General features: G+C 34.3%; 1 protein-coding gene and 2 long non-coding RNA genes across 3 annotated transcripts; 2 read left to right on the plus strand and 1 right to left on the minus strand.

Annotated features, from left to right (window-relative positions):
* The first annotated feature begins 436 nt into the window (after positions 1-436).
* Positions 437-15211, plus strand: LOC141563526 (uncharacterized). Its single transcript, XR_012488445.1, has 4 exons — positions 437-505; positions 2979-3306; positions 12504-12637; positions 15083-15211. It is a non-coding gene; the product is annotated as an uncharacterized LOC141563526 (long non-coding RNA).
* KPNA3 (karyopherin subunit alpha 3) lies at positions 13101-98038 on the minus strand. Its single transcript, XM_074304767.1, has 17 exons — positions 97692-98038; positions 47215-47259; positions 38432-38521; positions 38266-38295; positions 38128-38180; positions 37896-37991; positions 33937-34022; positions 32810-32896; positions 32265-32434; positions 30757-30801; positions 28006-28137; positions 23980-24108; positions 21341-21445; positions 21121-21192; positions 20777-20939; positions 16340-16434; positions 13101-15704 (listed from the first exon to the last, which is right to left on the minus strand). The coding sequence occupies exons 1-17, from the start codon at positions 97758-97760 to the stop codon at positions 15606-15608; spliced, it is 1566 nt and encodes a 521-aa protein (XP_074160868.1). The 5' UTR covers positions 97761-98038; the 3' UTR covers positions 13101-15605.
* On the plus strand, positions 33502-51937 carry LOC141563527 (uncharacterized). The gene is made up of 3 exons (XR_012488446.1): positions 33502-33592; positions 40431-40576; positions 51656-51937. It is a non-coding gene; the product is annotated as an uncharacterized LOC141563527 (long non-coding RNA).
* Positions 98039-144179: the final 46141 nt, after the last annotated feature.

Raw genomic sequence — 144179 nt, forward strand, 5'->3', positions numbered from 1 at the left:
TGTCATTTCCATGAATAAAACGCTGTTTTTGATATTGACTTTGACTGTGCCAAGGACTTTGGGGTGTAAGAAATGGATGGGCATTTGTTTTCCACGGTTATGAAAACTAAATTGGAGAAATGAAACAAATTAGAAAACTGAAACCCATGGGGACATCAAGGAATAATCAAGGGTGGAGTTTATCTTCACCCCAAAGAATGTAAGCTCCTGGGGGCAGGGACTAACTTTAGTAATCAGGGGGTGGTGTCAGCCCCAGATTGGAAAAGAACCTTTAGTTTTTTTGCCCCTAGCCCTCCTCAGTTACCTTCCCTCTTTTAGAATGTAAGCTCCCTGGGAGTTTACATTGGCTATGTAATGAGGGGTGGAGATTCATGACAAATGACTTCTGTAACATCCAATTAATGGGGAATCAGGGAAGGGACTTGTGCTTCAGTATAGGAAATAGAATGCTGCCTTTGGAGTCCCAAAACTGTCTATTCATCTAGGCATCCATTCTTGCAAGAAGGTAAAATAAATCTTTTCTGCATTCATCAGTGAGTCAGTGGAGACGGACTAAGTGGAGTGGAGTAAGATATTTTATTTCTTACAGGGGGCAAGTCCTTTCTTTGCTGGGTCTTTTGTAGTTATGGTTACTGAGAAGGGGAGCTATAGAACCCGGGGAGGCAGGTCTCTGCAAGGGTTGCTCCTCTGGGTAGAAACAGACTTAGTGGTCTGAGGGACTCTGGATCCTAAATTAGCTCCACTTGTCTCTGAGAGGATCTGGGGGAGGGGGGGGGGATTAACAACTCTGGCCCATGCTGCCTTTTATCTTCCCCTCAGCACACCTTACTGTTTCTAGTCAGGCTAGCTTGCCTGCCAAGTTGGCCATTATTACCCTCTTCCCTTCTTTCGGATACTTCTGACTTTTCACCTTATCTGCAGTCTCACCCTGAAGTGTTCATTATTCCCTGCAGCCTCTTCACTATGCATCATCCCTCTGCTATGTCTCTGTAATAGATAACTTCATTACTCCGGTCTTTCTGACTTTTAGGATATCTAACCTCACCTTGTTCTGGAATATTCATTGTCCCCTGCAGCCTTCTCAGCCTGGATCTTTTCTCTGCTATTCCAGCTCCCTTCTCCAACTGGTAAATACCTTCTGGAATCTCCATTCTGGATATCTTCATTCCGTGCTTGACTGTACTCCAACTTGCTGAACTTCAATATTTCCAGTGGTCCACTTTCTCTTCTCTCATTAGATCATTGTAAGCTCCTTAGGGCAGGGATTGCCTTTTTTTTTGGGGGGGGGGTGCATCCTGCTTTGCACAGTGCTTAGAACCATAATAAAGGCTTAATAAATGTTTCTCTATGAATAATGAACCAAATTTGTTGCAGTGACTATATATTTTGTTCAGACAATAGAGTTTCTGGGGTGTAGGTTAAACCTTGACAGTGACAATGACAGTGGTTAAACCAAGGGGGCCTTGGACATGTGTTGGGATTACCAATTCTTCCAACTGCCACTAGTACTGAAGTTTATGTTTGAAGTGTTGGTTAGGATTAGGGGAAAAACAAATATTGTACCTTAAGGTTCCACAAAATATTCATAGCCATAATCTCATGTGAGTTACACAAATAGATGTTATGGAATAAAAAAGAGAAGTAAAAAAGGGGGCCAGAGAAAGAGCTTTTAGAAACAGAGTGGTTAGAGTTCTGGGTTTGGAATCAGGAAACATCTTTCTGAGTTCAATTCTGGCCTTAGACAAGTATTTATTAGCTATGTGATTCTGGCAAGTCACTAAAATCTGTTTGCCTTAGTTTCCTCACCTACAAAGTGAGTTAGAGAAGGAAATGGCCTGTAATTTTAGTATCTTTGCCCAAAAAACCCAAATGAATTCACAAATAATTGGACACAACTGAAACAAATGAACAAAAACTTAATTATACCTATGCAACATTTTTGAATCCACCCAAGCTTTTCTATCCTTATTGCTATTGTCCTAGCACAGCCATTTATTACCACCCACTTATATCAGATCCTTGGATCAAAGCTAGAAAACTAAGAATGGCTTTCACATTTAAAAATAGTTTTATTGTGGTGGGATTTGGCCCTTCTTCCCTTATTTGATGATTTCAGATCTAGATTGTTAATAATAGCTTTCTAAGACTTTACAGCCTGGCTCATAGACCCAACACACTGGAAAATGTAGGAGTAGACATGCTCTTTTCTTGCCTCTTCCACAACATCCTTCTATTACCATCATTCAACCATCTCGGCTTCTTTGATAGTCACTCCAATGACATCTAGGGTATTCCAAAAAGTCTTAGTACTGATTTGGGTATTACTATAAACTTATGAAACATAATTATTTGAAAGTTTATTTTCATTTTCCCACTTCTTCGGTTTTTAAAATTTTGAAAAACAAAATTTTAATTTTAATAAGATTGAGCAATCTGTCATTACGAAGTGCATATGCAATTTCTGGATGACACTTTCTTAGTTCTTGAACTTTCTAGATACAGGAGGTCCTCAATCCCCAAACCTCTTTCCATTTTTCTCATGGGGTCATGTCATAATTGTTGGGTATGTATCAAACACTTATATTTTAGATGATTTTAAGACTAAGATTACAAATGCCATCCTTTTAGTCACTGAGCAGCAGCTGGTGAAAGTTTTATAAAGTTCAGAATTGCTGATATTATTATTAGAGTAAAGCTTTTTAAACTGCAGGGGTCAGGAAACTGTGATTTCATATCAGTAAATATTTGATGTGTAGACCTATTTTATATCCCTGGGGTCATGTAAAAAATTTTCAAGTGAAAGGGACCAGGAGTAGAAAAGTTAAAGAAGCCCTGCTTATAAAGCATAAAATAGTGGTAATGTTGAGGGTTAGTAAGAAAGACAATACTGGGGAAGATTCTGGGAAGATGGTGGAGTAGGTTGGTAAATTTAAAACTTTCCTGATATCTCCCACAAATAAGACAAATTTGTGCCTCAGGGCGAACACAGACTGGGGAAAAATCAAGAAGACTGGGGGCAGAACAGAGTTCCTCCTGGTACAACCCAAGAAGATCTGAAGAAAGACCTTTGGCCAAGATGTGTATGTGGGAAGTGCCAACACCTCTGGGTTAGCTCACACAAACACCAAGTGGTGAGTCCTGGGGTGAGCTGGGGGTGGCTGGAGCTCAGCAGGAACCTCAGAAACTTTCATCTCCTGGACTGAGTGGAGTGAGTCTAGAAGAGTGAACCTCGGCTGATTGGAAACGCCAGGACCAGCTAGCTGTAGTGCTGAGACTCGGCCCTGGGCAAGAAGGAACCAGTACCTGGTGAGTGCAGAGACAGTGGGGCAGGGATGCTGCTGGTGGGGGGCACTTGCAGGAATGGGGAGCTCTTGGTTTAAGGTTCCTGGTTAGAATGGAGAACTGAAGGGAAAGCAGAGGTGCCACCCTCCCCCACTCCATGAGTAGAGGTGCTTACACTAATACCTCTTATTTAAAACAAAAAAAAAAAAAAAGAGCAGATAAAGAAAAAAAAAACAACCATAGAAATTACTGGGGTTCATCTTCAGAGTAGGACACAAGTAAAAACAAGCTTCTACCCCAAGAGTAATGTGAAATGGCTCCCTGCCTAAAATTTATAGAACTCAAAAAGAATTTAAAAATCAAATGAAAGACAATGAGGAAAAAATACAAAAATAAAAATAAAAACCATCCAAGAAAAACAAGATTATTTTTTTTAAAAAAGTTAACCAACTAGAACAGGAGATAGAGTTTCAAGGATGAAAATAACTCTTTGAAAGTAGAACTGGGCAAAGAGAAGCCATGTGAAGCTATAAGAAACCAAGAAATAACAAAACATTATAAAGAATGAGAAAATAGAACAGAAATTGAAACATAAAAAAAACAACAGATCATGAAGAAACAATATAAAAACTGGACTGCCTGAAAGTTGTGACCAAAAAAAAAAAAAGGAAGCTTTATATAATAATAATGCAGGAAATAATCTTAGAAAATTGTCCTGGAGTGATAGAACATGAGGGGAAACCTGAAATAGAAAAAAATCCACCTCAACAAGATGCTTTGTGAAAACACAGGAATATTATAGCCAAATTTTGAAGCCCCCAGATTAAAGAAAAAATTTTGCGAGAAATAAGAAAAAAAATTCAAATATGTTTGAACTATAGTTAGAATTCTACAGGACTTAGCAGCAGCTACAATAGAAAACTGATTCCAGGTCCTGGAATCATATCTACCATCAATCAAAAGAACTAGGCCTGAGGCCAAAAATATCACATCCAGTAAAATTATCCATAATATTGAATGAGAAAAAAAAAGGGATATTTAACAAACTTGCAGATTTTTGGCACTTTCTAGCAACCAAACCTGAACTTAATAGGAAATTTAACAGATAAGAGCCAGTATCAAAGATTGATTTCAAGGAACTCAACATAGACAAACTGTATATGTTTTTCCCCCCTTAATATGGGAAATGTATAGCATATGTTTAAGATTGACATCAACAACAGGGCAGTTCAAAAGAAAGATTGAGGAAGAATTAAGATAAAAACTAATGTTATACAAATGAGGTGCAGAGGAAGAATAGATACAGGTATTAGATGGGGGAGAAAGGCTCATAGTTCTGAAAAATATGCAACACTATATATATACATATATATATATATATATATATATATATATATATATTTTTTTTTTTTTTTTTTTTTTTCCAAAATCTATTAAGAAGTAAGAGAGGAGGAGCAGCTAGGTGGCACAATGGATAGAGCACTGGACCTGAAGTCAGGAGGACCCGAGTTCAAATTTAGTCTCAGATACTTACCACTTCCTAGCAGTGTGACCTGGACAAGTCACTTAACCCCAACTGCCTCAGCTTAAAAAAAAAAAAAGAAGAGAGGGATAGTTGGGAGGGGGAAGCAAGGGTGAGAGAAGACAAGGGAGGGAGCCATGGGGGTGGTGATGGTTAAGTAATAGCAAGGCAAGTTATGGAGTTGAATTAAAGCAGAATTAGCAGGGATAGCAAAAATATGGTGTGTGTGTATGGGGCCCCCATATAGGGTTGGTGAAATGGATTGTGTGTGTTTATATGTGTATGTATATATCTACATCTGTATACATAAATATATCCCTTCTTAACTCTAGCCTGCTGGGGTGGTGGGGAGATGAAAGGAGAAAAAAATAAAATAAAATAAAAAGGTGCTCAGCAGAGAACAAAAGAATAATTTACAAGGAAGTAAACAAAAAAATGTCTTCTACTAATTATTGTGATGTTCTATTTCTCTAAATTGTAATAGTTCTCTGAGAGGAGGTTTCTTGGGGAGCTTCTGGAGGCAGCCTTAGTTTCAGTTCAGTTCAATAATCCCGAAATCCAGCCAGGAGTTAAAGTCCATTTACTGTGTCTTTCCAATTCTTATCTCCTTCACTTGGAGCTCGGCTAGTTTTCTGGAGGCCTTCCTCTCCTTGGTTCCCAGAGAGCTCTTGTCTGAATGTCTCCGAATCCAAAGATCTGTCCTTTAGCCTTCAGCCTCTCGTCCTCCCAGTCTCCAGCCAGCACAAAGATAGTGAGAGTGGGATTGTGGGTGTCTTTGGCCCTGAGTTTCTTGCTTATATGGTGAACACTTAGTATACACCAATCATTTCATCTCTAGGAAACCATTATTTGTTGTAAGATTAAATCAATGCTAAGCTAGATTTAACCATTGTCTCCTCAATTCCACTCAGTACCTTGTTTCAAGTTCTGGCCTTAATATCTCCTTGTAGGATCAAATCAATTGTCTCTATTCATTCCAGTGACTTAGCACCTTGTAAGAATCCTAACAAATTTTACACACACACACACACATTTATTGAACTGGTAATTTGTTACATATTTTGAATCTTCCCTTATGTTTGCTGGGCACATGACAGTTCCCTTTTAATTTTTATTCCTTTTCTGTTTTTTTGTTGTTTTTAAAAATAAAATTTTTAAAAAGAAAATGTTTTAATATTTTAAAAGTTCTTTATCATTCTCATTTTTTCTTCTGCTAGTCTCAGAGAAAGAAATAGATCTTAACCTTGTATGGGCTAATTCCTATTTATGTCCTCCATCCCATTCCCTCCCATCTTCTCCATAAGCTTCCCTCTTAATTTTAGAAATTAAAAACTAAATAAAGACTTTTGAAACACTCTGTATGTATATTAGCCTACCCAGATCTTGGCAGAAGTTATTCACTGGTCTCAAGCTCCTTTGTCCTCCTTTCTTGTCGTTTGTAACTGTTAGGTTTTCTTTTTTACGCTAACATCTGCCATTATACTCCAAGACTTCAATACATATCCTTGATCTGCCCCCCAAAACCCTTACTTTCCAGTTCATCAACATCTTTAATTTCTGCTGGCTATACCTTCAATCCACCTCAACAGCCAGCAGGGATGGTCCCAGGGTTGATTTCATTATGAATCCCTCTAGAGTTCAGCCTTCATGGTCTAAATCTTTAGTCTCTCTTCGATGCTTCCCCCTTAGTTTCCCATCCCCACTCCACAATGCTTTGTTGATCATTTGGATCCTCATTTGCCTTCCCTCGGAATCCTGATAGCCGATCAGTCCGTTTTTGTGCTGTTCTCTTGCCTTTCCATTCCTCACTGCCCTGCCTTAACTTTCTCCCTCCCTCCCTTTCCAGCCTTGCATTACCCCTACTTTGGAAGGTAATCCTGCAACCACACTAACAGATGTCCTGCCATTCCCTTGGCTTTTTCCTGGGTTGTTTTTCTGCATTCTCCTTAGTGTCTGTCCTTTCCTCTAGCAATCAATACCAACCTTTTGCCCTTTCCTCTCATCCTAGCACCTCTCCTCCTATTCATCGAAAAAAATTGAGGCCATCTGTTTAAGCTTCAAATTTAACACTTCAAAGCTCTTCTCTATCATTCTCATTTTTTCTTCTGCTAGTCTCAGAGAAAGAAGTAGGTCTTAATCTTGCTTGGGCTAGCTAACTCCTCTGTTTATGTCCTCCATTCCATTTCCTATCTTCTCCAGAAGCTTCCCTCTTAATTTTATCATTTTTTCAAATTTTCAGCCTATCTACTGGCTCTTTTGCTACTGCACAAACAATTCTACCTATTCCTTAAAAACCATCATTTGAACCTACTATTTATTTAATCTACCACCCTACATCTCTTTACTGGCAAGCTAATTAGAATAAATCATCACTTGTTGCCTCCACTTCCCTGTTCCACAGTTTTTACAATCTGATTTCTGACCCCATTTGACTAAATCTTTTCAAGATGATTCCAAATTGATTGATAAACCCAATGGTCTTCTCTCAAACCTCAACTTTTGGGACTTTCCATGGCACCTGCTATTTGTTGATTACCTTTTCCTTTTTTAAAGTGAAAAATTTTAATTCATGATAGTGCTCTTCTCTCATTCTCCTGTCTTATTACTCCTTTTTTGCAATAATTAAAACTGTACATGCTCCTATAAATGGATGTTCCCTATGTCTTGAATCCCCATCCCTTATTTTCTGGTGATTTCGATGATCCCAGCCTGTATTTTTTCCTAGTTCCAGTCTTTCATCTCCACTTTCCTGTTAGACATTCCATTTGGAAACTTGTGTAGAGGATAGGAAGGAAAGAGGGATAAACAATACAGGGAAGGCAAAAGGTAACTAAAGTTGTCATCTCAAAGTTGGGAGGCCAGTCATATAACAAGAACAAGGCAAATGGATAGACAGCATGCATTGGTAGTATCTACATGATGTTGAGATTCTGAGGAAGGCATTGCTATTTGCATAGAACCCTGTGGGGGATAGGAAATAAAACCAATAATCACATATACTACTTGGATCAGTTGTGACCTGCACCATTTATGAATGCCCACACAGATAAAATCACAGATTAAAGTGTCAAAGTGGGGTGAGGTTGGGGGAAACCATATATGATGTCTTGTGCATAAATAGGGGGCATATTGTACTTTAAAGACTCCAAAGCTTCCACAAATATTGCCTTATCTTCATGAAGTACCAAATCTAAATGGCAATATTGTTGACTGAATCTGGAGCTGAATAAATAACCATACCTAAAAAGTATTAATGACTCTGCTTTTGGCCCTGACATGATCATTAGTGAAGACACAGAAAGCTGAGGGGAAAATTAAAGCCACAGGTCATAAAATGAAGATTCCAAATTAGCTTGGTTTGGTAAAATTTGCCTTGATCTTAAGATAAATATTATTGTATAATGTAGAAAGGACTCCAACTTGAGAATCATGGGCTTAGCTTTGATAAGCTCTGCTAATTAATATCTATAGGAGAATTACTTAACCTTGGCTTCATTTATAAAATGAACCTGAGCAGAGGTGTCAAATATGTGGTCTGAATGCTGCCTATAGCACTTCTAAATGCAGTATAGTTTTAGTGGTTCCTATTTCTGAGTTTGACACAACAGGACTAGTGGAAGGGATCAAGATGCATTCCAACTATAAGCCCTGTGAGCTATACATTTAGATTTTTTAAATTGCAAAAGCACTGTTGGGGAAGGAGAATCATGTAAAAAATTGAGGGAGAAAACCCAACAAAAATCCAAACTTGGGATGCTTTATTTTGCCCCAAACTTTATATGATCCAATAATGTAATGTGTATTCTTAAAAAAACCACTCTTTGGCTACTAGTTTAGCTTCCAAACCACTGGATGAAAGTGTCACTTTGCAGTGATCAGACATTTGAAGGAACCCTGAGAAACTGGATAGTTTTAGAGAGGATAACCATAAAAGTCTGGATGAAATGTTGAATGAAGAACATTTGGAATAATTGTGAATACCTAGTTTGAAGATGGCTAAAGGATATCCTAACAGCTGTTTTCAAATGTGTTCTGTTGTGCCTTCACTTATCTAATCAATAAACATTTAAATACCTCCTATACATAAAGTATTTCAGGTGAGGAAGAGTAAAAAAGGGGCTGCTCAAAAGCCTATTATTAGGAGGAAGGTTTTAACTCAATATGAGGAATGTTCTACAGATGAGGCATCAAGCTGGTACAAAGGATAGAGCATTAGATCTAATCAGAAGGACCAGAGGCCAAGTTTAGGTTCAGACACCTGGATATGTGACCCTGGATAAGTCATTTACCCCCTGCCTCATTTTCTTATTTTTATAGTGAGGACAGTACCAGTGCCAACCTTCTAGTTTTGTGTCAAAGATAAATTGAGATATTTGTAAAAAATTTTGCAAACCTTGAAGTGTTATGTAAGTAAACTTACAATGCTATATAAGTCCTATCATTATTATTGTCTTAACTGACTTGCCCAACAATGGAATGCAACTCCTACAGGAGCTTACTATTCCCTGAAAAGGTTCAGAGGTTGGTAGCCTATCTTTAGTAAATCCTGAAGGGATTGCAGCACTGGAGAAAGCTTCTAATTCTAAATTTCTGGTTTTCCCTGGATTAGTCAACACCATAATTTATAGCTACTTGAGGCTTCCCGACCCCTCCCCCATTTTTTGCCTGTGCTCCATAAGTGGATTAGGGTTGGCTGGCTGACACTACCATAATGGCTATTTCTCAAGATAAAAAAGGGCAAAGGATGGGCAGACAAGAGTGCTCTTATTGCTAATCATCCATCCTTAATGAAAGTTGGTGGCCAAGATGGGCTACCTTCTTGTGGGAACATAAAATGCTGTTTAGAATTTCTTCTTGGTGAGGTTAAAAGAAATACATTTATGATTTCTTTAACGTCAATAGGAGTGACTGGAACCCATTTCAGGCAGGTACCAATAAAGGACTGGTGTTTTAAGAATTATAAATGCAGAAAGGAAAGGACTGGCATTTAAATATTATTTGTAAAAGCCTACAGTAAACATTTCAGTATGTCTCAGATTCAAACTAAATCACATTTCTTGTTTTCCCTGATATCCTGGTGTATCTCACTATACCACAGAAGATCTAATGTAGGCATCATCTCCTTAGTATTTACAAGCAACTTTTACTAGGCTACATGAGCTTATGTAGCAAAAACGGAAGAATAAAAAGCTACTGCCTCCTATAGCAAAGCCTTTCATGATTCCTTCAGCTATTCCTGCTCCCCTCAACTTCTCTCTATGCATTACTTTGTACTCACAGTATACCTTATTCCACTTCTTTCCTTCAACGGAATGTAAAGTCTTTGAGGATTTAAAGATGTCTTATTTTTGTATACCAAGAACCTAGCACAATGCCTGGCACGTAGTAGTTAGGAAATAATTGTTGAAAAATGAACCTTCTGTGTTTCTCACTTGCTATGCCATATTCCCTCACGACAGAATCCATGAAGATAAAACAAAAACAAACAGGCAAAGGAGACCAAAACAAGTAGAAAAAGAAGAGAAGTTTTAGAAAAGTTTTTGTAATGGAAAACATGAGAACCAAAAGATAGCAAGAAAGAAACAGACTTGAACAAGAGTGAAAAAAAAAAAAAAAAAAGAGAGAATTGAGGCATGAGAGAACTTTTTGGAAATCCCTGAACTAGGCTGATAAATATCCAATCCACAAAGATAGTGCTACTCCCTTTGGTTCCTGCTTCAAACAGCATAATTAACATAAAGGGAAACTAGCAAAAAAATGAACTAGCATTGTGAAACTAAAAAACAAAAACAAACACACACACACACACACACACAAAAATACATGCCTAATCCATAATATATGCCAACTATCTTTGTTTTACAGGCACATTTAAATTTTAGTTTAAATCACTTAACTGTTTTAAACAACACCCTCTCCCCAGCAAAACCCTCCTTGATTCTATTATCTTTGCCAAAAGTTGCTGTTTTATTTCTTCCCATCTTGGTTAAATCCCTTTAAAAACTCATCTACACTAAACTTTGTAGTTCAATCATATCCAATTCTCTCATGACCCATTTAGGTGAAGTTGTTTCCCATTTCCTTTTCCAGCTCATTTTACAGATGAAGAACTGAGGCAAATGGGATTAAACAAGGTTAAGTGACTTACCCACATCACACAGCTAATAATTGTCTGAGGCTGTATCTGAACTTAGGAAAACTGAATCTTCCTGATTTCTGGTGCTTGATTCATTGAGCACCCTACTTTCAAGGCTGTGCAACTCGGCTTTGACCTCATCATTCAACTGAAACTTTCTCCAGACTTACTTAGGACCTCTTATGATCCTCATGGCATGTGACAGTATTGATCACCTCTCTCCTATCTCAGCTTTTGTGACAGTGCTCTCTTGGTACTCCTGTCTCCTTTGCTGGTCTTAATGATGTTCCCCAAGACTGCCATGATCCCTCTTTACTTTCTCTTAACTTATTTGAACTCTCATTTTAATTATCTCGGTGCCAATGACTCCCAGATCTATTTATCCAGGTCTCACCATTAGCTGCCTCCTGAACAGGATGTTCCATTAGCATCTCAGAGTCTAAACATCCTTTAAACAAGTGCTATCTCCAGCCTTCCTTCCCATTACCCTCAACTTTGTGCTGGCTCTGCACAGGGGGTCAAATATTGTCCTAGACATCTTTACAGAACACCTCATAGTCCTTTCTTCTTTATTCCCATAGCCACCACTTTCAGGCTCCCATTGCCTCTCATGTAGATTACTGCCATAGCTACCCAATTTGTCTTCTCCAAGTCTTAACCCACAGATCTAAAGTGATTTTGACCACATAGCTTCTCCCAACTGAATCAATTTTGTGGATTCCTATTTACTTCTGCAACATACATCAGGTCATGACTTGACCCATTCCTACCTTCTGGTATTCTCATACTTTATTTTCCTCTCTACATTATATGTAATCCAGTTTCCTTCAAAAATAAAGCCAACTGTTACCTTCTATAAGAGGCTTGCCCCTCTAGGGTAATCTCCTTTATTTGGATCATGAACCTATTAATTTACATGTCATCTTCTCCATGAGAACGTTAAAATCTTTGAAGCTAGCCAGGCCTTGTTTTTAAAACCTTTGAATCCCAGGCGCTGAACAGCACCTGGATCATGTTTAAAAATGCTTGCTGATTATTAATTTTTCAAGGAAAAGTACCAAGAGCACATGCACCAAATAGAGAAATTTTTAGGAGTCTGATGTTCGGAGCTAAGACAGAAGTCACAAGTAGGCTTTCAGACTGAGTCTCTCACTAGAGAAACAAAGTAGAAGTATATGTTCATCCAAACTTTACTGATAACCAAACCACATTGGAAGATGTGAATGATGAAGTCTAAATCCCCAATTTTCGATGTTATTTGCTTATTTTAATCATGTCTACATTATGTGACCCCATTTGGAGTTTTCTTGGCAGAGATCCTGGAGTGGTTTGCCCTTTTCTTCTCTAACTCATTTTACAGATGAGGAATTCAAATAGGATTAAATTAAATGACTGCCCAGGGTCACAGAGCTAAGGATCTGAAACCAGATTTGAACTCAGGAAGACTCATCTTCCTGACTTTAGGCCTGGCATTCCATTCTCTGAGCTACCTATTTGTCCTAATTGTCACAGATGTTTCAAAATATTTCTTAATATTATTTCTTGATGTTACCTATCTGCTAGGCATTAATCACAGTTGACCATTTCTTCAGAACCTGAGGATGAAGAGTATGGATTTTGGTAATACTCAGTTCTTATCCAGTTGTGTTAATTTGAAGACCAAAGCTGTGATTGATATGTAGTACCAGTATAATCAGGTTAGAACGTTTCTTATGTTTTGTTTTGTTTTTGTTTTTGCTCCATATGAAGTGTTCTTAGAGCAAGGATAAATTGTATCAGAGATTTTTGGGGAAGAATCTATGGGGAAGGGTATATGATCAGTAAAATTATTATTAAAAAAGTCATTACTGCACTATCTTCTCTAATGAAAAATAATTCATTATAAAACTCCATCCAAAAAAGCACCTGAGACTACTCACTGCCTTACCTTATATTATAATGCTCTAAAATTTTTTAATTTTTGAAACCCTTTCTTCAGGGAAAGAGGATGGAAAGTATATAATAAAATTAAACAATGAAAGGTTATTTGAGGTCCAAAATACTTGGAAACCATTGCTTTGGCCTTTTGGACATTTAAAAAGAATTCTACCTTTTAGACAGTTTGGTCAGACAAAAAGAAAATTTTGAGAAACCTAAGCAATTTCAAAATAAGTTTGCATGTTTTGTAGTATTTGATAGCAGCTTTTTATTGGTTACAAAACCTAAGCCCATATACAAAAATTAGGAACACATTTAGATGCCTCTTTTGAAAGAACGTTTTAGTCTATTTTAACTGATAGTTTAAAAAAAATAATAAAAACAATGCAATTTTTAAACACTGTTCTGAAAACTTAAAAGTGCAGCAATATATTCTGTTTCCTTTAACTATGAAATGGTGCAATTTCAATCCAAAACTGATAAGGTCACAACAAAGAGAATCAAGTAACTGCATAGATCTATCTGCTTTACCTGACTCTATAATATTCACTTGGATGTTGTTTGCACTTTCAGTGCAAGGAAAAAATGGAATCTTCACAGTTGTGGGAAAAATGTTCATTTTAATCTCACTGTAATATCAATGTGTGCAAAATCAACAGGGTAACTGTCAGTATATGTGGCAGGGTCATCAGAATCAAGTTGGAAAGGGGAAAGGATTTTAATTCATCACAGTATCTGGTGGATTTAGACTTTTCAATTTCACCAGTTTGTGACCTTAAATTGCTTTGACTTTCTTATACCTACTTTTAGTGAACACCACACAGTTTTGAGATTTTAGACTTCGTGTGAATAGGATGCAGTTACCATATGAAGCTTTTAAAAACAACTTTTGGGGAAAGAAAAAAAAGGCACAATGAACTTCAACTCAATTTTATGTGCACAAGAGTTGAAAAATCTGAGCCACCTTAAAGAGAAATTGATTCTAAAATTTATAAAACCTATAAATAATCAGAGGCCAAACCACTATATTAAAACAGATTCTCTAGCAAGTAAAAATCTTGCAGTTTAAACATACGCTTGTATCCATTTAAGATACAAGATAAAACCTCACTCTTTAAAGTGGCTCCACCTTGGCAGATATATACTTTTAATGAATGCACACCTGCTATGCGTTGTTCATCAGTGAAAAAAAACCAGCTGATCCACAAAGCTCTGATGGCATCTGTCCTTGTCTTCATCACAGTAAATACACCCCACATCGGATCACTAAATTAGTTTAGATTTTTCTATCCCTTCACATCAATGCAATGGGAAATCACACCCGGTAAACAATGGCAACAAATCCATTTTTGTGATAGCTTACAGAGTTTCAAATCGTTCATTCCCACTCCAGAAATACCATATTCTTTTGTAAATAACTGGGTCAGACAATTTTACCAAAAGCAATGACTTCACATAATACCACCAGATTATGCAGAACTATTTAAAGATCACTGCAAATCAGATTTATGCTGGAAAAAAAATGGCAGCTTCTTTTATACAGCCTTACATATACTTGTCGGTATCTTTTTTAAACATGGGAATATGGTTTTAAGAGTAGGTTCAGAAATAAGCTTTTCTGATACTCAAAAAATGAAGCTTTTTATGATACTTCTTCTAAACAGTTGCTGGTTTGTTGCCAACCACATTATCAAAAGCACTGGTCACTAAGTAAAAAATAGTTTAAGACTAAATTACAGTAAACATGAAAGCTCCACAGTTTAAACCCAATATAAATCAACCAGATTCAATTATTAATTTAAAACAAAACATACTGACGACTGCAAGGTGAAAGCAAGACTCTTATGACCAAGGAGTCTCATTTCAGACTTCTATTTCCCCACAGTTGGGTATCTTGCTTTCAGCTTAAACAGAAGTCCAAGTCCAGGACAGGTTGCAGCTCAGGTAAAATACCATGCACAGCATTTGATTACTTCAAAACAGCAGGAACACACAGGCTGAAGTGAGTGGCCAAACAGGGCTCGCTGTTCTCAGTTAGGGATAATGGCAAAAGCGTCACCGGTCCAAATCTAGAGCTCTTTCTCCAACCCTGGCTTCTGAGGCAGGTAATGAACACATCAATTACTGATAGATGAAGTACAGTTTGTTTTTTAACTTAATTGTTTAATCAATAACCAAGTTTTCTTTTTGTTTCATTTTTTTAAAGTTACTTTTTTTTTTTTCAGTTTCACCAATGAAAATCATTTGGCTCGCATTTTAAAATCTATTCTTCCACATAAAGTATATGAAAATATGTTTGTGGAGGACAGTGATGGAGGCCCAGGTTGGACTGTGCCCCTGTAAAGTCTTCCAGCATGTATGCACGCATCATACCCAAGCGTCTTGATCCACAGTGCACCATTTTCCAAAGAATGCTCTGTGGAAAGCCGATGTGCCACTGCTCTCTAACAAATCTGCAGGCTGCGCTGTCAGCACGTGGCACCAGGAAAAAGAAGGAGAAAATAGAAGAGTTGGGGTTGTTGAAAACTCTAAAACAGTTTAGGAAATCATGCATATGCATTTATAGTCCATGTGAGAGTGACTTTTGGCAACTGCAAAGTGACCGATACACGGCTTGCTTTAAAAGCATCAAAACGAAGAGGAGGCGTGTGTGTTTGGGAGCCTTTTGATGTTGTTTGATTTTGTCATTTGGTAGCCATCTGGTGGTACTTCAGGTTGATTGGGGAGAGAAGCTGCCCTCTAGGGACCTTAAAAATTAAATTCTTTTGTTTGAAGGTTGGCTGTTGGGTCAAAATTGTAAGTACCTCCTTGTGTTGCTTCAGGAATGAGGCTAGGATCTTCATCAATCTATAAAGAATGCAAACAAATCCATTTAATATTCAAATGTGATTAACATGATATTCTTGTTCTTACAGATATACTTTTATGCAGTGTGAAAGGCTGGCTTTTAAAAGTTTTATTTTTTTTTATTTTATTGCACAAGTGGTTTAAGTGACTTGACAATCATTTCATTAGGAAAAATATAGAAAAATCTGAAAACAATTTTCTGGAAAATGATACTGTATCCTTATTAATAGCAGTTTGGTATAACAATTACACTGTTAGCTGAAATGCTCAAATTAAGTATTTGTTAGGAGAATTAAGACATTTAAAAATTGACTCCTTTTTAAAACTTTAGTAATGGGTTTCATTTCTCTACCATAATTTATAAATGTGCACCTGCCATTTCTAATTAATTGATTCCAAAGCAACAAGAATTACAAACAGCTTTTTATAATGAAGTATGTGATGATTTTAGATGAGAAGGAAAAATAATGCTTAAACAGAAAAATATTTTGATTCAGGTTGTCTTAAATAGAAAAACATCTTTGTTTTGTTATTATAAGAAAGAAACCATAAATGTATACATTGGAAGTTCTAGTAAATTCACAAGGTAAGCTCTTTTATACATCTGCATTTATACATATCACTATTATACTTACATCGTCACCAGAGAAATACTGATCTATGATCTCAAATGCTAATTTATAAATATCCTCATTTTCATGTTGTTGTAATGCTTCAATTTTCTCCAAACCTATTAAAGTAAAATCAGTAAGATTAACAATCACACGAAAGATTGTGAGAAATATCAATTAAAACATCTGAGGTTTTTTGACCTTATATCTACCAAAGTGGTGGTAATGATTAAAAAAAGTTCTGTTTGACTGAGGAATGGCTAAACAAATTGTGGTGTGTGAACAAAATGAAATATTTTCCTATTAAAAAAAAAAGGAAAAACAAAAAATCCCCCAACAACAAAAACAAACAAAAAAACCCAAGATCAATAGGACAAATTCAGAGAAACAGGGAAAGTGAAGTAGAGTTAAGAATCAAAAGAGAATACATAAAGATTATAATAAAGCAGTTGAACCATAATGAACTGTAGTGAACAATCTTCATCTTAAAATACCAAGAAGGAAGCACCTTCTTTTCTCCCCCTTCTCAATAAAGAGGCAGGGACTATAGATATAGAGAGCAATGTTTACTGTGAGATTCAAATGCTCAGTCAGTTGCCTTGCTCAACTTGTTATGAGATAGACTGTGATGATTAGGGAGAAGCAAAAAGCAACAAGTAAACTTTTTAAAAATGGAATAAGAAAAGTTAAAATATATTAAATTTAGTATATAAAAAAGATTTCTAGTTTCCATCATGGGGAAGTCCAGTTTCTCTATCAGTCCTATGAATTTCACAGGATTAGAAATTTAGATCTGGAAAGAATTTCAGATGCCATCTATCCCATTTATTATTTTGCAAATGAAGGGCCTATAGTGTTTAAAGGACTTGCCAAAGGTCACATGCATAGTAAGGGGTAGTGCCAGAATTGGGAGGCTCTCTCACTCAAAATACAGAATTTTCCCTCTGTATTATACTGACTATAGCATCTCCAAGGGCACTTAAAAAACAAATAGTATGAGGCATATCATTGAACAATATCAAATTCAATCAACTCAGTCCTTCCTTCACTTGTCCTACCAATTAGATTATCCTGGAAATGTCTGTTTGTAGGAAGAAACAATGTATTTGCTGCACTGAATGTTAATAAGTGAAATAAAGAGTAGAAATTCCTAACAGAGAAGAGATGAAGTGATGAAAATGGGAGAGATAAAATTGAAATTTCACCAGACACAGAAGCTGAAAGGTTTTGTGGGTCTTATGAGAATAGATTAAATGCTGTCCTACTTCAATAAGACCAAATGTGAACCCCTGGTCTTCCAACCTATCCATATTCTTCCTAAATCTTGATATTATGCTTCTTTCATACATTCTATGTTTAAAAGTCCAGAGTTATTCTTAACCCTTTCCCTTCTCTCAAACTCAATCAACAAACATTTATGAAGTACCAGGTACTATGCTTGGGAAATCAGCTCTGATAGCCAATTGATTGTCATATCAAAATGATCTCATCTCTGAAAAAAATTCTCCCTCCTTTTCACTAGTATCAGCCTAGTTTAAGCCTATGATGTTTCTTGCTTAAACATCTATAAGACTTTCTAAACTACTCTTCACTTTCCACATCACTATAGAACAATCTTCCCAATATATATGAGATTCCCTTCATCAAACAGCTTCAGTTAAGGGAAAATAATGTCTAATGAGACTTGAGAAGACAGGTTGGGGGTCGTATTATTCAAGATTTTAAAAGCTTAAAAGAAGTTTATATTTTATCCTAAAGGTAAAAAGGCAGTCACTGGAGACTAAGGGAATCACAATAAGCTCTGAATCTAAGGAAGATGATATTAGATCATTATATGGTAGGTCCCTACTGGACTGTAGAAAAGAAGTAGGGAGCAGGTGCATTTACCTAGTCAAGACATGATAAGAGTCTGAACTACTGTGGTAGCTATATAAGTAAAAAGATCAGATGGGGAATCTGAAAATAAAAATAACTAAATTTGCAGCTGCTTGGTATATGAGATAAGAGAGAGCCAAACACACAGACCACCACCAATGTTCTACATAGATGGTGGTGCTTTTGTCAGAAATGAGGAAGTTTAGAAGAGGAGAGGATTAGACCGGTAGATCAGTGGAACAGATTAGATACAAAGGACAAAAAAGGGTACATCTATAGCAATCTAATCTTTGACAAACCCAAAGATACCAACATTAGGGATAAAAATTCATTATTTGGAAAAAACTGTTGGGAAAATTGGAAATTAGTATGGCAGAAATTAGATATGGATCCACACTTAACACCATATACCAAGATAAGATCAAAATGGGTACATGACTTAGGCATAAAGAGTGAGATAATAAATAGATTAGAGGAACAGAGGAGAGTCTACCTCTCAGACCTGTGGAGGAGGAAGGAATTTATGACCAGAGGAGAACTAGAGATCATTATTGATCACAAAATAGAAGATTTTGATTACATCAAACTAAAAAGTTTCTGTACAAACAATACTAATGCAAACAAGATTAGAAGGGAAGTAACAAATTGGGAAAATATTTTTAAAGTTAAAGGTTCTGACAAAGGTCTCATTTCCAAAATATATAGAGAACTGACCCTAATTTATAAGAAATCAAACCATTCTCTAATTGATAAATGGTCAAAGGATATGAACAGACAATTCTCAGATGATGAAATTGAAACTATATCCACTCATATGAAAGTGTTCCAAATCACTACTGATTAGAGAAATGCAAATTAAGACAACTCTGAGATACCACTACATACCTGTCAGATTGGCTAAGATGACAGGAACAAATAATAATGAATGTTGGAGGGGATGTGGGAAAACTGGGACACTGATACATTGTTGGTGGAGTTGTGAAAGAATCCAGCCATTCTGGAGAGCAATTTGGAACTATGCCCAAAAAGTTATCAAAATGTGCATACCCTTTGACCCAGCCATACTACTACTGGGCTTATATCCCAAAGAAATACTAAAGAAGGGAAAGGGACCCGTATGTGCCAAAATGTTTGTGGCAGCCCTTTTCGTAGTGGCCAGAAACTGGAAGTTGAATGGATGCCCATCAATTGGAGAATGGTTGGGTAAATTATGGTATATGAAGGTTATGGAATACTATTGTTCTGTAAGAAATGACCAGCAGGAGGAATGCAGAGAGGCTTGGAGAGACTTGCATCAACTGATGCTGAGTGAAATGAATAGAGCCAGAAGATCGCTATACACTTCAATGCTATATGAAGATATATTCTGATGGAAGTGGATATCTTCAACATAAATAAAAAAATTCTAAATAAAATTTTAAAAAAAATTAAAAAAAAAAAAAAAAAAGAGGAGGGGATTTCAGGGGAAAGAAATGTTCAATTTTAGACATGCTGAGTCTGTGATGTCTTCCAGAAATCAGGTTTGAAGTGTCTAACAGGCAATTGGAGACTAAAAGTGATGGAAGATAATTTGCAGAGGAGAACTAATTAAGTTACAAGAGAGACTAGAGGGAGAAGATGGTTTAGGACATAACTTTGGGGGACACTCCCAGTTAGGTTATGAATGAGCCAGAAAAAAGAAACAGAGAGAGTCATCAGAAAGGGAGGTTAGAGTGGTCAGCAGTCAGACACAGAAGATAAGACCTAAGGCCAGGCCTACCCCAGGTAACTGAAAGATCATGTCTGAAGACAGGTCAGAGGCTGGCTTATCCAGACCCAAGGAGCAGATGGAACGTGTGAAGGGGGAGGGGGCAGCCTTCTTTTCAAAAAGGTTGGCTGAAAATGAGAGGACTGATATGGGACAAGAGCATGTCCTACAATGGTAGGGTCTAGTTAAGGTTGTTCTTGATTAAGTAAAAGACAAGGATTTCAACTAAGGAGGACAGAGAAATATGAGGCTGGAAATGAAAGGTTTGGAATAGCTTCTGCAGGAAGACAGATGGGGAACCAATTAATGGTGAACAAAAGGCCTGCCCTGATGCAATGAAGACCCAACTGAGGTTGGACAATAAGAATTTGTAATGTACCCAATTAGTATGGTTAAACCTTCCTCCAGTGGGGGTTCAGCTGCTTGTAAACAGGAGTAATCTGAGACTTGGCTAGAGATTCAAGAGCAGAGGACTGAATAAAGCTGAAATAAATACTGGGTTGAAGTTGGAGAAGAGAATAAAGTGAAGGCAGAGCAAGTAAAATGGTCTAAGAAAGTCTTCCTTTTATCAACAGTGGTTACTCAATATTGGAACTGAAAGTGAATTTCAAGTCCTTTTTAGTTCTAAGAGGTTTTTGTTTTCCCTTTAAAAATATCACTCATATTAAAATAAAGCCCAATTATTCCTTTAGACTTGAGTTATGGCAAAGAGGAAGTATCACAAAACTTATTGCAGAGAAAAAATACAAGGTTTAGGCAAATGAATATCATTAATCTTTCACCATCAGTTTAGAAAATAGCACTAAAAATTAGCTGACTTTAAATAAATCAAGTCTTACCGCCACATTCTTCTATTATTTCAGCTATTGTGCTAGCTTCATCACCAGCCATTATCAGAATGTTTTTCAGACCATCTAGAACCACCTGAACCACTTGAGAGTCTTTTACTGACAATAAGTTACAGAATGGTGGTATTACACTCTGCTGTACCAGGTATTCAACCTAAAAAGAAAAGGAAAAATTTGTTATTTTTAAATATACAAAGAAATCCACCCCCCCACTCAAGAAATTATTTAATGAATAAAAAAATCCTAATTTCTTAAACTGCACAGAAAAAGGTATATTTGCATATCTTAATGAACTTAGAATAATTTAATAACTACTTCATGTAGTCAGTTGGTACCTGATCTTTTCGTCCACTTATCGTCAAATTGCTGATTGCCCAAGCAGCTTCTTTTTGGGTTCCAAAATCTCCCTGAGAATTAAATATAAATAAATTTAAAATGCACTATTTGTTTACTAAGGAACCAGTAATATTGTATCAGAAATTTTATCAATATTTTTCACTTTTACATTATCTACATTTCCCTCCCAGAAAGCCTGTGTCTCATAATAAAACTGACCTTAGCCAGCTGGTGTATGATCATAGGGATTAATCCAGCATCTATTACAGCTTGTACTTGTTGCTGGTTTCCCGCTGTTATATTGGAAAGGAACCAAACTGCTTCCTATAATTGAACAATATACAATAAGTTTGTTTTATTAAAAAAAAATTTTACATATGAATTTAAATAAAACACATTAAGATAAATTAACAAAATCACATTAGAGGTATTGTCTAAAGAAAATATAACTTATATAAAATAAAATCTTTCCATTAGGATCCTATGAACAAACAAGTATCACCACATTTTTAATATCAGTAAGACAAAAAAAAATTTGGAACTAAACCTACTGAAACTAAATCTAAATCTAACAATTTCTGGGATCTAAAAATATTTATTATTCAATATAAAAAAGAAAATTTCTTTGGATCCTGTGTAATAATTACACTTTCTTGTAATATCTGCAACATATGTGAAAGACCAAGCTGACCAACACAGCCAGGAAAAGTCCAAGATCCTCAGACAATATCAAGAATTTATAACAAAGTCTTGACAGAGGTAAGAAGCGACTTTCAGTCAGTAGTAAACAGACTGCTCATGCCAAATGGCTATTACGGGAGAAGCAGAACATAGATATACTAAGGTACTGTAATGTTTTCCTCAGAGATGGGTAAAATCTGATTATTTTACCATTTTCGTCTGTACAGAAAAAGATATAAGAAGTAAGCAGATTTGATAGAGATTGTAATGTTATAATGAGAACAAATGTAGGGCTGAGAAAGGATCTAGAGACTTGGGATGTTGATATCCAGACAAAACAAGTTTGAAAAAAAGTAGGATGGGAGAATGAACAAATAAAAAAAGAATCCCACTTTCCCAAGATCTACAAACAAAGTCTCAAAGAAAGACTGGGTTAAAAAAATTTCAAAACTACTGGACTACTTAAAAATCATGAACAGAAAAAGTACCTAGAGATAATATTTCAAGAAAACTTAAAAGAATATGTTCAGCTCTCTTAAAATCAGAGAGCAAAGAAAGAGTCCATTGGTTACATCCTGAAAGAAGACTCCAAGACACATTCTAGCCCCAATTCAGATCTTTCATGTCAAAGAAGAAAAATACTTTGTAAGTACTCTCTTTTTCAAGAAAGAACTCAAATAACAAAGAATCATAATTGGGATTATACATGAGAACAGAAAACCTGAAAGGAAGGAAAAGAAGAACTTATTAAAATCCTACAATGTGCCAGGTATATCTCATTTGATCCTCACATAAAATCTGGAAAGTAGGTGCTATTATTGTGAATAACATTTTATCATCATTGGGGGAGGAACCTAAAGTACTCTGAATAACTTCCAAAGATTACTAAGCTATTAAATGTCTGAAACTGGATTTGAACTCAGGTCTTCTTGATTCTAGGTTCAGCATTTTAATCACTGCCAGTAGGTAAAGGCTTATAGCCAAAAATAACTTGCCCAATGAAAATGAGTTAAATTCTAAAGAGGAAAAAAAAATGTACTTTTAATGAAAGCAGATTTTCAACATTCCTGACGAAAAGATGAGAATTACATAGAAACTTTAAAGTTTAAAAACAAAAGTTAAGAGAAACATAAGAAGGTAAAAATAAATGAAAAATAATAAAAGAAACAAAGAGAGGATACATGTCTTCCTCTCTGAATCCTCAGGGATCATAGAGGGAGTTCTAATTAGTCAAGAGGCATGGGAGTAGAAGGGAAAGAAGCATACATTGAGGTGAAAGGGAAAAGAAGGGGAGAAGAAGGGGCATAAATAGAATAGAATCTATGCAAAAAAAATTAGGAAGTGGGGGGTAGCAAGAGTTGACAACTGTATGCTTATCTGAACTAGTCCAAGAAGGGAAGAATACAGATATCACTGGACATAAAAACTGAAGGAAAGGGGGAGAAAAGAAAATTAGAGGGAAGTAGGTTAAGGGAAAGATTAATCCTAAGTAAAATAAATTCTAAGGATGTGAAACAATATTTATACCTTCAAAGTGGCAAAAAATAGGAATCTTAGGGGGTGCCCATCAACTGGAGACAGAGTGAATTGGTACAAAAATATGATGGAATACTATTGTGCTGTAAAAAATAACGGAGATGGTTTCACAAAAACCTGGGGAGACTTGTATGAACTAATGCAGCAAAATGAGATGAATAATTTAGACAATGACAAAAATATTGCAAAAACAAACTTTTAAAGACTTAATATGAAACTCAACCCAGATGAAGAAGACTCAGAAAACAGAATGATATAGCTGTATCTTAGATGCACAGATTTAGATGTCTGTATGGTATTTTTCCTTTTAGACTTGGTCAATATAGAAATTTGTTTTGAATTTAAAATCTATTTGAACTAAACCATTAATATTTACATCAGAAAGGGCCGGAAGGAGAGAGGACAGATTCACTGAAAATAAATGAATGAGTAATGGTCCTTTCTTTTCATCAAACTACCTATATTCATGGGAATAATTAAAACTGTTATGATCAAAGCACTTCTCTCATATGTTAGTCAAATACAGAGAATACTGAAAAAGTTGAAAACAAAATTAATTCAGAGGTAATTGTAAATATTCTTTTATTAACTGAAAATGATAAAAGAAGAAAAATACAATAAGAGAACTCTCTACTACATACCTTGTTTATCTTCTCTTTTGGGTGAGACAAGAGATTTGGGAAGTGTGAAAGAACATCACAGTTGAGAACAACTTGTGTCTGCTCATCAGTGCCTGTCACTATATTGCCCACTGCTCTCAGAGCTGCTGTCTGTAATGGCAGGAGAGTAAATAAATTTTTGTTCCTTAAAGAAAATTCATTTCTTCTTTAAATCACCTGGCTAGATTTAAGGATATTGAGAACTCAAGAGAGGAGCATCTAATACTTTACTCCAACCAAAAGTTAGGCATTTCTGAATTTTAAATGAAGTATGTGGTAGTCAGTCAATAGCACCCATTAAGCACCAAGTGCCAGGCAGATTGTCCAAGCTGGTAATACAAATGCAAAAGACCTCAAGGAGTATATAATTTAATGCTTTATGAAAAACAATTTTCTGGACATGAAAACTAACGACCAACATACCAAAAGATGTAACTCAAAGATAGAAACTATTCTTTCTTGAAATTAAAGGACCTACTTATAATAATTAAAGCTATGACATTTTAGGACCCCAATATTTTGGGTCCATACTAGAATAAAAGCCAGAATTTCATAGTCTTGATCACTATTAGTAAAATTAATAATTAAAGCCATTCTGCCCATATCCCACTGACCACTGTCAGAAACTCCAACAATTAGAAGTTCATCTGGGTCAACAAGCTCTGTATTTTAAATGCCAACATCAGTCATTCACACACCTTAGCATTTAACAGTTGAATCAGATTGTTTTTCTTTAAAGATCCAATCAAGTTGCTAATCAATTGGAGAATGGCTGAATAAGTTATGGTATATGAATGTTATTGAACATTATTGTTCATCAGCAGGATGATTTCAGAGAGGCCTGGAGAGATTTACATGAACTGATGCGAGTGAAGTGAGCAGAACCAAGAGATCATTGTACACAGTAACAAGATTATATGATGATCAATTCTGATGGATGTGGCTCTCTTCAACAATGAGATGATTGAAGCCAGTTCCAATTGTTCGTGATTAAGAGAGCCATGTACACCCAGAGAGAGGACTGAGGGAACTGAGTGTGGTTCACAACACAGCATTTTCACTCTTTTAGGTGTTGTTTGCTTGCATTTTAATTTGCTTCTTCTTCTTCTTTTTTTTTTTTTTTTGCGACATGATAATTGTATAAATTATGTATGCATATATTGGACTTAACATATATTTCTACCATGTCTCACATATATTGGACTACTTGCCATCTAGGGGAGGATATGGGGGAAGGGAAAGAAAATTGGAACACAAGGTTTTGCAAGGGCTAAAGTTGAAGAACTGTCCACATACATTTTAAAAAATAAAAAGCTTTAATTAAAAAAAAAAAAAAAAAAAAAAAAAAAAAGAAAAAGAAAAAAAAAGAATCTAAAGATCCAATCACCCAAACAAGTTAACTGCCCTATGATACTAAGAATTTTGATTAGAAAGATTAAAAAAAAAAAAAAAAAAAGCAAAGAGAAGTAATTTTTGAGGAATTCTTTTTGGGAGTAAACTATTTTCTTTTCCCCTAAATCTAGCTCTCTTTCAAATTTTCCTATTTTAGTCAAAGGTTTTGCCATTCTTCCATTTTTACTTCATCTCTTTGGCATCATCCTTGATTCCTCCCCTTCTACCTCACCCTCCATATATCCAATCTGCTGCCACATCTTACCATTACATTTTATGAATGATATCCTTATTCATTTCTTCATTCAGCTACTTCAGTTCAAATGCTTACTATCTTATACTTTGATCACTGCAGTGACTTTCTCATTGATCTTTCTACTTCTTAATTCTATCCACTGAAGTTTATCTTATAGACTACAAAACTATTTTCCTTTAGTGCTGATGTGATCATCCACTATATTTATATGGGTATGTGTTGTGCCTAAAATGTACTCCTCTGCCCCTTAAAATGATCTTTCATCAAGATGCACAGCCTAAGCACCACTTCTGCAGGAAGCCTTTCCTGATGGCATTGTAAGGACCAAAGAGAAAATATGACCACTGCCTAATATAGTGCTTGGCAAAGAGAGGAGTATATAATGAATGCTTATATTCTTTCTTTATTCCCTTCTAATTGTTTATATTTTCACTATACTCATTTTATACATACTTATGAGAGTAACCATGGTCTGTGCAAGTAGGATGTAAGCTCTTTGAGAAAGGATTGTTTTAGTTTTTATATGTTGAGAGCTCAGTGTAGGCTGTGAGACTAATTTTTAGTAAGTGTCTACTGATTAATGATTCCTTTTCTTCCTTATTTTTATATATTTAATAGCATTTTTTCCAAATACAAATAAAGACAATTAACATTCATTTTTTAAAAAAAATTTTGAGTTCCACATTCCACTCTCCCCAACAGTAAATAATTTGATATAGGTTTTACATGTGTGTAAGGATGTAAAACATATTATTTCTACATTAGTCATGTTAGGAAAGAAGAAACATTATCAAAAGAAAAAAAAAACTGCAAAAGAAGTGAATACGTGAAAAAAATGCATCAATTTGCATTCAGATTCTGTCAGTTCTTTCTCTGCATGTGAATATAATTTTCTTTCACGAGTCCTTTGGAACTATTTTGAATCACTGTGTTGTTGAGAAGAGCCAAGTCATTCATAGTTGATCACTGCATAATGCTGCTGATACTGTACACAATGGTCTCCTGGTTCTGCTCACTTTACTCTGCAACAGTTTCATTTAAATCTTTCTAGTTTTTCTGAAATTTGCCTGCTTGTTATTTCTTACAGTAAAACAGTATTATATTCATATTCCACAACTTGTTCAACCATTCCCCAAGGGATGGACATTCCCTTAATTTTCAATTCTTTGCCATCATAAAAAAAGCTGCTAGAAATATTTTTGTCCATATATGTCCTTTTCTCTTTTTAAAATCTCTTTGAGATTAGATAACCATGGTCATTTACTATTGTATCTTGTCTCTATTTCACCAATCTACCACTGTTTTTTATTTTTTTTTAAATGGTGAAATGTTATCTTTTAAAATTTATTTTATTTTTTATAAAGCTTGTTATTTTAAAAACACATGCCATTGATATAATTTTCAACATTCACCCCTGCCTGCAAAACCTTGTGTTCCAAAATTTTTTTCTCCCTCCCCTAGATGGCAAGTAATCCAATATACGTTAAACATGTGCAATTCCATACATGTTTACCCAATTATCATGCTACACAAGAAAAATCAGATCAAAAAGGAAAAAAAATAAGAAAGAAAACAAAATGCAAGCAAATTAAAAAAAAAAAAAAAGTTTATTTTTTAGCCAGCATCAAATAGTTTTGAGGACTGCTGCTTTATTATTTAATTTGAGATCTGGTATGGCTGGGTCACCTTTCTTTGCAATTTTTTTTTCTTCCAGATGAACTTTGCTATTATTTTTTCTAATTTTAGAAAACTTTTTTTTGATAGTCTGAATGGTATGATTTTTAAATAAGTAAAATAATTTAGGCAGAACTGTAATTTTTATTATATTGGTTTGGCCTACCCATGAGCAACTGATATTTCCCAATTTGCTAGATCTGACTTTGTGTGAAGTGTTCTATAATTGTGTTCCTATTGTTCCTAGTTTTGCCTTAGCAGGTAGACTCTCAAGTATTTTATATTGTCCACAGTTATTTATATACAGATCTCATATATATTATATATATCAGTGGGTTGAGAAAAAAAAAAAAACCTCTCATGAAATGACAAGCCTCTTCATGATGAAGTGTGAAGCTGTTGCTTAGTTGTGCAAATTTCAGAAATGACAAGCCCACACTAACACCAGAAGCCTTTGTAGAATGCTGATATCTGTCATTCTGATCTGTACATAGTCTTGAAGAATTTAGGGTCTCCTTCATATAATAAATAATGTATTGATGTAGGAACTTAATAGAAGTTTCAAACTTTTACTTATTTGTTTCTCTAACTAAATTTTAATGATGTTCTTTGGTAGAAATAACTGAAATTTACCTGTTTTAAATCAACAGAATTCGGTTTTTATAAGAAAGTGAAACAATACTTACTTGAACTTTAACTTCCTGATGGCTCAGAAGAGGCACAAGAAATGGTACAACTCCTGAATCAATCACCATTTGAATCTGTTCATTGCCTCCATCAGTGAGGTAAGACAAAGCCCAAACAGTGTCCACAAGAATCTACAGGGGAAAAAAAAAAAAAATTACTACTTTGCAACTAATTCCAACATTTCATGTACCCAAAACATGGTGGTTAGAAAAAGTTGATAAATATCAAGATTTGCTTTAGTATTACTAATACTTGATTACCTGTAATGTTTACTATCATCCCAACTCAATTTCTAAGTACCAGTTTATCAGAAAGGAAAATATCTTTTCTTCTTCTTTTCTCTCTTTTTCTTTTCCCTCTCCCTCATTCGCCTCATTATTATTTGAAAAGCTGAAACGTATGTCATGGGTTCTTCTAAATAAATGGAAATCAGCAGCTATCTCATCTATTTTTAAGACTTATCAAAGATATTTTACACACACCCACACACCCCCACACACACCCACACCCACACCCACACACCCCCACACCAAAGTTGGCACATTTTGATTTTTTTCTCTTTAAAAAAACAAATGCACTCAAATGTTTTTTCTGTTCTCCTTTAGTCTCTTAAACATTCCATAGGGTTTTTAATAGAAAAAAAAAAAAAAGTTCGAACCAGAAGTCATGAAATCTTTTTAAAAATTTTAACCATTCTCAATGGAAATTATCATTATCTCACTGTTATCAGTTAGTTTATCATGCACCTTATGACTATAGTGATGCCCTAATGAGGATAGTAAAATATGGCTTACTCTATTCTCTTTTATCAAATTCAGCCCCATAGACTACAGAGCTCTTCTTTGAGCTGACCCTTCTAACCTCTATATCATTATCCCTAGTCCTTAAACAGCTTCTATCATTTTCCTCTTTTCCTTATCTCCTTTTATCTCATATTTCTTAACAAATATGACAAATAGCTTTTATATCCAGAAAGTCGATGAGAACACAGTTTTCTTTCTGATCATCCAAATGACCACATATAGAATGTTTTCTGTAGGATCTTTAGGTCCCCAGCTCTTCTTGGCTATTTAAATCACTGTTAGCTGCTTGATATCTGCTTCTTTACTGCCAAAGATTCTCTCAATTTATTATTTTTAGGCATGGTGCTATTTCAAATGCTTTAAATTGCGGAAAGGCTGACTTCTGAATAAATAAAGGGTTGTGTACTTTACAAATCTTTTAATAAACTATACATTGATTACTCTACCACCAAAATATACTACAACAACAGATATGAAAGAAGCTATGGGTTATATGTAGTCATTGTTAAAAATTAACAAATTCGATGTGAAAACTGATAACATGTAAGTCTAAGGTAAGGAAATTCTATATGTAACTAAAGATCTTTAAATGACATATAAATCACTAAACACATGTAGATTTCTGTTATCTCTACAATATATAATGAAGATTACAATGTTATACAAAATGGAAAAAAATATCATAATGAAGAATGACTATATATCCTTTGGGAAACTAGATAATATATGTTAAAAACAGTACAGGATTTGGGGTTTGCAAAAATTATCATATCATCTATGCCATATCCACTGTAAAACAGTGAAAGACTAGCTTCCATCAGAATTATAGCTAAGCTAGCTGCAACCTGAAACAGTTCTCCTGAACTAGAGATGCGAAAGATGAGAGGATACTGAAAGAGTCTATGTATAGTAATGTAAGTTGAATATAATATAAATGATAACATTTATAAAGTAAGAGAGATTAGTTCAAACATAAAGCAAATGATTAACTGCCAGAATTCATGTCAACCTGACATGAAATCATCAGAAATGGATGGTTAATTTTCATCCAGCACTGATGAGGCACCTTCAAAAGGACAAACACTCAAATGAAAGATAACGAATCTATCTTGGAATGTAGATGATAAAAAGACCATACACATACTCTACATGAAAGGGAAGGACTTAGCTATTGGCTTTTACTGTCACATAATATCATTAGCAGGGTCATCTTTGACAAAAAATGATAACATAAAACAGTTAAGTTGATAAGTACTTCAGTGTCTGAAGTAGTGTCTGAAACTTCCAGCTAGAGCACCAGCCCTGAAATCAGGAGAACCTGAGTTCAAATCTAGCTTCAGACACTTAACACTTCCTAGCTTTATGACCCTGGGCAAGTCACTTAACCCCAAATGTCTCAGGAGGAAAAAAAAACCTCAGGACAGGATTATAAAATTACAACTACTTCTATTATTATCAGGACACAACAAATACTCTGAGAGAATGATCTTACACCTTGCCCATAGCAGACAGTAATGTCAGAACTGAAAATGAAATTTATCAAGTATTTTCCTTCTCTTAGGTAATTTAACATTTTTACTTATTGGTTTTGGGAATATTCTAAGATCATATATCATTCCCCAAACAGAAGAATTAAACATACTTAAATTTTGGTCAGCAAAATAAATGGTCTGCCTGAGAAACAACCTTCATATTTTAAATTTTATTCTCTAGTCTTCAACTCTTGCCCTTAAATATTCTAGTATTAAAACTAACACAATAAGCTGTTGCCATCCAAGATTAAAATCAGTCCTATTTTTGAATAATAGCTATACTGCTAAAGCTTACTAAACATAATAATAAAAACTGTGTTGACAAGTTACAAATTAATATGATCCTTGAACTCATATAATACTCTCCCCAATTCAATTAAGAACTCCCACAGTTTTGTTTAGCAGTTTTACTTACATTTATATCTGTATGGTATATGAGGACACATAATGCTGGCAGAATCTGAGGAAATAAAGGTAAAAGATTTAATCAGAAATCACTTATCTGATTTCTTAAAACACCTACAAATTCAGTTTATTAGAGTGGTAAGCTAATGGATAGACAGAAATGACTGTCTCCATTAGAAAATGATAAGCTAAAAAACTAAAAGAACGTATTTTAAGTTTCATTTACATATTCAATTATTCTGTGATAGTAATATAAACTACCTGAAGGAGAAAGAAGAAAAACCTTTTCTGAAAGTCCTTCATGGTATCCATGACAAGTAAAATAATGGCACTGGAGACGAAAATATTGGCATTTTGTAGCTATATATGAAAGCTGGATTTTAAGAATCAATATTTAGGCTCCCTAAATGGAATCATTTCACTTTGTTAACCACTTGTCTGTGAAGAATGGAGTTTATCATGAAATCTGTGCAAAAGACACACATGCATAATTTTATAAAATTTTATCTTCCAACACTTTTAACATCTTTCAAGCAAAAGTTCATTAAAATCTTTTCAACAGCAATAAAAAGCTTATCAAATTCTGCTGATTTTCAATAAAAGATGTTTACTCAAAATAGCATTATACCAGTTAAATGACAAATGAATAAAAATTATATACTGATTAAAAAAAAATCCCAAATCTACAAATACATTGTCATTTTAAAATATGTAAAAAAATCTATATCCACTTAAATAGGTTTAAATATACATTTTATAGCTTACAAGCACCATGACAGTCACCTAATGTAAATTTTATAACAATTTTGTTTTTGTTTTGAAGCCACATTTGAATTTAGGTCCTCCTGAATCCAGAGCTGGTGGTTAATCCATTGTGCCATCTAGCTGAACCTCTTTATAACAATTCTGGCAGGTAAGAAGTATGGTTATTATTGTCTCTACTTTGCAGAAGAGATTAAGTGGCTTACCAAATGACACATGACTAGTTAATGGCTGGGCAGGGATGTGAATAAACTCTCCTGATTCTTTCATTGCACTATGGAGATTAATTTTCAATTCAAGATCAAAGTCCTATAAAATTTTTTTCTTCTAAACTTGTATATTCCAGGTAAAGAATTAATGTACTACCACAGTTAACAGACAAAATAATTTTATTACTTGTGTAATTTAAAAATACAATTCAACACTAACAAGTTTTCTTCCTTCCCTTTTTAAAAGTTATGCTAAAGACTAATTAGTATCCATTATCTTTTTAAGCTATAAAAATGTTTATAAAAATATTAAAGTATTTATAAAACTGTATATTTTATTTATATAATGTTCATGTTCATAAGAAAAAAATTAAAAATAAAGTTTACTAAAAATGTAAAAAAAAAAAAAAAAAATCAGATGAACCTAAAGTATTCTGTATCTGTAATTAAAAACTGATACATGCTATAAATTCATCCTATCCATTAAAATCTAAAGTATAAAGATAAGGAAAGTATTTAATATGATCATTATAATTCTTTTGTTTACCTCCTGTACTGTCTCCATAGGTGGTGGGGGATCCTTATTCCTGCAGAGATTGACTATGACCCATGTGACATTCCGTAGGAAGGTAATGGGAATGGAGGGATTGATGAAAGATAGAAGAGGTTTGACAACTCCCAGTGATATGACATAATCTCTACATTGAGGACCATCACCTATAGAAATGAAAATTGGTTTTAAAAAAATTACATTCAAGATGGCAAACTTTAAAATATATGCAATGGCTTATGTTGAGACACTGATATCCTGTTTCTCCACCATTAATCTATGAAAGGCACAAAATATTTCTCTTCCTTCCTCTTCTGATTTGGGGAACATACAATTTAACCCACTAGAATCAGACAATAAGTCATAACATTTTTTGGAAAAAAGTTATATTAAAGACATTCTCTGTGAGATGAAAAGATGAAGTCAACACATGTTAAATATAGAGGAAACATAACATAATGGTAATGACAATGTTAAAGAAATCAGATGGTATTCATAAATGATCCTTGTCTTAACCACTTTTCAAATCCAATATGACTTACCTATAATATTTCCTAAGGCCCATACTGCTTGCTCACAAACATTCTGATGTGGTGAATGGAGGAGTCTCAAAAAAAGAGGTACTGCATCTAAAATTATAATTATACAATTTTTAAAAACATTTTTAGAAACTGGAAAAATAACTAGTTAAGTTTCAACTTTAAGAAATTTTCATAAATACATACACATATATATGTATGTAATTGTATACATATAGATATGCCTATCATGCCATATTGCAAACTTCAATTCTAATAAATGCATTTTAAAACTCTTTTAAACAAAGCTATAATGTTCCAAAAGGCACCAGGTTGGTAGACCTATAAATGAGCATCATATATATATACAGATACACATATAAATTAATTAAATATTGAGTAAATGAATTGGAAAGAAATTTCTAATCTTTCCTATCCAGAAAACAAAAGTTATATTGACAGGCTCTAATGATCCTTAAATTTAATTATATACAGTTTGAGTGTTTCTATATATTTAACAGGTTCCTAGAATCATCACCAATCACTACTGAAAATCAGTCAACATTAAATCATTTTGCAAATTAAAAGAATTATTTAGTAATCATAAAATGAGATTAAGAAATTATAACTTTAATAGAATTCTTATACTTTATACACTTTATTTACTCTAATAATCCTTACAATGTTCCTAAAGTTATAGAATTGTTCTTCCCAAATTTTTCTGTTCTTTTTCCTTTTCTACCTAGAGGCTGACCCCTATTACTCTTCTGGGCTTCCTCACTCTTGTTGTCCTTCAAACGATAAAAGGTCAGTTGACTTTGAAAAATATTATTATATTATTAACTTATGAGAAAAAAATTGCAAAAGATTTTGTAATCTTAGTATAAACAACTCAATGCTTCAGTACTGGAAATAAGAACATTAAGGCATGCTGTTAAAAAATAATTATATGAAAACACAAATCTCATTTCATATAAAAATGCATTCTTTAAATAGTAAGAAGAACAAAAATTACTTGTTAAGCTAATGAGAAATAAAAGTCTTTAGGGGAAGATCATAGTCATCAAGAGAAACACTATAATCAACATTTTAAAAAATATGTACATTCATTCCAAAAATGGAAAAAAAAAAAAAAAGTTTAATTTACTTACTAGATTGTACCACTGCTTGAGTTTGTGCAGAAGTTCCTGATGCTATATTAGTCAGTGCCCATGCGGCTTCAAATTGTAATGAAGGACTAAAAAAGCACATTAGAAAAATATTGTTACCATGAATGAACTTAAAACCCATATTATCAAAGCTAAGGCTTCATCCATTAAAAAAAAAAAAAAAAAAAAAAAAAAAAAAAAAAAAAAAACTTATTGGTCCTACTTGTACTCTTTAGAGTGATAAACAATAATTCTAATATCCCTTGTATAGGGGAAAACTATTAAATTCCCTTTAATTTTTTTTGTTCTTTAAATTTTTTTTTAAATAAAATTATTTTCTGCTCAGGCTGCACATCTATCTCCAATTGCCTAGTAGACATTTCAAAGGCATCCAATCAACATATGAAAAGCAGAGCTCATTATCTTCCTGGAAAACTCATTCTTTTTCCAAACTTCTCTAGTGCAAAGAAGTCATCATCCTTTCACAGCTAATTAATTTTGCAGCCTTTGCCTAATTCTCAAGACTTTAATCTCACTCATATATATTTAATAAATTGCCAAATTTCTCCAACTACCTCTCCTGTATTGAACTCTCTCCCTCTATTCCTATGGCTACCACTATTGCTCAGGTTCTCATTGCTGTTTGTGTGGATTACCATAATAGCCTTTTAATTTGACTCTGACTCAATCTCATTCCACTCATCCATTAAATCATTTTCCTAAAGTGCAGGTTTGATTAAGTCACTCCACTATCTGAAAAACTCCACTTGAGGCTCAAACAGAAATTAGCTTTTAAAATTTTTCAAAATTTGGTCCCAACAGATCCTATTTCAGAGTCCCTTCTCACATTTAACAGTCTGGCCAGCCTGCATATATATATCTTATATAAAACATCCTCTTTCCCTTTTCTGAGCCTTTGTCCTGGGTCCCTAAACCTATGAGAATCTTGTTTCCTTCTAAAATCAGTTTAAAACCCATTTTCATGAAGCCCTTCTTGATTTTCTCAGATGCTAATCCTAATGCTATATAGAAAAGGTCCGTGAACTGACTTTGTATGCTACCAAATTCCAAAACATTTAAGTTTGAGATAGCTGTTTCATTTGTCTTTATGCCTCTAGCACTGAGCACACAGCAGATGCTTAATAAATGCTTCTTGAACAACTAGTTCTTCAGGTTAAACATCAACAACTCATAATGTGGCTTTTTATGTCCCATTACCATTCTGGCTGCTACTTTCAACATTCTAAATAAGATGGGGATTGGCTGAGTACAATAGCAATATTACATCTCTTACTATAAACATTATACATCAACTAATGCATCCAATAACTTGTGCAAGTATATAGCAATTTGAAGTTTACATTACAGTACCTTTCTTTCAACAATTCTATATTTAAATATTGTTATGCCCATTTTACAAAGCCACACATTAACTGATTCATGGGTAAGAGAGGTGTTAACAGGATTACCCAGCAGCAGTGAAAGGCCAGCTAAAATTGTGTTATACAAATCTGTAGTACAAAACAGTTGTGCGATTTTCTCCATCTAAGGCAGCAAATGACAGGAGTGATCTAACACTGAGGCTCAGCAGGGCAGAATCAGGAAAATGTTAAAAGGGAAACCAAGAGAAAAAGAGTAGATTTGAATGGTTTTTTTCCCCAGAAGGGGTCAACATGGGAGAAAGAAGAAAATAGCTAGTCCATGATTGTCTATGAGAGAAATGAGGGCTTAAGGCACTGGAGCTGACAGTACAGACAAAGAGCAGAATTTGGTGAAGGCCAGTAGAGGGAGAAGTGAAATGGTCAGATATGGAGATTCTGGGATTTCTAAACATGGAGGTAGTATATTTAAGAGTAAGATTAAGGGTGGCCACCTTTGTATATAGCTGAAGTGGGTAGAGATATAGGTCATGAGAAATGAACAGACTGAGGAACTCAGTTGGGTGTCTAAGGGAGAATCAATACATATACTGAAATCCCCAAGTGTAAGGGCAGAATTTGGAGAGGAGAGAAAAACTGTAAGTCAGGTACCAAAATCATTAGCTTGGAAGAGGAATATAATCTGTAGGTATTTAGAAAATAAGATTGAATTGAAAAGTGAATTGAAAGTGAATCTTGAGAGAGAAAATCATTGAGAGATGAAAAGCATAAACCTCCAAGAAGGAATAATGGAGGTAAGGAGAAAATCTGAGTGACAATAGGAAATTAGAGAACAAAAGCAATATTCTATCTCTCCTTCCTTGACCCATAAGACTAAGGGGAATAAGGTACAGCCAGTATTATAAAGGGTGGAGGAGGCTCTGTTATCAGGAAGAAGCAAGGTTTTATTAATAACCAGAAGATGAGAGTGGAAGATTTGGAAAGAAAGGAAGTTTATTCCTATGGAACAGGTATTATAGATGGTACAGTGGAAGAAGAGTATAGTGTTTAGATGGGACTTTGGGGTGGGAGGTTTGAGGGGCATGGAAAAATGTAATTAAGCAATAGAAGATGGAGAATGGGGTTTGGATAACGACCTACAAGGATTTGAAATCACTAGTACATAAGACTTAATGTACATAAAACTGTAAAGGTATAGTAAAACCATTAACTTGATAGTGACTTTACCGAAGTTTCATAGATAAATGATTAATGGGGGACAGTGGAAGCAAATTATTTCATGGGGAATGAATGGAAATGAATATACATACTTTCAAAGCACCAAGAAACACTTAAAAAGGACAACTTCTGAATAATTGTTCAGAACTATTGTTATGTCAAATTTCAGGATATATATTTGGCAACATACAGGCAAAATATAATTATTCCATTTTAGTAACTACCTGCATTTGAAAACAATAAAAATCTATGTCTGTTGATATTATTTGTAACTCAGACTTGTCTTCCCCTACTGAGCTTTTAAGATATGATAAATTAATATTCTTAATTCTCGTTGGTAAATGGGTTCTATGCTCTTAAATTCAAATGCTGCCTCTTCCATTTTCACCTCCCCATCCTTCTACCTACTTCAAACTCTTCCAGGTAAGTAAAACTTATTTCCTATTTCTGATGGACCATAAATAAAGACCATAGCATTATTACAAAAGTGCATACAGGCTCAAATGCTGCAGAAGCATATGCATAAGCTCAGTAGATCAGCTGAGAACATTCCTGATCTAAGTGGGAGTCACTCGATTCTGCAACAGTTCAAATTGTCTTTGACATGTGGTTAGTCTATATATAGTTTGATTAGAAAGCCTTAAGCTCTCCTTAGAACAAAATTTTCAAGGCTATTTTAAAAGAGAGAAATCAATGAATGCCAGAGCACTATAGATCAGGCTATTGAATTCATTCAGGAATAAAAAAAAAAAAAATTTTTTTTTGGAATAAAAAATTAAGACAACTCTAGAAAACAGGTTTCAAAGGCTCTTAAACGAGAAGCATCTTAGATTTCCAAAGGCAGGTACATCAAAAAAACTATCAAAAAAGTGTGATAATAAAAAACTTGTACCATAAATATGAGATAATTTAACTTTAAGAGGAAAGCAATGAACCAATATGATTATCTAAAAAGTCTAAGTCTTAATTCCAAAAAATTTCTGAAGAAAAATGACCACATCCAGAAAAAAGCATATATGTATGTGTATCTCTGTGTGTGTATGTGTGCACGCGCTATTTTCACTTTCCCCTTTCTCATGTCTCCCCCCGCTTTTGTCCTGATTCTTCTTTTACACCACCGCTCATGTGGAAATGTGTTTAACATGACAATTCATGTAAAAAACTTCTATCAGAGTACTTGCTATCTCGGGAGTGGGAAGGGAGAAAATTTTGGAACTCAATCTTACAAAAATGTATGTTGATTCATTGTAAAATTCAATGTTGAATCTTTACATGTAATTGGGGGGAAAAAAGATATAAACTCTGAAATTTTTTTTTCTTTAATTGGGGGAAAGCAAAAAGCAAGAAAAAGAGATTTATACTTACTTATCATCCCTTTCTAGACATTTGACTAGAATTGGTAAAATCCCAGATTTTATTAAGTCATCAATCGGTGGATTTCTGTCACTGGATAATAGTTTTCTAGAAAAGAAACGAAAGTTAAGAATTATTATAAAGATCAAATTCTTAATCAAAAGAACATTAGGGCTATAAATTTCTTAACTTTATACCTATGCATTTAACAAAACAACTCTTGCTTAGAAAAAAATAGTTTTACCTTGCAGCTTGGACAGCACTCAACTGAACCACTGGGTTATCACTTGTGGCATTCTGTAATACCAAATGTAAAAGTTTAGAAATTCAGAAAGCATCAAATACAAACTTTTAAAATGAAAATGTTAAATCAATGACATACCTGCAATATAGCTTCTAGTGTTACATTTTGCTTAAAAAGAAAGAGAAATAATTCAGCAAAAAATTTTGCAAAATTATAGTCATTTATATAATCTGCATACTGCTAATACTTTGAGCTAAATGTACCCAATTTTCTTTGTAAAATTGATCTTAAAATGTTAACTTACTGCTTTAAAATCAGCATCCACATCAGAATCTTCTAAACTTTCTTCTTGAGGAACATTTCTCTTTTTCAATAAATGTTCATCTCTTTTATTCTGAAAGACAAATGGTAAGTAATTGGTCAACAAGTAATGAAAGATACTATTAATAATTGACATGTCAATCATGGGTCTTTTTTAAAAAATGAAAAATTCTAAGATTTTATATCTTAGCTTTAACAGTGGAACAGCTGGAAATCATATATTATTGTTCTATCCGAGATTAATTTGATCCAATTGTGCAGAATGTGAATGTGAAAATAAAGTTATACCTTGTTTTCAGCCAATAAATGTGCAGCAAACCAAGGAAAGTGAGAAACTTCAATATAAAGTATATAGTATTTATTATATTAGTTATGATAGTAACATTTACTAAGAAATTATATTGCTATTTTAATCAAGTCAAAAATTGAAAATTAAAACTGGCTTGGTGAAAAGGCTAACCCCTCCTTGGTTATTCAGATTAGCTCTATTTAAATCCTAAGTGTAAGCAAACATCTTTAAATGCAGATACTTATAATATACTCTAGTCATTGCAACATTAATAGTTTCCACTTTATATCACTGTACACTGTGATATAACAACTCACCAGATGAGTTGTTCTGAAATAATTACTTTAACGATAAAGCATCTTGCAAACTGTTTATAATTATTAAGTCCAAATATACCTTTAAGTACAACAGTGCAATGATTGTAATACTGGCTACAGTCGAAATTCAACCTATGAGAAACTTTTAGCTGCTTAGCATATATTCCATTAAAAAAGAATGCTAAGTAAAAATTGCAGTACTGGTTTAATTAAGCCTATGGTCCTCTCAACCAAATATACTGTCTAGTGGTGTCTTTTTAATGCTAATATCAAGAAATTAAAAAGGTACCTGCCAATATCTCAGATTTGCTTAATAAATTAGTCTATTTTCCATGTATATTTAAACATTTTCTCAATCTTCAACCACTATTCTTGTGATTATCTATTCATTTACTTTATTCTGTTCTGTTAAAATAAGACATTTGCTCTAAAGTCATACTCTTGTCATGAGTCTCATCCCACTTAGTATGCATGAAATATATCTAGTCAAATTTGTCTCCCTACACTAGCATTGTTGGGTTTACCCTTGCTTGTTAAGATATGTTTCTTTATAGAGACACTTGAGTAGTTTATTTCTTGGATTTTTATGTCCTTTGAAATCCTCCTTTTCTCAGCTGCTAAATTTCCTACATCATAGGAATTCTTGACAGTATCTACCTAAGAAGATGTAAACAGATAGTTTTTTTTCTGTTTCTATCCAACTCCTACTTTAAACATCATAAAAAATAATTCAAAGAGCAACATACTATTAAGGGTATTTGATATGATAAAGTTTCAATCAATTTCTCCTAAATGTATTGCCTTGCAGTTGCCTACACAGAAATCCATTAACTACTTTTCTACCTGCTCAACAGAAATCTTCAACATGGTATTCTCAATGGTATTGATTATGAACCAGAAGACTTAAAAGGATACTTCCTATTACAAATTTTAAGCGAACATGTTAAATAAAGGCAGCATGTTGCATTTTGGACTTAGTGGGGGAGAATCTGGATTTGATTCCTGATCCGTTTACTTACTATTCTGCATGATCTCAAAAAGCCATTTGTTTCATCTAAATGGGGATTGGGTTATATGATCTCCTAAGGTTTCCTTCTATTTCTACATCTAAATCCAATGATCATAAGACTAGATTTGCATAGATATCTGGGAAACTCAGTTTACAAATAATGACTATCAAGAATGCTAAAAGCTCTCGGAAACTAAGGCTCCAGAGGAAAGCTAAGAAAAATAATGAAGATACCTGGGGATATATTGAGGAAAACTGAAGGACAAAACAAAACAAAAAAAAGGATAGGACCACTTTTAATAACTAACAATGGAGAAAAGGTAGAAAGCTTCTTGACTTCTAATTTGTTTCCATTTTCTTTGCCAAGGAGAACAATGTTTAGACTAGAAAAAATTACTCTTATGGAGTAGGCACCCAAGATAAGTAGAGAATGTGTCCTTGATGAGCTCAAGACAGAAAGTTATGATGAACTACATGGATACTGGATACTTTTTAAAAGAGAGATGACCAGTGGTAAGTCCCATTGTTTCTCTTTGTAACATCTCTCATATATGTGCTCCCCCTTCCCCTAACACCAACATCACCCTGGTGCAGACCTTATTCATCTTGTGCTTGCATTATTACCAAAGTCTCTTGCTCAGACTCCTTGCCTCAAAAGTCTGTCCCTACTACAATCTATCTTCCACATTCAACTGTCAAAACTGTTCTGCTTCAAATTCAGATCTGACTATTTCATGTATATTTTTATCTCTTATTTTATATATTTACTTGTTTTTATTTAATGGTAAGCTCATGGTTTGTGAACACCTGAGAAAATGGTAATCACGAAGTAACAGCATTCTTATCAAGAAAAGGAATACTTCATTTGGGGGAGAGCAGTTAGATTATGAAAAAATAATAATAACTCCACATTAGATTTTGGCCAAGATTTCAACAAAGGATGAAGTTAAGTAGCTGAGTGGTGCAAAGGAAAAAGTTCAGGACCTAGAGTCAGGAAATCCTAAGTTCAAATGCAACCTCATCTACTTGCTAGCTGTGTTATCCTGAGCAAGTTACATAACCACTCTGTGCCTTTCTTGAGGACAATAACATCCTGGGGATTATTACTATCCGAAGGATGGTAATAGCAGGGTTTTTGTGAAGATCAATAAGTTAATACATATTTTACAAACATTAAAGTGATTTATAAATGCTAGCTATTATTATTAAAGTTTTTCATACTATCTTTATAGACAAGATAGAGAGATTTGGGCTATATAATAGTACAGTCAGCTGAATCAAAAATTAGTTGAAGGGGCAGCTAGGTGGCGCAATGGATAGAGCACCAGCCTTGAATTCAGGAGGACCCGAGTTCAAATCTGATCTCAGACACTTAACACTTCCTAGCTGTGTGACCCTGGGCAAGTCACTTAACCCCAGCCTCAGAAAAAAGAAAAAAAAATTTAAAAAAAAATTAGTTGAATGGAAAAACCTGAATTAGGAATATCCTAAAGATATGATCTTGACCCTCTTTTGGTCAATATTAAAGGCACAAGTGCCAGGCTTATTATGAATAAATATGGCATGAAACAAAGTTATAGTGATAGGGCAAATCAAGCAAGAAAAAACTTAACTGGGGTAAATGTAAAGTAATACACTTGGGCTCAGAAAATGTGGTACACAAATATAGGATAGGAAAAGTGTGACTAAACCACAATTTGTATATATAAGCAAAATGCTATCTTCGACTATATTAAAAGATGTATAGTGCCCAGAATGAGGGAAAAGATATCACTAATGCACTCTGTTCAGGCCATATCACATGTAGTACCCACTTTCAAATTTGGGCACCTCTATTTAGAAGGGTATTTGGCTTACTGGGAAGGTGAGAGGTCTGGAAACCATGAAATAAAGAGAATATAGTTAAAGAATTAGGGAACTTCATTAAACACTTAGGAGGAAACATGATGACTATTCTCATGTATTTGCAAAAGGAGACTTTTATTTGGATCTAAGAGGGAACAATTGTGAGGCACAATTGAAAGTTGCAGAAAGGAATATTTTTAATTGTTTTAACAGTTAAAAAACTTCCTAACATAAAGCATAATAGATTGTCAAAAGAAGGAATGGAGCCCTATTAGTAGAGCTCTTCAAATGAATGCTGCATGAACAACCCTCAAGAATATTATTAAGACAATTACTGTTTCAGTAACTAAACTAAATAATATATATGAAATTTCTTCTAATTCTAAAAGCCTATGATCCTACTATGCATTTTGCATTGAGGTTATTATAAAAAATAGCTTTCTGTCTTTGAAGTCTTAAAAACTTATGTTAAGATAATTCCCTGTATTATGTTTTAGGCTGTTTGCCTATCTAGTTTACAACATTTAAGAGATTTCCTCTTATTTTCCTTGACCAGGCAATTTTTTGAAAGAAGCTCTGACATGAGAGCCTTAACTTGTCAATAATCCCCCACTTTTTTTGAACACTTGGTCTTTTTTATCCTTGGTATACATCTATCCTGGGCCTTCTACCAAGGCATTAAAAAGTGCATCCTTTTTCAGTGGTGCATCAAAAGGTTCCTGAAAATTGTCATAAAGCATATTTTCATAAGACAGATCCTAATTTTCCATAACAACAATGACATTTGGAGTTTCATTTATAATCAAAGTCTTGGCATCAAATAAATCATAGCTAGATTTTATCTATTAGAAATATAGCATTAAAACAAAACATATGACATACATTTAAAATAAAATTATGCTACAAGTTCTAGAATCATTATGTATTACTATTTGCATTGACATACATGGAAGCCAAATATACAAAAGTATACAATAAAAACCACTCAAATATATCAATATTTCAACTAAAACTAATATGGCTAGAAGAAACATTAATAGTCAACAATTTAGAAAAGCCTTTGGGAAACAATTTGGATCAATGGTGTCAAACTCAAATAGAAAGATATGCCTGGGAGCTACACCTTGACTTAAGAGAAAACCAAGTTAAAATTATGTCGAATTTTTATTTATTTTGTTAAAACATTTTTCAAATAAATTTTAATCTAATTCTAACTGTGTTATGAAGTTTGACACCTCTGATTTGGGTAGCTCAGGTTTATTTAAAAAAAAAAAAAGCTCAAGAAAGTATGAAGTTTTCTTTCTTGGAGACAATTCAAAATTATTCTACTGGCTCTCTTTAGAGCTCTGATAAAGGGAGTTGGTATAAATGTCATTGTTGATGATGATACTATTATTTCTTCCAGTAAGGAACATTTTTAAAAGTTAGGATTAATCCAATACTTGTCTCCCCTTCAATGTCATTTATCACCTCAGTTCAACCAAAGTTTGAATTGCTGCTGCTCAGTTTCAGACCAAAACAATTATCACCAGGAAACATTTAAATTTCTCATCTTTCACTGCTATAGGTAGCTTGTACTTTTCTCAGTTTGGCTAACTTTCCAAAGTAAGCTTGGCAAACACTACATTCATTTGGGGTGATCTGCTCTATGATATCTCCAAAAATTCCCCCAAATCTCTAAAACAGTATTGAGAAATGCTACTCACTCGCTCTCTTGCACCAAAACTCTCCCTATAAAATAAAATGAAGTAGGACAGATTTCATTAGGTAATGGTGTCTTCTATAATGTGGCTTAGAAGCAAAAAGCTACAAATAACTATCAAGAAGTCTTCTGGTACACGATACTTTGTCAACAAGCTATCTATGTACCTCATACTTCAGAGTAAGCCAAAAAAGCAATCACTAAGTCATTAACAGACTTTTATAAAAGTGTTTCAAAACATCTCCTAACAGAGAACTGCTAAGAAAGGCATAAAATAAACAAGATCATATCTTCACCTGAGTCAAACAAGCAAGATAAGGGCCTTAATTATGCAGAGGGAATGAGTAAAACAGGAAAAAAAAAAAAAAAAAGGAAAATATTATACTTCTTCAAGAATTAAAATTTTTTCTTTATTCATATTTAGCTTTATAGTTAATAATCTCTCTCCTTTTAGAATGTTTAATTTAATGATAATGTGACCACTGATTCACTGAGATAATTCCTGTTAAATAAATATGTTTATTTAAAATATCTTTTATATCTTTTTCCTTCTGGACTTTAAAATGATCAGCTCTAGAAAATATAAATTTGTCTTATACCAAAATATCACTTCCTTTTTTCACCATAATCAAGTGTTTTGTTGATCTATATTTAGACAACTGATGTTTCTCATTATTTCTACATGGAATCTTTCATTATTTCTACTTAGCCTCATCTCATTTTTAGATTCCCCAATTGATGCTAATACTTTTTAGCCAGGACTATTAAACTGGTGAGTTGTCATTTCCCTATGGTACTTCTAAAGAACAAAATTTCAGATTCCATACAATTTCAAGGTCCAATAAGATTTTGAACTTCTCATTGTTAGCATTCTCCAAACCTCCCATGGCTCCCTTTTTAGCTGAGAATCTGGGCTCAAATTTCACTGAAAAAGTTGAGATCATTAGCTGAGAGCTCCTTTTTTCCTGCTCTTCATCTCACATCATCCAAATGTCTTTCCCTCTTTTATACCATTCTCATAAAGACAAAGCAAAGATCTTACATATGCACAAGTGGTCCAACCTATCTTTTCCAAAAGATTGTTTCCTCTTTATCATCCTCATTCTATCTTTATCTTTCCCAGTTTACTTGCTGCTTCTCCGACATTTAAAAAATGTCCATCCCTCTCTTGCCCTCAAAAACTCACTTGATCAATTTACCCCTTCTACTGTCCCACAACTCTACTGATTTTGTGGCTAAACTTCTTGAAAAAGCTACTTATGATAGGTACTCTTCACTCTTTCTCTTTTATTAACTCTCTACTATCTGACTTGCAACCTCACTACTCAATTGAAACTACTATCTTCAAAAGTTACCACATGATCTCTTAATTGTGTCAATTTTCAGTTGATTTTAACTCTCCATGACCCTATTTGGGGTTTTCTTGGTAAAGATGATGAAGTGATTTTTCATTTCCTTCTCCAGCTCATTTTAAAGATGAGGAACTAAGACAAAGAAGGATAAGGGACTTCCCCACAGTCACACAGCTAATAAGTGCTTGAGGCCAATTTGAATTCAGGAAGGTGAGTCCATTGGACCACCTGGCTTTCCAATCCCAATTTTAATTATCCAAGTCAATAACTTTTTCTTGAATCTAATCCTCTTCTCTTTAGGCTTTCACCACACTACTGTCACTTGGCTCTCATCTGGGGACTTCTTAGTCTCCCCTTTCCTAAATCTTCATGCAGGTCATGTCCACTAACCATGTGTGCCACACAGTTTTCTTTCCTGGGCATTATTCTATTTTTCCTGTTTCATTTAGTGATCTTATTAGCACCCACGGAATCAATCATCATCCCAATGACAACAAGAATATCGCTCATATTTCTCATATATCCTCTAACTACATAACCTGTTGTTACTTGAAAAATATTTTAAAGTATAGTTTACTTTTTTTTAAAAAAAATGGGGAGGAGAGGACATCTAGACTATGTCTAAAATAAAAACTTTAGAAAAGTTTTTTTAAGAAAAAGATATAAACAAACCAAGTACTACAGTCTAGTTTTTAACTGGTTTCTTGAGGTTTCTCTATTCATTTATCAGCAGATTAGAAAAACATTTTAGCTAAAGAGAATAAACATTTAGTTGTAACATGCTCTCCTGGCAGTTACTATTATCAGTGTGTCCTAGGCCCAACAGAACACCTTTGACCACTGACCTTTGCAGTGTCAATTCTACCCGGCTCGCCTCCTCTGAGGCCTTCAAAGGTCTCTGGCCCACAATTTCTTAAATCTATAGTTTAATAACCGGTAGCACACTCAAGAACAGCCATGTGTAATCTTAAAAGCCTTTATTATACCTACTCACATAATGCCCTGACTTACTGCCCTGACTTGTTAACTCCTTAGTGAACACCTGGTCTGAAGACTCACGTATTCACTACCAAACTCCTTACCTCTCTGGTTATCCATCAGCTTGGCTCAGCTACCCCAGGCTAGGGAGGCAGGTTAAAGAGAGCGACTTGCTGTCTGCAGCGGGCTTATAAAGGGCCTGTGAGGTCACACGCACAGCTAACAGTGAGAGAGCCGTCACCCATTACGAAACTATCTCAATATGGCCAGGATCCCACCCACAGGGCAGTCCTATATCCACAGAGATTACTTCTGGATAAGTCAATCTCCTGTTGCACTGTGGCGCCGCCCATTTAAAAGACCCTTACAATTCCCTTCTCTTGTTTTGCAGGAACCACATCCTTACATTTAGTCAATCTCAAAGAGTCCAATAATGTAATCAAATCTTCCAGAGTTTATATATATAAGAAACAGTATGCAATATCATATATACAATACAAAAACTCATATTTATATGCACTTTTACACAAGGGACAAGGGATCTATTATTCCTATTTTACAGAGGAGGAAACTGAGGTTCAGAAAAATTAAATGCCATGATGATAATGCTAGTAAATGTCAGAAACAAAGCCCAAATCCATGACTCTAATTAGGCCCAGCATTCTTTCTTTTACATCATATTGTCAACATTATCTTAAATAAATTCCCATTTCCAAATTTCCAAAGCCTTTACAAAATCAAATTTTTACTTCTTCTAAAAAGATAAATTTTTAAAAGGTAAATGCAAATTGATTGTTGAGAATGGAATAGTTCTAAATAAGGAGTCCAGAGATAGGGAGAGATGTAAAGAATATATATTCTAATTTGCAATAAGAACATATTCTCAAATAGAATTGGTTAAAATATTTTGTTTCCTCATTTAGTAATTGAAAGAACTTCTTTCATTATGATGAAAATAAATTTTAGAAATCCTCTCTATTAGAAAGTCAGCAGTAAAAGATAATCAAAAATTCTAAAGACAGTAATGGACAAAAGTGGAATAATATGATGTGAACACACCAAACATGCAAATCCTTGTTGAAGAAAATATAGTATTTTAACAGAGATGCTGAGGGTTCAGAGAAGCATCCATTGCTATTTCCATTAACATTACAGTTTCAGGAGCTCTGCATGATGAAGAATAAAGATTCACCATAGCTTATCATTCAGATTAAACAATTTTAACATTAGAAAAGAAAATTAACATAAGAAAAAAAAAATCATAAATCTCTTACCTTACGAAGTTCAATTGTTACTTCATTTCTGTGTCTTCTCATAGTCTAAAAAGATAAAAAAAGAAATAAATAGCTAAATCTAAAAAGATCAAGAAAGTTTATAATGCTGTGTGAAAATTTTTTTCAGATACTTATAAAAATTAAAGAAAGATCAAATATTTTTAAATTATTATGGCATGTCACTTTTTACATTCAATATGTAGAAATGCAACATTTAGGAATTACTGAAAAGGAAAGTCTATGTTTACTGGAATAAAGAAAAAGAAAAATTTGAGAATATAAAACAAAAAATTATTTAAAATAGGGGTTGAAAATGCAGTTTGTGTGAAATGATCTCTTACTTTTCTTGCATATGTATATGCACAATGCACATAAACATTATAAATTTGACTTTAATCTTCTAGGGTCTGGCTTTCCATTCTAATCACTTCTTTTGCCACTATTATTGATGGAAATTTCCTTTCTACTCTGGGTTAACAACCTGTAAATTCTAGAACAAAACAAAAGAAATATCTGGTCTTTCAACTTTTTTTTTTTTTTTTAAACATACAAAGTTTAAAAAGATGATAATCCCATAAAGCTCAATATTTCTTACTGTGAGGAACACTAAATAACCCAAACCAAACATAGTATACAGAAGTTCTCTTTAGACAACACAACTCAGAGCATTAAGATATCAATTTTCTTAAGTACTTTAAAGAAGGGGAAAAACCACAAGTGTGAAGAAACTTCTAGACTTTATCCCTACCCCAAAAAAAGGTGACGGAGAAAAAAACAAAAACAAAACCCTATTGGCCATGTCTTCTTTTCTACCTATATAAAATATTTAAGAGAATAGGCTAAACAAATATCTAGAAAGATATCCACAATCTAATGTAGACAATAGAACTGAAAGGTTTTTAATCTCTAGTAGATTTCAACTATTTTCACACTACTGACTGAAGGATATGATATAATAAACTAACAAGAATATATGTTAAGCACTTATTTTGTTCCAAGTATTATGCTAAGAAATAAGTCCTACCCTCAAGAAATTTAACATTCTAATAAATGAAAAAAACATGAATCAGTACATATAAGATGATTACAGAATAGAGGAAAGGTGATTTTGGAGGGGATGGCCTTAAAACTTAGGGATTCCCCAAAAAAGGTTTCCTGGAGGAGGTAGTGCATGACTTGAATCTTCCCCCCCCCCCCCCCCTGTGGCTGGGGTTAAGTGACTTGCCCAGGATCACACCGGTAGGAAGTGTTAAGTGTCTTGAGACCACCTTTGAACTCGGGTCCTCCTGAATTCAGGGCTGGTGCTCTATCCACTGCGCCACTTAGCTGTCCCTTGACTTGAATCTTAAAAAGAAACCAGGGATACGATTCAACAATTGGGAGGGAGAGCACTCTGGGCATGAGGAACATCCAATGGCAAAGGTACAGAAATGGGAATTGGAGTATTATGTTTGATGAATAGCAAACAGACCAATATCACTATATTGTAGGCTGTGTGGAGGGAAGCAGAATGTAAAAAGACTGGAAAAGTAGGAAAGTGATAAAACAAAGAACTTTTACCTGCTCAAAAAAAGAGGGAGTTACTAGATTTCATTGAGTAGAGGTACATGATTAGTTTCACGCTTTAGGAAAATCTCTGGTAACTGTGTAGTGGATGGGCTTAAAGTGGAGAGTTGAAGCAGGAAAAATGAAGGCTATTGTATTTATCCAGTAAGAAGTAATAAGGGCTGAAACTAGGGTGAATGTAGAGAAGGCAATGTATTTGAGAGCTGTCATAAATAAGAAATGACAAGATTTATCAATAGAATGATACATAGAATGAGGATAATTCTGAGATAATAAGAGTATGCTATCTTTAATAACAACAGAGAAGTGAGGGTTTGGCAGAGAAAGATATAATCTGACCAGGAGGAGATAAACAGATTTGATAATTAGATAACTTGAAAATAACTGACGCTGTGAGAATTAGTGCAATCATCAAGTGAGAGAAAAGAAAAAAGGGAGGCGGGCTCAGGAAAAAACCCTGGGAGATAACCATAATTGTTAGTTGACAAAAGAAAAGTGCTACTTTGCTCCTTCAACAAGGTATCTCATATACATATCTCAAAATTAAACAACATTCCTTGAGAGACAATAGAGGCAACTTTATTCAATGACTCCTACATCATTAATGTCATATGCTTGCCAAAGAAGTTAGTCACTGTCATGGAGAAGATCTAGAACAAAATTCAAGCTGAAAAGGGACTTCCTACAGAGGATGCACCTGTTTGTAAACACTGTACTGACTACATCAAGTCCTCCAGCAGATAAAGAATGCTTAATGTCCAGACCATAATCTATAGTTGGATGGAAAATCTGGAAATTTAAACAGAATTTCTCATTACTGGAAGTCCTCTAGCAAAGACTATTAGGGACAATATATAAGGAGTTCTTGTTTGGGCACAGGCTGATCTTAAGAATCTCCAATATTTCTATAATTAATGCAATGAAAATAAAATAATAATTGAAATAATTAATAAACTCAATTAAAAAATTAAAACACACATACACCATGAATAGACATAGGCATGGACAAATTGGGCCCAAAATTAGAACAAGAGGAAAAGAGTTGACTAGATTTCTTTTAACAAATTCTAACAATTCTAATAGTTATTTTATTGATTCTTATCTCCCTTAAAATTTTGTTTTGTTTTGTTTTGTAGTACCAATAGTCTTTTGGTGATACTTTATTGGCCATAAATCACAGAATACTAACAGTCTATTGAATAGTGAAAACTGAACATGGAGAACATAGGAAGACTCTACTATATTATAAACAAGGAATAAGGAAGGAATAAAATATTTATTTCATTAAAGAAATGTATGAGAAGAAGGAAAACAAGATTGGTCTTATGGCCAAAAGAAAAAAAAAAACAAAAAAAAAACCCAATAACCAGTTGAAAATTTATGGGTTCTAACAATATCAAAACAAGTCCAGCGCCTAAGATTGATCACCTGTGGTGAACTTACAGGAATAAATCGACAAGAATTCAATCAAGTAGCAAGTATTTAATTAAGTACCTACTATGTGCCAGACAGAGTGCAAGGGCTGTGGATACAAGTATAAAGAATGAAACAGTAATTCCTACCAGAAGTCGTGAACTTACATTATAATGAGGAAAATAATACTAATTTTGCCCAGTCCTTCCTCCCCTAAATCCAATTCACTTGCATGGCAAGGCACACACAACAAAAGAAGAAATGCATTCTAAGGATGGAAAATAGCCAGTGCAAAGGTATGGAGAAGGGAGGTGGAACACCATGTGTAAACAATATAGAGAAGCCCAATTTAGCTGAATTGAAGAGTCTGGTAGGGGAGTAAAGTTTAAAGAGATTGGAAAGACAGGCTGGAGCCTCGTAGTATAGGGATTTAAGAGCTCAACAGAGAAACTCCTATTTTATCCTAGCAGCAGTAAGAAGTTACAAGAGTGATTGAACAGAGTATCATGTAGTCAGGTCTGTGCTTAAGGAAATAACTGCACAGGGATGAACAAACAAGGATAAGCTGGGATCTTATATAAATAGAGGGGATAATGACAAAATCATAGGTACATCTGAAGATGGTAAATGATGTCAATCTAAATTCATAATACTTATATCTAAATATCTCCAAACTGCTATTAAATAATGATTTCTTTTTCCAATCTTTTACTATCATAACTTTATTTTAAAACTCCATATGTACACATACATACAAGGGTCTATTTTTCATTTTTCTATTTTATTCCACTAATTTACTTTTTCTTTACTATCAGAGCGTTTTAATATTTGCTGTTTTACATCATAAAATATGGTGTCCCCATTCAATTTTTGTCATAGATATCTCTGAAATTCTTACTTGTTTGCTTTTCCCCATATAAACTGAATTCATCTTTGTCTAACAGCATAAAATATACTCCTGTTATGCTGACTGGTATTTATTTCACTAAGTGAAGTCCACTTAGTTACATTTTTATGTTTTCTGGCTTCACTTCCAGTTAAGAAACAGGCAGCATAGTACATAAGACACTGAACTTGGCAATTATTTAGAAAAATGTGGAATTAAATCTCACTTCAGATAATGCTAGTTAATGACCTTGTACAAATCACTTAAACTTCTGTATGCCTCAAAAATGAGGTTGTTGGATATGATAGTCTCTAAAGCCCCTTACAACTCTAAATGTAATTCTAATGAAAATGTCAATACAGTTGAGGTTCAGTTTCTCCAAAAATATATAAACATCAGCCACTGTACAAAATCCACATTTAGAGTGTCAGTGTTTAAATTAATGTCTTAAGGACGTTCTATCACTTATTATTTATTAAGTACCTACTTTTGTTCTAAGTGCTGGAGATACAAAGAAAGGCAAAAACAAAACAAAAAACCCTCACAAAATAATATTCTCTATTATTGCTCTGTAAGAAATGACCAGCAGGAGGAATACAGAGAGGCTTGGAGAGACTTACATCAACTGATGCTGAGTGAAATGAACAGAACCAGAAGATCGCTGTACACTTCAACAACAATGTTGTATGAAGATGTATTCTGATGGAAGTGGATATCTTCAACATAAAGAAGATCCAACTCACTTCCAGTTGATCAATGATGGACAGAAACAACTACACCCAGAGAAGGAACACTGGGAAGTGAATGTAAACTATTAGCACTACTGTCTATCTACCCAGGTTACTTATACCTTCCGAATCTAATACTTAATGTGCAACAAGAAAATTGGATTTACACACATCTATAGTATCTAGGTTATACTGTAACACATGTAAAATGTATGGGATTGCCTGTCATCTAGGGGAAGGAGTAAAGGGAGGGAGGGGAAAATTTGGAAAAATGAATACAAGGAATAATGTTATAAAAAAAATCACTCATGCATATATACTGTCAAAAAATTTTATAATTATAAAATTTAAAAATAATAATATTCTCTGCTCTCAAGGAATTCATAGTCTAATGGGGAGACAATATGCAAACAACTATACACAAACTGTATATATGTATGTTTCTGTGTGTGTATGGGAGCGGGGTAGGAAGGGAAAGAGAGAGAGAGAGAGAGAGAGAGAGAGAGAGAGAGAGAGAGAGAGAGAGAGAGAGAGAGAGAGAGAGAGAGAGACAGAGAGAGAGAGACAGAGACAGAGAGAGAGACAGAGAGGGAGGGGGAGAAAGAGAAGGAGAGAGAGAGAGGGAGAGAGAAAATGAATGATAACTTGAGTAACCCAAGAGGAAGGATACTAAGATTAAAGAGGATTATTAGCAAAGCCTTCTTGTGTGTATATATGTTCACATGTAGCCTGAAGGAAACCAGGTAGACCAAAAGGCAGAGAAAGAACAGAATTTCAGAGAAATATCCAGTGAAGACAAAATGTCTTATTCAAAGAACAGTGAGGATAGTTTTATTGGGTTGCAGAGTATGTGAAGGGTAGTAAAGTGTAAAAAAAAAAAAAAAAAAAAAAAATTGAAAAAGGTAGGAAAGAGGCAGGATATGAAGGACTTAACATCAGAGAAGGTATTTTATATTTGATCCTAGAGCTCCTGGAGAGGGGGAGATAAACTAGCTTTTAAGGAAAATCACTAACAACTGACTGGATGGAATGGATACAATCTAAGAACTAGGAATGTTTTGTACCCTCAGATCCCTTTTCTACTAGTCTATTCCATGATTGCAGAAGTAAAGGGAGGGAGGGTATATAAAAGTTTAAGGATCATTTGTCATTTTAATCAAGCTCAATTAGGACTACTGCAAATATCTATCACACACATACATATATATCACATGTTTATACATACACTCATACACATATGTTTATATGTATGTATGTTTTTACCTATGTATATCAATCACGCAAACACACTAACAGCTAACCTGCCAGTAATGAACTCAGACAGCCAACAGGGTCACAAAGCCTCTCACTTGGCCCTCATTAGAAGCCTTTCCAGTAAGGGCAACCTGCCAAAATCGTACTTCATTGGCATGGACTTCAAAGGATCCAGGGTCAACTCTCTATCATGATGAGGGAATGAAGTAGAAGCTTTAACCAAGTCATTCATAAAAATGTGGTCACAACAGAGATAAGAAGAGTTCTGGGATTCTCAAATAGAAATCTTTAGTAAAAATTCTTTGGATCCAGTCATTCAAACCAATTTCAAATAAAACCAAGTATACTGTGATTCCAGGCCATATATACCTTTCCCTCTTATCCAAATATATTTTTGAGAAAGATTTTTCAAATGCCTCTTAAAATCCAGGTAAATTCTCCTACATCAGTTTAATAATGTCAAAAAAAAAAAAAAAAAAAAAGAAGTAAGGTTAGTTTGAAATACGTATCCCTTAAAAACTCATTAAAAACCCACGTAATTTCTTTTGTGCATTATTGAAGTCAAGCTCAATATTGTAGTTTGAAGACTATTCTTTCTCCAGGTTACCAAGTCTTTAAGTATTAAAGATGTAATTTGAACTCAGGTCTTCCTGGTTTTTTCCTAGTGGTGTACTATGGGACATTCATGGGTTCAACTCCCTTAACCATTTGCTTCTAACTTCAGTAGTATTGCAGATCCCATTAATTTAAATTAAAAAAGAAAAAGACAAAATTTTGTGATGAAATGTAGACTGCACTGCAGTAACCTAACAAAAAAGTTTTTAAACTAATTTCACAGTTAGTTGAATTGATGAAACTCATCACACTTCCAACTAAGGATCAATGGTTTCTCTAGTGTTCATATATAGTACTCCTTGACCTCCATACTTATTGCAGCACAGAACATTTGATTAATTGGGAAAGGTGTTAAAATTTTTACTGCTTTGCCAGAGGTTACTAGAAAACAATGTATATGAATTGAGGTTACCAGCATATTTGTTGAAACTTTTATCATTTTTCTTCTTTATTCAAAATAATTTCTCCTAGGAACATAAAAATTTCAGATAGTCCTTTTTGTTTTGAATCTGAGTTTTCACCCTTACAATTCTAGAACCTGCATTTGGTATCCTGTTCCCTTAAAAAATTATTTACCAATTTATGTATTTTCTTGCCTTTCAGCTACTATCTCTTACTCTTAAACTTCTCACCTGTCATTTAAAAGTTTTTAAATTTAAATTTCTAATAGATAAGGAAAAGAATTGCTGGGTATATTCTAATATTAAGTCTCAGCCTTAGGAAAACAATTTTCAAAAAGTTAAGAGAACATAGAAATCACATGGTCTGACAGACTAGAGAATAATTTTGATAAAAGTCACAAATTATTCCTTTGAGGAAGTAATCATAAAAAGACCAATTTGGCAACAAAGAGAGTTCTCAGGTAATCTCAAATTTCTCAAATTAGGTTACATTCAAAAAATGAAATTAAGGATTAATACATTAGAGTGGTATAGGCCAACAAAGTGTTAGTTAAGAAGATAATATGCAAAAAAAAAAAAAAAAACTTGCCCCAAAATATTAAGGACAACAAAATAAGGCCTTAAAAAAACCCTAAACTGGGAGCAAAATTGTAGGATTCAAATTCTAGAACTGAAAGGGACTTTTGAAAGCAAAGTCCTTAATTTTACAAATGAGAGACAACTGGAACCTAGAGAGGTCAAGTGATTTTCTCATTATCACCAAAATATTAAATATCTGTGTTAGGATTGATTGATTGATTTGATTTTTTTGTATTAAAGCTTTTTATTTACAAAACAAACATATGTATGGTAATTTTTCAACACTGACCCTTACAAAACCTTATGTTCCAAATTTTTTCCTCACCTTTCCACCACTTTCTCCCTAGATGGCAGGTAGTCCAATAATGTTAAATGTTAAAATCTATGTTAAATCCAATATATGTATACATATTTATACAGTTATCTTGCTGTATATGAAAAATCAGATCAAGAAGAAAAAAAACTGAGAAAGAAAACAAAATGTAAGCCAATAACAGTGAGAGTGAGAATGCTACGAAGTCTTCCTGACTTCAAATCCATTATTATACCAGGATAGGTTTCCTTAGATCCAACAGGCCAAATGAAAGTAAAATTTTTCAATTTCTATTTTGCTTCAGAAACTGATTTTCAAAAACTAGACATGTTAAAAAAAAATATTAAGGAGTAACAGAAATCCAATATAAATGAGATGGTCTAAGCTGATGAGTTTCATGTCCACTTCTAGAAAAATTCCACAAATAATTAAAAGATTATTTGAGAACATTCAATAAGGAAATCAAGGATCACTATAAGACATTGTAGGATCCTTGATTTCCTTATTGAATGTTCTCAAGAACAAGTTTATCAAGAACAAGTTATTTCAGAATAACCTCACTTACTTTTTCACTAGGTTACTAAATCAGTAGTTTTTCAGGAATACTATAGATTATAGCATACCTGAATTTCAACAAGGTGTTTGGCAAATTCTGATTTATAGCATTTGGTGTTGGAAGGAATCCTAGAAATCAGAAACCATCTGTTAAGTCCACACCCCCATTCTTCAGGTAAGACAGAAAGGAGAAGCGACATACCCCCAAATACCTATTATAATTGGTATTTTTAACTCAAATCCTTTTACTTTCTAACCAGTCTTCTTTACTATATACCATGCTGTCTTTCATATTCTTGTGGACCAAATGGAACATCTAAACTAAGTACCTATGTACAATGAGAAAAGGTTTAATGACCAATAACAATGAGTATAATGGAGTCATGTCACTGAAAAAGGGGATCTCTACTGGGCTGATCCAAGGATTGGGCTTCATCCCAGCTACATTTATCATTTTTATCAAAGGCAAATTATCAAACTCATAGGCTTGCTGACAGAAAAATAATTTGTAAACAGTAAAGCATTACACAAATATGAGAGATTAGAAAATCATAAATACCATGCTTACCAAAATTTGCAGATGGCAAGAAACTGAGAAATGTAATATGATAGATAACAGAATCAAGAGTTCCAAAAGATAGTGACAAGCTAAAATAATGTATTCAATCTAAAGAGATGAAAATAAATGAGAATACATTTTTAACAAAATCAATTATGTAAAAGAATGATGGGGGAAACTTGGGGAAGACAGAGAGGCTGGTACATAAATATATTACTATGATCTATCCCTGACAGATAAATGTCAAAGTTCATGAACTTAAAAGAAACTGAAAATTATTAATAGTCATATGAAGGATTGTTTCATTCTTCTAAATGCTTACTAATCTGAGAAATGAACATTTAAGTCAACCCAGAATGACTTTACAAACTGGTCAAGAGGCTAAGACTTTAAAAATAGTCAATATTGAAGGAACTGTTGATGGCATTGGTATTTTTTGTAAATGAATTTGGGTATACCAAAATATTCATAGAAGCCCTATTTTGTTAGCAAAAAAAACTGGCAATAAAGTAGATGAAAATTGAATGGAGCATGGATAAAAAGCTACATGAATATAAAAGAATACTATGTAATAAGAGTAACAGGAATACTGCTTAGTGATTTGTAGAAATCTATCCATACAGGAAAGTAGGAAGCAAAAGGGATAAGAGAAGTAGGAGGTCAGAGGATTAGGGATGAGAGGCCTGACAGAACAGAGGGCAGATTCAGGGAGATAAAAGTCAGAAGCAAACACTTTTAAGAATGGACAGGGAGAGAGAGAGAGAATAGAGAGAGTGAGAGAGAGACTAGGATAAACAGGAAAGAAATCAGATGGAGAAAAACCAGAATTGATAATCATTTCTGTGAAATAATTTTTTTACAGAAAATTTTTCTGATAAAGCCTTCATTTCTCAAACATAAAAAAGTGAGTCAGATTTATAGAGATAAGAGTCATTCCTCAATTAATAAATGGTCAAAGTATGAACAAGCAATTTCCAGAAAAAGTAATCAAAATTATCCAGTCATGTGAAAAAATGTTCTAAAGCACTAATTAGAGAACTGCAAATTAAAACAACTCTGAGCTCACATAGATTGTCTAAATATGACAGAAAAGGAAAATGACAACTGTTGGAGGGGATGTGGGAAAATTAAATCATTAGTGAACTACTGAAAACATTAATGCACTACTGTAGACTGATTCAACTATTGTGGAGGGCAGTTTGGATCTATGCCTAAAGAACTTTAAAACTATGCATAACTTTTGACTAAGCAACACCACTACTAAGTCTATATCCCAAAGAGATAAAAAACAAAAAAGGAAAAGAATTGATGTGTACAAAAATATTTATAGCAGCTCTTTTAATGGTGGCAAAGAATTGGAACTTGAGATGAAGGTCATCAACTGGGGAATAATAGAACAAGTTGCTATATACGACTGTGATGGAATACTATTGTGCTTTAAGAGTTGACAAGCAGGATGGCTTCAGAAAAACCTGGAAAGATTTATATGAACTGATGATGCAGAGTGAAATGAGTAAAACCAGAAGAATACTGTGCAAAAGTAAGAGCAATATTGTGTGATGATCTACTGTGAACAGCTCAGCTATTTGCATCAATACAATGATCCAAGACAATTCTGCTCTCTCCAAAGAAAACTGGAAAAGCCTGAAGGCAGGATGAATATACTTTTTCTGCTTTCTTTATTATTCTTGGGTTTCTTGTGTTTTTCTTCACAGCATGACTTACATGGAAATGTGTTTTGTGTGACTACACATGTGTAATGCATGTCAATTTGCTTCCCTCCTCAATGGGGAAAGGGGGGACAAATTTGGAATTCAAAATTGGGGAGGTGAGAAGAACATCAAAATTGTTTTTACACATAATTGGGAAAAAACAAAAAACTATTTAAAATAGTAATAGGAAAAAATAGAAAGTCAGAAATACATAGGGAAGTTATATAAATTGAAGCAGAATGAAATAAGCAGAAGCAAAATTCACATTAAAAAAAAAGTCATTATAATAATGTGACTAATTGTGGTTCAATGTTAATGACTCATCTTGGCCATAGTTAATATATGATGTTTTTCTTTAAAGGTGGGGAATAGGGTTAGAAGACATAAATATTGTTCACTGCAGTCAAAAAGAAAAGTCAAGTCCTCTAATAATCAAGTAAAAATGAATTAAGACAATGTTAAGATAGAAAAATATCCAAGAATAATTAAAAATCCAACAGTCACAGAATTATCAGAAATATAAATTTGGTGGGGCTGTAGAATAGTGAAATTTACTTTAAAAAGCAATTTAGCAATACACAATAAAATCACATAACTGAACATCTCTTCAAACAGCTATTCCAATGTTAGAACTTTATTCCTGAAACAGGAATTATAAGGAAAAAGAAACTTTAGAGAAATATTCATAAGTAGTCTATTGTAATAACACAAGATTTGCAACTATATGTTCAACAATCAGAAAGGCTGAATACACTCCAATCTATTAATGTTAGTAAGGTCCCATGAAAGACAATAAATATGAAATGTATGTAGAAATATGAAGAAATATATCTAAAGGGATGAAGAACAAATTTTACAGCAAAACTAAATACATTCTGCAAACTATTAACACCAAGGGAAGGGAAACAAAGCCAAAAGTGGCAGAATTTCAAAAGTTCTATAAAGGATTATATAAAAATATCATTGGTTATTCTGGATGTTGACTCTTTCTTTTGATAATTAGCCACAAAAAATGTTTTTAAGATGAATATTTGCTGAAATGCAATCTTTTCAAAGAAAAGTTAAACTAATTATAGGTGGAAATATAGTATTATAATAGTGGGAGACTTTAATTTCCCTCTCAAAACCAGACAACTCTAACCAAAAAATAAATAAGAAAGTTAAGGAAATAAATTTAATTTTGGACAAATCAAATATCATATTTGGAGAGAAGTGAATGGAAATAGAAAAATTAATCTTTTTCTCAGTGGTACATGATTTTTACATTTTTACAAAGACTGACTATATACTAAGATAAAGTAATTTTTTATAGGTAAAGGCAGAAAACCAAAAATATTAAATGTTTCTGTTACAGAATACAATGTAATAAAAATTATCTTTAATAATGGGCCAACGAAACATAGGGGGAAAAACCTAATTAGAACTAAACAACTAAAAAAATAAACAACAATCAGTAATTTCATTAAAGAAAACGACAATAATGAAACAACATATCAAAACCTATAGGACATAGCAAAAGCATTAATCAGAGGAAAATTTATATCTCTAAGTGCTTATATCAAAAAAAAAAAAAAAAAAAAAGAGCAGAACACTGGATATGCAACTAAACAATTAGAAAAAGAACAAATAAAAATCCCTAATTAAACACTAAACTGGAAATCCTAAAATTTAAAGATGAAATTAATAAAATTGAGTGTAAGAAAACCCCTGAACTATAAAGAGATGATAGTACAATTTTTAAAAATTGGTTAATGATAAAGAGAAGAGGATGACTATACCAAAGAAGATAAAATCAAAGCAATTATAAGAATTATTTTGTCCAGTTATATGTCAATAAATTTAACAACTTAAGTGAAATGGAAAAATATTAACAAAAATACAAACTGCCCAAATTAGCAGAAGAGGAAATAGAAAATCTCAATAGAACTGTTTTTTAAAAAAGAAGTTGAACAGGTCATAAATGAGCTTCCTAAGAAAAAAGCACCAGAACCAGATAAGATTTACAAGTAAATTTTATCAAACATTTAAAAAACAACTAATCTAATTCTAATATCAAATAAATTATATGGAATGATAGGCAAAAAGGGGATCCTATCCCTTTTTTTTTTTTACAACAAATTTTTATGAAATAAATACGATAGTGATACCTAAACCAGAAAAAGCAAAAACAGAGAAAGAAAATTATAGACCAATTTTATTAGTGAATATGGATGTAAAAATCCTAAATAAAATACTAGATAAAAGATGACAACAATATATTACAAAGATTATACATTTTGACCAAATGAGATTCCTAACACAAAAGATAGGGATGGTTTACCATAAGGAAAACTATTAACATAATTGATTTTCTCAATAATGAAAATAAAAATCATATAGATGAAGAAACAACTAAAGTACACTTATTTCTAGTTAAAAAACTAGAAAGTATATGCATAAATGAACTTTTACTCAAACTGATAAGAAGCATTTACCTAAAGCCATTTATCAAGTAATGTTTGTGGTGGGGATAAGCTAGAAGTCTTCCCAAAAAGATCAAGTATGAAACAAGGTGCCTACTGTCATCAATATTATTTAATATTGTGTTGGAAATCCTAGCAATAGCAACAATAGAAGAAAAAGAAATAGAAAGAATCAAGAACAAGAAATGAGGGAATAAATTTTTTTTTTTTTTCAGATGATATTTTGACATACTTGGAAAATCCTAAAGATTTAACTAAAAAGTTAATTGAAATAATAATAATTTCAGCAAAGTAGCAGTATATAAGGCAAACACACAAATCACCAGAATTCCTACATATTACCAATAGGATTCTGGAGAAAGAAATAGCTAGATATATACCATTTAAAATAACTCTAGATAGTATAAAATACCTGAGAATGCAGCAAAACAAACCCAGGATATCTATGAATGAAACCATAAAAAACTTTGTACCCAAGTAAAATCAGATTTGGTGAAATATTAATATAGTCAGGGCCAATATGATAAAAATGTCAATTTTATTAAAATTTATCTACATATTCAATGCCATCTCAATTATATTACTCACTATTGCTTTACAGAGCTAGAAAAAATAATAACAAAATGAATTTGGAAGAATAAAAGATCAAGCACATCAAAGGAACAAATGGATAAAAATGTAAATCAAGGATGGAGATTTAGCAGTATCAGATTGTAACCTACAACATATGGCAGTAATTATCAAAACTATCTCATAATGGCTAAGAAATAGAAAGGCAGAAATATATAATATATAGCAGCAAATGAATATAGTCATCTCGTTTAACAAATGTAAAGACGTTTTGGGGATAAGAATTCATTATTTGGTAAAAAATTGTTTAGAAAGCTGGAAAGCAGTCTGGCAGAGACCAATATCTTACATCATTTACCAAGATAGGGTCAAAATGGATATTTAGTCTACATACATGTAAAGTGGATAATTTTGAATACATTAAATTAAAAAGGCTTTGCATAAATAAAACAAATGTAGCCAAGATCAGAAGGAAAGCAGAAAATTGAGGGTGGGGGGAATTTTATATAGTTCCTTAAATATATATCACATGCACACACACACACATGTCAAATTATAAGAATGTGAGCCATTTCCCACTAGAAAAATGGGCAAAGTATACGAAGTCAATTTTCCAATGAAGAAATCAAAACAGTTTACAGTAATGTGAAAAAATATGTTCCAAATCATTAATGATTAAAGAAATGCAAATTTAAAATAATATATCTTACACCTATCAGATTGGCTAAAATGATAGGTGAAAGTGACAAATGTAGGAGGGTGTGTAGAAAAACTGGTGGTAATTCTTTGCTGGTGGATCAGTAAGCTGATCTAACCATTATGAAGAGACATATGGAATTATGCTTTCAAAGTTATGAAATTTTCTCTACATAGCCATACCACTATTAAAGAGGATTAGGGAAAATGGAAAAGAACCTGTATGTTCTAAAATATATTTACAGCATATCTCTCTATGGTGGTAAAGAACTGAAAATTGCAGGGATAATCCCCACTTTGGAGTCCTCTCTTATCAAATTCAACTAGTTTATTTGCAATTTATCTAAAACATATTCTTTACTCTCCAGCCTTTATGCCTTTCCTCCTCCATCTCTCTGCCTACCAACTACCAGTTCTATCTAGCATTTCAAAAATGCTTCAAAGTTTGTCAAGTACTTTACATGTTATCTCATAAAAGAGATAACAGCCACAGATAATAGCTACAACAACCCTGTGAGTTAAGTACCATTATTAATACTCTTATTTTACAGAAGAAGAAATTAAGGTTAAGAAGCTAAATAACTTGTCCAGGGTAACATTCCTAGTCAGTATCTATGGCAGAATTTGAACTCAGGTCTTCTTGACTCCAACGTTCTTTATTCTACTCCTCTCTTAAGGAGAATCCTAAATATTCAGCCATATTCCAAATCTTCTGTAAAGCCTTCTTTCATCATTTCCTATTCTAAGCTCTAATAGCAATGAATCTACATATCCTTCATTTGGCATTACCATTTATTACATCACACTACCTGATATTTTTTCACATATATGTCTTATCCTCACAACTAGATTACATATTCCTTGAGGATTGGGTACTTATTTCATGCTTCTTTATATTGCCTTGTAACATGCATTCTGGACAACCATCAAACATTTGATTAAAACCTGAATATCATTAAGAACTATTTATTATTCTATAAAAAATGATTGTTCATTTCAGAAAAGTCTGGAAAGATTTACATGAACTGAAGTTGAGTGATGTGAGCAGAACCAAGAGAACATTGCACACAATAACAGCAAGATTGCATGACAATTAACTATGACAGACTCAACACTACTATGATATAAGATAATTCCAATAGACTTGGAATGGAAAATGACATCTGTAGCCAGAGGAAGAACTACGGAAGTACAGTGTTTTTTTTCTTTTTCTTTTCTTTTCTTTCTTTTTTTTTGGGGGGGTAGGTGGAGCAGGGTTTCTTTCTCATGATTTTTCCCTTTTGTTTTGATTTTTCTTTCACAACATGACTACTCTGGAAATATGTTTAAAACGATTGTACTTGTCTAATCTATGTCAGACTGTCTTGCTGTCTTGGGAAGTTGGAAGAAAGGAAAAAAAGTGTAATGCAAAATCTTACAAAAGTGAATGTTATATATTGGAATACTTGTCCTCTAGGGGAGGGCGTGGGGGAAGAGGGGGAAAATCAGAACACAAGGTTTTGCAAGCTAATGTGTAAGAATTGTCCACGTATATGTTTTGAAAAATAAAAAGCTTTAATTAAAAAAAAAGTGAATGTTGAAACTATTTTTACATAATTTGGAAAAAAATATTAGTTAAGTGAATATATATTATGTACACACACACACACAAATATATATAAATATATATGTATATACATCCATTCACACATACACCCAGCAGGAAGGATGGCAGTCTTAGTATCAGTTGTTTCTCTTGAAATGGATGAGTCCTTTGGCATTATCTTGGATCACTATATTTATAAGAATAGCTAAGTTACTCACAGTTCTTCATCAAACTATATTGCTGTTCGTGAGGATAACTTTCTCCTAGTTCTGTTCACTTAATCATGAATCAGTTCACAGAAGTCTTTCCAGGTTTTTCTGAAATCATCTTGCTTGTCATTTCTAATAGCACAACGTTCCTTTACAATCACATATCACAGCTTGTTTAGCCATTGCTCAACTGATAGGCATCCCTTTGATTTCCAATTCTTAGCCATCACAAAAAGAGTGGCTATAATGACAAACAGGGAGCAAAAATATTTATAGTTGCTCTTTTTGTGGTAGTAAAGAACTGGAAATCAAGGGGATGGCTATCATTTGGGGAACTGCTCAAAAAGTTGTGCTATATGATTATAACCAAACATTAATGCTTTATAAGAAATGACAAGCAGGATGGTTTCAGAAAAAAAAAAAAAAAAAAAAAAAAAAAAAAAAAAAAAAAAAAAAAAACTAGAAAAACTAATGAACTAATGAAGTGAATAGAACCAGATCATTGTACACAGTAATAGCAATATTATAACAATGATCAACAAGATAATTCTGAAGGACTCGTTAAAAATTGTTATCCACCAGGGAAATAAAACTAATGATCTCTGCATACAGGTTGAAGCATACTTTTTTCACTTAAATTTTCTTGCTTTGTTTGTGACAATATGGCTAATATGGAACTGTTTTGCATGGTTTATTGCTTTTCTTTCTAAATGATAGGGGAGTGGCTATAGGGAAAGAATTTAGAACTCAAATTTTTTTAAAAAGCTAAAAGTGAATACAAAATAAAATAAAAAAAAAAAACAAACCCCACCATCTTTAGCATATGTTCCTAAAAGTTTATCAATTTACTCTAATAAATGCTCAGATAAGCAGTTTTTCAAAATTTAACTGCAGATCTGTTTATTATTGCACAGAAAATGCTAATACTTTCTATATCCTGTTCTGTTTAATACATGCAAGGGACTGAAGGCAGTCATAGCCACTCAATCTTAAGTACTTTAGGTATTGACTAGAGTTTCCAAATGACACAGCTATAATTGTCAATATGACTCATCACTTGGTATATTTCTAGTTTCTGAAACAACACTTCAAAGGCCCAGATGACAGTAATAGTGAGGCAAAAAGGGATTATTAGACTGTAAACTGTTTTTCTTTAGAAATACCCTCATTTAATAACACACAATAAAGCCACAAATGCATACTTTTTAAGAAGACACATAAATATTTTATAGAATTTGCTTATTTTGATGTACAAATTACAAATAATACATTTCAATAATTTTAGATTTTTAAAGGAAGCATTAAGTAAAACTGTGACATTTAATTAAAATTATAGCAAATTGTATTTCAAAAATTTATCTATACTAATTTTAAGTTTCAGGCAAAACAATAAAAGTACCTAAACATGCACATTAATCTGTTATCTTATTTAACTCTCAAAAATATAATCACAACACTCACACAATACAATTAACAAACTTTAAGACAACATTGTCGGTAAATAATATGATTTTAGTTTCAGCCAAAAAGTATATTAAAGTTGTCACAAATATTGTCTTATGAATAAACAGAGTCCAATTACCAAGGAAAAAAACTATGGAGAAAATGTTGTTCTTCATATGTAAATTTATTACCTAGTCATATTCAGTGAGGCAGAAAACTATGTGTGGCTCAGTCCTTGGGCCCTTAGTAGACAGAGGGTTGGGCTTAGAAAAGAAAATTTACCTTCCTGAGTTCAAATCTGGTCTCAGATGTTTAATGCCTATGCACCCTGGGCAAGTCTTTTAATCCTGTTTGCCTTAGTTTCCTAACTGTAAAATGAACTGGAGAAGGAAACGGCAAAGCACTCTAAGTACCTTTGCCAAGAAAACCCTAAATGGAGTCATGGAAGAGTAGGATATGACAGAATAACAATAGCAAAAATTCATTAAGGCATGTATTTTGAATTCTTTTTAAATAGTAAGTGTCAAGCACTGTGCCAAGCACTGGGGACACAAAGAAAGTTTCTACTCTCAAGCAGCTCATACCCTAATTCAAGAATATAACACATACAGGAAAGGTTAGTTTCTGTGAGCACAGAAAAGTCCCAAAACCTTAAGATCAAGGTTCAGATGGCAAGATCTTGGTGTTGTCTTCATGTATAGCAATAGGTCACAGGTTGGAGTTATCATCCTTCATTCCCAGATTTTTATTGATTACCTTGTTTTATCCTTATATCCTTCTCCTAGAGCAAATGCTTTTTTAAAAACCCTAATTTTTAAAACTACTTTAAACTTAAATAGAAAACAGAAAAAAGGGGGCAGCTAGGTGGTGCAGTGGATAGAACACCAGCTCTGAAGTCAGAAGGACCTGCGTTCAAATCAGACCTCAGACACTTAACACTTCCTGGCTGTGTGATCCTGGGTACCAGTCACTTAGCCCCAATTGCCTCAGCAAAAAAAAAAAAAAAAAAAAAAAAAAAAAAAAAAAAAAAAAAAAAAAAAAAAAAAGAAAAAGAAAAAGAAAAAGAAAAAAAAAAAAAGAAAGAAAAAAGAAAAAAAGAAAAGAAAGAAAAAAAAGAAAAAATAGAAGGGGAAAAAACACTTGCCTATGCAAAGCAGAACATAAGGATTCAAATCTCATAATTTGAGATAAAATATTTCCATTTCAAGAAAGCCTATGTAATAAATACTGAACATTTTGTTCAGTTGTCTATTTTTTTTTTTGCTTCCTTTTAGGTTTTCTTTTGTTCTTTGTTGTATGTTTTTACATTATTCCTACCCCCCCTGCCAGAATGCAACAATTAAGCACAGATACACATCTATAATCAAACACATATATACACACATATATCGTATGTAAAGCCCATTTTTTTTCTAATAAATTCTACTTCTGATTCTGTTGTTGTGTTTGTCTCTTATTTTCTATTCCTGCTGATTTGTCTACTTTCCTTCTCTGTACTACCTTGTCTTGCTATTCCTTAATCTACTCCCCCCTCTAGGGAACCTTCCCTTCCTGTTTATCCCATTCTCAGTAATCTACACACCCTTTTATGTGCCACCCCCCCATTCTATTCCTCCATTCTCTTATTTCTTTATAAATTTAGAAGACTTTTATATATATATAGTGTTCCCTCTTTAATCCATTTCCAATGTGAGACCCTCCTCCTCAACCTAATTCCTGTCAATTCTTGCTCATACTTCATTCATAAAACCTAATTATTCTTTTTACCTCCTCCTACAGTCTTTTTTAGAATCATAATCATATTCAGTTCTACCCTAATTTTTCTTCTGAACCACCCAATTTACTAATGACAAATTAGACATGTGGCTTTACAGTTCCATATACTAAACATACTTTTGTCCTCCATGAGTCTCTTGAAATTAGTCTTTGATGCTTACCTTTTCTTGGATCTTATGTCAAATTTTCTATTAAGTTAAAATATTTTGGCAACAAAATCCTGAAAGTCTATTAATTCATTAAATGTTGATTTTTTTTCCATTTAGGTTTATGATTAATTTTTCTAGGTATATAGAAATCTAGGTAAAATTTCTACTTGCAAACCCCAATTCTTTTGCTCTTCAATATATAGTATTGCAAGATCTGTAGTCTCTTAATATAGTCACTGCTAGTTTTCATGTGATTGTCTAATTGTGTTTTATTGTTGTTGTTCATATTTTCTCTTTGATCTGGGGTTCACAGCAGTAAGGTTGTAAGTTTTCCTTGTAAGATCTTTCAGATGGTGACTGGATTTTTTTTTTTTCCTATTTCTACTTTCCCTTCTTGTTCTAACATTTCAGGACAATTTTCTCTATTTCTCTAATTTTTTTTTTTTTTAAATCATAGCTTTCAGGTAATTGTTTTCTCTTCTTGATGTTCTCTGACCAATTGTTTTTCTTATAAGATTTTTCACATTCTTTTCTATTTTTAAAAATTCTTTATATTTAGTTTTATTATTTCTTGGTCTCATATACTTCATTGGCTTCCCCTTGCCTAATCCCCTTGCTAAATCCTAGTTTTCAAGGAGACATTTTTTTCCTTAACATTCTGGATATCTCCTTTTCTAACCAGTTGACTTCTTTTCATAGACATTTTGTTTCTCTTGGATTTTTTTTTTTTTTTAAGTTCTTCCTCAATTTCTCTCATTTGATTTTTGAAGTGTTTTCTGAGTTCTGCTAAGAATTCTTTTTTGGACAGGTGACCATTACTCTGGGATAGGAGATACTTTTTTACTTCAGCATGCTCCTCTGAAGATGAACTCTGATCTTCCCTATTCCCATACTTTCTATGATTTAGTACTCTTTCCTTTTCCTGCTCATTTAAAAAATATATCATTTTTATTTGTAGGAGCTTCTTAGTATAATTTTCTCTAGTCCTGAGGTCTGGGGGATGGTGTCTCTGGCCTCAAGTCCTTCCTCCATCAGTTCTCCCCACTGCCCTAGAATTGAAACCAAGAACTTTGCTCTTTAAGAGTTTCTAGCCAGCAGAGTTACTGCCTCACAGCTTCTGCACCCATGGCACAGAAGCTCCTTCTTACCCAGAGTTAAGTCTTGGCATCACAACTGGGTCTGGTGGCCCTTACTTATCAGCAGAGGGTCCCAATCTTCCCTAACTCAGATGCTGGATGCCCCAAGCTGTTCAGGAGGTATGAAAATCCCTGTGGGTGGGGCCAGTGCTACCTCCTGAACTATCTAGCTTGCTATTTCAGTGGAATTAGCCTGGAGAAGTTTACCATTCATACTGACCAAACCTTAGTCCCGGTATCTTTTTCTTTGGATTGTTCTAGGAGGACCACTGTTCTATGCCAACTCTTATTTGTTTTTATTGCTCTACATTCGCCTTCAGGAACAATTTTGCTTTACGTGTAAAGGAAAGCTGGAGAGCTTGAGATTTTCTGACCTACTTAACTACCTTCCCAGAATCCTCTCCCAATAAATTTTTGATAGGAACAATTCTGCAAAATTGATATGCTGAAAAAAATCTGACATCACATTAAATATTCTATACCTGTTGACCCCCCAGCCTGTGCAAAGGATTATGGGAGGGATCTTTTCATATCCTTCTTTGGGGCCATTTATTCTTTTTAAATCTTTGTGTGTGTATGTTTGTTCTTTCAATTTATATTGTGGTTATTACAAATAATTTTTCTTGACTCTAACTTCTTTTTATATCAATTCATTTCAGTCTTTCTAGACTTTTCTGTATTTATCATTTGTAATTTCTTTAAGCACAATGATAATTTTATTATTTTTATTTTATTAATATACTACAATAACATATAGCTACTTCCCAATTAATGGGCACCAATTTTGTTTCCATTCCTCACTATATCCCCAAAAAAGGAAAAGGCTGCTTTAAATTTTATATTTTATATAAGTTTTTTTTTCTTTTGTCACTTCTTTGGGTATTTATGATTAGCAGTGGAATTTCTGGGTCAAAGACCAAGGGTATTTTGGCCACTCTATTTACTTACATGGATTCCTTTCCAAAAGGATCCCCAGCTCCATCAACAATGCATTAATGAGCCTATCTTTCCACAATCCCTCTAACATTGACTATTCCCCTCTTTGTCAATTGCAAGGTCTGAGGTTAAAACCTCAGGTTGTTCTGATTTGCATTTCCCTTAGTACTATTAATTTAGAGAATTCTTCAGCTCTTTTTAAATCTTTATAAATTTATATATTTTGACCACTTATCAATTGGTCTTAAAATATTTGTTAGCTAGCTATATATACATGTATATAAGATCATGCTATATAAAAAATTAGGAGAGAGAAGTTGATCTTTTATAGTTTTGGAAAGAAAATGTATTCCCACTCAGACAAGGGTCAGAGACAAGTGAAAAAGAGAAAATAATTTTGGCTACATGAAACTGAAAAACTTCTGTAAAATACAATTAATGAATCATCATCTAGGATAAGAATGAAGTGATAGACTACGGGGGGAAAATCTTTGTATTAAATTTCTCATAAACCCATATATGGGAAATTGATATAAAGATTTTTTTTTTAGATCTGGAAATGATGTCCTTCCTTCATCCTTAACTTTTTTCATTATTTCCCTTGATATTCTAGTTCTTTTATTCCTCCAAATAAATTTAGTTATTTCATTAAGTTCTGTATAATACCCCTTGCATAGTTTGATTGCCATGTAAATAAAAGAACAAATTAACTTTCTGCAACTTTTTCATTTTACTGTCACAGATTAAACACAAACATTGAATACAGTTATTGCTGGTATTTCAAGAATCACATCAAATAATACTGGGGGATAGAAACATGCTTTCTTTATTCCTGCTATTTACTGGAAAAGTTTCTAGTATATTTTGAAGAAATGGATTTATTCTCATTTAAATTGTCTTACACTATTCCCCTTATGATCAATGGTACACACATATGTAAGATAGCCAGACAGACATGTGTACTACAACCAGTAAACAAAGAGAAATTAAGACTAAAATCCAACTCACTGCCACTAATCTCTGGTTGGGAACAAACCAACTGACATACTAAACTGATTTATATTTAAGAAAGTCACTAAAATTCAATCCAGTCTAATATGTATTCACAAAGCACCTACTACATGCAAGAAAGATAAAGCAAAATGGTTCTTTTACATTTTACTTAAGAAAAGTTAATATATTAACAGATAAGATTATATGTGATTACATGAGGAAGAGAGCATTAATAACTGGGGTAGGTTATAAGGGAAACTTCCCAAAGAAGGTGGCATGGAATTCTAAGACAGTCATAAGGCAGGCATGCATGGGAGTAGGGACAACCCACAAAATGGATCACAGTTTGTAAAGAAACAATGTGGCATACACTTGTACAGGTATACTGGAACCAAACTGAAAAGCCTCAAATGCCAATCTGAGGTACCTGCATTGAAACAGAGAGGGAATAAGGAGCTATTTAAAGTTCTTGAGAAATAGAATGGTATTTACACTTTAGGATGTTTACTTTTTTGGCAGCTGTGAGGGAATGAAAAGAAACTAGAAGCTTGAAGTCAGTTAAAAGGGTATTGGAAAAATCCAGATGAGAGTTGATGAGGACTTAGACTAAAGTAGTGATTATGTGAATAGAAGATATTAAATGAGAAAAATGATTTAGTGGTATATCCAACAAAACTTGGTAACTGCTGAGATGTGGTAGAGGGGGAAATTAAAAAGATAAGAATTGAGGATTTCTCTGAGATACAAAATTGGATGTTTTAAAAAATGATGACACTCTCAAGCAAAATAGATAAATTTAGAAGAGGGTTAAGTTTAAAGGGATATAACAGTTCCCAAGGAAAGCTAAACATTTTTTCTTTCTAAGTGACTTTCGCTTTCTTCTATTTCTTTCATTTTTTAAAAAAGATAGGGAATTTATTTATTTATTTATTTTCCCCTAAGGCTGGGGTTAAGTGACTTGTTCAGGGTCACACAGCTAGGAAATGTTAAATGTCTGAGACCAAATTTGAACTCGGGTCCTCCTGAATTCAGGGCTGGTGCTCTATCCACTGCGCCACCTACCTGCCCCAAGGAAATAATTTAAACAATAAACTCTGAAAGATTGGTAATAAAAAAATACATGCAGGGAACTGTTTGTGAACTTTAGCTCAGTTTTTAACTTTATAGTCTTAAAAAACTCAGCCTGGAAATAAAAAAAAAAAACCCAACAACTGAATGAAGACAAGGAATAGGCCAAAAAGGAATTCTAAGAAATAGGAATTAGTGTTGTGGGCAAGCATGATAAATATACAACATACATATAATACCTTATCATATAGATTTTCCTTATATCACTACTAATACTTGTTCAGAATAATCTGAAAACAGGGGAGGTACAAAAATCATGTATACAGTAATTAGCAATGTTTGTATTTTAAAGCTGGAAAAAAAAAAAAAAGATACAAAGACCACAAATAACCTTCCTGTTTACCCAATGAATTTATTCAAAAAGCTGATTTTATGGGACCCAAATTTTCTGGCTTCTACTGCTTTGTCAATTATTGTTTTAGTATAAAACTATTATTCAAGTAACTGGAGCGAAGTTGGGATAGAAATGGTTAGGCTTCCAATTTAAAAAAAAAAAAAAAAAGCTATCTTATATGGACAGTTGTATAAAGAAAACTTGATAGAACTGAGGCTCTGAAAATTACTACCTTTAGGCAATTGCAATAAACTATAACATCTAGCTAAAGTTATGAGGGATTATTAAGAAGCTCTGCTTGTAGATACTAAGTGACCATTCCTTTAAAAAAATCCACATTAGGCTTTGTGTATTTGAGCTGCTCCACCTGTTTATCTGGTCAGATCAATACCTAAAAGTTCATTTCTGAATGGCACATTTTAAGATCGACAAATAAGAATATTTCCCAGAAGGCAGCTGATGAAAGGTCCCTGAACCATATTACCTGAGGCATAGTTAAAGGAAGTCAAAGTTTCCGGCAAAATTCAGCTCCTTAAAGAATAACATCACAGCAACTGCTGAAAATGAATTCCAGATGAAACACCTCCATCTAGTTCAAGATTTCACAAGACAGATGAGTAGGAGGAAACTGTGAGTATTCTGGTTCCAAAGATCAGGAAATCTGAAGTCAGTCTTATCTTTGGAAAATAAGGCCTGAAATCAATCAATGGACTTCCAGATTCCAGTCTGTCCATGCTACAGCAAGAGATAAAGCCTGGTAAGTAGACTAACCTAGGAGATCAAGATGAGGAAGAAGCTCTCAGGCAACATTAATCTTGAGTATCTCTAAAAGGCATAAAGCTGGAATGATCTATCTCCCTTAAAGTAACCGACAAAGCCAGAAGTCAACTCTCAGAAGATAACTGTGCAAGGACACAAAAAAGGCCGAGGATAGCAGCATGGTACCATCTCTAGTCCCAGGCAAATCAGCAAAAATTGCATTCAAATTAAAATGAAGATGGTACCTGGGCCACCAATGAGCACAGGGAAGGGCAAATCCTAAACTTGGCACAAGTCCCAAACTAGGAACTCCAAGGGAAGCTATAAGTAAACAAGAAAATATCTTGGGAAGAAAAGGGAGAAAACAACCTCAAGAACTGTCTAAGAGTGGTTAGAATAAAATGAGAGGTAAAAAAAAAAACAACCCTGGCAGGTCTCCATAGGCTTACAAGTGAATTCTACCAAAGAATTAAAAAACAATGAATCAGCTTTAATACTAGACAAATTATCTGCAAAAAGAGAGAAAGGAAACATCCTACTAACTTCTTGCAATAAATATGGTCCTGATATCCAGAGAAGGGAGAAGTTAAGCAGAGAAACAAAACCAGAAATCAATTGCTAATCAATATTGATAGAACAGATTTGAATAAAATGTTAGCATGGCTCCTAGTTACATACTATTACAATCATAGATTTGTAATACCAAATTGGATTTATACCAGGAATATGAAGTTTGTTCAATATTAGATAAATTATAAATGAAATAGAACACACAAAAACGGAAATATATGAAGTACACTATAATAGCTGCAGAAAAAGTCAAACAAAATAACCTATTTATGTTAAAAACACTAAGCGCAGCCAGATGGGAAAACTAGGTGGCTCATTAGATATGGCACCAGCCCTGGAGTCAGGAGAACCTCAGTATGAATTTGGTAAATCACTCAATCTCAACCTTCAAAAACAACAAACCCTTAAAAGGGAGGGAGTGGAGAGGTGGAAAAAAGATTGCTTTCATAAATATAGTAAACAGTTTTTCTATCTAAACTTAAAAGGTGCTATAATCTGCATCTGCTCAGACTAGATTTGGAGTTTATATTCAGTTGTAGGAACATTTTATGAGAGTAAAACACATAAGACATAAAAAGTCATGAGATTGTGCATCTGAAGAATGGTTAAAAGAAATGAAGATGCTTAGTCTATAGAAAAAAAGTTAAGGGAACATAATAGCTATCTTTAAGTATTTTAAGAGCTGTTTCATATAAAAGAAATTAGACTTGTTCTATTTAGCCTGAGATGCTGAATTAAAAATAATGGGTACAAGTTGCAAAGAGGCAAATTTTGATTTAACAAAGGAAAATTCCTTAGCATTAGAATTACATAAAAATGGAACTGGAGCAGGTCATGGTGGTTGGATATCATGAGGCAGTTGGTACAGTGGATAAAAAGTTTAGTATAAAGACAGGAAAAACTGAGTTGAAATTTGACCTTCCACATTTCCTAAATGTATGACTGAGCAAATCACTTAACCTGTCTGCCTCAGTGTCCTTATCCATAAAATGGGAATAATAAGAGTACCTATTCCCCAGAGTTGCTATAAGGATCAAAGAAAATAATTATAAAGTGTTTGGCACACTTGTGTGGCACAGTGAGTCTTATGTAAATGTTAGCTATTATTGTTTTTCTTAATAATCACAGCTGATGAGCCAGAACCTCAAGGAATTGCTTGAATAAAAGTGTTCTGAACTGCAAATAAACTTAAGTTCACACTAAGTTCAGTACAAATATGATAAGCTCTTGGGAGCAAAGGCTACCAGGCTACTTTATTAGGGGAAAACCAGGTTAGGTTTAAATTAAAAAAAAAAAAAAAAAGAAGAAGAAAGAAAAAGGAGCAGGTCAAATCTTCTCTTAGTCAGTATTATGATTTGGCCTAATAAACGGCAGCTGTCTTCTAACTTAAGTAAAAATGACAGATCCAGTCACAAAACAAAAACAAGAAAAATGTACAAGGACTATGTTGGAAGTCCTTGTAAACACACTGTAGTGTGTTTCCTTAAGACTAAACAACTCCTTATCAGGTATAATATACAGGCCTTTTTTTGTTTTAGATAAAGCTCAAACTAAGAGATCTCTTGGGATCCTGTGTGTTATGGCTTGAATCATCATGCTAAAAAAAAAAAAAAAAAAAAAAAAAAAAAAAAAAAATATATATATATATATATATATATATATATATATATATATATATATAGAGAGAGAGAGAGAGAGAGAGAGAGAGAGAGAGAGAGAGAGAACAAAAGTAGAGGAGCACGCTACAATAATGTAATGGAATAGCACTTACATTTACAATGTCAAAGCACCACATGAAACTCAGAAGTAACAAGTAGAAAAGACAAGGCAGTTCTTGCTCTCGAGGAGCTAAGAGAACTACGGGGAAAAGTAGCAGAAAGCTCAGCTTTCAAAAAGATGGAAAAACTACTTGGTTACAGGGATTATGATTTTAGAATGGGAAGAGACCTCAGGTCAGTGAGTACAATCCTCTCATTTTTTATTGAAGAAACTAAAGAACACAGAGATTATGCAACTTGCCCAATCATACAACTACTAAATACTTGGGGGATGGGTAAAATTTTTTTATTTTTTTTATTATATATATATATATATATATATATATATATATATATATTTTATAATATTATCCCTTGTATTCATTTTTCCAATTTACCCCCCCCTCCCTCTATTCCCTCCCCCCGACGACAGGCAATACCATACATTTTACATGTGTTACAATATAGTCTAGGTACAATACATGTGTGCGAATATCATTTTCTTGTTGCACAATAAACATTAGAATCCGAAGGTACATGCAACCTGGGCAGACAGATATTAGTGCTAACAATTTTCATTCCCCTCCCAGTGTTTCTTCTCTGGGTGCAGCTACCCCTGTCCATCATTGATCAACTGGAAGTGAGTTGGATCTTCTTTATGTTGGGGGATGGGTAAAATTTGAACTCAGTATTCCTGACTCTGAGTCCAGAACTTTAATCACTGTGTCACTCAGCTATTCTTATGATCTGGAAGGAAAAGCAACAAGCTGACAGAGAAGTCCCAGGGGACTAAAATGGGCCTTCACCAATGACTGTTGGGGGAGGGAGGGAAAAATGTAGTTGATCCAGAGTAGGTAAGGGCTACAGAGTACTACAAGCCGAGGTAAAAATGAGACTACCAACAATTCAATTCAGAGCAGCTGGTGGGAACAGAGCAAGATGGGAGAGAGATGAAAGAGGATAAGAAAAGAATTCCTCTAAAAGGTGGTTCTGTTGGATCCTTGGGGACTGTAGGACAGGAACAGGCAAAGTCACTATTTCCCCAGATGTCTGGCATACTTTATTTTTAAAAATTAAAAAATTTGTTTTAATATGCATTGCTTTATGAATCATGAAAAATCAGAAAAAAAGAAGTGAACTTAGCATATGCTGATTTACATTCAATCTCCTTAGATCTTTTTTCTAGATACAGAGGGCATTTTCTGTTCCAAGTATGTTGGTTTTGCTTGATCACTGGAACACTAAGAACCACCAAATCTATCATAGTTGATCATCACATATTCTTGCTATTATCCTGCACAAGGTTTTCCTGGTTCTGCTTGTTTCTCTCAGCATCAGTTCATATAAATCTTTCCAAGCTTTTCTAAAGTCAGCTTGTTCATCATTTTTTATACAACAATATTTCATTACCTTCATAGACTACAATGTGTATAGCCATTCCCTAACTGATTGATGGGCATCTACTCAAAAAGAGCTGCTACAAACATTTTGCACAAATTTTTCCTTTTCCCTCTTTTATGATTTTCTTATGATACAGACCCAATAATGGTATTGCTGGGTCAAAGGTTATGTACAGTTTCATAGCCTTTGGGCATAATTCCAAATTACTCTCCAGAATGGTTGGATCATTTCACAACTCCACTAACTGCTTTAATTAATGTCCCCGTTTTTTCCACATCTCCTCCAATATTTATCATCATCTTTTCTTTTCATCTTAGCCAATATGAAAGGTGTGAGGCGGTTCCTCAGAGTTGTTTTAATTTACATTTCTCTAATCAATAGTGATGTAGAGCATTTTTTCATATGAGTATAGATGGCTTTAATTTCACCATCTGAAAACTTTTTTTTTTTTTGCCATTTATCAATTGGGAAATGACTTGTATTCTTATAAAGAACCATGTCAAATTTATATATTTTAGAAATGAGACCTTTAATCAGAAACACTGGCTGGAAAGATTCCCCCCCCCCCCCCCAGCTTTGTACTTCCCTTTTAATGTTGGTTCTGTTGATTTTCTTTGAGCAAAAACTTTAACTTCATGATATCAAAGTTGTCTATTTTACTTTTCATAATGTCCTCTAGTTCTTCTTTGGTCATCAATTCTTCCCTTCTCCAAAAATCTGATAGTAAATTACCCCTTGCTTTTCCAATTTGTTTATGGTATCATCCTTTATGCCCAAATCATGCACCTCTTTTAACCTTTTTGTACTATATGTGTAGGTCTGACATACTATTTTCCAGTTTTCCCAGCAATTTTTGTCAAATAGTGGTTCTTATTCCAGAAGCTGGAATTTGAGAGTTTATCAAATAACTGCCAATAGTATAAAATATTTAGGAAACTATCTGCCAAGGAAAGTCAGGAATGATATGAGCAAAACTATAAAACACTTTCCACACAAATAAAGTCACATCTAAACAATTGAAAAATATTAAATGCTCTTGGATAGGTCGAGGGAGCGAATATAATAAAGATGACAATACTACCTAAACTAATCTATTTATTTTAGTGCTACACCAATCAAACTCCCAAGAAACTATTTTACTGACCTAGAAAAAATTGAAGTCTTGAAGTCTGTCTAGTCCATGAGCTTGTGCTCCAGCCTCCAGCCCTCTATATTCTCCCAGTCTATCTCTGAGCCCCCTCCAAATGTGACCCTGGCCCTTCTGAGTCTATCTTTGGCTGAGTTTGTCCCAGTTCATATGCAGTACACTGAGTATAAACCAATCATATATCACGAGGGAACCTTATTTGTTGTAAGATTAAATCACCATGCTAAACTAGATAACCATCCTCTCATCAATTCCACTAACTTAACACTTTGTAAGAATCCTTGTTTCAAATACAGAGTTCTGGCCCATTACATATGCTTTCTTTTGTTTTTAGAACATAGGCGGTCACACCCTCCTGGACTTCTCAGAAAAGGGAGTGAAAACACCATAAAAAGGAGGTGATCATCCTCCATGACTTCTCAAGAAGGGAGATGAAAACACCAAAGGAAAATGGGTATACATAAAACCATCAACATGGGAGGTATTACACAAGCACATAATAATATAAAATAGGCTAGTAATGACGTAACAAACAACATGAATCAACATGAGGAATTAATACATGTCCATAAGTCCTAGAATAGTCGAAAACCAATCTATTGTCCATTACTTCGTGTATCAGGGAATCTAATCATTCCTGCAAGTTTTGAAGTCCTGCAAGAGTCTCATCATGTGTCAGAGAATCCAATGATTCCTACAGATTTTGAAGTCCTGTATCAGTCTTATCATGTCTCAGGGAATCCAATGATTCCTGCTAGTTTTGAAGTTCTGCAATAGTCTTATCAACAATTTTTCATCTTAGGGAATCCAAAGACTCCTGTGGGTTTCAAAGTTCTTTAACAGTCTCATTATCAGCCAAGCTCTTTTCAGTGTCAGATGTTTCTTAGGTCTTCTCCTTTGTTTTGCATTTTTTTCTGTCTCTCTCAAGGTTCTTTGTTGGCACCCATCTGATTCCCTCTTCATCTGTAGAGGTACAAGCAAATCCTCACCCCCAAGCAGTTAACTTATCTGGTTCCTTCTATTCACCCCTTTCCAGATCTTTCCTCATCACCTGGCGATTTCATTGGAGCTGCTTGCACTGAACACTGCCCTTCTGTCAGGTTAAAAAGCCTGTATTCTCCCCAACTGTAATCCCTTTCTTCTATCTGCTTGCTTCTTTGCTGATTGATCATATCAGTGTCCTGAACTTCTAAAGACTCTCTGGGTATAACCTCATCTGCCATCATGCCCCACTTGCTTTTTGCTTGAGGTCTTTGAGCTGAGCCCTGCCTCTCATTTCCCTGGGTCAATCTACATTCTGAGGCCCAATGGAAGCCTTTATTGCATTTTGGACACAGGGTTTGGGGTCTTGTTCTCCTGTCTTGTCCTCTCACTCTATCTCTATGCCAACGTTGACCTTTCAAATGTCCTACTTTACCACACTGAAAGCATCAACAAGTCTCTCTGGAAGTCCCTTGCCAAGAGGGACCCTGTCTTCCCGTGTTCTGCATCATAGCCTGGGTATAAAAAGCATTTGTGCCCACGTGGTACAGCATCTTATGATCTCCTCTAAAGAAGCACCCTTGTGTAGTCCTAGAATAATTCTTCTACAAACTTCATTGGCATTTTCCTTAGCCAGTTGTCTGATCATTATTTCTGTAGCTACATTTTCTCCAATGGTTATTGTGACGACTGCATGAAGATGCCCCACAAAATCCGCAGAGTTCATTTGGATCTTGCTCTATTTTTGGGAAGACTTCCCCTCTATCTTTCCCTGGAAAGGTACCCCAAAGCTTTTATAGCAGCAGTAGCAATTTGTTCATAAGCTGTTATGGGGTAATTAATCTGTGCTGAATTCTCTGCATACTGACCTTTACCTGCTAGTTGGTCAAAGGTGACTTGTATATTAACTCCAGTTTGCCTATTTCGTTGGCCTTGTATCCTACAGAGTTCACTATACTCTAAAAGCCACAAGTTTTGTTTCGGTTCTAAACATGTCCTTGCTATGGATTTCCGATCATTGGCGGTTAAGATTTCATAAGCCAAATTCTCTAGTACCATCTTAACATAAGACGATGTAGCCCCATAAAGAGTGCAACCCTTTTTCAGATCCTTGAATTTTTCCAGATCAAAAGGAGTGTGTCTTCTTCTTTGTTGACCTGAAGAATCAAATTCTTCAATCACAGGATATGCATTTATTGAATCAGATATATCCTGTCCTTTTTTAGCTTTAACTAGTGCTTTTTGTAAATGTTATGTAATAGGCTGCTTCGTAGGTGGTGCTAATTGTGTCACTGCCCCTCGCCCTGCATCCATGAAGGGTTAATTGAGGGGGGTAAGTCAAGAGATGGAGAATGCCTTAATGCTGTGAAGCATCACACTCCTTAATTTCATCAGAATTGTATTTAACTCCATTCTTGTCTAATTCTTCATCCTTTTCACCTAGTTTGTCAGTATCCTCCCCCTCCTGTTCTTTCTTCTTTTTCCTTATTCTGTATCTTATATAATATCCTAAAGCCAATTGTATTAAGTTATATGTATAGACTGTTTCTTTAGGAATTGAATCAGGACCATTATCATTGGATTATTCACTTAATTGCTCTCCTACTAATTTCCACTTGTCTGGCTCTAATTCTTCTTCCTTAGAGAACCAAGGAGACAAGTACTGTAATGTTTTGAAAAGTCCAATGACCTGCTGCCAAATTACAATCAAAACTTGGTTTTTTGGTTTTTTTTTTTTTTTTTTTATCAGTCTAACCATGCTTTTTACACATTTTCCTTGAGGTGGAGAAGTATCCTTTCTAAGCATTTGTCCCATTTCAGATGCAACATTAGTTTAACCCTTAACAAAGTTTCCTTCTTGTCTATTTTTGAACTCACCATAAATTCTGGGTCACATGTTCAAATGCTAAAAAACGTATGTTCTGGTTAGTTTTTTGGAGGTCTCTGCACCTGCCTTTGTTTCAACAAAGTAATCACCATGAAAATAGCCAGGGATGAAGTCCAAATTCTTTATTATCTCTTTCAAAGTCTTGTCTCCTTGCCTGGGGCTCAGGCTAGCTTTCTTGAGGTCCTTCAAAATTTGTCTTGGTTTCTGTGGGACAGGCATGAGGACCACCACGATGATCTCTGTCTTAAAGTCTGTCTCAGTCTGTGAGCTTGTGTTCTAGCCTCCTCTGTATTCTCCCAGTCTGTCTCTGAACCCCCCGTTTCTCCCTCCCCCGAATCTGACCCTGGCCCTTCTGAATCTGTCTCTGGCTGAATTGTCCCAGTTTATATGCAGTATGCGCCAATCATTATATCACTAGGGAACCATTATTTGTTGTAAGATTAAGATTAATTCAATCATACTGAACTAGAGAACCATTAATCACCATGCTAAACTAGATAACCATTGTCTCATCAATTCCACTGACTTAACACCTAATAAGAATCCTTGTTTCAAGTACAGAGTTCTGGCCCATTACAAATAATGATCTCTAATTCTTCTTTGTTCAAATTCCTTCCTCCTCAGGAATTTATGACCAGAGGAGAACTAGAGATCATTATTGATCACAAAATAGAAGATTTTGATTACATCAAACTAAAAAGTTTCTGTACAAATAATACTAATGCAAACAAGATTAGAAGGGAAGTAACAAATTGGGAAAATATTTTTAAAAACAAAGGTTCTGACAAAGGTCTCATTTCCAAAATATATAGAGAACTGACCATAATTTATAAGAAACCAAACCATTCTCCAATTGATAAATGGTCAAAGGATATGAACAGACAATTCTCAGAGGAAGAAATTGAAACTATATCCACTCACATGAAAGAGTGTTCCAAATCACTACTGATCAGAGAAATGCAAATTAAGACCACTCTGAGATACCACTACACACCTGTCAGATTGGCTAAGATGACAGGAACAAATAATGACAAATGTTGGAGGGGATGTGGGGAAATTGGGACACTAATACATTGCTGGTGGAGTTGTGAAAGAATCCAGCCATTCTGGAGAGCAATCTGGAATTATGCCCAAAAAGTTATCAAACTGTGCATACCCTTTGACCCAGCAGCGCTACTACTGGGATTATATCCCAAAGAAATACTAAAGAGCGGAAAGAGACATATATGTGCCAAAATGTTTGTGGCAGCTCTTTTTGTTGTAGCTAGAAACTGGAAGATGAATGGATGTCCATCAGTTGGAGAATGGTTGGGTAAATTGTGGTATATGAAAGTTATGGAATATTATTGCTCAGTAAGAAATGACCAGCAGGAGGAATACAGAGAGGGTTGGAGAGACTTAAATCAACTGATGCTGAGTGAAATGAGCAGAACCAGAAGATCACTGTATACTTCAACAACGATACTGTATGAGGATGTATTCTGATGGAAGTGGAAATCTTCAACATAAAGAAGATCCAACTCACTTCCAGTTGATCAATGATGGACAGAGGTAGATACACCCAGAGAAGAAACACTGGGAGGGGAATGTAAATTGTTAGCACTAATATCTGTCTGCCCAGGTTGCATGTACCTTCGGATTCTAATGTTTATTGTGCAACAAGAAAATGATATTCACACACATGTATTGTACTTAGACTATATTGTAACACATGTAAAATGTATGGTATTGCCTGTCGTCGGGGGGAGGGAATAAGGGAGGGGGGGTAATTTGGAAAAATGAATACAAGGGATAATATTATAAAATATATATATATATATATATAATAAAAAAAATTAAAAAAAAAAAAAAAAAAAAAAAAGATTATGGGATAATCAACTATGATAAACTTAGCTCTTAATAATACAGTGATCCAAGACAATCCCAATAAACTTTGGATGGAAAATGTCATCCACATCCAGAAAATGAACTATGGAGACTGAATATAAATTGAAATAAACTATTTTCACCTTTAAAAAAAAAAAAAAATTCCTTCCTCCTCCACAGGTCTGAGAAGTAAACTATCCTATGTACTTCTAATTTGTTTATAATATTATTCTTCATGTCTAGATCATGAACCCATTTCAACCTTATCTTGGTATATAGTGTTAGGTGTGGGTCAATGCCTAGTTTCTGCCATACTAGTTTCCAATTTTCCCAGAAGTTTTTGTCAAATAGTGAGATCTTATCCTAAAAGCTGGGGTCTTGGGGTCTTTGGGTCTGTCAAACACTAGATTGCTATAGTCATTGGTTATTTTGTCCTGTGCACTTAACCTACTCTACTGATCAATTAGTCTATTTCTTAGCCAATACCAAATGGTTTTGGTGATCTCTGCTTTATCATATAGTTTTAGATCTGGTACAGTTAGGCCACCTTCATTTGATTTTTTTTTCATTAGTTCCCTTTAAATTCTTGACCTTTTGTTCTTCCAGATGTTATTTTGTTTTTATTTTTTCTAGGTCAGTAAGATAGTTTCTTGGGAGTTTGATTGGTATAGCCCTAAATAGATTACTTTAGGTAGTACTGTCATCTTTATTATATTCACTCAGCCTATCCAAGAGCACTTAATGTCTTTCCAATTATTTAAATCTGACTTTATTTATGTGGAAAGTGTCTTGTAGTTTTGCTCATACAGTTCCTGACTTTCCTTGGCAGATAAGATTCCCAAATATTTTACACTATTGGCAGTTATTTCTTTTTCTACCTCTTGCTGTTGGATTTTCTTAGTGATGTATAAAAATGCTGGTGATTTATGTGGATTTATTTTGTATCCTGCAATTTTGCTAAAGTTGTGGATTATTTTTAATAGATTTTTAGTAGAATCTCTGGGCTTCTCTTATACCATCATATCATCTGTAAAAAGTGATAATTTGGTTTCCTCATATTCTACTCTAATTCCTTTAATCTCTTTTTCATCTCTTATTGCCAAAGCTAGCATTTCTAATGCAATTACTGTTGAATAGTAATGGTGATAGTGGGCAATGTTGTTTCACTTCTGATCTTACTGGGAATAGTTCCAGTTTATCCCCATTACATATGATGTTTACTGATGATTTTAAATAGATCCTATTGACTTATGTTAAGGAAAAGCTCATTATTCCTATACTCTCTAATGTTTTTTTAATAGTAATGGGTATTGGATTTTATTAAATGCTTTTTTCTGCATCTATTTTCTGATCTATTGTTAATTTGGTTATTAATATAGTCAATTATGCTAATAGTTTTCCTAATATTGAACCAGCCCTGCATTCCTGGTATAAATCCTACTTAGTCATGGTATATTATCCTGGGGATGATTTTCTGTAATCTCTTTGCTAATATTTTATTTAAGATTTTTGCACTAATATTCATTAGAATTTGGCCTATAATTTTCTTTCTCTGTTTTCATCCAACCTGATTTAGGTATCAGTATTATGTCTGTGTCATAAAAGGAATTTGGTAGGAGTCCTTCATTTCCTATTTTTTCAAATAATTTATATAGTATTGGGTTAATTGTTCTTTAAATATTTGGTAGAATTCATATGTATATCCATCTGGTCTTGGTGATTTTTTCTTAGGGAGTTGTTTAATAGCTTGTTCTATTTATTTTTCTAAAATGGGACTACTTAAGCAATTTGCTTCCTTCTCTGTTAATCTGCACAGCCTCTGTTTTTGTAGATATTCATCCATTTCACTTAGGTTATTGAATTTACTGGCATAAAGTTGGGCAAAGTAACTCTTAATTATTGCTCAAATTTCCTCTTCATTAGTGGAAAGTTCTCCCTAGAAAAGCAAATTTTAGCTCAAAGTTAGGAAATATATTCTGAAAACTGTAGCTGTCCAAAGAAAGAATAGGTTTTCAACTAGAAGTTTTTGAAGAATTACTGCTCCTGTAGGATGATATGGAGAGGAATCACATAATGAGTGACCCCTTTCTAACTGAGTCTATATGATGGTGTGAATTTAAAATTTTTCAGTGGTAAAATATGACTATAAACTTTATTTTTTTCTCAAAGGGAGGCATATTTTATCTCTGAATTCTAATGTGAAATTGTGTGAAACAATTAATTAAAAATCTAACACCAAATACTACACAAAATTACTTTAAAATATCAAATTAGAGAAAGGAACATGTACAAAAAAGACTTCCAAATTTTTTTTGTTTTGTTGATATCTATAAAGTGAGGCATGTTAGCAAATATTATGTAGATGAAAATATGAATGATTAAACCAAATATCAAGTCTAAATGAATACTATACACAGAAGAGTATCTAGTTTCATATGATAGTAACAATTCTGAAAGTAACGATCTTGAAAAAGTATCAAATAGAACTTATTTTGGAAAAAAAAAAAGTTGCTTTAAATGGACTAAAAGAATCTGTTATTTAGAGGGATAACCATGTGAAGCCTTTGGTAAAATGAGTATTATCCTCTTTGCAGTTTGTCTTATTTGATAAAAATAGCTAGACTACTACAATAGTTTAATTGGTCATCCCCTTCCAAAGTACTCTACATTCTGGTACATAATGGACCATTTAGTGCCATGTGATATAGAGGAGAAAAGAGTGCTAAAATAAGGAGAAACCTCTATTCAAACATTCCTTCTCCATTTCCTGTCACTTATTATCTGTAACTAACCAAAAAGAAGAAGCAGCATAAAGGAACAGGTTGGAAGGACATAATTAATTAATTAACTTGTGAATGTAAAGAAAATAAATTCACTTATAAAATGGAAGAGAATAGCAAAATAGATTAATTAGAAAGCAAAATCTAACATGTTCTACACAAGAAAACAATGGAGTCAAAAAGGGTAGCAATTAAGATCTCAAACAAGTTGTATAAAAACAAATCTGATAAAAGAAATAGAAACACAATTAATATCAATTTTCAACACACACACACACACACACACACACACACACACACACACACACACACACACTTCATGTCATAACATTTAAATACTTAAGAAAACCTAAAAGAATTCATAGGGAGGGGCAGCTATGTGATATAGTGCATAGAGCACCAGCCCTGAAATCAGGAGGACCTGAATTCAAATCTGATCTCAGATATTTAATACTTCTTAGCTATATGACCCTGGGCAAATCACTTAACCCCAAATGCCTAAAAAAAAAAAAAAAAAAAAAAAATTCACAGGGCAACAGGGTCTTGATAATTACTGAATGGGAATAAAATGGAATATACATAATTCTCCTGCATGAAGGACATCTTTATAAAAACTGGCTATGAGTTAGTGCATTAAAAACCTTGCATACAAATGAAGAAAAGCAGAAATATCAAACATATTTTACTTATCACAATGCAATAAAAATCATATTCAATAAAGGATCATTGAAGAAAATTAAAAATTGAAGACCATTAAGTACCATAGTTCTATAAAAATGGGCTCAAAAGAACAAATCATCAAAAGAACAATTTCATATTAGATAAGGACAGTAATAAGACAGCATGCTAATTAATATCTGGGGATTATGATAAAGCCAGTCTTTACAGGGAAAATATATTCAAACAATTTCATCAACACAAGAGAAAAAGAACAGATCAATGAAATACTTGTGCAAAGTTTTAAACAAGAAAACCCAACGAATTGAAAAACCTAAAATAAACATAAAAACAGAAAACTTGACAATCAAATATGTGATTAACAAAAAATGAGCAAAATAATAGGAACACTTTAAAAAACAAAATGAAATGGATTTGACATTTTCTAATTTGATTTTTAAATGGTAAATCAAATTACCAATTACCAAAATGAAAAATGAGAATTCAGAACAAATAAAGAAACTGTTTTGATCAACATGATAACAGGAAGAAAGGAAATCAATATTTACTATGTTTGTGGAGTTGTGCCAAGCACAATGCTAAGTGCTTTATAAATATTTTATTTGACCCTTACAACAACAACCCTGAGAAGTAGATATTATTATGATTTCTATTTTACAACTGAGGAAACTGAGGCAAATAGAAGTTGTGACTTACCCAGGGAAAATAGCTAGTAAGCATCTGAATTCACATTTGAATTCTGCTCTTTTCAAAAACTTAAATGAAATGTATTAACATTTACAAAAATGTAAAATAGTCAAGTTAAAAAAACCAGAAATGTTAAATCTCCCACTCTCAGAAAAAGAAATTGAAAATTTCATGAACGAATTCTTGAAGGAGAATGGAAGAAAAAGGACATAATATAATTTCAAAGAAACCTGGTAAGACTCGTACAGACTAAAGTTAAGACCCACTAAAATTACCATTTGTACTATAACAATATTGTAAAAACTTTGAAGAACTGAACTCTAACCAATGCAGTGACCAATCAGGATTCCAGAGATCTGGTAATGAAACATGTTCCTCATCTTCTACAAAATGAATAGGACTCAAGATACCAAGTGAGAAAAAGAATTTTAAACATAGTTAATGTGGGAATGTTTTTCTTGAGTGCATTTTTGTTACAAGTATGTCATTTTTCTTCTTTTCTTCCTCAATAGAGTAGATGAATAAAGGAGAGAAAATAAAAGTTAATTGAAAATTATTGATTAAAAAAATTAATGAGCACTAGCTACATGAATTGATTCAAAATCAAGTGAGCAATACCACTTAGTTCATGTAAAATTTTCCAAGTTTTCCTAAAATCTGCCTCCTCATCATTTCTTATACCACAATAATACTGCATTACAATTATATATATGTTCAGTCGTTCCTCAATTGATGGACATCCCCTCAATTTCCAATCCTTAGTCACCACAAAGAGAAGCTATAAATATTTTTGTACAAATATCACCTTATCACCACTTTTTTTTTTTTTAAATCTTTGGTATATAGATCTAATAGTGGTATTATTGGATCAAAGCGTATGCACTTAGCCTTTGAGCACAATTCCCTATTGCTCTTTAGTAGGACTGGGTTGATTCATAATACACCTATAATGCATCAGTGTCCCAGTTCTCCTATATTCCTTCTAACATTTATCATTTTTGGCTTCAGTCATATAAGACAATCTGATTGGTGTGAGGTAGTACCTCAGAGGTTGTTTTAATTTTTATTTCTTTAATCAATAGTGACTTGTCATCTTTTTTCACATAAATATAGAGAGCTTTGATTTCTTCTGAAAACTGTCCATATTCTTTGACAATTTATCAAATGGGGAACTATGAACAAAAAAGATAAATAAAATTTTAAGATAAGAGTACAGAGAAAGCTAACCTTGAAGCTGTCTTAAAATTTTCTAACAAAGCACTAAGTTAGTGTGTGGGAGATAGATATCTTTATATACCACAGTCCCTCTCCGAGTCCCAAACAGAACTACTCATCTTCCCTTCTCTTGTTTTTCCTCAACTTTCTCCCCTCAAAGCTTCTCTTTTCTGAACTTCCCTATTACTAGTAATCCAGGGCATGACCATATTTCCAGGCATGCAGGCTCATAACCTGTATTCTAAAATCCTCATTCATTTTCCATACACATAAAATTTGTAGAGAACTGTTTTCTTATATATATTATTCTCCTCTTCCACAACCATCAACTAAGTTGTGTTTCATCACCTTTTGCCTGAACAAATACAATTGTCTTCTAATTCACTTCCCTATCCTAAGTCAATCTCCACTTCAGTCCGCCATTCCCTCAGCTGCTATAGTGATATCTTAAATATCCAACAATATTGCCACCCTTATTCAATAAACTTCAATGGCTCTTTATGATGGCCAGTGCTTAATAAAGACTCACTGACTTCTATATCTCTAACTTCCAGAAGCAAAGAGCTTAAAAATAAAGGTAGAGGGTACAAAATCAGTTATCAATTAAATCATGTATCTACTGGTTATATTACATGAATCCTGAAAAACTCAAATATTGTTGGGGAATGGCTGAATATAAATGTAACGGAATATTATTGTTCTATAAGAAATGATGAACAGGCTGATTTCGGAAAAGGTTGGAAATATACTTTTCACAAAAGTATAATTTATATTGTTTTCACATCTGTCCTAATTTTATTTCCTACCATAGTATCTCCCAAGTTCTCTGGAAACACTGTATATAACATCTTTCCTGGAGACAGGAGAAAACATTAATTTATCTGGAAAAATAATGTGATGATCTATGGACTAATTTATGTTTCTATATTAGCAGATTTTAAAAATAAAAGTTGTTATACATATTATACTGTAGTTACTTCATTTAAATCTCATCAAAAGAAATTCTGCTTTTTAGGTGTCAAGTAGGAACTAATAAGGTATAAAGTTTAACATTACCAGATCACACATCTAGAGACAGAAGGAATTTTTAAGGTCATCTAGTCCAATCTCACAATTTTACAAGGAAAGACTGAAGCCTTGAGAAGTTAAATGACTTGCCAAAGAGCAGAATGTAAAAAGTGGCAAAGTCAGGATGTAAACTTTTAGATTTCTCTAAATCCAGTACTTCCCCCATAGTTCTATACTGACTCCTTATAGACCTTTAAGTCTGAAAACTACTGAAGAGTTTCCAAGATCCCATGAATATGACAGCACATCTCTCAAAACATATAGATGGATTTCATGTCATCACATTAAACTTATTACTCTTACTTACATAAGATGATAAAAACTATCTTGGACTTCATACTTTTAGTTCCTAAAATTTAGTGGTTTATTAATCTATATTGTCTTGGTCATCTATATTTTCAATCTCATGAAAAAAATTGTTATAAAATTTAGTACAAGTCACCAAAAAAAGTAAAAAGATTAATAACATAATATATATACAATAACATTAATAACAAGGTTCTGCACTGATACAGCTTACAAAAAAATTAAATGACAGAGTATACATATTGCAATAAGTCAATATACTGAATATACATTACCATCAACTCATCTCAGACCAATTTACACTCATGTAGGTAAGTTTCTTATAGAATTTGCAAAAGCTATCTGAATTAAACTGTCCAATAAGAGATTTGTAAAGTACATGATTAGAAAACAGAATAATTATTTTAAGATATGCAACTTGATTAAGAAGGCAGACAGATGAGCACTCATACCATCTCCCAGAACCTCAATTTTCTCATCTGAAAATAACCATGGATAAGATGATCACTAAGCTAGTTTAAGCTCTAAGTCTAGTCTAAAATCACTAAATCTAGTTCTAAAAACTTGTAATTTTAACTCATCTTTATTATACCATTTTAATTTCAAAAGATCACAAAGTTAAATTAAATGCTAAAATCAATAACATGACCTTTTAAAAACAAACAAACATGACTTTAAAATATGGTTGTGCACCTAGGAGAAGGATGAATGTTTATAAGAAGCAAATTTGGGCTTAGGAACTAATCAAAGCTTGTCCCAAAATAGAATAAAATGAACTAAAAGACAGTGATTCACTATCAATGAAGAATTAAAAGTAGCAGTTATATGTTTACTTATTGGGAAAACCATAAAAGGGATCCATGCTTCAACTACCGGACTTTCTGAAGGTCTCTATGAGATTCTAAGAACAATTGGCAGATAATATGGAAGACGGCCAAGACTTTGTGGAGGAAGTAGGATGTAGAAGACTGAGGGACAAAATAGAACATGGTTAAGTCTAAGCATAAGCAGGCTATTTCAGGGATGCAGGATAGCCCAAAATAAAATATAGAAATCTAAGCTAAGTGTATACTGATGTATATCTAACTGAAACAGAAGACCCTGGTAGAAGTTCAGGGAGATTAAATTATTTGAGATTCATTCAGCAAAAGAATATTAAACAGAGACTTTTGTGTAAGGTGTTGTTCTAGGCAATTGACTCTTGTGTATATTTTCCCAAAAGTTTCCCACAGAAAGTCAATTCAATGCACTAGGTGTCTTCCTCTATTTCTCAGAGCTTCAAGGGATACGGACTTGTCTAGTAGTTGGGAAAATAACCTGATGTCTTTTTGAAACATGTTCTTTACCAGTTATGTCCTTTACTCCAGTTTTTCAAAAGTTTCTTATTTGTTACCTGTTACTGATATGCAGATTTATAGGAAATATCCTGCTCTCAAAGGAGATTGCATTTTAAACTATGTTAAAGACACATAACAATAACCAAGTAAAGATAATAACCAAGATACAAGGCAAGGTAAGTTAAGTGCAAAGAGGAAGGTCAGGAAAGGTTTTCAGAAAAAGGTGGTACCTGAGTTGAACTTAAAGTAAAGGAAGGAGTTTACTTTATTGAAATTTAGGGGATGCCTATTTCAGAGATTAATATAAGTAAAAGAAGAGGAATGGAATGAAGGGTGAACAGACTGAAATCCAGTTTCCTTGAAACATAAATTACATGAAGTAAAGCCGTAGTAAGAAATAGGATCAGATCATTATATACTTCAACAACAATACTTATGATGATCAATTCTGATGGACGTGGCCCTCTCCAACAATGAGATGAACCAAATCAGTTCCAATAGAGCAGTAATGAACTGAACCAACTACACCCAGTGAAAGAACTCTGGGAATTGACTATGAACCACTATATAGAATTCCCAATCCCTATATTTTTGTCTGCCTACATTTTTTATTTCTTTCACAGGCTAATTGTACACTGTTTACAGCTAAATAACTGTTTGGACATGTATACATATATTGTATTTAACTTATACTTTAAGAAATAGGATTAGAAAGGTAAATTAGGCCTTACTATGAAAGACCTTGAATGCTAGAGTCAAGAGTTTATATTTCTTTATTAGGCAACAGAAAATCATTGAAGCTAGGAAACATAGCATAGTGAAAGGGTAAAGAAATGATCTCAGAATAAAGACTTGCTTTCAAGTTCCAGTTTTGCTACTTTATTGAAAGATATCATGAAAGTCATTTTATTTCTGGGAAGTTCATATTCCTTCATATTTAATATGAAAAGGTGTATTAGATAGTCCCTTTAAACTCTTAACATTCTGCTTTTTGAACAGTAGAAAGATATGATTCCAGTAGCAATGCAAAAGCTAAAATGTACAGTGGAAAGACACTGGACACAGAAAAATAAGTTAGAAGTCTGATACAATAGGTCTAGGAAAGAATAGATGAGAGTCTAAACCAGTATAAGAGTGGGAAAAAAAAGAACGATTAATTGGAAAACTATTTTTATTTAGAGAGTGACTCAGAGCCACTCCAAGGATCTAAATAACATTATGGGAAGATCCTTCTGAAGGTATACAAGTGTGGAAACTAAAAAAGAGGGGTTAGATGATTATCACAAAGTTACTCCAATAGGAAAAAAACCTGCTCATTTGAGAAACTTTGCAGACAACTAAACACATGCACAAAAGGCATCCAGATTATTTACAAATAAGTTAATATTTATTAGAAACTAACAAGCAGTATCAAATACCTATTTTTTCAACCAAAATAGGATCGTAAAGCATTCAAAAAGAAATTCTGTCATATAATACTGATTTGCTAAATACTTGCATTTTTTCAAAAAAAGTCATTTTCAACCATATTTAATGTAGAGTTAAAATTTTGATTTAAAGAACTCACACTAAAATATATTCAATGCCTCAGGATCTCCTTCTTGGTTTGTCCAACAAAATCTTTCCTATCCAATCTCCTGGTTGCTATTCCTAACTTTAGCAAGATCATGGAATCACAGATTAAAAACTGGAAGAAAATTAAGAAATCAGTGTTTTTTATAAGTAAGTTAACTGGGGTGAGAGAAATTATGTATGACCAAAGTCATACAGATAGTAAATAGCAAAGTTAGGAACCAAACCCAGGTCTGACACCAAATCCACTCTTTCTACTATTGCACACTTTACCACCAATTGACCTTTAACTCTTCTATCCCTTCATTATGTAATACATTTACAAGTACACCTATGTATGCATAGATAGATGCATATATAATATGAATGCATTATCATGTAAATTCTACCTCCAACATCCCATCTCCATCTCTTGCTTTTTAATGCTAGTTACCAGAATATGGTTCACAACATAGCATTTTCACTCTTTTTGTTGTTGCTTGCTTGCATTTTATTTTGCTGCTGCCTTTCTTTTTTTCTGTTTTGATTTGATTTTTCTTGTGCAGCACAATAATTGTTTAAATATGTATGCATACATTAGATTTAACATATTTCTACTATGTTTAACATATATTAGACTACTTGCCATCTAGGGGAGGAGGTGGGGGAAGGGAGAGAAAATTGGAACACAAGGTTTTGCAAGGGCTAATGTTGAAGAATTGTCCATGTATTTTTTTGAAAAATAAAAAGCTTTAATTAAAAAAAAATACTACAGTTACCAAAATAAGCATAGGACTTCATGGTCATCTGCCCTGTCTTTTCCAATAGCCTAATATCCAATCTTCCTGTCTTTATCCTGTCTTCTAATCCCTCCTTCACAGTTGCCTGATTAATCTTCTTTATTTAGAGATCTGGCTATGTCACTCCCCTGCTCAAAATTCTGCAATAGTTCTCTATTGTTTACTAAATAGTCATTCAGTATGTGGTGCAGTGGTGTTAAAAAGAAACAGATCCTTGCAGAGTACATATTTACTTAGAACACCACAAATTAACATTATATTGTATTGTATTTTATTCATTTTGTTAAACATTTCTCAATTACATTTTAATCTAGTTCAGAACTCCAGAACCATAAACCCCAAATTTGACACTTTTGGTATAGAAGACAGAGTGTTAGAATTAAGTCAAAATTACTTAATTTACAAAATCCTGCTATGTTACCACTTACTAGTTCCTGTAAGTAAGAATTCACTTAACATTTTTGATGTTTGTAAAATAAAGAAAATGGGGGATCAGGACTTATGTCATTTCTCACCTGTCTGAGCTACTTGGGGGATTTCACCATGCAAATAAGCTTATCATTGGGAAAACCTTACTCTGCAAGATCCAACCAGCCTCATTAAAACCCTCTGTCCCTGACTGGAGAGTCAAACCAATGAACTCCAAAACCTTTCTTAAAAAAGGGTACTTGGCACTCATTTCCCACTAGGCTCCACTACTTTGAAACTTCTCTGACTCTTCCCCCATGCTTTTATTTATATATATATATAGGGTACTTTCTCCTCTTCCCTCTTTTCAGCTTTGTCTTCTCCCTTTAAACTGCAAACTCCTTGGGTGAAGGGACTGCCCTTCTAGTGCCAACTTTAGCATAAAGCACTTAAAACATGTTAGTGACTAATAACCAACAACTAAAAGGGACTTCCCAGCAGTCCAGAATTAAAAACACCATCTCATCATCAGATGAGATTAACTGAGACCCAAAAAGCATGCCTTAGTATCATAAAGCTATTAATTAGCAAAGCTAGGGATCAAACTCAAGTCAGGTGACTCCAAATTCATTGCTCTTTCCACTACAAGATGATATTCCCATTTGAAGTAGCTATCTCATTGGGTTGTTGTTTTCCTCAAATGAAATCATGCATGACTTCCAAATAACTCTATATACCAGAGGTATCAAACTCAAATAGTTGCATACTGACTTGGAAAACTACAAATTAACATTATCTACAATGTACTACATGTTTATTCATTTTGTTAAGTATTTCCCAATGACATTTTAATCTGATGGTTCAGTCTCACTTGGGATTTTAGTGACCACTTGTTGACTTACAGATGAAAGTCTCTTGCTTTTACACTTTTATCTAACTGAAATAATTACTATCCTTCACACACAACTTTATTTTCTTGGTTCTCTGGTTTTGATTATGAAGCAAAGTCTTTATTGATTATAACACCCTCCAAACATGCTTACTAAAAATCCTATCCATTTTTTAGTTAGCTCAAAGGCTAGCTCTGTCATGGAGACTTCTTTGAACCCCCTTTGGGTAATGTTATCTCTTCCTCAGTCCTCACAGAGCCCTTTTTCTGGTATCCCTTATGAGATGTCACATGATAACTCAAATTTATACAATATTTTGTGGTTTCTAATTATTAATGTGTGGGAATTCATTCATCAGACTGTAATTTCTATGAGGGTAAGGATGCCTTGGGAAAATTCTGGATCTTCTCCCTCACCTAGCACAATGCTCTGCCTGTACAAAATACTCCTATGTTGCTTCAAATGAAACAAATGTATATATACAAAAGCAAACATTTTACATATACACAATATATTTGTATACATGTACAGTCATAGTAAAGTCTACTCCTTGTTCAGCTCCTATGCACTGCCAGATCTCAAATTTTTTCTTTGATGACCTCCTGTTGTAACCAATTCTAAAATTATTAAGTTCTGTCTTGCCAGATGTTATATTCACGTCACCCTTTCCTTAGAAGTCTGAAATCAATCAACAAAGCATTTATTAAATAACTACTATATGCAATGCATACTGTGCTAGATGTTAGGGATAAAAAGACAAAAAACACAAAAGGATTCTAAATCTAGGGACACTGCATTGTACTGGGGGGCTACATGCTTATAAAGTAAATAAAGGACAAGCAGCAAGGTGGCACAGTGGATAGAGTACCAGGCCTGGAGGAGGCAAGTTCCAGAGGTCAAATCTGGCCTCAGATACTTATTAGCTGAGTTAACCCAGGCAAGTCATTTAAACTTGTTTGCCTCAGTTTCCTCAACTGCAAAATGAACTAGAGAAGGCTCTCTGCCAACAAAACTCCAAATGCGATCACAAAGAGTCCAAGACTGAAATGCTTGAACAAATACAGGACATAATTAAAAAAGAAATAAAGAGGGGAACCACACAGTCAGGAAAGATACTCAAGATGAGCCTTCAAGAGTAGAGAAGGGGCAATGAGGCACAGTGGATAAAGCACCAGCCCTGAAGTCAGGAAGACCTGAGTTCAAATTTGACCTCAGACATTTAACACTTCATAACCTTGTGACCCTGGGCAAGTCACTTAACCCCAATTGCCTCAGCTAAAAAGAGGAAGAACATTTCAGGCATGGTGGAAGCCATTTGTAAAGGCAGGAAGAAGTGAAATTGATTATGTAACCCATTTAGGTTGAAGCAGATAAGAATGAGAGTTTGTATGTAATTAGCCCAGGCAAAAGCCAAAAAGAATATGTATCCATACTTTCTTTTAAAACTCCCTACTAAAACAAAGCTTCAATCTCAATATAATACCCATCCTCAAGTTACAGAGAAGATTCCCAATTCCATTGCTTTTTTGTCCTTCCATTCTAACTTGTTTGAATCTTTACTCTAAACCAATGCTTTTTTATACTACTCCCCCTAAGGCTGTAATGTCCTCCCTGAAAAATGCACCAAGCTTCTTCTCTTCCTTCCAAAGACCTATTAGAATTAGAATCCTTTTTTGAAGCCATTCCTGACTGGATAGATATGAAATGTTTTTCTCCTCAATCCCTTAGCACAATTGTATGCTTATGGAAAATTGTATTTTATATAATGGTCCCTTCTATCTTCTTACTTACATAATTTTTATTATGTTTGATTTGTTCTCTGTTCTGCATTATGAACTTCTAAAAAGAAGGAATGACAGTTAATATTAGTTTGCATAGCATCTAGCACTCTGTACATGAAATTTTAATATTACATGACTATGATAACTATATATCTTGGTGTGATTTGAAGGATAGACGACCACATAAGTGATCACAAGTCCCCATTTCTAGCCCTAATTTTGTCATTGACTAATTTGATCTGGGTTTTGGGGATGGAGAAGGGATTGTTTTACAAAAATTGACAATACTAAAAATAAATGAGTGAAAAACAATTACCAAGCACCTCTAGTGTGAAGCCCTATGAGAAGATTTTAGGGATGCAAATAAAAATAATGTGGAAAGATAATACACATATGTGAAATATAACTAGGGAAAGGAGTTTTGGTGTGTAGAATCACAGCAACTATGATTGGAGCCACAGGACAGTCAAGTCTCACAATCAATCCATAAGTAATAGTAGGGAACAGTCTCTTGGAGATCTATCCTGGAAGGTACTGTTCCAGCTGGTGGACAAGGAGAAGACAGAATAGTATGGCAAAAGGCAAGATGTTTGGCAGCGAATGGCTTTTCTATGCCTAAATTTGCCAAATTGTAACAAAATGAAGGTTAATTATTATTCTTTCTGGAATATTGTTTTAGGTCAGAAAATCTACTACTATTCATCCTTTTAAGATGCCCATGAAAGCATATAACTGCCTATATCTAAAAGATAGAAATGGATGTCAGGTGCAACAAGCATTTAATAAAATATGAAATAATAGTTACAGGGACACTAAAACAAAGAAAAGGAAGGGAAAAAAACCATAAAAGACAAAACTCTGCCCAAGCATTCTAGGGAGCAAGAGAAGTTTACCCTACCTCCCAGGGGAACAATTTTACTTTTTTACATTTTCTACTATAGGAAGGCTGCAGCAGGTGGAAGGCCTATGTTGCAAATAATCCTTCACTGAACCCAAAGCTCAATCACTGAGCAGGCCAGGAAAAAGCAATTTCCTGCTTTCAGAACTTCATTTTTTAATGGGTCTTAAGATTCAGGACAGATGTCTTGTGATGGGAAATACAGTAAAGGTTAGGACCCACAAAGAAAACTCGGTTTTCTCCTTCATGAAATGAAAGCTCCACAGCAATGTTCTGACATGCTTCCAGATATTGTCAGTGTAACTTGGGGCTTTGGATAACTACTATGTGTCTGTTTAAATAATCGTGAGTTTTCCTTTATAGTAAAATTACTTGGATCAATTTTAATTTGCAGTACACAGAATCCATAGCATGTTATTTCAAACCTACAAATCACGTCCTCCAAAAGCCGTTGGGGATGAAAGTGAGGAGGCTGTGGATTCAAAACACTATATACCCACCCCATGTGTGCTTGTGTGTAACGTACACATTTGTAATGTCCACGTACATAGACCTCGACCATGGGTACATTTTACTTCCACGCTTTCTACAGCTGCATGGAGACCCCTAGCGCTGCTTAGGATGAGCCGAGTTTGGTAGTAGTACCTGCTCATGTCACCTTAATGAAACAATGGCAGCCCAGCTAGGAACCACATTGAATGTTTACACACACACACACACACACACACACACACACACACACACACACACTCACACACACACACACACTACTTTGTGGTTGGAGCCAGAGGTGAAAGGGTAGAAATGCCTTGACGACATTTCAATAAAAATACTTTCCAGAAATGCTCCATCGTGTCATGCACACCTCATACACTCCAAGAATGTGAAGGAAACGCGGCGGAAGGCATGGAAAGGACACCCTCCCTTTTTTCCTCCCCGAGCAAGAACACAATAGATCACAAACTATTGTCCAAATGCCAAGTGAGAGGGGATTGCGAGCAGAAAGAATGTCTCACGGCTGGCAGGGGGGCGAGGAAAATGGTCCCAGCGTCTCCCTGCCGCCCCCATCCTTCGCCAGGCGCGAGTCAGTTACCGGGCCTTGGCCCCGGCCGAGCCCCGGCTCGGGCCGCTGTCCCCCACCCGGGCCCTCGCTGCTCCCCCCGGGCTGAAGGGGCCGCGAGGAGCCCGAGCCCATGTGGAGCCGCTCCCCCAGCGCAGCCAGAAGCCGGCCTCTCCTGCGCTCGGCTGGCGTGCGGGGCCGAGGCGGCTCGGCAGGAGCGGGGAGCCCGCCGGGGTAAGCGAAGAGGAGGCGACGGCATCCCCCGCTCGCTCTCGCCGGCCGGCCTCCGGCGACGCCTCGCAGCCGAACATTCCTCGATCGCCTCCACCAGGCCGCGCCCGCATGACGGAGGAGAAAACCCCCCAAGCCTCTTCCCCGTCTCCCTCGCCGGCCGGTGCTTCGGCGAGGTGAAGAGAGGAAGCTGGGTCGGGGCGGCTTCGACCACTCCACCCACCCACCCTCGCTCCGCTTCCTCGCAGCCGGCCCGCGTTCTTCCCTGCCTCGCCGCCGTCGCCTCCCGGCGAGGAGAGGGAGACGGCGGCGGCTTCGGCGGCCAACTCCACACCGCAAACCGGCGAAAACCAGCTCCACCGCCCGCCGCGAGCGGTCAGGCCCCAACCCCTCGGCCGCCGCCGGCGGCGCGACACTCACTTCCACATCGCGGCCCTTATTCTTGAAGCTCTTAATGCGATGGTTCTCCAAGCCGGCGTTTTCGGCCATGGCTCTGCGCTGCTCCAGCGGCGGCTACTCCTCCTGCTGCGGCGGCGGCGAGTCTCCGGCGCGGGAGGGGGAGGGCTGGGGTTGGGGGGGAAGGGTGAGAGAGGGAGGGAGAGCCAGGGAAGGGGAAAAGGAGGAGGGGGGGCACGTTCCGTGACGCCTCTGAACGCTAGGGGAGGCGTGGGGCCGGTAGCGAGGTGGGGGTGGGGCGGGGGCGGGAGAGAGGGGGAGGATGGAATCTAGGAGGGGCACGAGCTGGGAAAGGGCTCCTTCCCATGTGACACCCGGATGGAAATGCTACTGCCCGTGGCTAGGGCTGCGTCGAGCGCGGGTTCCTAGGGTGACACACCAGAGCAACCTCCCACTCCCCCTAGTCGCCTCGGGGCTGCAGCTTATTTGCATAAAATGGAGCTGGGACCAACGGCTTTTCCTTCTAGCACGCCGGAGGGAAGACGGAGAACTACAATCCCCGACATGCCCGGCTCTGAGCGAGAATTATATTCCCCCGCTAGGAAGAGAAAGTGGTGTATGCCGGGATCCTCCGGCGCGCGGCGGTTGGCCCGGGGTGCGCGCGCCATCCGCCCTCAGGGCTCCACCCCAGAGGCCGCCTCAGGGAGGGGCTTCCCGGGGAGAATACCTTGAGGTCCTAACATCTTCCCATTAATCATACTATGAACGGGATTTCTCTGGTAGCGTACGGGGCCCTGCTTTTTGTACTGTATCTCGCTGCATTTACAGCCCCCTGCTACCTCACCACCTACACATAAACCTCCCCCCACCTCGCGAGGGGATGAGACCATTCGCACAGGTGACCCCGGCTCTTCCCTACTTTTTAACAATTTTTTTCCTTCATTTCCTAAGCCCGACGCCCCACAAGCCGTATTGGAAAAATCAGGAGAATTTTATTCAGTAACATTTGCCACAAGAATTGTCTTTTCCCTCTTTTTTTTGTATCCCCTGCTCCTAGCACGGCGCCTCGCTCGTGTTGAACTGCTACGGAGATCCTTCCAGAAGCGGACGCCCTGGGACTCCCCTGGGAAGAGGGAAGGGGCGTGTTGGCCGAAGGAGCCCCAAAAAACTACGTCAAGGAAACGGACCGGGGTGGGTGGGGGGGTCCTTAGAACAGAGAGGAGATAGGATGGCACTAGTTCGCAGATTCTGAGCTGAAAAAACCCTTTTAATCCTGCCCCTTCATCTTACAGGTAAGGAAGTTAATACAAAGGGAGTGGGTAAAAGAAGTGATTGAGAATCACGGGGCTAGAAGAAATACCTGGACAGGTGATTCAGACCAACCTGGCGTTTCTAGGATGGAAGCATCTCACAAAGTGAAGTGACTGTTTGACTAAGAAAGGGAAGGACGGGGAAAGAAGTGTCTGAAAACGATTTTTAAATCGCGTGAGTTTAAGTGAAGTCTATGGGGTTTTGAAGGAAAACATGTCCTACCGGTAGCCAGGGATTCAGGGGACCTCCTCCAAAAGAAATCAATTTCCCTTTCAGCTCATTATTGCCACTGCCTCGCTCCCTCTGAGAAATCTCCGAATATAACTTTTATGTAATTAATGTCTAGGTTTCCACAAGCGCAGGTAACAGGGTCCCCAATTCCCCTAAACGTTCTAGAAATAACATCTTGTCAGGATAGAAGCCAACCCCGCAGAAAATACAGAAGAGAGAAAAAGACTCTCAGAAGCCCCCAAACAGAGAAAACTCCTAAGACATTCATAGTAACTCCTAAAAAGTCAGCACAATTGTCTTTTCTGATAGGTCCATTGTGGTTCAGTAGTAAGTGATCTCTCGCTAGCTGCAGCCAGTGTGGAGATCTGCAAGACAACCGCCTCCTCCAGCAGCATGCCCGAGGCCGCAGAGTCCAGATCAAAGGTACAATGGCGCTTCCTACTGATCAAGCATCTTTTGTCTACAGGCTCTCCCACTGGAGTAAAAATTCTTCCACAGCTCTTTGCCCCAAAGACAAGAAGCAGCTCCATGCCTTGCAACATTATCTTGTCAATAGATTTCATTCTTTGATGAAATTGCTAAACTTTTACCTTTAACCCAAGACTGTTTCAGACCTTTGTGGATTGAACAAGGACACCTGACTGCCCTTGCAGACCTCAAGAGAGCGTCACTATTGGCTTTAGCCTTGGGACTTTAAAATTACAGTAAGCCTTTTTCTCTTTACGTAGATGAGCAAAAAGGGATGGCCCCTGGGGTCCTTAATTCCTTTGGTCGCTTTCCTTGCCCCGTGGCATATCATTCTACATAGCAGACACTCCAGCAACAGCTTGCTCCTTTTTAGTGGAAAAGGCATGTGATTTAGCATTAGAGCCTCCATTTGTGATATCCAATGAGGTTGAAATCTCAATATCAAGCGTTTTCAAATCAGAAATTTACTAGATTTGAAATGACTTTATTGAGCAAAGAAAAAGTGACTTTAGAGAAGCTCTTTGTTCTTACTCTGGTCACTTTCTAAGTCTTACTCTGGTCACTTTCTAAGTTCACTAGATCTTCGCCATGACTGCTCTCCTCTTGGGGATATGGCTGAAAAGCCCTGTAATGACCTTTTGTAAACCCCTCTACAAAATCCTGATCTTGATTTAAAATTGGGTGATTCCTCTTTCATGAGGAATTGCAGTAGGCACTCCCATGGTCTCTCACCATTATGGAACAGATGAAATCTAAAATAACTAAGGAAACAAATGTTTGAGCTTCTGAGCACATTAATTTATTGAGCAATCCATGCCAATTGCATAATAAATTCGGAGTAGGCTTCCTCAACTTGTCATTGACTCCAAATATAGGGGGAGATAGATTTTTATGCTTAAAAAAAAAAAACAAAAAAAAAACCAATAACCTAGGATACATGTTTAGGCATTCTGAGTTCTAAAGAGGCTTTCTGAATGAGGATGAGAATGAATGAAGAGGTGCAATTACCTCAAGTCAGAAAAAGATGTGTCCCATTTTCCTTCTTGCAAGCATCTGCATTTAATCAAAGAAACAAGAAACGATAACTGATTGACCAGTTTTCAGATAAGACAAGGACCAGTTTGACCAGTTTTTAGATAAGACATAAGGGGTGCCTAAGATAAATAGTTATCAGAATACTCCTTGCATGGATCTTTGGATCTGGTCCTAGTTAAATGTCTCCAAGCAACAGATTGAAAGGTCCAACTTCCTAGCCAGTTAGGGATAGGTTCAAACAATACATTAAGGTTTTCTCACAGTTTCCATATTTGAGTAAAATTTTCTCATAAGACAGAAATTGTACTGGACCCATACTTGAATAGAAAGCTAGATCCAGGACTGAATCATAAACTGTCAGGCTTAGTTAGTTTCCATAATCCTTTCTTTTGATTCATGAAGAATGGGCCATTCTACTCTTCTAGCAGATCATTTATCTATAAGCCAAATCTATAAGGTTTTTCATATATTCATAATCAGAATTACATAAGTTAGGCTCCAGATCAAACTACTTGGATGGCTCATAGAGGATTAATTTTAAGAGTGGAGATTTACATGTCACCAAGATAACCAAGAAAATTCAGCATAAACATCATGATACAAAAAGTTGAAATAATGCAAAAATATCGATGTAACTAATATCAAGTCTCTTTGTATCCTAGTGATAGTTCCTAATATCCATTTAGTCATTTCATCTTGGCTTCAATCCTAAATGTCCCTTGTAATTGTTTGGTCCTTGGAAATATTTTCTCTTGCATATTTTAGAATAGGCCTTATTCTCAGGGCAGTTCTAAAAAGGGTTTGCTTCTCAAGTTCATTGCAGAAATTTCTAGATAATTCTGCTAAAATCTTCTAGTAACAAGCCTTACCACAATTTAGTAAAATCTCTTAAATTTAGTTTTCCAATAACTAGTTTATATAATGAAAGCCAGCTCAAACCTTATGGTTCTGGTTCTGTGAACAACAGAAAATGATTTCAATCTCTTTACATGTAAAATCTTTAATCTAATTTTAAGAACTTATTATTAAAACATGAAGCCTAAATTTCCCATTAGAAACATTTGGAAGGTACTGACCCTGAAGTCAAGAAGACTTACTTGAGTTCAAATATAGCCTCAGATATTTACACAAATATTTGTTGTGTGACCCTGGGCAAATCACTTAACCCCGATTGCCATAAAAAAAGAAAACAAAACATTTTGAAGCTAATCATTTATGTATGTATATAATTTTTAGAGAAAACAATCTAGTCTTGTTGTTTTCTCATATTTTATTATTTAATTTAATCAGAAAACGTTTATATATTATATGTTTTTTCTTGTTACTTTGTCTAATTCCCCCTTTAGGAGGATATCTTATAATTGGACTCTGAATACAGATTAAAATTGTAAGATTTTCCATACTTTACATACTATTATAGTAACTCAGAATTGTGCCAGTATCAATCTATTAATTATTTGATTTAATTTTGTATTTACAAAACTTCTACTATTCACCTGCCCTAATTATAGAAATTTATTGTGACAGGAAAAGGAATTTTTAATTGTATGTTGTAAAAATGTTAAGATTCATCCCTTCAAGGACACACTGACATACTGTAATGGGAAAAATTCCATTAACTCTTTGATTCTAGGCATGAATCATATTTGACAACCAATTAAATAGTAAAACTCCACATTATTTACAAGATAGCAGATGGGGAAATTTCCTTTTCAGAAAGGAAATAGCACAATGGGGAAATTAAGTGAAGAGGCTCCTATCAGGATACACCTCTCAATTTTTTTTTTTCACTGTAGCAGTTCTTAAAGACTACATACAACACATGCCATTTTCTATTATTGGTTTAATGACAACTCAGACAACTATCCCTGTAATCAACACTCAGAACAATGGTAAATTATATTTCCAAGAGTTTTTACCTCACATAGCAAAATTTTATTAATCATAACTTAAAGCTTGAATATTATTAGTTTCTCATGATTCCCTAATAATTATACAGCATTTACCCTTTGCTTATAAATTAAAACTAACCATATTATAGGGATTCAGAACACAGCAAGTACTTGACTATATTAGTGTACAGAAATGATGTTTCTTAGTGCTATATTCTCAAACTTTAGTACTTTAGATTTTGCAACTGTGGACAGTGGAGCTAATAACATCTTATGACTCTTCATGAATAAAAAAATTTCAAGAGATCTCACAGATAAAGATATCTTAGAGGGTTTATGCAACTTTCCCCCCAAATCGCAAATTATCATCATCATCATCAGTTTTAAAACAAAATATATCCCATTAAATGATGAACAATTTCAAATATCTATTTTATCATATTCTTTCAATAGCTCAATGTGTAACCTAAAAGCATCCAGTTTAAAAGGGAAGTTATTTGTCTAACATTTCTGATACCACAGATTTTACAACATAAGAAAAAATTTTAGGAACACAATAATAATACCTAATATTATGTGTTTAAAACATGAAACAATTCTTAATACCAGTCAGATGGTGTCAATTCAACCCAATACATTTCCAAATTATCTTACCTAAAAATTGTTCATTTTATCACCTTTGTCATTTTAGAGTAATCACATGTAAAATCTCCTATAAAGTTAAGTGTGGAGCTATTAAATTCAATTAAAGAAATAGTAAAAATAATAACAATAGTCAACATTTACATAGTGCTTACCATATGCCAAACACTGGGCAAAGCACTTCATAATCATATTATATCATTTGATCCCCACAACAACCCTAAGAAATAGGTACCATTATTATTTCCTCTGTACAGATCAGGAAGCTGAGGTGAATAGAGATAGGATAACTTACTTAAGATCACACAGCTAATAAATTTGGGAGACCTGAGTTTGTCAGGTTTCTCTGATTTTTTGCAGGTTGTGTGTGTGTGTGTGTGTGTATATTATTTGATGCTACAATTAATAGAACATATTTCACCACATCATAATTTAGTTACATGGTAAATCTCAATCAAATCAAATCTGTACTTAGAACCACAAAATCAAAATTTCCATTTTTCAGGGTTATTAGCTAATTATGCTTTAAAATTTAGTCTATAGGTACCAATTAGCTTTTAAAGGTTTGTGGTAGCACTTTTACCTTTTCATAAACTTTTATTTATTTTCTTTCAAATGTCACCCAAAGAGTTAAATCCATTCCTTTCATGTTCATAACCTAAACCTACCCACTCTTTTCCAAGGCTTTTCAATTTCAGCCCTGTAAGAAAGAGGGGGAAAGGCTGGAAGTGACAGTCTCAGATTTCCATACCAGTGTTTTGGAGCTCACAAAATCCTAGATTGGAGAATGTCCCCCCAAAATAGTCTTTGGTTATGTTTCCTAATCATGTCCCAAACTATATAAATAACATCTTTATTCCATAGAATTTTTCTTTGTAATGTAGCATGAAAATTTATACAATAATTAATTGCAATACTGTTGCCTTTTTATGTTCCTAAGCGCTTACAAATACATTGTTTCTGCGTTCTTTTTTTCTTCTGATTTAACTAAATAATCTTGTATAAAGCTTTAAAAGTTCTACTTTCCCTTCCCAAAAGGCATTCCTAATTCCTTGTCACCTCTCTCTCTTCCTGCTATTGTGAATATTTATCCATGGGCTAGGCAGTCCCTCTTCATGGACCCTCTTCATTTTAGATTGCCCTTTCCATTCCTTAATTAAATTTTGCTCATTTTTAAGTAGCTCTCTGATTTAAACAAGCTTTTCTCTTTTTCATGGTCAAAGAATTAATAAGAAGTGGCTATTAAGTTCCTGACAAATTTTAAAATGCAAGCCTTTCTTTACTTTGGGATCACTTGCAAACTATTCACCTAAAACAACAGGTTTATCAATCTTCAGTGAGTAAGGGTTTGATCTAGGTGCTATTTACTTCTAAAACTTTCACATGATTTAATTCATATTTTTCCTTAAAACAAATAATATAGAGTGGCACCCTAAAACTTACAAAGATATTTCAGCATATGTAAAGTTTCTGATAAGTGCCTTATTGGATAGGACAAAGAGAAGGGAGGGAGCTCTTGGAATTATCCAAAATCCCAGGAATTCTTCCCTGCAATCTTAAAAAAAAAAAAAATATATATATATATATATATATATATCCAAACTCCTTAATGATTTATCTTCAATTTTCTTAATTTCCAAACCTTTAAAATCTACTAAAATGGTTTTAGCAGATATAATTTGGAATCTGATTCATTTATAATGCCACAAATTCTTACAAGCCAGGAAAAAGGTTTTCTTTCTTTGATCATCTTACTTTGTCTCTGTAATCTCAATATGGCTAAGACTGAAATGACACAAACTATCTTGCAGAGTTTTCTTTTTCTTTTTAATTTAATCTCTTGGTGAAAGCCTGAAGTGTAAGTTGCTGGGTTGCTAACTTCGGCATCCAGGTTGTTAAGTTATCATGCTTATTCAAGTATGCTGTCTTAATGATAGACAAAGTACAATTGTTTACACAAACTCCTGCTGTGCTTTTAGAGTCTGCCATGCTATTGGGATACCATGGTTAAAAAGAAGGTTTCTGACATCTATTAGCAAGGTCATTGCTAATTTTTCCTCTTACATCTTAAAGCTAAAATACAGACTGGAGAAATCCACGAGTAGTACAGATTGGTCTTTTGAACTTTTCATTACATGACTTCCAAACTAGTGACAAAATCTATATCAAGAACTTGGAGCAAACCAGCACCAGCCTACCTGGAAAGGGCCATTCCAGGTTCTGCTGACCCCTCCAACTGCCATCAAGATCAGAAAAAAGGACTCTGGGATTCACTGCTTTGACATAAAATTGATACCATATTCTAATTCATAATGCTTCTGTCTTCTGACTCTGGTTATTCAACATTTACTTTAGCTGACTAGGAGTCAAAGGAACTTGTACTTTCTTCCTTGTTTGAACCACTACTAACATAAGACTTTATTAGTGGCAAAGTTTATTTATCAGAACTTTTAATAAGCATATACTACAGTTTTACATACCATCTTAATTGCAGAATCACTTTACTCTTCTTTTCAGCTCTCTCTTCTTAAGATGACTGGGCAAAGAATAATGCTATCATTAGACTTCATGGTCAGATAGGATTGTACACCAAATCAAAATCACTGAATCTCTTATTGGGTCTTTTATCAGCTCCATCAGAACACTATTGTCATTGGGTGCTTATTCTTGTCCAGACAAATAAAAACATGCCACAACTCAGATGAAGAGAAGGATTACATATTACTTAATGAGGTTATCTAATAAGCCATTTGCACCTTTTTTATTTTTGTTTTCTATTAAATTTTTAGTTACACCTAAATCCATCAAATTGATCACAAATACTATCAGTAACATTTGGACATATCAAGAATGTGCAAGTTTCAGTGAAATTTAACACCTCCACTAAAGTGACTTTCAGGTACTGAATTTTTCTACCCCCACTAACTCAACCTCCGCCCACCTTTGATATCTTTGTTAAAAAGAATGAGTCTACTGGGTGGAGCCAGGATGGTGGAAAAGGCACACTCGACTCTGTAAGCTCCTCTCATACCCTCACTACCAATCTTTGAATTCAGCCTCAAAAATAGCGCTTGACTGGTGAAATTCACAAAGATTAAAGATACAACGATTTACCAGCCGAAGATAATCTAGAAAAAGTTTGTCCTGAGGGGCAGGAACAGACCAGTAGCAGGCAAGGAGATAGGAAAGACTGTGGTAGCCTCTGTGGCTAGAAAAGTAGTGGAAATGACTCTGCCATAGGCGGACTGCTTTGCCTCAATTGTAAAGCAGTGGACCGGCAGAGAAATTAGAGTCAGAGGTACAAGGTACTCTAAAAACGCCAGAACCTAATAGGATCTGATTGTACCCCACCCCCAAAAAACCAGAAGTGACTCAGCATAGACCAGCGCAACTGTGCAGCTATAAGCTGAAGCACAGCCAGGGCAGCTGTAAATCTACATGGCATGGGGGTGCAGCCTGGGGCAGTCTCCAATCTGCACAGTGAGGGGCTCAGCCTGGGGCAAAAGAACTTCTATAGCCCAACTGTGCTTCTGGGGAGAGACACTTCTGGTCTGTGCAGGGCTATTTGCTGGTCAGCTGGTAATACCCACAGCCCCACAGCAGGCTTTGGATTGGGGTAGTGACACTTTCACTGCTCAGTCTCTTGCCTCAGGGTAGTCTTTAATCCTCACAGAGGACGCCAGCTTAGCCTTGCAGGCCAGAGTCACTTCCTTTGGGGAACTATTTCCCAGAGCACTCATGCACCTCACCAGTCTTTGTAGCTGGTAGGCAGACATCCATACACCTATCCCTGATCTGCAGAGGAAGCTGGTAACCTCCCGGCACTGAAGGCAGACCCTATAGTCTTTAAAAAATGAGTAAAAAAATTAAAAGGACGATTGATAGCTTCTATACAGAAATAGAGCAAGTTTTCAACCCCGAGGAGACTAATAGCAGACAGTCTCCAGACAATTGTTGGTCCCCAACACAAAAGGCTCTCCTAGAAGAGATTATTAAAAATCTTAAGAAAGCTAGAAGAAAAATGGGGAAAGGAAAGAGAAGCTATGCAAGAGAGTAACAACTTCCTGAAATGTGAAATGGAAAAGGTAAAACTCCCAGGAAGTGCAGGGAAACAGAATTTGTGAATTGGAAAAGATAAAGAACTCCCAGGAAAGTAAGATTTGTGAATTAGAAAAAGAAAACTCACTAAAAAAATTGGTGAAATGGAAAAAAATTTCATAGAGCAAAACAACTCATTTAAAAACTCAATTGGACATATACAAAAAGAAGTAAAAAAAGCTAATGAAGAAAATAACTCATTAAAAACCAGAACTGAACAAATAGAAATGAATGATTCCTTGAGACATCAAGAATCAGTCAAGCAAAACCAAAAAAATGAAAAAATAGAAAGATTTCATATCTACTTGGAAAAACAACAGACCTGGAAAACAGATCTAGGAGCGATAATCTGAGGATTATTAGATTTCCAGAAAATTATGATGGAAAAAAAAAGTCTAGATACTATTTTACAGGAAATCATCAAAGAGAACTGCCCAGAGGTAACAGAACCAGAAGGGAAAATAGGCATTGAAAGAATTCATCTAACACCTTCTGAAAAAGACCCTAAAAAAAAAAAAAAACTCCATGGAATACTGTGGCCAAATTTCAGAACTATCAGACTAAGGAAAAAAATATTACAAGCAGCCAGAAAAAAACAATTCAAATACCAAAGTGCTTCAATAAGGGTCACTCAAGATCTGGCTGCATCCACATTAAAGGATCAAAGGGCCTGGAATCTGATATTCCAAAAGGCAAAAGAACTTGGAATGCAACCAAGAATAAAGTACCCAGCTAAGCTGAGCATTTTCTTCCATGGAAGAAGATGGACATTTAATGAAACAGATGAATTTCATTTGTTTCTAAGAAAAAAAAAAAACAGATCTAAACAAAAAATTTGATCTCCAACCACAGGACTCAAGAGAAGTAGAAAAAGGTAAAAGGAACTCTTGAGAACTGTATTTCTGTTGTGGATATACATAAAGTCCACATGGATAATTTGATTTTACTGATATAACATTAAAAAAAAAAGCATAATCTGGGGATAGTATGATGGCAGGAAATACAGAATTAGTCATTTTAACTGTAAATGTGAATGGGATGAACTCTCCCATTAAGTGGAGGGGGATAGCAGATTGGATCAAAAGTCAGAACCCTACAATATGTTGTTTACAGGAAACACATTTAAAGCAGGGAGATACATACAGAGTAAAGGTAAAAGGCTGAAGCAGAATCTATTACGCTTCAGGTGAAGTCAAAGAAACAGGGGTAGCCATCCTTATCTCAGATAAAGCAAAGGCAAAAATTGATCTAATTAAAAGAGATAAGAAAGGAAATTACATCCTTCTAAAGGGTAGCATAGAAAATGAAGCAATTTCAATACTAAATATATATGCACCAAGTGGTATAGCATCTAACTTCCTAAAGGAGAAGTTAAGAGAGTTGCAAGAAGAAATAGACAGCAAAACTATAATAGTGGAATATCTCAACCTTGCACTCTCAGAATTAGATAAATCAAACCACAAAACAAATAAGAAATTAAAGAGGTAAATAGAATATTAGAAAAATTAGGTATGATAGATCTTTGGAGAAAACTGAATGGTGATAGAAAGGTGTATATTTTCTTCTCAGCAGTGCATGGAACCTATACAAAAATTGACCATATATTAGGACATAAAGATCTCAAAATTAAATGTAGGAAGGCAGAAATAGTAAATGCTTTCTTTTTAGATCATGATGCAATAAAAACTACATTCAATAAAAAGTTAGGGGTAAATAGAACAAAAGTAATTGGAAACTAAATAATCTCATCTTAAAGAATGATTGAGTGAAACAGTAAATTATAGACACAATTAATAATTTCACTCAAGATAATGACAACAATGAGACATCATACCAAAATTTGTGGGATGCAGCTAAAGCAGTAATAAGGGGAAATTTTATATCTTTAGAAGCTTACTTGAATAAAATAAAGAGAAGATCAATGAATTGGGCTTGCAACTTAAAAAGCTAGAAAAAGACCAAATTAAAAAACCCCAATCAAATACTAAACTTGAAATTCTAAAATTAAAAGGAGAAATTAATAATACTGAAAGTAAAAAAAATTATTGAATTAATAAATAAAACTAAGAGTTGGTTTTATGAAAAAAACCAATAAAATAGATAAACTTTTGGTAAATCTGATCAGAAAAAGGAAAGAGGAAGATCAGATTATTAGTCTTAAAAATGAAAAGGGGGAACTTTCCACCAAAGAGGAAATTAGAGCAATAATAAGGAGTTACTTTGCCCAACTTTATGCCAGTAAATTTAATAACCTAAGTGAAATGGATGACTACCTCCAAAAATATAGGCTCCCCAGATTAACAGAGGAGGAAATAAATTGCTTAAATAGCCCCATTTCAGAAAAAGAAATAGAACAAGCTATTAATCAACTCCCTAAGAAAAAATCCCCAGGACCAGATGGATTTACATGTGAATTCTATCAAACATTTAAAGAGCAATTAGCCCCAAGGTTATATAAACTATTTGAAAAAATAGGGAATGAAGAAATCCTACCAAATTTCTTTTATGAAACAGATATGGTACTGATACCTAAACCAGGTAGGTTGAAAACTGAGAAAGAAAACTATAAACCAATCTCCTTAATGAATATTGATGCTAAAATCTTAAATAAGATATTAGCAAAAAGACTACAGAAAATCATCCCCAATATAATACACCATGACCAAGTAGGATTTATACCAGAAATGCAAGGCTGGTTTAATATTAGAAAAACTATTAATATAATTGACCATATTAATAATCAAATTAACAAAAATTATAGGATCATCTCAATAAATGCAGAAAAAGCATTTGATAAAATCCAACATCCATTCCTACTAAAAACACTTGAGAGTATAGGAATAAATGGACTATTCCTTAAAATAGTCAGTAGCATATATTTAAAACCGTCAGTAAGTATCATATGTAATGGGGATAAAGGTTGCCCACTATCACCATTACTATTCAATATTGTATTAGAAATGCTAGCCTTGGCAATAAGAGTTGAGAAAGAGATTAAAGGAATTAGAATAGGTAATGAGGAAACCAAACTATCACTCTTTGCATATGATATGATGGTATACTTAGAGAACCTCAGAGATTCTACAAGAAAGCTATTAGAAATAATTCACAACTTTAGCAAAGTTGCAGGATACAAAATAAATCCATATAAACCCTCAGTATTTTTATACATCACCAACAAAATCTAACAGCAGGAGATACAAAGAGAAATTCCAAATTTCAAAATAATTGTCGATAATATAAAATATGTGGGGATCTATCTACCAAAGGAAAGTAAGGAATTATATGAGCAAAATTATAGAACACTTGCCACAAAAATAAAGTCAGATTTAAATAATTGGAAAGACATTAAAATGTTCTTGGATAGGTGAGCGGATATAATAAAGATGACAATATTCCATTAACTAATCTATTTATTTAGTGCTATACCAATCAGACTCCCAAGAAACTATTTTAATGACCTAGAAAAAAATAACAACAAAATTCATATGGAAGAACAAAAGGTTGAGAATTTCAAGGGAATTAATGAAAAAAAAAATCAAATGAAAGTGACCTAGCTGTACCTGATCTAAAACTATATTATAAAGCAGCAGTCACCAAAACCATTTGGTATTGGCTAAGAAATAGACTAGTTGATCAGTGGAATAGGTTAGGTTCACAGGACAAAATAGTGAACAGCTACAGTAATCTAGTGTTTGACAAGCCCAAAGATGCCAACTTTTGGGATAAGAATTCATTATTTGACAAAAACTGCTGGGGAAACTAGAAATTAGTATGGCAGAAATACCACATACTTAACACCACATACCAAGATAAGATCAAAATGGGTCCATGATTTAGGCATAAAGAACGAGATCATAAATAAATTAGAGAAACATAGGATGGTTTAACTCTCAGACTTGTGGAGGAGGAAGGAATTTATGACCAAAGGAGAACTAGAGATCATTATTGATCACAAAATAGGAAATTTTGATTACATCAAATTAAAAAGCTTTTCTACAAACAAAACTAATGCAAACAAGATTAGAAGGGAAGTAACAAATTGGGAAAACATTTTTACAGTTAAAGGTTCTGATAAAGACCTCATTTCCAAAATATATAGAGAACTGACTCTAATTTGTAAGAAATCAAGCCATTCTCCAATTGATATATAGTCAAAGGATATGAAGAGACAATTTTCAGATGATGAAATTGAAACTACTTCTACTCATATGAAAGAGTGTTCTAAATCACTATTGATCAGAGAAATGCAAATTAAGACAACTCTGAGATACCACTATACACCTGTCAGATTGGCTAAGATGACAGGAAAAAATAATGATGAATGTTGGAGGGGCTATGGGAAAACTGGTACACTGATATGTTGTTGGTGGAGTTGTGAAAGAATCCAACCATTCTGAAGAGCAATCTGAAATTATGCCCAAAAAGTTATCAAACTGTGCATACCCTTTGATCTAGCAGTGTTACTACTGGGCTTAATATCCCAAAGAAATACTAAAGAAGAGAAAGGGACCTGTATGTGCCAAAATGTTTGTGGCAGCCCTTTTTGTAGTGGCTAGAAACTGGTGAATGGATGCCCATCAATTGGAAAATAGTTGGGTAAATTATGGTATATGAATGTTATGGAATATTATTGTTCTGTAAGAAATGACCAGCAGGACGAATACAGAGGCTTGGAGAGACTTACATGAACTGATGCTGAGTGAAATAAGCAGAAATAGGAGATTATTATACACGTCAACAACAATACTATATGAGGATGTATTCTGATGGAAGTGGATATCTTCAACAAAGAGAAGATCTAATTCAGTTCCAATTGATCAGTGATGGACAGAATTAGCTACACCCAGAGAAGGAACACTGGGAAATGAGTATAAACTGTTTTCATTTTTGTTTTTCTTCCCAGGTTATTTTTACCTTCTGAATCCAATTCTTCTAGTGCAACAAGAAATTCATTTCTGCACACATATGTTGTATCTAGGATATAATATAACATATTTAACATGTATGGGACTGCCTGCCATTTAGGGGAGGCAGTGGAGGGAAGGAGGGGAAAATTTGGAACAGAAGTGAGTGCAAGGGATAATGTTGTAAAAAAATTACCCATGCATATGTACTGTCAAAAAAAGTTACTATTATAAAATTAATAAAAAAAAAAATAAAGTAAAAAAAAAAGGATGAGTCTAATAACTACTACATATATAGGGGATAATATAAAATACAATCTTATCTTTCCCTTCTCTGTAATAACATTCTCTTATGTTAAGACTCATCTCACTAGGCTTAGTGAGAGTCATCCTGAAAATAAGTGTTACTATTTCTTCACCACTATATCCAGAATTTCCATAAGAGTTGGTAAACCCAGGGCAATTTTACATCTGCATTGTGTCAGCTTACTGATCTCTTTCCACAGGAACATGTGGCATAGCCTACTTGGCTCCACCAATATCTGATCATAATCTAGAAGTCTTATAGAACAAAAAATCTACTAGGAATTTGGTGGCATCTAGACTAAATTCTGTAGCCACCTTTACTACATATCAAAAATTTTTGTTCCAACTTTTGAGATAATGGCAATGATAGACTCAATTAGAAATATTTCTACTGAGGTTGCAAAATTAGATCATTATATAACCCAAGCCATATATATATATATATATATATATATATATATATATATATATATATATATATATATATATAAAATGTAATTTTTTTTTTTTTTTTTTTTTTGCAGAGGCAATTGGGGTTAAGTGACTTGCCCAGGGTCACACAGCCAGGAAGTATTAAGTGTCGGAGGTCATATTTGAACTCAGGTTCCCCTGATTTGAGGGCTGGTACTCTATCCACTACACAACTAGATGCCCTAGAAGTTAATTCTTTAAAATTAAATCTGCCTAAATATATTACAATGAGAGGGAAAAGCTAAGGAAAAGTCCCAAGAATGCCATAGCGAAAATGCAAATCCTACAAAATCAATTTTAAAAAATTATAAGAATCCAAAAAGAACAAATCTGAATTGGGTCATTGTAGGAACCAAAAATTGGAATCATAAAACAACTGGTATTTTCTTCCAAAAATGAGTGATTTTGAATTGCAATATTATAAAAGGCCAAAAAAAAAGTGTAGTCTTATGATCAAGAATAATTTACAATTCAGAGCTAATCTGAGGGAGTAGAAGGGTGAAATAGACCTTTAATGAAAAAGAATATTTCTAAAGAGAAAGCTAGTTCTCAGTAAGAACTTTGAAATTCAAACACAAGAGTCAAGAGAAACATAAAAAAGTAAATTTATTTAGTTGATTATGAGGGACCATATGATGTTGTAGTGCCAATATTCTAACAGGAAAAAAAACCTTAATGTTTATATAAAGTATTCAGGAAAATAAATAAGAAAAACAAAGGATTTGAGGATGGATTGGTTATTTTCTGAGAGTCTAAGAAAAGGGGGAACCATTAAAAAACAAAAGAAAAAGAATGAATCTTTTTTTTTCTTATAGTTGGGGTATAAGGGAGTATACAAACATGGAAGTAGGGATTGGGGAATAAACATCAAGTGATCAGAAGATCATGCTTATTTTAAATAAATAAAGGAGGGTTAAATATATGTACTTCCAAAGAGATTGATATAGAAATATATAAAACTCAAAAAAAAATCAATTGTGGTTTGTAGGGAAGGCAATTAGTGGAGAGACTTAAGCAAAACAAACTTCCTTACCCTGAATTAGGGAATTTTTCTTTTAAAAGTTAAGAACTCGAATCTAAAGAGTATCTATAAATTGAATAATTGCTTAAGCAATTGAGGGATATTATTGTGTTGTAAGAAATGACATAATATGGTTACAGAAAATTCTAGGGAGTATGAACTTATGTAGAATGAATTGAGCAAACTCAAAACGATAATTTATATAAGGACAATCTCATTGTAAAGAAGGAAACTTTAGGGGCATCTAGTTGGTGCAATAGATAGGGCATCAACCCTGAGTCAGGAGGACCTGAGTTCAAATTTGACTTCAGACACTTAACACTTCCTAGATGTGTGACCCTGGGCAAGTTACTTAACCCCAATTGCCTCAGCAAAAAACAAACAAACAAACAAAAACTTCAAAAGAGTTTCAAAGTATTAAAAAAACTTTGAAAGACTTAAAAATTCTGGTAATTGCAATGACCAATCATGTCTCCATGGGACCTATGATGAATATTTTTTATGCTCTTTCTTACAGAGAAATCCATATTTTACCAGTTGTTAAATCTTGTTATTTCTATCTATGTCCATCCTCCACAAAGTTAGTAGATTCCTAAAACAGAGTTGTGTCTTTGTCACTCCTCAAGAAGATTCATGGGATGCATTGAAGAGATAAAGAGGAAGTTGGGGAGGAAGCACAGATAGGTAAGGTAATTTTGAAAGTAATATTAAAATTTATGCACATATATGAATATATATGTATATACCTATATATACATATATAATTGTACATATGCAACCGGTATGAAATGGAGAGTTGTGGTTTAATATAGAATCTTCTTTTTGTGTTCTGCTTTTATAGAAATGCTCTTTTTATAAACATCTAAGTAACACAAAATTTTAACCTACCTCTATGCTTAAATATAAAACTCCTTATTTTGGTATTTAAAGTCTTTCACAATGTAGCTCCAACATGTTTTTCTAAAGTAATTTCACTTTCCTTTTCTCATGTACTCTATGCTTTAGCCAAATTAAAATTGTGACTAGTATATAGTAGATGCTCAATAAATACTTACTGAATCAAACTGAATTTAAATGTTGCTTTATTGGGAAGGTAGGAAATCAGATAACTCTCATGAATCAATCAAGGGTAATATAGGGAATGGGTAGTGTTAGCAATTTAAAAAGAAGCTAGGACCACTGATATGGTCGTGCCCTTAGTAATGAGGGAAGACTTTTGGTCTAGTGTTTTATATGTGTAGCAGATGGTTGAGTCTATAGATTTTCAATCTAGTTCATTTAAGTTAACTTCCCTCTGAAATGTTTGTTTCTTCTTCCACAAGAAGATAAGTATCACTTTGGAAGCTACTTTGCACACATATATCCCTGTGTAAAAATCATATAAGCCACATAGATTGTATTTTTTTTTTTTATTTTGGCTGAAGCAATTGGGATTAAGTGACTTGCCCAGAGTCACACAGCTAGGAAGTATTAAGTATCTGAGGTCAGATTTGAATTCAGTTCCTCCTGACTTCAGGGCTGGTACTCTATCCACTGCGCCAAAACAGCTTTATATTTTTATGGGTTTTGGGGTAAATGGATTAAGCAATAATGGGAAAATATCAGGAATGCATTATATTTTGCATTTTCTATGTTTACATTCTCAAACTGTAATATCTGTGTTTTATATTCCAATATATTTTGTCTCATAAGTGTCTTTGGGACTTCATATGAACGCCTTTGTTATATTAGACTCTAATTGTCAAGATTTCTACAAGATAGAATTGATCTTGTTGTTCTTCTTCAGTATACTCTCAAATATGCTCAAAAGAATTTATATTCTCACCACTGTGGCTGTTTCTTCCAACAATGCATATTGAAACTCAGCTGTGCCTGTCCAATCTATGCAAGTAATGACTTCAAGGTCTTGTCCACATCCTCCCAAAAGTCCCCAAAAGAGAATATACCCAATATGTTAAAAGACCTTCATCATTCTTTTCATATATCAAGAAAACTAAGGGAGTACATTGATTGTACACAAGATTATTCCTTACTCTTACCACGTTAACAGCCAACATTCTTTTTTTTTGTTCATTTCTTTCCCTCCTGATGTTCTTTACTCTTCTTTTCAAAGTACTTTTTTTGTGATGTATATATTAATGTATTTGTTATATGTTTCACCATATTCTGTACTCCCCTACATATACCCCTCCAATACCTTCTAGCTGCTACTTTATTTTAATTAATTGAAAACTAATGTTCTAGACAATTTTCAGATGATGAAATTGAAACTATTTCCACTCATATTAAAGAGTGTTCCATATAACTATTGTTCAGAGAAATGCAAATTAAGACAACTCTGAGATACTACTATATACCTGTCAGATTGGCTAAGATGACAGAAAAAAATAATGATGAATGTTGGAAGGGATGCAGGAAAACTGGGACATTGATGCATTGTTGATGGAGTTGTGAACAAATCCAACCATTCTTGAGAGCAATCTGGAACTATGCCCAAAAAGTTATCAAACTGTGCATACCCTTTGATCCAGCAGTGTTACTACTGGGCTTATATCTCAAAGAAATAACTAAAGAAGAGAAAGGGACCTGTTTGTGGCAAAATGTTTGTGGCAGCCCTTTTTGTGTTGGCTAGAAACTGGAAAATTAGTGGATGCCCATCAATTGGAGAATGGTTGGGTGAATTGTGGTATATGAATGTTATGGAATATTATTGTTCTGTAAGAAATGACCAGCAGGACGAATACAGAGGCTTGGAGAGACTTACATGAACTGATGCTGAGTGAAATAAGCAGAAATAGGAGATTATTATACACGTCAACAACAATACTATATGAGGATGTATTCTGATGGAAGTGGATATCTTCAACAAAGAGAAGATCTAATTCAGTTCCAATTGATCAGTGATGGATAGAAGCTGCTACACCCAGAGAAGGAATACTGGGAAATGAGTATAAACTGTTTGTATTTTTATTTTTTTCCCCAGGTTATTTTTACCTTCTGAATCCAGTTCTTCCTGTGCAACAAGAAAACTGTTTGGTTCTGCACATATATATTGTACCTAGGATATACTATAACATATTTAACATGTATAAGACTGCTTGCCATCTAGGGGAAGGAGTGGAGGGAGGGAACGGAAAAATCAGAACAGAAGTGAGTGCAAGGGATAATGTAGTAAAAAATTACCCATGCATATGTACTGTCAATAACAAAAGGGAAAAAATTCAAGGTTCTTCCCTCTCCCCCCCAAAAAAACACCTAATGTTCCACGACTCATAGTAATATAACAGCAGTAGATTAGAATACTTGAAAACAATGACCTCTTGTGCTTCTGGCTTGAGATATGGGAAAAGATGACACAATAGATAAAGCACTAGATCTTATGTCAGGAAGACCTCTGTTCAAATACATTCTCAATAGATTTCAGAAAAGCCTGTAAAGTCTTATATGAACTGATGTTGAATGAAATGAGCAGAATCGGGGGAACATTGTACACAGTAACAAATATTATGTAATGATCAACTATGATAGACTTAGCTCTTCTCAGCAATATAATGATCCAAGACAATTCCAAAAGACTCCTGATGAAAAATGCTGTACACATCCAGAGAAATTACTATGGAGTCTGAATACAGATCAAAGCATACTATTTTTACTTTTCCCATTTGTTTCTTTTCATGGTTTCCCCCTTTTGTTCTGTTTCTTCTTTCACAACATGACTAACTGGGAAATATGTTTAACATGGTCACACATGTATAATCTATATCAGATGGCTTTACAACTTAGAGAGGAGAGAGGGAGAAAAATTTGGAGCTTAAAAATCTTATAAAAATGAATGTTGAGAATTATCCTTATATGTAATTGAAAAAAATACTGCTTACATAAATAAAGATACAACCTCAGGCACTTACTAGTTATATGACCTTGAGCAAGTCATTTAACATATTCTTATCTCAGTTTCTTTAATTGCAAAATGGGGATAATAACAGTATCTACCTCATAGAGTTGTGAGGATAAAATAACATATTTCTATAATGCTATATACAGTGTCTGGCACATAGCAGGTGCTCCCTAAATAGTTGTTCCTTTGATCCCTTCCCAAAGGACAGCCATAAGTGATAATCTTTTGAAAGTGTGAGGGGTTACAATTACATATTTTAAATATGGTAAGCTAAAAGAGAAATGAAGAAATAAACATGAAAGAAATTGGGCTAAGGGAAATACTGCTGTTCTTTGGAATATTATTACAAGATGAGTTAAACACAATTTTGTCTTATTTACTAATGCTAAATTTTCTGTTAGTAAAAGTTGTCTTTGGCTTAAATATATCTATATGTATTAGCTGAGAGTGAACATAAGGGGTACTTATGCAAGGTTTGTAAGTCTAAGAAATTCTACCTATACTAGAGAAGTCAGGATGAAATGGCAGTAACTCAGTGATAGTAACTTCAAGCCTTGAGGAGTTTAAGATTTCAAAAAGTTAAGATTACCCAATATAGAAGGCAAGCTTGAAAACTCAACTGGTGGTGTTATTTCATTACTGCTATTTTTGGTGTAATTTTTTACAACACCTCTCAAACTAAGTGTAGCTCTTAGAGAACAACAACAACAATAAATAGATACATCACCAAGAATTAAGAAGAAATGGTCCTGATATATCCTGGCCTGGTCAGACCATAACCAGACAGCTCTGTACACTCCTGGGGATCATATTTTAGGAAGGATATTGATAAAACAAAGAGCATACAGTGGACAACCAGGATGTTGACATCTCAAATTCAAGCCAGATGAGAATTGGTTAAAGAAGTAAAGGATATTTATAAATAAGAGGATTACTTAAGATAACTTAGCTACCTTAAAGTATTTAAAAGTCTATCATGTAGAAGAGAGCTTCTCAATATTGTTTGATCCATAAGGCAGAGCTGGAAACCATGAATGGAAGCTATAGTGGGACAAATTTGAGACTGATGTAGGGATAAACTTCCTAATAAATAGACTTTTCCAAAGAATGGAATATGAAATATCTTGAGAGTTAGTGAATTCCTCCTTTTCTAGAGGTCGCCAAGTAAGGGATGAATGGTCTCTTATTTCATATGTTATAGAAGAGGTTCTTTTCCATATGTCAATTAAATTTCTGAGTTCTCCAATAATTATGAAATTGTTAGACAAGAAACCAAATCACCTTGAAACATCTGTGACCATGATGATTTGTTATGGCAAAGAACCTTTCTAAATCTCTTTTGAGTTACAGTATACCTCATTCTGCTGCTGCAAAATGGTATTGAACAATTTCATACCGACAGTCCTTCATCCTCTAGTATTATATCCAACTGAGTAAAATTCCTAGGTGTCTTTCTTCAGAATCAGAACTTGTGGCTGAGCCAAGATGGTATATTAGAGGTTGCAATCAAGCTAAATTCTCCTAACATTCCCATCCAAATAGTTTTAGAATTACATCTCAAGTGATTCAAGGCAATTCCAATAGACTTGTGATGGAAAGAGCCATCTGCATCCAGAGTGAGGACTATGGAGACTGAATGTGGATCATAACATAGTATTTCACCTTTTTTTTTTGTTGTTGTTTGTTTGTTTTTTCCTCATCCTCCCCTTTTCTTGTACAACATAATATATATGGAAATATGTTGAGAAGAATTGCACCTATGTAACCTATATTGGATTACTTCCTGTCTAGCAGAGGTGAGAAGTAGGGAGAAAAATTTGGAGCACAAAGTTTTGCAAGAATGGATGTTGAAAACTATTTTTGCTTGTATTTTGAAAAATAAGCTATTATAATTTTTAAAAGCAAAATAAAATAAATATATTAATTTTTTAAATTAGTCTCACTAAAAATAATAATAACAACACCTCAAATAAAGCTTTGAAGTGTCAGAGCCAATAAAAGTCTAAGGGACATGGTTTTTCCAGTCTAAGACAACTAGAAGGCTGATGAGGGATTTATGACTACAAGATGGGAGCAGCCTGGAGAACACTTCAGAAACACAGAAAACTTGACAGAATCAGGTCTGAAAACAGCAGCACCAAAAAAAGCCTAAAGCTTGGGAGAGTGCCTCCCCATTGTCTCCATAAAGTTCAAAGTGAAGAAATGATCTGTAATAAATGTGTAAACAATAACAACAAAAGAAGCTGAGCATTAAAAATAAATTAATATAGTAGCATTAAAGATCAAAACATAATTCAGAAGGCAACAATGTGAAAACAACTACAACCAAAGCCTCAAAGAAAAATGCTAATTGGACTCAAGATAAATAAGAATTCCAGGAAGAGTTAAAGAAAGAGATAAGAATGGGAGAGGAAAAAAAATGAAAAAGAAATGAAAATGATGCAAGAAAATTATGAAAAGAGAATTAAGAACTTGATAAAAGAGACACAAAAATTCTTTAGCAAAAATAACTTAAAAACCAGAACAGGCCAAATGGAAACAGATACAAAAATTTACTGAAAAAAGAGAACTCCTTAAAAAATAGAAGTGACCAAATGGAAAGAGGTACAAAAGCTCACTGAAGAAACTAATTCCTCAAAAATTACAATTAGATAACTGAAAGCTAATAACTATGATACATAAACAATCAAAAAATCAAAAGAATGGAAAAAATAGGAGAAAATATGAAATATTTCACCAGAAAAGCATAATTTAAGGAAAGATAATTTAAGCACTATTGAACTACCAAAGAGGTATGATTAAAAAAAGTTTACACATCATATTTCAAGAAATTATGAAGGAAAGCTGTTCTATTATCCTAAAACCAAAGGGCAAAATAGAAATTGACTCTACCAATTGCCCCCTCAGAGATCCCATAATAAAAACTTCCTCAAATATTATAGCCAAACTCCAAGGACATTTTAAAAATCAGTTTCAGGGGAGAAGAAAGATGAAATAATAACTTAAGAATTTAGTTGAAATAATTTTTTTTTGTTTTTGCTTAAAATTTGTGGAGACCAGAAATGGATTAAAAGTTATAGCACTGAAAGAGAAAGAAATTAAAAATCAACAGTGTTACATACTTCAGAACTAATATTGCAAGAGAGATAATATTGCAAGAAGTCAGAAAGAATTCAAATATTGTGGAGTCAGAGTCAAGATTACAAAATCACTTTGTAGTTTCCACATTAAAGGATTGGAGGGCTTGGAATATGATACTCTGGAGGGAAAAAGAGTTAGAATCACGAGCAAAAGAAAAAAAAAACTACCCAATAAAACTTAGTATAATCCTTCAGGGGGGGAAATAGGTATTTAATTAAATAGAATACTTTCATGTACTTCTGTTGAAGACATTAGAGCTGAATAGAAAATTTGACATTCAAATATAAGATTTGAGAGAAGCATAAAAAGATAAACATAAAAGAGTAATCATAAGGGAATCAATAAAGTTAAATGTTTACATTCCTATGTGGTAAGATGATAGATATAGTGCCTAATAATTTAATCATTATTAGGACAGTTAGAAGGAGTCTCTATATATGGAGGCATAAGTGTAAGTCAGTTATGTTGGAATGATTTCCAAAAAAACAAAATGAAGGAGGGGAGGAAAAAGGAGAGAGGGAGTAGAAAGATATAGGGGAGTAAGAGGAAAGGGGAAAGGAGAGAGAATGAGAAAAACTTTTCTTAAATAAAATTGCTGCACAAAAAACTTTTACAGTGGAGAGAGAAATGGAAGGGTAAGAAGTACATGAACCTCTCTCGTATTCAAAGAAGAAAGAATATATATGAATACATACATGTGTATGCATATATATATATATATATATATATATATATATATATATATATATATATATATATATATGTTGCATATATATACACCCACACACTCGTACAAACACACACATACACATACATACACATTCAATTGAGTATAGAAATCTACATTGCCCAAGAGTGAAATAGGAAGGGAAGCTGATTCCCTTGAATCAGTATGAAAGGAATACTAAAAAGGAGATTAAGAGGAGCAGGTCATAAGCAAAGCCAGCTTTTGAGGAGAGACAGAATAAAAACCCACAGAAGAACAAACAGAAGTAAGTAGGATGGAAGGAAATACCCAAGCATCATAACTGTGCAAGTGAATGGGATGAATTCACTCCCAAAATGGAATCTGATAGGAAGTGGAATTCAACAATATATTGTTTATGAGAGACACACTTGAAAAGAAGACACACACAGAGTTAAAATAAAGGGAGATAGATCAGAATCTATTTTGCTTCACAGGAGGTAAAAAAGGCAGAGGCAACAATCATATTGTCAAAAAAGAAAGCAAAAACAAAAACCCAATTAAAAGAGATAATTAAGGAAACTAAATTTTACTAAAATGTAACAGTAAAATAACATCAAAAATTTTTACAGCAATTTTCTCTGATAAAGACCTAATTTCTCAAATATAAAGAGAACATGTCAAATTTATACAAATAAGAATCATTCCCCAATTTATATATGATCAAGGGATATGAACAGGCAGTTTTTGGAAGAAGAAATCAAAGCTATTTATTGTCATTTGAAAAAATTCTCTAAATCACTATTGTTTAGAGAAATTAAAATTAAAACAACTTTGAGGTATCCCTTATACCTATCAGAAATGATGAATGCTGAAAAGGATGAGGGAAAATAGATACAGTCTGTGGAATTCTGAACAGATCCAACCATTCTGGAGAACAATTTGGAATTGTTCCCAAAAGGCTATAAAACTTTACATATTCTTTGACAAAGCAATACCCACTATTAAGTCTATGTCCCAAAGAGATGTTTTAAAAAAAAGAAAAAGGATCTATTGCTATAAAAATGTTTATAGCAACTCTTTTATGATGCCAAGCAATTAGAAACCAAGAAGATGCTAATCAATTGGGGAATGGCTGGACAAGTTCTGGCACATGTTATGCTATGATAAATGACAAGAGGAGTGATTTCAAGAAAAAACAACATGATGATACCTATATGAACTGATACAGTGTGAAGTGAAAACTGGGAGATCATTGTGCACAGTAATAGCAATGTTGCAAATGATGGTTAACTGTGAGGAAGGGAAAGAATTCAGAACTCAAAATTTAAAAAGAAAAAAATGTTAAAAATAAATTAAATCCTTTGATCTAGCAATATCACACTACTAGTATCTTTATTGCAAAGAGATCATTAAAAAGGGAAAAGGATCTATATGTAAAAAAAAATAACAACTCTTTTTTGTGGTGGTAGAGAATTAGAAAATGAGGCGGTCTGAATGACTGAACAGGTTATGGTATATGAATATTATGGAATACTACTGTTCTATAGGAAATGATGGGCAGGAAGATTTCAGAAAAATCTGGAAAGATTTATGTAAAGTGATGCTGAATAAAGTGAGCAAAATGGGGAGAACAATTGTACAGCAAGAGCAACATTGTGTGATGATTGACTATGATAGACTTAGCTCTTCTCAGCAGTACAATGATCTAAGACAATTTCAAAATGCCATCCACATCCAAAGAGAGAACTATGGAGTCTGAATGCAAATCAAAACATTACCAATTTCACTTTTTTCATTTTTTTTTCATGTTTTTTTCTCTTTTGGTCTGATTTTTCTTTTACAACATGACTAATATGGAAATATTTAATGTAATTGTACATTTATAGCTTATTTCAGATTGCTTGCTATCTTGGGGAGAGTGAGGAAAGGAGAAAAATTGGGGACTCAAAATGTTACAAAAATGAATGTTGAAAACAATCTTTATGTGTTATTAGAAAAAATAAAATGCTATTAAGTGCAAAAAGAAATTTAAAAACGGAACCCCTTCCCCAAAAACATCAATGCTTGTACCATATCCTCTCCCTTTCCTAAACTACAGTAGGATCAATATAAATTTAATGTCTTTCCCTTCTGCTGATATTTATTAGGGGTGATCAAAAGGAGCATATTCAAAATAAATGTGATAACTTCTACATATTGAGATAGTAGTAGGATATCTAGATAGAGGTGCTTAGTAGGTAGTTTGAAATGCAAATTTGTACAGCTTGATAAATTCATCTGAGAATCATCTCTATAAGGATAATAACTTAATAGCAATAGATGGACAATATCTATCCTTAAGAGACAATATTGCCAAGAAAATTATATTACTAATATGTTCATAAAAATAATAATAGTAGATAGGAGGAAAAACAATACATTTAAAGTTAAAGGTAAGAGATAAGAGAAATACTGTGGCATCATAGAAGCCAAAGAAGGTGAAAATAGCAAAAAGAAAGAGTTGGTCAACAGTGTTACATACTTCAGAACTAATGAAGAGTAATGGAATCAATAAAAGACTGTTTATTGGAGCACATAAAGGACATTTAGGAAAGCAGTTTCAGGGGAGAAGAAAGATGGAATAATAAGAATTTAGTTGAAATAAAAAAATTTGCAGAAACTGGAGGTGGATTGAAAGTAATAAAGTAATAGCAATGAAAGAGAAAAATTAAAAATGAAAAAAAAAAGAGTAAAATTTCAGGAATAGAAGGGGAAGAGATAAAAGGTAAAGTCTGAAGATCATTAATATTTTGAAATTTTTGTATAATAAAACTGAGATCCAATAAACTATTGTGAATTGTAAAATCAAAAACAACAACAAAACCCCCCCAAAAAACCAAACCACACATTAGTGGAAAACCCAGAGCTACATACAGCTCAATCAGTACCTGAACAGTAGCTCCCAGCACTGATAGATTCAAACCACTGACAGCAGCCAATTTTTGAAAGAACTCCAGAAAGTTATTTCCTTAAGCAACACCTTTTCACATGAGAATCACAGCCTTGACTTTATCTGAAGATATAACTCCATTATTAGCTGTCTGGATCTTTTGGTCCAAGCTTAGGAGGGCTTTTTGGGGCTCTTAGGAGATAGCTCTTTACAATTCTCCTTATAGTTACTCCAAGTCATTATTAATCAGAGAAATGCAAATTAAGACAACTTTGAGATACCACTACACACCTCTCAGATTGGCTAGGATGAGAGAGAAAGATAATGACGTTGGAGGGGATGTGGGAAAACAGGGACACTGATACATTGTTGGTGGATTGTGAATATATCCAGCCATTCTGGAGGGCTATTTGGAGTTATGCTCAGAAAGTTATCAAACTATGTATACCCTTTGATCCAGCAATGTTACTACTGGGTTTATATCCAAAAGAGATCTTAAAGAAGGGAAAGGCACCTGTATGTGCAAGAATCTTTGTGGCAGCCCTCTTTGTAGTGGCCAGAAACTGAAAAGTGAGTGGATGCCCATCAGTTGGAGAATGGCTAAATAAATTGTGGTATATGAATGTTATGGAATATTATTGTTCAGTAAGAAATGACCAGCAGGATGATTTCAGAAAAAGGCTGGAGAGACTTACATGAACTGATGCTGAGTGAAACGAGCAGGACCAGGAGATCATTGTATACTTCAACAACAATACTATATGATGATAAATTCTGATGGATGTGGCCATTTTCAACAAGAGATGAACCAAATTAATTCCAACAGAGCAGTAATGAATTGAACCAGCTACACCGAGCAAAAGAACTCAGTGAAATGAATGTGAACCACTACATAGAATTCCCAATCCCTCTATTTTTGTCCACCTGCATTTTTTGATTTCCTTCACAGGTTAATTGTATACTATTTCAAAGTCCGATTCTTCTTGTGCAGCAAAAATAGCTGTATGGACATATATACACATGTTGTATTTAATATATACTTTAACATATTTAACATGTATTGTTCTACCTGCCATCTGGGGGAGGGGGTAGGAGGAAGGAGGGGAAAAATTGGAACAAAAGGTTTTGCAATTGTCAATGCCGAAAAATTACCCATGCATATATCTTATAAATAAAAAGCTATAATAAAAAAAGTATTTAAAGAAAAATTAAAAAAAAACTATTCTCCTTTTATCTCCCCATTTCACTGTTTCCTCTTTTTTCTAGAACCATTGGAATTGTGATTTTGCTATCTTAAATGCACATAACTATATCACCAATAATATAGTTATAAAACAGCAAACTCATTGCACATTTTTTCTGTTAGGAAGTTGGCATCTTTTGATGATCATCTTGTTTGCATCTCCATTACCAGTAAGCATTTTGGGTAAAAATAAACCAAAAAGACTTATCTAAATCAATTAGGTAATCAATTTTATGGTCTTATTTGAAGTAGCAATAACAGGTATGTTACTATTTAAATCTGTAAGCTTTCCAATAAACTCCTACAACTATAACATTTCCACCATCTCTCTTTCTCTTTTCTCCTCTTGAATTCTAAAGCCCAGCCCAAATAATAATACCACTCCAAACCCCACATAGCATTTTGTTTCACAGTTTTCAATCCTCAGCTGTGATATAGAAATATTATATTATAGAAATTCACACTTTTGTGTGTAGAGTGATGTCTAGACTTCCCCTGGGATGACTTTGAATGTGTAACAAGGAATTGTATTTCTTCCCAGTTTAAGAAGAGAGAAAGTTAAAGAGAAATTATAATTGGAAGGCACTTTGTCCCTATTAGAGGATCTCTCAAATAAAAGAAAGTATAAAAAAGAGGTGGTGGAACATGGCACATGAAGCAGTATTGCAACTGAGTTGGTCAGTGTTGGGGATATCTTCAGTCTCCTTCCTCAAACCAGAACTTCCTCAGAAGACTATGAGAGGAGACTTCTACAGGGACAAACAGAGAGATATATGAATGTGATTTATTTTTTTCTTATTTTTTAAATGTGGTTTAAAAAAAAAAAAACATCTGGGTGTTTATTCCAGTAACTAAAGACCTCCGAAAAAAATAGACTCCTGTCCCTTGCTTTAATGTGAGCTGAGTACAAATGACACCCATTTCTAATTTATCCTTAAAAATTTTGTCAAAAAACTGCATTTGATGAGTCTACTTTTCATAAATCCTCATGGTTAATTGTGTACTTACATTTCTTAATGTAAGCACTTCGATGAAAGTTCCTTTGATAAAATACAAGGATACAGGATAACTCTGGAATCATAAAGGAGAGAATGACCTTTTTTAGCTCAGAGTAGAGATCTTAACTATTCAGTTTATTGTTAAGGGGACTTTGCTCTCCAACTGGGGACATAATTACAGATAATTTTATAACTATGCTTTCAAGGGAAGAATGATTATGAATTTAAGTCATTTTTAAAAAAATTTCATATTTTTAAATGTGCCTCAAAGATACAAGCCAAATTGGGACCAAGAGTTGCATATCTATTTTGCTCATACTTTTTTGAGACAGAGTGTCAAGGTAGGAAGACTCAAGGCAGAAAGCAAACTCATGGGTAACCAGAACTACCACAGAATGAAAGCAGAGGTGCCATTTAGCACCTCCATTCCTCATTACCCAGGATATGGGTTATAGATCCAGGAAGAGAGGAGCAATCATCAGTATGGGCCTTAGCTGTGTGTCAAGAAAGGAACAAGTACTAGAAGCAAATCATAATTGTGTAGCTCTGATTCCAGTAGAATAGTTGGGAATTAGTTAGAGAGAAGGGAGAATAAAAATAAGGAAAATTATCTCTCATAAGTGAGGTATGTAAAGAGAAGTCTATATAATAAAGAGGAAGAAGTGGGAGGAGAGCAGGTGGCCCATTAACTTTACTTTCCTCTGAACTTGCCAAAGAAGTGAAAGAGAGAGAAAGAGGTTACAAATAAGAGGTGAGAGAATTAAGGCATATTAAGAGAGGATTAATCAAAAACAAAAACTCTAAAAGATGGAGTGGAGAAAATACGTATTCTTTTCTATGCCACTCTTCACCATGATATTAAAAAAAAGAAGAAGAAGCAGGGTGGAGAAATAGCACAATTATTAATAATACCTTACAAAAATAGGAAAAGAACAAAAATTTAAAAATTTAAGGGTGATGAAGATTTTAGAGGCACAGGAAAAGAGGTGGTCTAGGTGCAATCTATTGCTGATTCTAGGCCAATTTTAAAATAAAAATTAGAAGGGATAATTCAGTTACTTTAAATGATTATCAAAATTTTTTGAGGGATATTAATTGAAAAAAACTATATTTGAATTTGGGAACACATAAATTGACAAAATTATTCAAACCCTAATTCAAAAAGAAGTCTGAAGAGCAGCTTTAGTAGATGGTATTTACAGATGCTACTAATAAACAATTAGCATTATTATATGTATTCCACCTACTACTAAATATGTTTTTAATACCCTGTGTGAATACACACAGCAGAATGAGGTACATCCAATTATTACTGCATTGTATATTGTTCAAGAACCTCTTAATATTTTTTCAGATAGCAAATATGCTGTTTCTGTGGACAACACATAACATAATATAGAAATAACCCACCCCCTGGACACCCTGCTGGCTAAATGAAATTCCTTTAATATTAATTATTTCTATTATTTAAAAGGATGGCTTATGTTTGCACAATGTTAATAACGGAATAGTTTTTATTTTTCAATTATGTGGTTTTTGGCATTTCCATGTCATTTTTGTCTATGTCTGTATCTGTATTTCTGTGCAGAATGTGTCATATTTGTTCTGTGAGGTAGATTTTTGTAACTTGGAAAGATCCTTAATTCCCATTTTAAAAAGGGAAATAGCCTAACTTTTTTCCTGTGGACCCCAGTTCTGACCAAACTGGGGAAGGAGCTACAGAAAATAAGTTAACTAATTAAAATTATAGAACTGCAAAAATGACAGCTGATTCTCAAGGCTTTGAGAGAATGATTAAGAAACTTTGGCAACCAGTCAAAGCAACAACTAGGAAAATAGAAACTTTTTGCTAACACCTCTTTGACTTCTATCTTGTCTGGAGTCTCCTTCTATTCCACTGGGAAAGCATCTCAGATGAGATTAAGGGTGGACTCTCTCTGCAACCCTGATAACTCAGTTGCTCTGCTCCTGAATGCAAATCAAGGGTAAGGATTGCTGACTAGAGCGATATAGCCCAAATCTCTCTAACTTCTCTCATCCCAGATCAGTTTAAGAAAAGAAAATGTTAAAGTACTTGGGGAAAGCAGCAACAGCCGTGGAGACTTCACACAACCTTGCCTAAACACCTCCCCAACCCAGCTTGGGGGAATGGGGATATAATGGGGATCGGAACCCATGGCCAGCATCCCCTGGGCCTTAGCACCTGAAATCTACCGTCAAAGGGAGATCCTGGCACAAGTTACCCCAGCCTTCAGAAATTCTGTCCAGCAACTGCCTGGGAAAGACGGGGTGCTCCTGGCAGCACCCAGCATGGCAATGTGAGGTGAGAAAGCCACTCAAACTCTGTTTTTGGTAAACCCATTATTCTGTTTCAGTTACAGAAATGTATTAGCTATGTAATTTATGGCAAATTGTTTTATCTCTGACCAGTTTTTGATTTGTAAAGCTAACTAATAATGATTGTTGTGAAGATCACATGATTGCAAAAGTGCTTAGTATAAAACAAATGCCATATGAATGTTAACTGCTTTATTGGAAAAAATTGCTTCATATTTGATAAGTTTATGGGTTTTTAGATGTGACCAACATATAATGCCAATGTTGAGATGAATAATTTTTAGGTCATGTAAATTAAATTAAGCAAATCCAACTAAATTAAACCTCACCAGGACTAGGAGGATAGTGCATAGAATCTCTTTCTTCCTCCTTCCCTTCTTCTCTGACTGGATGAAGGGGTAAGAGAGAGAGAAAGAAAAATATGCATAATTCAGTGTAATTTGTCATTTGAGATATGATATTAAAAGCAGTTTTAAAGGAGCGCTTATCAAAGCTCACTAAAGAGATATGTAAATTATAATCAATTTGTACTAACTATGCTTACAGAAGAGTTTGGGAACTGTTTAGGAAAACAGAAAAGCAGCTCACCACAACTTAAAAAGCTCTAGCAATAAACAACCTGCTTTTGAGTTATCTAGAGTCAGACTTCTCAGGGCCCAGTCACCAAAAAAATTGATATCTTAACTCTTTCCTGATTCACAAAAGAGAAATAATTTGTGTGAATTGGAAAATATCCAAATGACAATTCAGTTTGTCTGGAACTGGCGATTTAATTAGAATTTAGGTAATCTCATGAATTTAAGTAAATTAAAAAATCTGTTCTATCTTAATTTTTTAAATTGTCTTATTTTCTCCCTAAAAGAAAAGGAAAATTATTTAAAAGAATGGAAATCCTCCCTGAGAACTTCCCAGCTCAACAGTTTGGGGACAGAATAGATTTGTCACCTAAAACAAAGTGGAAAGTTTATTTAGCCTTGCTAATCTTGTTATATAATAGGTTGTCAATATAATTTAGGGAATTAAGTGTTTTTACCCATTGCTAGAAAATTGAAAAAATTACAACTAAGACTATTTGACTATTACTTAGGAAAAATCTAAAATTGTTAACTATTTGGAGCTATTGTCTTCATGTTAAACCTAAAACCTAATAATTACTGTGTATGAAATGATAAAAGAGGTGAAAGCCTTATCAGTTTGACTTCAAGTATGAAAGTATCAACAGCACAACTCATAAAAATACTACGAATGGTTGGGATGGGCAATAACAATCTCAGCCCCTTCCCTGGGTTCTCTGTCAACTCATCTTAATTTGTAAGCTTGCCAATTTTCTTAAAATTATCAGGATAAGCAAAATCATCAGCCCTAAGAAATGAGCTTGTTTAGGAGGTATTGTTCCTAAACAAGGAAAGTGTTTGCTAAAAATGTATAAGCTTGTTTAATGAGTAATCCTTTGTATCAGGATAAGTTTAAACATATAAAACAAGTTAAACAAAGTTTCCTATGTGTGTGGGTTCTGGTAAACTTTTAAATAATAACTTATCTAGCCTTAAGATGCATTTAATAGAATTTGCTATTAGAAATAAAATCTCTTGGGATTGTAACTAATATTCTTTTGAATTTTGAATTTGATTGCCTTGTCATTAAGTCAGTAACCCACCACTTGAGAGAAATATCATAAGCTATTCAGGGTCAGAAATATGACCCTAAACAGGTAGAGGTCTGTATCTGGACAAGAGTTGGGAGAACAACCTTGCCCTCTGCTCAAGGTAAGATTGTTCTGACTCAGTTTCCCAGTTGTATCTCTTTGAATAAGAATTCACTTATTTATTCCTGAGTCTGGTTATAAGGTAGAACTATTATAATTGGATATCAAGCTGAATTAAGGATACTTTATTTTGTCATGTGTTTGCTCTCATGCTGAGGCCTGAAGAACCAGTTCTAAATAGTATTATAATCTGTATTTTCCTCCTACAACAAATTTCTATAATCAGAGCAAATGATCAGCACAAGCCACGAACACAATTCAACTACATATCTTGTTTTCAATCTGAACATATGTAATCATCATATCCTGAATAATTTGGTGAATGAGTATTTGGCCTTGTCATCTTTCTGTTATAGATAGATATATACTAAGACAGATGTTTGTGTCTATATGAAATAAAGTCCTTAAAGGTTTCCAAAATAATGTAAGAATAATTAATATGAATGTCTATAAGACCTAACTATATTTTATTATTTATTGAAACTGAAGCTGAAACATTTTTAACATTTGTCTGTACTGTGTATCTTGTGATACAAATATATTTCATTACATGAAAAGCTGCTGGCCAATCTATATCAGCCTGTCTATATCTTATAGCAGTCCTTATGGGCTTGTCTTTCATATCTCAGATCATCCTAACCTGTATTTGTTAGAATTGTTTTGTATTCTAGATTTTGGTCAGTCATAGCTGCATTGACCAGTTCAAGGAGCTGAATTAACTATTGAGCACTGTGATCAGTTCCAGCTTAGCCGCCTCTACAAAGATTAGGACCCAGCTCTGTGCTCATTCTCAGCAGGAAGCAGTTTCTGAAGATGAGATCATCCCCCTGTTCCCAGAGGACTTTGTGCTTTATGGAATGTTTTTTCAGTCATTGTCAATTATGGGAACTGAAGTTCATAGACTTTATCTTCTGAATAAAAAAGGGGGAGATGTAGAGGGCCAGTATTGAATGGGTCCATGAACGGTGGACTGGACTCTACGAGGTCTGGGCTCGAGGCATTAGGTCACCTCAATGAATGAAAGATATGCTCCAGATAAATTTAGGATAGATAATCTTGATGGAGAATGCATGTGACAGAAACAAGGCAGTATAACTATGCTATTTACAACTCTGTTTAGACAAATACACTGTTATTGGTAATTTCTGATACTTACAATTCTGTTTTGACAAATACCTTGTTACTGATATTTATGACCCTGTTACAATAGCTATCTTGTTATTGCTAGTTAGAGTGGAACTAAAATGTCAAAGTACAATCTATGCATTAACCCTGGAAAGTATATGGCTTCACCTGGAGGGAGCTAGTGTTAGCCTAAAGAGTATATAAACCCTGTCTCTCAGATTAATATAAATAAAGATTGCCTGGCCTTGGATATTCACTTCAGACTCACACTCTTGGTTTTCACTGGAACTAGTCTACGATGGTTATGGTTGTTGCTTGCTTGTTTGTTTTTTTCTCCCATTTTTTCCCCTTTTTGATCTGATTTTTTTTGATGGAACATGATAAATGTGGAAATATGTTTAGAAGAATTGTACATATTTAACTTATATTGGAATACTTGCTATCCAGGGGAAGAGTGGGGAGGAAGAAAGAAAAATATGAAACAGAAGGTTTTGTAAGAGTGAATGTTAAAAACTATCTTTGCATGTATTTTGAAAAATAAAAAAAAACTATTATTAAAAAAACTAGAATAGAGAGGGGAAAAAAAAAGAAAATACATTACAAATCTATGATAATACTGTTCCCTGTTAGGGAACACTTTATCCAAACATCTGCTGAACATTTTACTCTACTAAAATTAGAAAAGATAAATACAACAATAATATTTCATTTTTAAAAAAAGAGGTGAAAGGGAAACTTTTTTAAAGTGAGAATTCAAGGAGTAAGAGCTTTTTTATTTAAATTTTTTTTCTTTTCTTTTTTTTTAAACTACTTTTTTTGGGGGGTGAAGCAATTGAAGTTAAGTGACTTACCTAGAGTCAAACAGGTAGTAAGTATTAAGTATCTGAGGCTAGATTTGAAGTCAGTACTATTGACTGCAGGGCCAGTGCTCTATTCACTATGCAATTGGATATCAAGCTGAATTAAGGATGCTATATTTTGTCATGTGTTTTCTCTCATGCTGAGGCCTGAAGAACCAGTTCTAATAGTATTATAATCATACCCATGTATTTTTCTCCTACAACAAATTTCTATAATCAGAGCAAAAGATTAATTTTTAAAGGAATAGAAATATTACTCATGAGATGATGGTGATGAATGGCTGATGGTGAGGTGGATTTTGTACTCATTTTTTTTTTTTGAAGGAGAATGATCTTTGGATTTAGAATAATAAGACAAACATATTTAGCAATGAATTAAACTCAACAAAAGTCAGACAACATCTATCTATCTTTTTTGAGTTCTAGTATTCAGATTGTTATAGTACTGTCAACTTGGGATTTGGACTTGTACTGGGGCAAAGATACACATATACGTATATATGGCTTTCTATCTCTGTTCTACCCCACTGAAATCTCAAAATTAGGAAGATTTAGTGCTTACACACAAACATACAACCACACATCACAAACATATATATGTATATATATATATATATATATATATATATATATACATATATATATATATGTATATATATATATATATATATATATATATATATACATATATATCTATATACAGATATACACATATGAATGTATTTGTTGTTATACACTAGTGCCCCAGTTCCACTTAAATACTTAACTTCAACTTGTATAAAAGAATATATACTTAGAAAATATTGCAACAACAAAAATAAAAACATATCCCACACCACTTTAGGTACACACTTTCCTCTATAGCATGTCAGTCTCAGTAAAGAGTAGGTTCAGACTTAGCACAGTTTATCTCAGGTATTGCTAGACTTGGTCCTGAAAATTGCTCCTCAATCTTTGGGGCACTGATTACCCTAGCAGCAAAATATACACATATATACACCTAATATATACATATATAATAGAGGACTCGTGTATGCTCAATGTATTAGCACAAAAAAAAAGAAGAAAAAGAAAAGAAAGGAAAAAAAGATTCAAAGGTGATCTTCTAAGTAGGTAGTTTCTAAACAAGTGCTCTATCCATTGCACCACCTAGATGCCCCCATATATTTTTTTAATATTCAAGAACTGCTAACATAGTCTGGATGTAGAAGAATAAATATTAAAATTTGAAAAATGCAGATGCCTAAGGAATAATTGGCATATTGTGCTTTAATTTTAATAATTGTGCTTTGGGGCAGGTTACTATAGTTTATACTATAAGTGTATAAATCAGACAAGTACATAAATCACAAATAAAAACAAAAAAAATTTGCACCAAAATAAGAAAAATACTTCTAAGCAGTGTCTTTCTGCTGTTACCTATTTCTTCATATACTTAAAGGGAACACTGGCAATTCACTCTAAATGGTTTATATAACTTGTTTGACATTCTTCTTCATTCCTGTCTGCCAAGAACTTAAGTTAGACTATGATGCAGCAATCTTTCCAGGAAGGTGAGTAAAGGGAGGTGTTTCCTAGTTCTCAAATGACAGATTCCATGGATTTGCTATAGCTAGTATCAGAACTATGTATGGTGAATTCATTCTACATCATTTACATTTAGGTGATCAGACTTTAACAATGAGGTCATTATTTTTTTAAACCAAGTGCTGTCTTCCTATCTCCAAATACACATTGAAGAGGAGGATGTTTGTGTTTAAAATGGCATTGTTTTTGTTCAGTAACTTGATTAAGCAAGAGTGTTTCCAAAGTGTCTGTTACTTATATAAACTTTTTTTTTCAAAATAAAGTATATTTGTACTATTTGCCATTCACAATATTCAATCATGTTACAAAATATTCTATACAGTTTGGTAGAAAAACAATGGTTTTTGCTTAATATATATCGGACTACTTGCCATCTAGAGGAGGGCTTGGGGGAAGAGGGGGAAATTGGAACACAAGGTTTTGCAAGGGCTAATGTTGAAGAATTGTCCACGCATATGTTTTGAAAAATAAAAAGATTTAATAAAAAAAATTAAAATAACAAAAAATAAAGCATTGCCTGTATGGCTTTAATTAATAACAGCCAAGATTTAATTAACATTGTGAGATGGAAGAATATATTTATTAAATGGAGTAATTTTCTAAAGAAAAAAATACAATGGTTTTGTCCTAAAAAAAAAAAAATAGAATGTATCAATATACTCACTGAAGAAAATTTCTCACATGGAAAAATCTAGGAAGTCCACTTCTTGAAATAATAGTTTAATGGATGTTTAATGGAAATAAATGCATTGTTGAGACTTCAGAGTATGTATAAACATTCTGCAACTGGTTGTAATCTGCTAACCATTTGTTGAATGGAAGTCTCTTTAACTGGAAAAATAGTCAGAAATGGGGATTCTTTTAACATTAACTAATTAACTGTAGCCTCTGTCGTTTTCTTTGACAGCTCAGTCTTGGTGGATCTCTGTTCTTGCTTTGACTGTTTTGCTAACAATGCCTGGTAGAAATCAATACTGAGGTGGAGGCTTTCTGAGATAGTTGTTTATTCCAAGACAAGGAGTCTCCAGTACAGACTTCTGGAAATAGAAATTGGAATTTATTTGAGGTTTACTCTGAAGACAACATTGGGCACCACAAAATCTCTAGCATAAAGAGGTTGAAGAAGCAATCTTGTTTTTGTTTTGTTTTTTGTTTTTTAAGTGGAGGCAAAACTCTTCTACATGTCATTTCTAATACTTGCTCCTGAAGCAGTGTTACCAGTATTATTGATGAATTCTACTGTGGATTCCTCATGCCAGCAGAAAATGAGAGGAAAGAATACTATAGATGAATGCTTATAAAGAGACTTCAAGTTCAGGTAAAAGCTAGAGACAGAGGCCATAATTCAGTTGATAATCGATCATTTTCTTTTTTTTAAAAAATTAATTATACTTTTTATTTACCAGGTATATGCATGGGTAATTTTACAGCATTGACAATTGCCAAACCTTTTTTTTCCAATTTTTCCCTCCTTCCCCCCACCTTTCCCCCAGATGGCAGGTTGACCAATACATGTTAAATATGTTAAAGTATAAATTAAATACAATATATGTATACATGTCCAAACAGTTATTTTGCTGTACAAAAAGAATCAGACTTTGAAACAGTGTACAATTAGTCTATGAAGGAAATAAAAAATGTAGGGAGACAAAAATAGAGGGATTGGGAATTCTATGTAGTAGTTCTTAGTCATCTCCCAGAATTCTTTCACTGGGTGTAGCTGGTTCAGTTCATTACTGTTCTATTGGAATTGATTTGGTTCATCTTATTGTTGAAGAGGGCCATGTCCATCAGAATTGATCATCACATAGTATTGTTGTTGAAGTATATAAAGATCTCCTGGTCCTGCTCATTTCACTCAGCATCAGTTCATGTAAGTCTCTCCAGGCCTTTCTGAAATCATCCTGTTGGTCATTTCTTACAGAACAATAATATTCCATAATATTCATATACCACAATTTATTCAGCCATTCTCCAATTGATGGAGAATAATCAGTTTCCAATAATCAATCATTTTCTTTGGAAGCTACAAAGATAGTGACAACACTGGGGGGGAAAGGGAGGGAGCTTGTAGAAAGGGGAGATTTTACACCAGAAAATGATTTTTTATTCTTTAGTATATGCACATTTGGGCACTACAATCTAAACTCTCTTTATCACATACATAGAACATGTTTTCCTGAGAGCAAATGTACTTGCAATGATTTGAAAGTTTTGTAATATAAAAGAGGCCCTGGTAGTCAAAAAAAAGGAGGACTCTATAACCTGTGCTATTTCTACTGATTCATTTGATTACCTATCAGTAAATAGGAAAGTCCTGTGATACTTTTGGCCCCAAAGAGAGAAGTAATAAAAATCTTAAACAAAAATGTTATCCTTTAAACTTTATTCTTGTTAAGGCTTAGCCCTAGTCATATGATCTTCTTATACCACTATTTTTATTTCCTTATCACTGTCAACTAAATTCCAGTTGAAAGTCCATCTAATCCAAACCCTTATCAAATCATAAATTCAATCTAAATTATTGTTGACTTCTAGTCATACATCATCTGTTTGAACATATCATGTGATTTGTAATTTGCAGTGTTATTATGATGTAGCCCACTCTATTTCTGGACAGTTAATATTCTTAGTTTTTCCTCCTCCTGAGCCAAAATTTACCTCTTTTGAACTCAACACATTGCTTCTGGGGTATAAAATAAGCTTCACTTCTTGAATATGACAGTTTTAAAAACACTTTAAGGCCCCAATTATGTACTTTATACCCCTTCTTCTTTATTTTGCAAGTTAAACATACCCAACTCTTTAAAAAGATTTAGCATGTGATATTGGCTAAGTTCTCTCAGCATTATAGCTTTCCTCCCTTGTACGAGGGAAGACTTGTTTATCAATGCTCCTCCTAAAATACAATATGTTCTGACTAGAACAGAGGACAGTAAGACCTTACTGAAGTTATTCTGGATCCAATATTTCATATTAATTTAAACTAAAGGTAAATTACCTATTTGGTGACTATATTACACTGATGACATACTGAACTTGAAGATCATTTAAACATTTGTCTTCCTCAAGTTGAACTGCTTCCTAGCCACATCCTTACTATTTTATGCTTATATAGTTGGTTTTATGAACCTAAGTTCGATTCCACAAATATATCTTCAAAACACTGTTATGTGTTGGAGAATATACAGATAAAATGAACCCATTCCCTTACCTAAGGAAACTTACATTCAACTCAGGGGATATATATAGTATAGTACCTACTACAATGTGGTAGGCTGCTATAAGGGGATGCAAATATAAAAAAGAAAGACTGTCCCTATCCTCAAAGAACTTACAATCTAATTAGAAAAGATAACAATCACAAGAAATCTGAAAGGTGGAGGGCCTGGGAGATAAGGTATTCAGGCACGGGGGTGGGGATGGGGGAGCAATGGTGGAGTCCAGTCCGAGGAATTAAAGCTCATAGGAAATGAAGAAATGCCCACCCTCTGAGCCTTCTTTAAATGGATGGCTTAGGAGGAGTTTATGCTTTGCTCTCTATTGCTCTAATGATCCAGGGGTTCTCAAACTACAACCATGAGCTAGATGCAGCCGTTGAAAAAGTTTATGTGGCCTGCCAGGTTATGGCAAATGGGCTGAGAGACGGAGAAAGAGTGTGAGCTTTTGTTTTTACTATAGTTCAGCCCTCCAATGTCTGAGGGACAGTGAACTGGCCCCCTATTTAAAAAGTTTGAGGACCACTGCAAGAGAAGCAGAGGGTACCAATAAGGTATAGGTATAAAAGCTGATTCATTCTCACAAGGTGATGAGTTTCTTGGTGAGGAGGTTTTTCTGGGGGTCATGGCAGAGTACATTTCAAGCAATGAACGCTCTTGGGGGACAGTATATAGAAAGGCAAAAGACAGAGAGAGACACACACACAGAGATAGAGAGAGAGAAACAGAGATAGACAAAGACACAGAGACAGAGACAGAGGGAGAGAGAGAAACAGAGACAGAGAGAGAAACAGAAAAGGAGACAGAGAGAAACAGAAAAGGAGACAGAGAGATGAAGTCAGAGAAAAAGAGACACACAGAGAGAAACAGAGGAACAGAGAAGACTTTGAGTAGGAAGTAGTATCTAAGTTATATTTTGAAAGAAGCTAAGGGCTCAATGAGTTGGGAATAAGGAGAAAGAGTTCATTTCAGTAATGGGAGACCCCTTTCACAGACACAAGGATGGAAGATAGAATGTCATGTATGAAGAATAGCCAGAAAACCAATTTCTCTGGAGCAGAGTGTATGTGAAGGAAATTGGAAAATTATACTGGAGCCATGACTTTAAAAAGATAGGCTGAGTTTATATTTTATCCTATAGGCAGTAAGAAATGACTTGTGATTTTTTAGTGGGAGGAGACATTTGACATGGTCAGATCTGTTTTGTAAAACTTTTGACAGCCATGTGAAGGATGGATTGGAGAGAGAAGTAACTAAAAGTGAGGAGACCCATTAAAAAGCTAATGACAAACAAAATGCTAAACTAGATGGAGGTGGTGTCAGTGCAGAAAAAATAAGGTTGATAGGGAATAGTTAAAGATGATTCTAAGGTTTGCAAACCTGTGTGATTGGAAGGGTGATCTTTCTCTCAACAGAAATAAGGAAGTTTGAAAGAGAAATCGTTTTTTATGTTTGTTTTTTGTTCTCACAACAATATGATGATCTCCAAAATGGAGACGTTAAATTTGTTATGTTAAATTTGTGATACCTATCCAGCATCTTGGTGCTGTCTCGCAAACACCTGGGGTAATGCTGCTTTGGAGCTAAGAAAAGGAATAAATCCTGGATATACAGGTTTGGAAATAATTTGAAGAAGTAACTATTGAACAAAGGGACTTGATGATATCAATAAAGGAGAGAGTGTAAGTGATAAGAGGAGCATTATCTATCCTTCCCAGCTTCATAGCCCCTTCAAGTACAATCAGTATTTCACCTATATATGGATCTAAATCATAGAGACCTGCAATATAGCACATGAAACTTCCTTCTAGGATGATGTTGATTCATTAACGACCCCTTTTTGTACTCTCACCTAGTCTTGTCCAAAAAGATGAAAGAGCTTTTATGAAATGTCACACTGAAAACCAGGTGTAATGTGTTCATGGAATTACTTTGATCTTGGTTATTGTCCTTCATTCTCAAAGAGGATCAGAGTGACCATGACTCTGGAGTCAAGATATAGTGTGTCTGGCTGGATGATCATATTAAATAAGCTTGGAAGGCTACCATGGGTCAGGCACAAATAGTTCATATGACATTTGGAATGGAGATGTCTCTAAATTTGCACATTTCATATTTCATTTGAGCTACTGCAATTCTGCTTTGCTGTAGAATATAGCACTTTCTTTGATGTGGAAATGCCATATGGAACAGTTCTGTGCCAGTGTCTCTCACTCTCCTACTGACTCCAAAGTCCTTCAAAGAGACCGTCAGAATGACCTTGTATCACTTCTAACCTTCATGTGAGCGCTTGCCTTGTCTGAATTCTCCGTAAAATTTTTTTATGCAAACGTGTTTGGACATTTGAACAACATGACCAGTCCATCAGAGTTTTATCCTCTGTAGTACAGTTGTAATAGAATATTCTGTTGGCAGTTCAGGTCCAGAAAGGACTTCATCGGTCTGATACCTTATCTTGAAGATGATCTTCAGAAACACCCAATACAACCCAAAGGGAGCAATTCAATTTCCCGTCATGGTACTGGTGTCCTGTCTAGGTTTCACAGTAGACCTTCAGTTTGGTAGACTCATCTCTTCCACACTTTCCTTTGGAACCTCCAAAACAATGAGCTAGTTCTGGCAATGTGTGCATCGATCTCATCATCTATATTGCATCTTTGGAAAAAATACTGCCTAAGTAAGTGAACTTATCCATAACATTAAAAATGTCTCCATTCTGATGCGCTCAGAAAAAGTTGGAAAGTCCTCCTTGAACTCAAGCAAAGTGAAATGTACTGTGAACAAAGTAATAGCAATGTTGTGGAATGATCAGCTTAGTTAGAATGACTTTGTTATTCTCAGCAATACAATGATCTACAAATACTTTGAAGGGCTTTTGATGAAAAATGTTTTCCAAATACAAAGGAAGAACTGATTGTCTGAATACAGACTGAAACGTACTCTCTTTTGTACAAATTTTATTTTTCTTGAGGGTTTTTTGGGGGGGGAGGAGATTGATGTTTTTTCCCAACATGACGTTTATGGAAATGTTTTGCATAACTTCACATGTGCCTTCTTAAAGGTAAATGGGATGGGAAGGAAGGGAGAGAATCAGAACTCAAAATTTTAATTAAAAACAAATGTAAAAATTATTTTACATGTAACTGGGGAAATAAAAATATTAGATATAGTTTTTTTTTAATTTCTCCATTTGCCATAAACTTTTGTGTAAGCAATGGACTCTGCCTTGTAAATCTCAGCTGGAATAGAATCAGCACTGGGGGTTTTGCCACATGAGGGGAGCCTAATAGCACTTAGAAACTCTTTTTTAATTGGAAGTTTGGCTGGAAAGGGATTGACTACAACTTGAGATATAAGGTTAATGGTTTCTGCATTAATTGATAGTGGTTTATTGAGAGCATTCATAGTTTAGACTTCCATAGTGTGCCCAGCTCATCTCTCCAGTATCATGTCTTTATCACTAATCAATATAGTTCCATAAGCACTGAGTAGTTGAGATATACCACAGATCTTTGACCCATTAAGTGGCATTCAGGGTATCATAAAATCTTTGAATTATTATTATCAGCTTAAAATTGAATTTCATCTGCCTTCTTACTGACTTAAGAATCCTGTATCTTTCTAAATTTTGCTAGCACATTACTTTCAGGAATCAGCTTCACAAGTTTTTCTTCATTTGAACACAGACTGAAATTTGTTCTTTTTACATAATTAAACATGCATAACCTATATCTGATTTTTTATTTTCTCAGAGAGGAAAAGATGGAAGAATAGATTTTGGAATTCTAAACATTAAATAAAAATGTTTTTAAAGTTGAGGGGGGAAGTTGCTCAGACACCAAGAGGACTGTTGAATTTCACTATTCCTCCAATCCAATGAGAGAAGACAAACCTATGGCTTGAGCCATCCATGTGCAGAATTGTGACTACATCTTCCAGAACATTTTCACCTGCTGTTTCATAATTTTCCTGCTGTCACAGGACTCTGAGATGGATTAAAAAATGGTAAAATGGCATGAGCGATGACTTTTGGCTCATGTATAAATTCGATTTAAGTGAGGTACAGTTGCTCAAAGTTGTTGTCCTTTCTTTCAGAATTATTAGAAGGTAGTGATAGGACAAAAGTCAAAACAACTGGCAATTGTTTGGGATGCACTGGATGAACTTGTCATCTTTGATGTCTCACCAAGTTCTAAGTGCTCCATAGCTTTCTTCAGCTCTCCTTCGTGGCTATTGGAATAAATTGTTCTCATCCAACCATTCTGTCAGGGGAAGTCTTCACATGATTCAAAAAGTCTCCTCTCCTAACTCACCACAGGGTTTGAATTCCCTAGATTACCCTTAACCTTTTTTTAGACTATTTGCCAAAATTGTATACCAGGATCGGGCTTCTGTGTTTGCTACAACTTCTTGGAGCCACAGGTGAGAGTTGGGTGAATCAGGAAGATACCAAAGAAGAATGAGCAGGTTTGAAAAGGGTTCAGCACCTCCCACTAGAGTTGCCAGTCCTTTTTGAGCACCTTACACATCCCAAAAGAAAATTAGGTTAACTCAACATTATTTGTTTTGAATGATTCTAAATGATCACTCCTTCCTTTTCAAAGTAAAATTTACTGCTCACTACATTACCATCAAAAAAAGATAGAAGATCCTGGAAATTAATTATCCCATTACTTTATTTGTTTGAGATTAGGTTGCCCAACCTTCCATATTATTATAGAGGGCAACACTATCCTCCCAATTCCTCCAACTTATAACTGAGTTTCTCTGCTCAACTGCTATCTAAAATCTTCCCAAGTCCCTTCTATCCTCTGCTACCATCCTGATGCAGGCTCTCATCCCTCATGTCTAGACCAGCCTGATGGTCGGTCAGCCTGCCTCAAGACTCTCCCCACTCCATCTTCCAATTAAATATCAACATGATTTTCCTGAAATACAGATATAATCATGTTCCTATCTACTCAATAAACTCTAATGGCTCCCTATTGCCTCCAAGATCCAACAAACAATCTTCTGCTTAGTATTCAAAGCCCTTCATAATCTACTTCCTTCCTATCTTTCTGGTCTTATTACATCTTACTCACTGCAATGTGTTTTCGTTTTGTTTTGTTTTTGGCTAAGGCAATTGGGATTAAGTGATTTGCCCAGGGTCACACAGCTAGGAAGTATTAAGTGTTTGAGATCAGATTTGAACTCAGGTTCTCCTGACTTTAGAATGGGCACTCTATCCACTGCACCATCTAATTGCCCCACTACAATGTATTTTGATAAAGTGGAATTGGTTGTTGTTCTTCTTGTCTGGGTCACAAAAAAAGACATCTTTGTGGAAGCTCCTGGTACCTTCTCTTGTTGTCCCTGTACCTGAAATGCTCTCCCTCCTCATCTGCACATCCTGGCTTTCTTGTCTTACTTTAAGTCCTGGCTAAAATTTCATCTTCTAAAGGAAACTTTTTCCAGTCTTTCTCAATTCTAGAACTTTTCCTCTTTTAATCATTACCTATTTATCCTTCATATAGCTTGTTTGTATATATTTATTTATTTTCTTCTCAATTAGATTGTGAGTTCCTTGAGGACAAGGTTTTTTGCCTTTGTACATAACAGGTCCTTAGTAAATATTAATTATAATCCCAGTTCTTCTCCTGGATTAGAATACTTTTTAAAAAATCTGACAAGTTAAAATTTTCCACTATATCAACAAGAATAATAATAATAATAACAACTCTTCAAAAATATTAAGATAAGTATAATTTTATATTGTTTATTTATGCGCCAATGTATACATACAAGAAAAGATTTGAGAAAACTTTTATGTGGTCTATCTTAAGTATTCAAGAAAAAAAAGCCATAAGAAGAAAAAGTTAGACAGCTTTTTGCTAGACACATGTTAAGATTAAAGCAAGAAATGATGCCAGGAATTTGGCTTGGCAAGAAGAAGACAAAACATCTTAGCCCACAGACTTAGTTTTGTTCCTGGGATTTTTCCCACTCACTCTCATTTGTATGGAAGACAAAAGGAATTGAGGCATTGAGAAAATGGAATTCTGTGAACCTCAAGTACCACTGGGATTTTCCTGAAAGATATGGATACTGACCAGAAAATATTCAAACAGCCAGAAGAAATTTCTGACTGTAAGACTGAGTAAGATAGATATTTTGTTCTTAGTAACAAGAAAATGGAAGTCACAAAAGTAGACTTAATCCTGAAGTCTTTAGGTATCTGGGATATATATATTTTTGCCTCCGTATTCCAAAGATCTTGCGATCTGGGAAAAGAAATACCCAGAAACCCCATTTCATTTAAGAAGAAAGAAAATCCCATTTCATCTAAGTCTTGAAAAAAA

This window comes from Sminthopsis crassicaudata, chromosome 3, assembly GCF_048593235.1.
Source record: "Sminthopsis crassicaudata isolate SCR6 chromosome 3, ASM4859323v1, whole genome shotgun sequence".
In the NCBI taxonomy this organism is placed as follows: Eukaryota; Metazoa; Chordata; class Mammalia; order Dasyuromorphia; family Dasyuridae; genus Sminthopsis; species Sminthopsis crassicaudata.

What these genes read in the sequence shown, in the direction of transcription:
- KPNA3 (XM_074304767.1), bottom strand. Translation starts at nt 97,760, where the DNA reads ATGGCCGAAAACGCCGGCTTGGAGAACCATCGCATTAAGAGCTTCAAG. An exon ending in TGTCTAGAAAGGGATGATAA is followed by an intron (nt 34,023 to 37,895) that starts GTAAGTATAAAT and finishes GTGCTTTTTTAG; the next exon opens with TCCTTCATTACAATTTGAAG. An exon ending in CAAAAGAGAAGATAAACAAG is followed by an intron (nt 21,446 to 23,979) that starts GTATGTAGTAGA and finishes GTTCAATTATAG; the next exon opens with GAAGCAGTTTGGTTCCTTTC.